The sequence below is a fragment of the Rhinoderma darwinii genome, chromosome 1 (assembly GCF_050947455.1).
Source record: "Rhinoderma darwinii isolate aRhiDar2 chromosome 1, aRhiDar2.hap1, whole genome shotgun sequence".
Classification (NCBI taxonomy): domain Eukaryota; kingdom Metazoa; phylum Chordata; class Amphibia; order Anura; family Rhinodermatidae; genus Rhinoderma; species Rhinoderma darwinii.
In genome coordinates this window covers 420052167-420196345 of record NC_134687.1, presented here as the reverse complement: position 1 = coordinate 420196345, position 144179 = coordinate 420052167, and the positions used below count along the sequence as shown (strand labels likewise).

The 144179-nt window shown below is 42.9% G+C and overlaps 1 protein-coding gene across 2 annotated transcripts; it reads right to left on the bottom strand.

Annotated features, from left to right (window-relative positions):
• Positions 1 to 39291: 39291 nt before the first annotated feature.
• Positions 39292 to 131085, bottom strand: ARHGEF40 (Rho guanine nucleotide exchange factor 40). 2 transcript variants are annotated; one of them, XM_075829283.1, is made up of 22 exons: positions 130828 to 131085; positions 118086 to 118283; positions 115943 to 117662; positions 111868 to 112047; positions 105119 to 105233; positions 101938 to 102034; positions 101622 to 101711; positions 96624 to 96731; positions 94838 to 94924; positions 93411 to 93538; positions 93153 to 93291; positions 87879 to 87941; positions 85735 to 85934; positions 58057 to 58270; positions 57775 to 57861; positions 53470 to 53694; positions 49178 to 49348; positions 47935 to 48112; positions 41076 to 41192; positions 40820 to 40993; positions 39919 to 39974; positions 39292 to 39832 (listed from the first exon to the last, which is right to left on the bottom strand). In XM_075829283.1, the coding sequence occupies exons 1-22, from the start codon at positions 130828 to 130830 to the stop codon at positions 39791 to 39793; spliced, it is 4392 nt and encodes a 1463-aa protein (XP_075685398.1). In that variant the 5' UTR covers positions 130831 to 131085; the 3' UTR covers positions 39292 to 39790. The 2 variants fall into 2 exon arrangements, with proteins under 2 accessions (XP_075685398.1, XP_075685408.1); XM_075829293.1 differs by lacking the exon at positions 130828 to 131085 and having other exon boundaries at positions 115943 to 117628; positions 118086 to 118170.
• Between the last annotated feature and the right edge of the window lie 13094 nt (positions 131086 to 144179).

The following is a 144179-nucleotide window of genomic DNA, read 5'->3' as shown; positions in this document are numbered from 1 at the left end:
TTTGAAAATGAGTTAGGGTATGTTCACACGGCAGCCTCCGTTACAGCTGAAATTACGGAGCTGTTTTCAGGAGAAAACAGCTCCTGAATTTCAGACGTAATGGCAAGTGCAGGCGTTTTTCGCTGCGTCCATTACGGACGTAATTGGAGCTGTTTTTCCATGGAGTCAAGGGAAAACGGCTCCAATTACGTCTCAAGAAGTGACAGGCACTTCTTTGACGCGGGCGTCTTTTTTACGTTAAAAAAATGACCGTCGGCACAGTACATCGTAAAACCCATTCAAATGAATGGGCAGATGTTTGCCGACGCTTTGGAGCCGTATTTTCGGAAGTAATTCGGGGCTAAAACGCCCGAATTACATCCGTAAATAGGGTGTGTGAACCCAGCCTTAGGGCTTATTCAGACGAACGTGTTAAATGTCAGTGTGACGGCCGTGGTTTTAACGGCAGTCACATGGTTGTATATATTTCTATGGGGCTATTTACACAGCCGTTGTTTCAACAGACCGTGTAAAGGACCATAAAAAAATAGTACATGTCCCATTTATGTCCGTTTTTACAGATCCCTCAATAGACTTAAGTCTATGAGAGATCCGTGAGAACGGGTCCCACACTGGTGCAAATTGGCAGTGAAAAACGGCCATTTCGCACACGTTTGTGAACATTTGTAGTGAATTTTCAGTGCGCAATCCGCACAAGAAATAGGAGACAAATCCGCCACTTCTGAAGTGGCCTTGTTGAAACGTCCGTGTTTAGTCCGTTTTATATGGACCATATGTCGGCAGTATTTCCTGGAACTACCACAGTTCAGGGAGCCGGGCTCCTAGCATCATATTTATCTATGACGCTAGGAGTCCCTGTCTCTCCGCGGGAATACTGTCCCCGATCCCGTACTGAAAACATAATTACAGTATAGGACAGTTTTCCCGCGGAGAGACAGGGACACCTAGCGTCATAGATAACTATGTTGCTAGGAGCTCGGCTCCCTGAACTGTGGTTGGTCCGGGAAATATGGCCGATACACGGTCCATATAAAACGGACCGAGCACGACCGTCTGAATAAGGCCTTAGTCTGTTTACACAGTGCAGTCAAATCACATTTTTTTTTGCAGAATCGCAACAAAAACATGATTTTACCGCACGTTGACTATAGCCTAACAGCACTGTTTAACTATGTTTTGTACTCTTTTTTTTTTTTTTAATGCAATTTTTGTAATCGCAGCATAAATCACGCGGTTTTGCAGTGATTTTTTTTTTAATCGTGGCAAAACGGTGCCATTTTTGCCGTGATTACGAAAATCGCGGCAAAAAACGCTAGGGAAACAATTTTAATATACTTTATATAATCAAGTTATATATAATCAAGTGGGGTCAGGAGGAATGGGAAGCAGGATGGAGAGAGGGACACACACTCACCAGCTTGCAGGTCCAGTCGGTGGTGTAGAGAAGGAGCTGGCTGCGGGCGGGATCTCTTTACACAGAGCTTCTACATGCTCCATCTTCCCCTACTGTAAGTCCTCTCAGGGCCCCAGTGTTAGTTACTTCAGAGTAAGGAATGGGCCCTATTAAATTGCAGGGTCCGTTCCTTTCTCCAAGTGAAAAACGCTGGGGCCCTCAATGAAATGTGTCAAGTTGCTGAGAAGCGACGGGCCCCTATTTTTCATCATTCTGGCTGGGCCCCTGACGGCAGTACCAGCCAGAATGATGGTGTATGGTCAGCTTTACTTCTAGATGCTTCACTATAATAGCACTTACAGTTGACTGGATCAGATCTAATACAAATTTGACAAACTGACATGTAGCAAAGGTGACATCCTTCATCAGTGCCACGTTTAAAGTCACTGAACTATTCAGTACAACATATACAACTACCAACGTTTGCCTTTTAAGATTGCATGGCTGTGTGCCTGATTTTATGCACCTGTTTGCAATGATTGTGTAAAGGATTTGCCAGACACAGCTTCTGTGTCGACGCCCGTGGGCAATCAGTCTGCACCTGCTCCTATGTCTGTGAGACTGACTCCATCTTCCACCACTCAGGATGGCAGGCTTAGGAGTGGGAGAGCCTATCACAGCCTGGCCAGATGGAGATAGCTCCCGCCCATTGTCTATTTATACCTGCCTCTCCTGTTCCTCCTTTGCCTGTGATTCTTCTATGCTTGTTTCCTGGCTTGCTGCTGCTGCTTGTACTACTCATCCTCTGCTTGTTATTGACCCTGGCTTTCTGACCACTCTCCTGCTCAGCGTTTTGTACCTCGTTCTCTCCTGGTTTGACTCGGCTCGTTCACTACTCTTGTTGCTCACGGTGTCTCCGTGGGCAGCTGCCCCGTTTCCCTAGCTTCTGTGTACCCTTGTCTGTTTGTCTGTCTTGCACTTACTGAGCGTAGGGACCGTCGCCCAGTTGTACTCCGTCGCTTAGGACGGGTCGTTGCAAGTAGGCAGGGACTGAGTGGCGGGTAGATTAGGGCTCACCTGTCTGTCTCCCTACCCTGTCATTACAGATTGTGGCTGAAACACCTGAACTCAATAATTAGGAGGGATGTCCGTATACTTTTGCCCATATAGTGTTATAGTGTAACTACCGATCTTTATGGATACTGAGCACCCACATGAAGAATCCTATACATGAAAAATCATCATTATTCCATCTAAATACATTTCTAAATGTTTAGTGCTATCTTTTGTGCTACTAAGTGGAAGTATATATTTTAAGAACAAACAGGATGTCTGGCACACATATGGATTTGGTAAAAGAGTAATACTTCCTCCTTAAATGATAACAAATGACATAAAGTCATGAAATCAAATGAAGTTTAGGTGAGGAGAGAGGAAAAAAATGTAAAAAGCCATCATTTTACTTTTTAAGAGGTTTATCTTTGATGTTATTAAAGTTAGAAGACCACACAAAGAGTTTATACACATGTGTTTTATCAACTGAGAAAAACATCTAAAAAATATCTCAGTAGAATAGTAGAATCTCAGGCTGCAATATAAGTTACTAACCATACAACCAAGCTGTCCGTGCAAGTTTATTTTAGAATGTGGTTGCTCCTAATAGAGCTGTAGGTATGGAGGTTGTACATCGGCACCATTCTATGGTGCTCTGTGCGGCGCTGTATTTGTTTGTGAAATTCTGTCCTGAGAATTGTTCTCTAATACTGAATCCAATGGAGGCTGCCATGATTTTTCTCTCAGATTTATGCAGAATCCAACATAAAATTCCTCAATATTAGGCTTTATTCAGACGAACGTAAAATACGCGCGTGCAACGCGCGTGATTTTCACGTGCGTTGCCCGTAGCTATATTAGTCAATGGGGCCGTGCAGACATGGCAGCGTTTTTTGCGCAGCGTTGCTCCATTGCCAAAAACTCACGACATATCCGTTGATTCAGCGTTTTCAGCGCATCACGCACCCATTGAAGTCAATGGGTGCGTGAAAACCACGCATGTCGCAACAGCTGTCAAAAGGATGAATGTAAACAGAAAAGCACCACGTGCTTTTCTGTTTCCGAACATCCAAACGGAGTGTCTTTGCGATTAGCGAACCCCGACAACCGAAGCTAACTTCACCGGGTTCGGCCAAACTGCAAAAAAATTTCCGGTCCGCGACGTCGGGAGACATTCACTGTGCATGGTGCTGAAAGAGTTAAACTGTTTCAGCACCATGGACAGTGACTTGCGATCCCAAAATACATGAACCTGTAAAAAAAAACGAAGTTCTAACTTACCGATTACTCCTGTCTCCTTCCTGCAGTCCGACCTCCCGGGATGACACTTCAGTTCAAGTGACAGCTCCAGCCAATCACAGGCCAAGCACAGGCTGCAGCCAATCACAGGCTGCAGCGGTCACTTGGACTGCCGCGTCATCCAGGGAGGTGGGGCCCGATGTCAAGAGAGGCGCGTCACCAAGGACGCGTCACCAAGGCAACGGCCGGGAAGTTCTCGGTAAGTAGGAACTTTATCTTTTTTTTTACAGGTTTTTCGCTGTTGTGTTCGGCATTCACTGTCGAGGGTGCTGAAAGATTTAGCTCTTTCAGCACCTTGGACAGTGACGGGCGTCGACAAGCCTCATCTCTATGATGCCGGCTGCGCGAAAATCACGCAGCCGCGCATCAGACACGGATGACACACGCAGCTCTCAAATGGTTTTTGCGCGCGCAAAACGCCGCGTTGTTTGCGCGCGCAAAAACGCAACGCTCGTGTGAATCCAGCCTTAAACTGCAGGCATACAGAGGTTCAGTAGGGTCCCATAGAAGTGTATAGGTGCCCTATTATGGCTCCATACAATATGGAGGTTACAAAAAATAGCTGTAATATGGCCATATTCATGAGGCCTAAGCTGTATTGTCGATCAGCGCACCTAATAGGTGGTTAAACACGGGTGAAATCTGCCCATGTAAAACCAGCCTAATGCTCAGTTCTGCCTTTTATTTCATATTCTCGAGTGTTTACGAATGCCTGAACAATGGCTAGTGTTTATATGTGATCTGTAGGGCACAATTTTGCAGGACACCCAGAACTGTAGATTAAGGCCTCATTCACACGACAGGATTTCTCGGCCGGGTGCCGGCCGTTCATAAATCGGCCGGCACGCGGCTGCATTAGGAATAATAGACCCCTAATGGGGCTATTCACACGACCGATTTTTTGACGGCCGAGAAAACCGGCCGTCAAAAAATAGGACATGCTCTATTTTCAGCCGGGTACCCGGCCACCCGGCTCCCATAGAAGTCTATGGGGCCGGGTAATACACGGCCATCACCGGAATGTGTCCCGAGTGATGGCCGGGTTTTCCGTCCTTGCGCTCTATCTCCTCCTCCTCCTCACAGCGCAGAGTGCATGTGAGGAGGAGGGGTTTATGCCATTCGGACGAATGGCTGTACACTGTGTGGCAGGGCCGGGGTGTACAGCAGGTGGAGGGAGCGCTGCGCTGGCTCCCTTGCCCTGCTTGTTTTAAAAGCGCCCTGGCCCGGCGACACCTTCCATGGCGCCGCTAGCAGCTGCTGCGGCTGCTACTACTGTAGCGACGCCACTATAGCAGAGCAGGGAGGTATCTCCCTGCTCTGCTATGTGCTAGCTCCATTTTAGCTCCCTGAAGGAGCGGAATCCCTGTGTGTTCGGGGATTCTGCTCCTGGACAGAGCGCTTGATGTCTCTGTCCAGTGACATCAGGGGAAACTCCTGAAGCGGAATCCCCGAACACATGGGCATTCCCCTTCAGGAGTTGCCGCTGATGTCACTGTCCAGATCTGCCCGGCCCGGAACGGATGCAAAAATAATGCAAACCGGCCGGGAAAAATGGCCGATTTTACCGGCCGATACTCGGGCTCGGGCGGGACCCGGTCGTGTGAATCCCGCCTAAGGCTGGGTGTATAAATAGCAACTTTTGCCTTGATCCACTATGTTCAATTGTAGAGATAATGTGTAAATGGACAAAGTAATCGGAAAAAACAAATATCTGATCTATTACCATTGATTGGTAGCATGCCCCATAAAGGATAAGAACAGATTTTTGTTTTGCCATTATAAAAAATGTATTTAAAATTGTTTCCATTCTAGCAGAATTGGCCAGCATAGAAAATCGTCCTGATAATGAATTATTACATTTTAAGCCCATGCAAACAGGTTTCCATCAGTCTCCTGTACTGACCTGACGATCCAACAACCAATATATTTTAGATTCAGAGCATGAAAACTGCAACTATGTTTGTTAAAATTCAGATTTGCAGGAACTTGGAAGATTGGGTTCTAGATTAGATGATTTATATTCTGGTGAGCATCCTCTTGGGTTCACCTTGCACTAATCCCATTGTTTCTACTACTGCCAGAATCTTTTTACAACAGTTTTACACTGTGTGCACAATTATTAGGCAAGTAAGTATTTTGACCATATCATCATTTTTATGCATATTTCCAACTCCAAGCTGTATAAACTTGACTGCTTATTGGATGAAGAATATCAGGTGATGTGTATTTGTGTAATGAGGGAGGGTGTGGCCTAAGGAAATCAAGACCCTATATCAAGGTGTGCAGAATTATTAGGCAGCTTGTTTTCCTCTGGCAAAATGGTCCAAAATAGAGATTTAACTCACTCTGAAAAGTGAAAAATTGTTAAGTCTTTCAGAGGGATGCAGCAAATTTGAAATTGCTACGATATTGGGGCGTAATCACAGAATCGTCAAACGTTTTGTTGCAAATAGTCAACAGGGTCGCAAGAAACGTGTTGAGAAAAAACAAAACGCAAATTAACTGCCAAAGATTTGAGAAGAATCAAACGTGAAGCGACAGGGAACCCATTATCCTCTAGTGCTGTCATATTCCAGAACTGCAACCTCCCTGGAGTGCCCAGAAGTACAAGGTGTACAGTGTTCAGAGACATGGCCAAGGTAAGGAAGCCTGAAACCCGACCACCACTGAACAAGACACATAAGTTGAAACGTCAAGACTGGGCCAGGAAATATCTGAAGATGGATTTTACAAAGGTTTTATGGATGATGAGATGAGGACTCTTGACGGACCAGATGGATGGGCCCGTGACTGGATCAGTAAAGGGGACAGAGCTCCACTTTGACTCAGACGCCAGCAAGGTGGAGGTGGGGTACCCCTGTGGGCTGGTATTATTAAAGATGAGCTAGTTGGACCTTTTTGCGTTGAAGATGGACTAAAAATCAACTCTCAAAACTACTACCAGTTTTTAGAAGACACTTTCATCAAGCAGTGGTACAGGAAAAAGTCTGCATCTTTCAAGAAAACCATCATTTTTATGCAGGACAATGCTCCATCGCATGCATCGAAGTACTCCACTGCATGGCTAGCCAGTAAAGGCCTTAAAGATGAAAGAATAATGACATGGCCCCCTTCCTCACCTGACCTAAACCCTATTGAGAACTTGTGGGTCCTTCTGAAACGGCAGATTAAGGTCTTATTCACACGAACGTATTTAACGTCCGTGATACGTCCGTCGCACGGACCTGCGTTAGTATGTCCGCTGCGTAAAACTCACGACATGTCCTATACTTGGGCGTTTTTCGCGCATCACGCACCCATTGAAGTCAATGGGTGCGTGAAAATCACGCACGGCACACGGACGCACTTCCATGTGTCACGCGTGATTCGCGCAATAGTAGATAAAGAAATGAAGGAAAAAATAAAAGCACTTCCTTCATTTATTTTTCTAAACATCAAAACCGCGTATCATAAGGATGCCATATGCGTGAAAATCACGCAGCCACGCACCATTCACTGATGATACACGGAACTGCAACGCGCGCCAAACGCTGTGTTTTTTGCCCATGCAAAACACACACGTTCGTGTGAATAAGGCCTTACAGTGAAGGAAAACAGTACGCCCCTCTCAACAGAGTCTGGGAGGCTGTGGTTGCTGCTGCTCAAAAAGTTGATCGTCAAGAAACTGACAGACTCCATGGATGGAAGACTTATGACTGTTCTTGAAAAGAAATTTGGCTATATTGGTACATTTTTTTTTCTTTGGAAATGTTTATTTGTACATTTTGAGTTGTTTGTTTATTATTCTCATTTTAACCCCTTCCCGACATTTGTCGTAAGTATACGACATGGAAAGCCAGTGCTTCCCGCAAAATGTCGTATACTTACGCCAAATGCATGCAAAAGCACAGAAGCTGAGTCGGTGCCATCATCCCCGGATGTCAGCTGTATCTGACAGCTGACATCCTGCTGTAACGGCGGGGACCGAAGTTAGCTTCGATCCCCGCCATTAACCCCTTAAATGCAGCCGTCAAAAGTGATCTCTACATTTAAGGTGTTTGCAGCTCATCGACACCCCAGCAATGAAATTGCCAGGGTGTCGGTGGCTGCAATGGCAACCGGAGGCCTAATACTGGCCTCCCGGTGTGCCTAGCACGGAAAACTTCCAGCCCTCGTCCATCAGGAGGTGAGCCGGCATCATCAGCGGTGGATATCAGCTGTATGTTACAGCTGACATCCACTTGTAACGGCAGGAACCGGAGCTAGCTCAGATCTGTGCCATTAACCCCTCAGATGCAGCGCTCGGATGCGATCGCTGCATCTTTGTGGTTGCTAGCAGATCGCCAGAAGTGCCCTGCAATCGCACGACTGCCGACTGCTATTATGACACCAGGAGACCTAACAATGGCCTCCTGTTTGCCATTACGGAAGCCGATTAGGCCCCGCTCGGAGGCGAAGCCTAATCGGTTTTCTGTCAGTGAATGACTGACAGATCTAATACACTGCACTACGTAGGTAGTGCAATTTGTTAGAAAAAAAATCGGACAGTTGGACCTTCAAGTCCCCTAGTGGGACTAAAGTAAAGTGTAAAAAAAGTGAAAAAAAAGTTGTAAAAAATATAATAAAAGTTTTAAAGTAAAGTAATAAAATAAAACACAATCACCCTTTTTCCCTTATTAAAGTACTTTATTATTGAAAAAAACCAAAACATACATATTTGGTATCGCCGCGACCGTAACGGCCTAAACTATAAAAATATTATGTTATTTATACCACGCGGTGAACGGCGTAAAAACAAAACGTAAAAAATAATGCCAGAATTTCAGTTTTTTGGTCACTTTGCCCTACAAAAATTGAAATAAAAAGTGATCAAAAAGTCGCATGTGGACTTACTGTGTCGAATGGAGTCTCTTCTTGCGGAAGATAGAGATTTCTCTGATACGGTTCTTTCTCTGTGGAACGCATGGTCATCCTTCAAATCTGGTCCTCATTTCTCTGAATGGCTGGGCTGAACAGCACTTCTTGGCGGTCTGGTTAGCCGGGTCCGGATACGTTTGTGACTATCATCAGGGATGGGGACGGACTGTTCTCACCTTGGTTTAGGTCTTCTTTTTCTTTAGATTTAAATTACTCCTTATATGGTAATGCAAGAGTAACCCTCCTCTCCCTCTCTTCTCTTGATTGTTTTGTCCTTTCTTCCTTGTTGTCTTCTTTTTGTTTTGTCTCTACTTTTCTTCTTTTTACCTGCTATGAGACTTGTATGTCACTACTGTAACCTGTTTCCTGTCAGGATTATGTGACTTTAAAATTTTGGGTTGGAATTTTTACCTCATCAGACATGTGCCTGACTTTATATTTATATATTGTATGGGACAGCTGTCTCTTGGTAACAAGGTTATTGATGTGTAAAAGATTTCCTTTTTATTTTTCTTGACATGATTATTTTCAAATGTATTCATTTGCTTTGTTTTCTTTTGTAGTTGTAAACTTTGCAATAAAAATCTAAATTATGAAAAAAAAAAGTCGCATGTATCCAAAAATGGTACCCATAAAAACCATAGCTTGTCTCGCAAAAAACAAGCCCTCATACAGCTCCGTCGACGAAAAAATTAAAAAGTTATGGTTCTCACAACATGGAGACAAAAAGAAAAAATACATTCTTTTTACAAAAGTAATTTTATTGTGCAAAAAGTTGTAAAACATAAAATAGTTCTATAAATTAGGTATCGCCGGAATCGTACTGACCCGCAGAATAAAGTTAACATGTAATTTATAACGCATGGTGAATGCTGTATAAAAAAAACCCCTAAAAAAACTATGTCAGAATTGCTGTTTTTTGGTCACCAAATAATAGGATAAAAAGTGATCAAAAAGTTGCATGTACCGCAAAATGGTACCAATAATAACTACAGCTCGTCCCGCAAAAAAACAGCCCTCATACCACTACGTCTATGAAAAAATTAAATTAGTTAAGGCTTCCATAAGTCAGAAAATAAGAAATATGCAGTTGTGCAGATCAGAGGGGAACATTTCGTCTGTTTCAAGAGGCGATTTATCGGGGAACCAGGAAGGGGGGGGGGGCCCAAACATATCTGCTAGAAGCGAGGGCGCCAGTATTATACCAGGATAACACTTCCTAGCAAAATTCCCCAAACTGCAAAGGTGCAGAGTGTGGACCAAAAGGGGGATAAGTAAAGACACCGTTTATCAGTGCGAAACCGGCCTGTGCAGAAATGATTGCTTCACAGCATAATACACATCTATGGATTATTTTATTGTTTACCCCATTATTATACCACCTGACTATGCCCCTGATGTACTCTGCCCAGCTTACATATGCCCCCACATTATAAACAGAAACACCAGTAATAATCAAACAAAACTACTACCAAGCAAAATCTACGCTTCAAAAGCCAAATGGCGCTCCCACCCATCTGAGCCCTACAGCGTGCCCAAACAGCAGTTTACTTCCACATATATGGCATCGCCATACCCGGGAGAACCCTTTTAACAATTTTTGGGAGGTGTGTCTCCAGTGGCATAAGCTGGGCATTACATACTTGCCACTGAATTGGGAATTCTGGGGAAAATTTAACATTTTTACTTTGCACCATACGCAGCGCATTTATTTATGGAAAAGACCTGTGGGGTGAAAATTCTCACTACACCCCTTAATAAATGCCTTGAGGGGTGTAGTTTCTAAAATGGGGTCACTTCTGGGGGGTTTCTTTTATTACTTCACATCGGAGCCTCTGCAATTGTGAACTAATACTTTATATGTCGCCAAATTAGGCCTCAATTTCGCATGGTATTCTCCCACTCCTGAGCCCTGTCAAATGTCCATGCAAAAGATTAGGGCCCCATGTAGGGTGATTCTAAAACCGGGAAACACAGCATAATAATTAGAGAGTTGTCTTGTTATGGTGGCACAAGCTGGGCACCACATATTGGCATATCTATTGAAAAATCCAATTTTCACTCTGCAATATCGAGTGCACACTAATTTATGCAAAAACCTGCAGGGTTAACATGCTCACTACACCCCTAGGTGAATACCTTGAGGGGTGTAGTTTCCAAAATGGGGGTCACTTTTGGGGGGTTTCCACTGTTTTGGTCCCACAGGGGTTTTGCAAATGCTACATAGCGACCAGAAACCAATCCAAATCTGTACTCCGAAAGCCAAATGGCACTCCTTCCCTTCTTAGCCCTGCCGTGTGCCCAAAAATGAGTTTATAACCACATATGGGGTATTGCCATACTCGGGAGAAATTGCTTAACAAATGTTGGGGTTATTTTTCTGCTTTATTTTTTGAGAAAATTTTGCGCTAAAGCTACGTCTTATTGGAAAAAAATAATAATTTTTCTTTTCACTGCCCAATTCAAATAAAATCTATGCTTGGGGATAGAAAACAAAAAGAGAAACATCGCTCCTCTAGGGTGATACTGTATATGCTGGTAGTATCTTTTGTTTGTAATTAAGTTGTAATCGACTCACCTGGTAAAGTTGTGCAGGATCGTCAGCACAACTTAACTTTGTTGCTCATCTGATATAGTTTCCGGTACACTGTGCTAGCCTCTGGAGCAGACCCACGGTGGATACCTCCTGTGCTGGAGTTTCCTCGACGTGGTCATCAAACATAGATATCTGGGAAAAAAGTGCTCCTTGCATCGGGCACTTCTGTGTAACTGTTGCGGTAGTTACCACTGACCCATTGGGTGTAAGATAAAACTATTTATTGAAAAATCTGTTGTGAAACAATAAAAGAAATAAAAAATACTACTGCAACGCGTTTCAACCTCGTGCTGAGGTCTTCGTCTGGCGTAATGAGGTTGAAACGCATTGTAGCAGTCTTTTTTATTTATTTTATTGTTTCACAACAAATTGTTCAATAAATAGTTTTATCCTACACCCAATGGGTCCGTGGTAATTACCGCAACAGTTACACAGAAGCACCTGATGCAAGGAGCACTTTTTTCCCAGATATCTAAATAAAATCTATGAAACAGCTGTGGGGTCAAAATGCTCACTACACCCCTAGATTAATTCCTCAAGAGGTGTAATATCACGAATGGAGTCCCTTTTGGGTAGTTTCCACTGTACTGGTACCTTAGGGACTTTGCAAAAGCGACATGGTGTCAAGAAACCAATCCAGCAAAATCTGTGCTCCAAATGCCACTCCTTCTCTTCTGTTCCTTGCCATGTGCCCAAACAGCAGTTTATGACCACATATGGAGTATTTCCGTACTCCAGAGAAGTTGCTTTACAAATGTTGGGGTTCTTTTTTTCCTTTATTTGTTGAGAAAATGAAAAATTTTGCGCTAAAGCTACGTCTTATTGAAGAAAAAGGATTGTTTTATTTTCACTGCCCAATTCTAATAAATTCTATGAAACACCTGTGGGGTGATGGATTCCTCAAGGGGTGTAGTTTCCTAAATGGAGTCACTTTTTGGCCGTTTTCATTGTTTTCATTGTTTTGTCCCCTCAGGGGCTCTGCAAATGTGACATTGCCTCTACAAACCATTCCTGCTAAATTTGAGCTCCAAAAGCCAAATAGCGCTCTTTCCCTTCTAAGCCCTGCCGTGTGTCCAAACAGCCGTTTATTACCACATATGGGGTACTGTTTTACTCAGGAGAAATTGATTTACAAACGTTGTGGTGCTTTTTCTCCTTTCGTCCTTGTGGAAATGAGAAAAAATTAGCTAAACCTACATTTTCTTTGAAAGAATGTAGATTTCCATTTTCACGGCCTACTTCCAATAATTTCTGCAATAAACCTGTGCGGTCAAAATGCTCACTATACCCCTAGATAATTTCCTTAAGGTGTGTAGTTTCCCAAATGGGGTCACTTTTGGGGATTTCCACTGTTTTGGCACCGCAAGAGCCCTTCAAACCCGACATGGTGCGTAAAATATATTCTAAGGCCTTATTTACACGAGCGTATTTCACGTCCGTGATACGCGCATGAAAATCACGCACGTCGCACGGACCTATGCAAGTCAATGGGGCTATTCAGACATTCCGTGTTTTTCAGGCACCGTATGTCCGCTGCGTGAAACTCACTGCATGTCCTATACTTGAGCGATTTTAGCGCATCACGCACCCATTGAAGTCAATGGGTGTGTGAAATCCTTGGACAGTACACGGACGCACATCCGTGTGTTGTGCGTGATTCGCGCAACAGTTGCTCAAGAAATGATGGGAAAAAGAAAACCACATCCTTTATTTCATTTTGTAAACATCAAAACCGCGTGACATAAGGATGGCATACGCGCGAAAATAATGCAGACACGCACCAAACACTGATGACACACAGAACTGCAACGTGCGCAAAACGCGGCATTTTTTACGCGCGCAAAACTCACAAGTTCGTGTAAATAAGACCTAATAAAAAGGAGGCCCAAAATCCTCTAGGTACTCCTTTGCTTCTGAGGCCGGTGCTTCAGTCTATAAGCGCACTAGGGCCACAGGTGGGATATTTCCTAAAACTGCAGAACCTGGACAATAAATATTGAGTTGCGTTTCTCTGGTAAAACTTTGTGTTACAAAAAAAATGGATTAAAAATGAATTTCTGCAACAACAAAAAATTTAATTTGTGAATTTCACCTCTATTTTGGTTTAATTCCTGTGAAACATCTAAAGGGTTAAGAAACTTTCTAATTGATGTTTTGAATACTTTGAGGGGTGAAGTTTTTAAAATGGGGTGAGTTTTGGAGGTTTCCAATATATAAGGCCCTAAAAGCCACTTCACAACTGAACTGGTCCCTGTAAAAATAGCCTTTTGAAATTTTCTTGAAAATGTGAGAAATTGCTGCTAAAGTTCTAAGCCTTGTAACGTCATAGAAAAATAAAAGGATGTTCAAAAAACGATGTCAATCTAATGTAGACATATTGGGGGTGTTAATTAGCGACTATTTTGTGTGGTATAAATGCCTGTCTTACAAGCGGATATATTTAAATTGAGAAAAATGCAAATTTTTGCAATTTTTCGCTAAATTTTGGTGCTTTTCACAATGAAATACTGAACTTATCGAGCAAATGTTGCCAGTAACATAAAGTCCAATGTGTCACGAGAAAACAATCTCAGAATCGCTTGGATAGGTTAAAGCATTCCGAAGTTATTACCACATAAAGTGAAACATGTCAGATTTGAAAAATGAGGCTCTGTCAGGAAGGTCAAAAGTGGCTAAAGAGGGAAGGGGTTAAAGAGGCTCTGTCACCAGATTTTGCAACCCCTATCTGCTATACATAATACATGCCCACTTGGACTTTTACTTTTAAACACACCCACTTGGACTTTTGCAAGCCTCATTTGCATAACTACAAAAATGGTCATAACTTGGCCAAAAATGCTCGTTTTTTAAAAATAAAAACGTTACTGTAATCTACATTGCAGCGCCTATCTGCTGCAATAGCAGATAGGGGTTGCAAAATCTGGTGACAGAGCCTCTTTAAGGGCTGGTCCACACGCTGCGGAATTGCCACGTTTTTTGCGGCCGGGATTTCGGACGGAAAATACGCAGCAGAATACAGTAGCAGCATAGTGGATGAGATGACCTGCGGTGCGTATTTCTCAGACCGCAGCATGTCAATTCCTGCTGCAGAAAGTGGCCAGAATTTGTGCATTTTTCAGTGGAGATGTCTCCATCTCCTAGCATTGTGAAAAACGCAGCACAATACGCACCATTTTGTGCCGTAAAAAACGCAGGAAATGGTGCATTTTTTGCCGCTGCAGAATTTCTGAGTTTTTCAAAGGAATTGCTGCAGAAATTTTCTGCAGCAATTCCGTTGTGTGTAGACAAGCCCTAACAGATGAAAATAAACATTTAGTTACATAATAATTCTGCACACTGTATACTCTATATCAGGGGTCTCAAGCACGCGGCCCGTGGGCCGCATGCGGCCCCTGGGGCTGTCATCTGCGGCCCGTGGGACACAGAGCCGCTAGTATCGGCTCTGCTCCGAGACTCTGGAATTCCCTGACATCGCTGTCCACATATGAACAGCGATGTCTGTGGCTTCCCCAGACCCGGAGTCCCGGGCAGAGCGCTAGTACAGGCTCTGCTCCGGGACTCTGTGGAATTCCCTGATATCGCTGCCCATATATAGACAGTGTGTCAGGGTCTTCCCCAGAGCGGAGCAGAGCGCTGGTGTCGGCTCTGCTCCTGGACTCTGTGGAATTCCCTGACATCGCTGTCCACATATGAACAGCGATGTCTGGGGCTTCCCCAGAGCCGGAGTCCCGAGCAGAGCGCTGGTGTCGGCTCTGCTCCGGGACTCTGTGGAATTCCCTGACATCGCTGCCCATATGTGGACAGTGTGTCAGGGTCTTCCCCAGAGCGGAGCAGAGCGCTGGTGTCGGCTCTGCTCCTGGACTCTGTGGAATTCCCTGACATCGCTGTCCACATATGAACAGCGATGTCTGGGGCTTCCCCAGAACCGGAGTCCCGAGCAGAGCGCTGGTGTCGGCTCTGCTCCGGGACTCTGTGGAATTCCCTGACATCGCTGCCCATATGTGGACAGTGTGTCAGGGTCTTCCCCAGAGCGGAGTCCCAGGCAGAGCTCTATTATCGGCTCTGCTCCGGGACTCTGGGGAAGCCTCTGACATCGCTGTCCATACATCGACAATGATGTCAGGGGCTTCTCCATAGCAGGAGTCCCAGTGATGTCAGGAGCCCAGCTGGAGTTCCAGGAAGCCTACTAGCGCTCTGCCCGGGACTCCAGCTCTGCGGTTGCCCCTGACATCTCTGTCTATATATGGACAGTGATGTCAGGAGCAGAGCTGGAATCCCAGGCAGAGTGCCAGAAGCGGCTCTGCTCCGGGACGCCAGCTCTAGGCAAGCCCCTGACGGCACTGTGGCAGCATCTGCGGAGGGCACTGCGGCAGCATCAACGGAGGGCACACTGCGGCAGCATCAACGGAGGGCACACTGCGGCAGCATCTACGGAGGGCACACTGCGGCAGCATCTACGGAGGGCACACTGCGGCAGCATCTACGGAGGGCACACTGCGGCAGCATCTACGGAGGGCACACTGCGGCAGCATCTACGGAGGGCACACTGCGGCAGCATCTACGGAGGGCACACTGCGGCAGCATCTACGGAGGGCACACTGCGGCAGCATCTACGGAGGGCACACTGCGGCAACATCTACGGAGGGCAGACTGCGGCAGCATCTACGGAGGGCACACTGCGGCAGCATCTACGGAGGGCACACTGCGGCAGCATCTACGGAGGACTCTGCGGCAGCATCTGCGGAGGACTCTGCGGCAGCATCTGCGGAGGACTCTGCGGCAGCATCTGCGGAGGGCTCTGCGGCAGCATCTGCGGAGGGCTCTGCGGCAGCATCTGCGGAGGGCTCTGCGGCAGCATCTGAGGAGGGCTCTGCGGCAGCATCTGAGGAGGGCTCTGCGGCAGCATCTACGGAGGACTCTGCGGCAGCATCTACGGAGGACTCTGCGGCAGCATCTACGGAGGACTCTGCGGCAGCATCTACGGAGGACTCTGCGGCAGCATCTACGGAGGACTCTGCGGCAGCATGTGCATTTAGCGACACTTAAACTGGAAAGCTGGATTGTTGAAATAAGCACGTGGAGAAATATCTCAAATTTTAAACCTAGCGGTATTATTATAGTAATATAGTGTTATAGTAGTTCAAATAACTAATTGATTAACAATCATTTTGTATTGTATCAAATTTGAAAGTAATGCGGCCCGTCAACTTCCCATTTTTTCTATATGCGGCCCACTTACCCGGCCGAGTTTGAGACCCCTGCTCTATATAGTTAGTATCCTGAGCAACGAAATCTTCTTCATTTCTATTTTTGTACACATTTAAGGGTGCTGGTGTTTTTATATTAGCTACCCAATCCCATGAGTTTTTAAAAATCATTTACTGAAATGTAAACCTAAAGATGCATTGCAATATATAGATTAGACTGGTAGAAGAGACGCTGGGATTATTCTTTTTAGTGCTATTATTGTTTTAGAAAAAAATGTAATATAGACTAGAATAGTAGAATCAGGAATTTTTCGCAAGATCCAGCTGTTCTGATCCCTCACCTGGCACTACTGCATCGTGTATTATGTACAATCATTTAAGGAAATGTATTTAAATCCGTCCCCCCCCCCCCCCAAACACTTGTGCAATACATACGACAGTTACATAAAAAGGTACATGGTTTTAATGTGGCAATGATTGCAACTTATAAAAAAAAATGTTCTGCCAGGTAAAGAAAAGTGCCAATGAACAAAAAAGCAGGTACAACCTGGCAATATTAAGTAGCTGTGCCGTGTTGGGGAACGTGGCACCTACACTAAAATAAAAAAATGCCTTACTGCACAGCGGTTTGCCAGTGTCAGTACATGTGTCCCATTGACCACTGTTTCTATAGTGGTGGAGAAGGTAGCCACTTTTGTCTTCTCTGTTGGATGTCCAGGTTTCATATTCGAGCAGCTCTCCTGACCTGTCCTTGTTTCTGCTGTAAATTTAAGGCCGGTTTCAAATGGCCATAAAAGCTGCATTTCATTGTCCATATTATTTTTGCAAGACACGGGTCTCCCTTGTTTCTATAGAAGTAAGCTCAGATCACCATAGAACCCTAATGTGATGTCAGTTTGGTTCAGTAGAACCACAGGAGGACAGGATCTTGTGGCTCTGCTCGGGACTCCATCTCTGGGGGAAACCCTGACATCACTGTCCATATATGGACAGTGATGTCAGGAGCAGAGCTGGAGTCCCAGGAAGAGTGCAACTAGCGCTCTGCCCGGGACTCCGGCTCTGGGCAAGCCCCTGATATCACTGTCCATATTTCAGTGTGGATGTTGGGAGCTCTCCCAACGTACACGCTAAACAGACATCTCTAATGTGATGAGAACTGGGCCTAAACTATAAATATTTCATATTTCACCTTTTCCCTTTGGAGTGATTGTGGAAAAACATAACAACAATACTGTAGCTAGAGGTTGATCAGGTTTAAAAACCTCAGCAATGACTACAACCAAAAACTGCAGCAGTTAATAATTCAATGTGAAGGACAGAAAACTGCCACATCCTACCTTGTATGAACCCAGTCTGATGATAATAAAATGCCACTGTTCATAGAGGAGACTGCTCCTCCTTATAGATTATGCAGCCTGTAAAGGGTTATGAGAAGAGTCAAAAAAATATAAAGTGTAGCTCAACAAAAACCCCAAAGTGGGGTTTAGCTCAATAATTCAGAAATCAGTCTGCTTGGCTGCGGGAGCACACATTATCCAGTATAGCTTGTGCACACTGGAAGGCTGCATACTATTAACATAGTTAAAATGTGTGACATTGATAACAGAATTCTTTTCATCTTATTGCTAGTATGAAAGCACAGTCTATTCCCATGTTCCTCTGCCACCACACATTGCTGTTGTTCTGTTCACTTGGTGTATGAGTTACCATAGTTACGGTTTTTGGCACCTATTTTTTGGCCTTTGCCAACACATTAAATATTCATTTTGATATCTAAGTATGGGTATCTTAATAGTGTTTCATTTATAGAATTGGTATAAATTATCAGACGTATGCATGTAAGCATTTTGATACACTTGTTCTGCTTGATTAGTCATCTGCAAACCAAGATTGACTAGCACAGCATCTTCCCACAATAAATCTATGTGCAGGCAACGTTTTACAAAGAGCCTTTTTTTGAATAGAATTTAGAATATGTGCACGTTCAAGCATCTTCTGACATGTTTTTAAAATATCTCAGATGTTATTTGTGGGGGTCTGTGTCAAGTGGCACCCCACCAATTGCAAGAGCAAAGGGGCAGTGCCATTCTAGCCCCTATTATCTTAAATCAAAGCGGGTTCATTACAGGCCCAATGATAGCTGCCCCGTTAGGTTATACATGTAATTTTTGTAAAACACATTAGATGTTATTAATGGGGTCAGTGACCCCCACTGATCATCAAAGCGATAGAGGAAAATAGCAAGTATGGTGTCCCTTCAGATGTTGATGGGACATTAAAGTGATAGTCATAGTCCCTTTGGTCTGGCAATCAGTAGGGGTCTTGGCTCACGGCTCCCACCAAAAATTTCTTCTTACATGTCAATGGGTCATAGAGACATGTCAGAATATGATTAAAGCGCAAATGCCCTTTAAGACCTTATTCACAATGGGGCCACCAATAGAAAAAGATAACTGTACCCTTAGCACGAAGAATAAAATAGTTACTCATTGTAGTCAATAGGAAAAAAAATTCACAAGACTTAACACATTGCGAATGCTGTGGTTCAAATCACTGCTACAAAATACCAAACCATAATGGAATATCTACGTAAATGCCTATTCACTAACACTGCACATCATACGCCTAGCCAGTGCGACTGAACACCACTGAGGCAAAACAGCGGCAGCACCACATTGTGTGTACTCAGCCTAAAGGCTTTCACCGAATAACTTATTGCAACCGTATTCAACTTTCCATATTAGAGGGGTTATCCAGTTTTGATTTGTTTTATTTATTTACTGAATAGGAAATTATTGAGTTTTCTAATGTCCGTACATTAGAAATTCTGCTCACATACTTTTCTTATATTAGTGCAATTGCCTGTCTAACCTAAAAAATAATTGAATTATATATATATATATATATATATATACTGTATGCATATATACTGTATGCATATATACTGTATACATATATATATATATATATATATATATATATATATATATATACAGTACACAAGAAAATGGCATCAGCACTCTGCAAACACTAATGGCACCTAAACACTATCAATAAATAAATACCCATTACTACTGAATCTACTTGCCTGAGCGCTGTTAGTTTATCCCAAGTCTGTCTTGCAAATGGTCCCCTAGTGTTTCCCGTTCCAGTTGTTACCCGTGCCATGTTACCTGTTCCTGTATCCCGTGCTGTTCTTGTTCCTGTGCCTACTAGTGTTGGAGTCATGTCTACTACATCTGCTGTCGCTTGCCACGTCCAGTGTCTTCTGCCGCGTCCAGTGTCTTCTGCCGCGTCCAGTGTCTTCTGCCACGTCCAGTGTCTTTTGCCCCGTCCAGTGTCTTCTGCCACATCGGATACTTTCTGGACTAGTTCAGGTACCCAAGTGTAACGAACTGCTATAGACTTTTGTATAGACTGTGACGTGGTCAGCTGCCTCTCCGCTATGGCGGAGCGGCCTAGTGGGTCCACATATCCTGTGATCGTGACAGTACGCTCAGGCCATGAAACCCGCTGGCCAGCCCAAGACCGCAGTCCAGAAGATACAGACGGAGATGCATGACCTACGCACACGTCAGGATCAACTCGTTGCGGATGTGAATTCTATTTTGGTCCGTCTGGATCTACTCACTGTTCCACCTCCGGTTCTTCCTCCTGAGCTGTTGCTGTGCCACTGTTCGTTGCTCCTCCTGTTTGTTCCGGATCCACAGTTCCTCTGCCACTTCCTCCTCGCTTTGACGGTGATCCCAGGGCATGTAGAGGATTTATTAATCAATGCACGGTTCATTTTAGGCTACGGCCTCCGAGGAGGCCAAGGTAGCATTTATCATCTCCCTTCTTGCTGGCAAGGCCCTCTTATGGGCAGACCCGATCTTGGAGCAACAAGGACCTGTATCCTCGGACCTAGCCTTGTTCCTGCAGTCCTTTTGTTCCGTGTTCCAGGAGCCAGGTCGAACATCCTCTGCCGCAGCTACTCTGTTGCCCCTCAAGCAAGAGGGTTTCACAGTAGGGGAGTATGCTATCTCCTTCCGTACCCTGGCAGCCGAGCTGGCATGGAACAATGAGGCACTGGTGGCGACCTTCTGGCAGGGACTGTCCTCTCACTTCAAGGGCGAACTACCATGCAGGTAGACAGAGTCCGGTTATCTAAACAGGAGAAGCAGCGCAGACGCTCCTCTGGACTATGTATGTATTGTGGCCTTAAGGGTCATTTTGTGCGCCAATGCTCACAGAAACCGGGAAACTCCAGTACCTAGGGTTAGTTAGAGAGGCAACTCTAGGTGGGACGTCTCCAAATGTTAAAACCTCTCCCAAATTATCAATTCCTGTGGCCATCGTCTCCGGAGAGACGTCACATCCTTCCTCTGCCTATCTTGACTCCGGAGCGGCTGATAATTTCATCCAGCAGGATCTAGTGGATCGTTTACATCTACCCACAGTTCTTCTGGAGAGACCCCTGGCTGTTGCCTCTGTGAATGGTCTACCATTGCCCGATCCGACTGTGTTCATCACGGAGCCATTGACACTACGGGTCGGAGCTCTTCACTCGGAGCAGATCGCCTTCCTTGTACTCCCTAAGGCTATCAATCCTATCCTGCTGGGTCTGCCATGGCTTCGCCTACACGCCCCGGTTTTTGACTGGAGTTCCGAAGAAGTTCTTCAATAGGGTTCCAGATGCCATAGCCTTTGCCTGTCACAAGTCCGTCCTGTTATGCCCCCTCTGCCTCAGTCACTCTCCGGTCTACCATCTCAGTATGCCAGTTTTGCGGATTTCTTCTGCAAGCGAGAGGCTGAGACGTTGCCTCCACATCGGAATTATTACTGTCCCATTGAACTGGTTACAAATGCTTCTCTTCCCCGTGGACGGGTATATCCTCTCTCCTTGCCAGAGACTTTATCTATGTAAGCCTATATAAAGGAGAATTTGGAGAGGGGTTTTATATAAAAATCTTTCTCCCTGACTGGGGCCGGCTTCTTCTTCGTTAAGAAGAGAGATGAATCTCTTCGACCATACATTGACTACCGTGGTCTCAACCAGATCACGGTCAAGATCAAATACCCGTTGCCACTTATATCCGAGCTATTTGATCGCATACGAGGAGCCAACATTTTTTCTAAGCTAGACCTGCGGGGGGCTTATAACCTAATCCGGATTCGCCTGGGTGACGAATGGAAGACATCATTTAACACCCGTGATGGGCACTACGAATACCTAGTGATGCCCTTCGGACTGTGTAACGCTCCCGCAGTATTTCAGGAATTCGTCAATGATATTTTCAGAGATCTCCTCTATATGTGTGTTGTAGTTTATCTCGATATTTTGATTTTCTCCCCAGATCTGATGACCAGTGGCGTAGCTATAGGGGTCGCAGTGGTCGCAGTTGTGACTGGGCCCCTAAACCTGGGGGCCCCCGTTGCCATACAGCATTGTTAAATACATTTTCTGTGCCGTGAAGCCGGCACTTCCTGGTTACAGTCACATGGTACACTTAGTGTACGATGTGACCGTGTTGTCACGTGACACGTCTTCCAGCCAGTGCAGTGGAAGAGTCGGTGCGGAGGACTCCAGGTGAGCTGCAGAGTCTGTATTCTAATGTGTTGTATTGTGTTGTCTTGTAATGTAATGTATTGTAATGTATTGTGTTGCCTTGTAATGTATTGTGTTGTGTTGTCTTGTAATGTGTTGTATTGTGCTGTTTGCGGTGGAGAGGGGGGCCCCGTTAAATTACAGCCCCCCTCCTCTCTCCAAACTGCTCAATACATTATAAACTGTGGGTCGCGTCCCTCTGGGGGGTCATGTGAAGACCTCCGGGGGGTCGTGAGTCACTCACCGAGGTCCCGGTTCCATTCAATGCTGGAGCAAGGAGCTGACGTCTCCTTTCTCCAGCATTCACTGTGCCCTGAGCGGCTCGACACAGGCAGGCGGGATGTAGCGACATCATCGCGCCTGTCTGCGCCGAGTCACTCATAGCACACACCGGAGGAGGCGAAGGAACGGGGATAGGTAAGTAATTATGCTATTTTTCTATTATGCACATATGGGGGCATTATACTGTATTGGGAGCTGATATGGGGGGGGCATTATACTGCATGGGGGCTGATATGGGGGAATTATACTGTATGGGGGGCTGATATGGGGGGGCATTATACTGCATGGGGGGCTGATATGGCATGGGGGCTGATAAGATGGGGGCATTATACTGTATGGGGAGCTGATATGGAGGGGCATTATACTGTATGGGGAGCTCATACAGGGGGCATTATACTGTATGGGGAGCTCATATGGGGGCATTATATTGTATGGGAAGCTCATATGGGGGCATTATACTCTATGGTGGCAGCTATGTGGGGCATTATACTGTGGGGGCTGATATGGGGAGCATTATACTGTATGGGGTAGTTATGGGGCATTATACTGTGTGGGGGCAGCTATGGGAACATTATACTTTGTGGGGGCAGCTATGGGAACATTATACTGTGTGGGGGCATTATACTATGGGGGCTGTTGGGCAAGGCGTCTGGGCATAGGCGCACACAGGGGTCTGTTGATGGTGGTGTTGGGGAGGGGTATTGGGGCCCAAGCTGAATTCTTGCACCCGGGCCCATAAGCCTTTAGCTACGCCCCTGCTGATGACCCATCGGAGGCATGTCTGTCAGGTTCTTCTGCGACTAAGGGAGAATCACTTATACGTCAAGTTGGAGAAGTGCGTCTTTGAAAAGAGGTCTTTGCCCTTCCTGGGCTACATCATCTCAGATCAAGGTCTTAAGATGGATCCTGAGAAACTAAAGTCTGTCCTGGAATGGCCATGTCCTCAGGGCCTAAGGACCATACAGCGGTTCCTGGAATTCGCCAATTTCTACCAGGAGTTTATTCCAAACGTCTTATCTCTGACGGCTCCCATCTCTACCCTTACCAAGAAGGGTGTGAACGCCAAGGTATGGACTCCAGAGGCGGAGTCCGCATTCATTAGCCTCAAGAAAGCCTTCACTTCAGCTTCGATCCTCCATCATCCTGACGTATCTCGGCAGTTCTCATTGGATGTGGACGCTTCCTATGTTGGTGCAGGTGCACTTCTGTTCCAGAGGAGCTTCAAAGGAAAGGCAGTAGTATGTGGCTACTACTCAAGACTTTTTTCTTCTGCTGAGCGCAATTACTCTATTGGAGAGCAGGAGCTACTGGCCATCAAATTGGCTCTGGAGGAGTGGAGACATCTTCTAGAGGGCGCAGCTCACCCCATCTTGGTCTACACCAACCACAAGAACCTTACCTACCTTCAGTCCGCTCAACAACTAAATCCCCGTCAAGCCAGGTGGTCGCTATTCTTCACCCGTTTCCAATTTGTGCTCCACTACCGTCCGGCTGACAAGAATGTGAGGGCCGATGCCCTGTCCAGATCGTTTGAGAAAGAAGACACGGTGGAGTCCCTTCAGACTATCATAGACCCGTCCTGCATTGTCACTGCCTATCCTCTGCAGGTTAGAGACATACCTCCGGGGAGGACTTTTGTTCGGTTGGCAGACAGGAGAAGAATTCTCCGCTGGGGACACAGTACGAAACTGGCTGGGCACGCTGGTGTCTTTAAAACCTGAGACCTGATTGCTCGTCACTTCTGGTGGCCTACGCTACCTAAAGATGTTCTGGACTTGCACGGTGTGTGCCTCTAACAAAGTTACTCACTCCAAGCCTGCCGTCTTGCTTCAACCTCTGCCTGTACCCAATGCCCCCTGGCAGCACATTGCGATGGACTTTGTCACAGACCTTCCCCCCTCAGCAGGATGCAACACTGTCTGGGTGGTGGTGAACTGGTTCTGCAAGATGGCACATTTTATCCCGCTGACCGGCTTACCTTCTGCTCCCCGACTGGCGAGTCTCTTCATTCAACACATCTTTCGCTTGCATGGCTTGCCTCTTCACATTGTGTCCGACCGGGGGGTTCAGTTTACCTCAAAGTTTCGGAGAGCCCTCTGTAAACTCCTGGATGTGAGATTGGACTTTTCCTCAGGCTATCACCCCCAGTCCAATGGGCAAGTTGAGAGGATCAACCAGATCATGGAGAATTATCTCCGCCACTTCATCTCTTTACAGCACGATAACTGGGTACAACTTCTTCCATGGGCCGAGTTCTCGTACAACAACCACACAAGTGAATCCACCACTTCTACTCCATTTCACATTGTGTACAGTCAACAACCTAGAGTCCCTCTTCCAGTGTCGACTACATCTCAGGTACCCGCTGCTGACTCTGCATATGGGGACTTTCTGCAAATCTAGCAACAGACCGGTCCTCTATTTTGCTGGCAGTGGATCAAATGAAGCGAAAGGCAGATACAAAGAGAAAAGAGCCGCCTCAGTATCCTCTCGGAACATTCGTTTGAAGGTACCTTCATACACGTTTGCTCCCAGGTTCCTTGGTCCTTTCGAAATTCTGCAACAAATAAACCCTGTCTCCTATAAGCTGCGGCTGCCTCCTATCCTCAGAATCCCCAACTCCTTTCATGTGTCCCTCCTGAAACCAGTGGTCCTGAACCGCTACAGCAAGACTTCTAGTTCCACAGTTACTCCCAGCGGTTCTTCTGATGTGTTCGAAGTGAGGGAGATCCTGGACTGCAAAAGGGTAGGAGGAAGGACTTCCTATTTGGTGGACTGGAGAGGGTTTGGCCCTGAGGAGAGGTCCTGGGAGCTGGAAGAGAACCTCAGTGCTCCTGCTCTCATTAAGAAATTGCTCTCTCGCTCTGGCCTCAAGAAGAGGGGGCGTAAGAAGGGGGATACTGTAGCGTCCATGGCCATGGGCCGTCGGGTTTACTCACCTCTCGACACCCGCAGCCATGGATCCGTGAGCGCTGGTCCCCCATCTCCTTCCTAGGAGATGCCAGCCCTCACTTCCGCTCCGGTCTGCTGTGTCCCATAGGACAATCATCATTATCATCACATGATTTCCTGGTCTATAAGAAGGCCCCAGCCCTTCTGATCCTTGCCTGTTTTCTAAGGAGGCCTCCGAGGTGTTGCCCCCCCATAGAGATTACGATTGCGCCATCGATTTGGTGCCTGGTGCCAAGCTTCCTAAGGGTAGGATATTTAATCTTTCATGTCCTGAACGTGAAGCTATGAAGTGTATATCCAAGAATGCCTGGCCAAGGGTTTCATTCGCCCCTCGACTTCTCCCGTAGGTGCTGGCTTCTTCTTCGTGGGGAAGAAGGATGGTGGTCTTAGGCCGTGCATTGATTATCGTAACCTGAATAAGGTCACCGTAAGGAACCAGTACCCACTTCCTTTGATTCCGGATCTTTTCAATCAGGTTCAGGGAGCCCAATGGTTTTCTAAGTTCGATCTACTGGGGGCATATAACCTTATCCGCATCAAAGAGGGGGATGAGTGGAAAACTGCGTTCAACACACCCGAGGGTCATTTTGAATACCTGGTCATGCCCTTTGGGTTGTGTAATGCCCCTGCTGTCTTCCAGAATTTTATTAATGAAATCCTGAGAGATTACCTGGGTAATTTTCTTGTTGTGTACCTTGATGACATACTGGTGTTTTCCAAGGACTGGTCCTCCCACGTGGAGCATGTCAGGAAGGTGCTCCAGGTCCTTCGGGAGAATAATCTGTTTGCTAAGACTGAAAAATGTGTCTTTGGGGTACAGGAGATACCATTTTTAGGGCAAATCCTCACTCCTCATGAATTCCGCATGGACCCTGCCAAGGTTCAGGCTGTGGCGGAATGGGTCCAACCTGCCTCCCTTAAGGCGTTACAGTGTTTTTTAGGGTTCGCCAACTATTACAGGAGATTTATTGCCAACTTCTCGGTCGTCGCTAAGCCTCTTACGGACCTTACTCGCAAGGGTGCTGATGTCCTCCATTGGCCCCCTGAGGCCGTCCAGGCCTTTGAGACCCTCAAGAAGTGCTTTATCTCGGCCCCCGTGCTGATTCAGCCCAACCAAGAGGAGCCATTTATTGTGGAGGTTGACGCATCCGAGGTGGGAGTGGGGGCCGTCTTGTCCCAGGGTACCAGCTCCCTCACCCATCTCCGCCCCTGTGCTTACTTCTCTAGGAAGTTTTCGCCCACGGAGAGTAACTATGATATTGGCAACCGCGAACTTCTAGCCATTAAATGGGCTTTTGAAGAGTGGCGGCACTTCCTGGAGGGGGCCAGACACCAGGTAACGGTCCTTACGGATCACAAGAATCTGGTTTTCCTAGAATCGGCCCGGAGGCTTAATCCTAGACAAGCTCGGTGGGCACTATTCTTTACCAGATTTAATTTCTTGGTTACCTATAGGTCTGGGTCCAAGAATATTAAGGCTGATGCTCTGTCACGTAGTTTCATGGCCAATCCTCCTTCCGAGAAGGATCCTGCTTGTATTTTACCCCCTGGTATAATCGTTTCTGCCACGGATTCTGATTTAGCTTCTGATATCGCGGCTGATCAGGGTGCAGCTCCCGGGAACGTCCCTGGGGACAAACTGTTTGTTCCCCTGCAATACCGGCTAAGGGTACTCAGGGAAAACCATGACTCCGCTCTATCTGGTCATCCTGGCATCTTGGGCACCAAACACCTCATTACCAGAAACTATTGGTGGCCTGGGTTGCCTAAAGACGTTAGGGCTTACGTCGCCGCTTGTGAGGTTTGCGCTAGGTCCAAAACCCCTAGGTCCCGACCTGCGGGCCTACTACGTTCCTTGCCCATTCCCCAGAGACCTTGGACCCATATCTCCATGGATTTTATCACCGATTTGCCTCCATCTCAGGGCAAGTCGGTGGTGTGGGTGGTAGTAGACCGCTTCAGCAAGATGTGCCACTTTGTGCCCCTTAAGAAGCTACCTAACGCCAAGACGTTAGCTTCTTTGTTTGTGAAACACATCCTGAGTCTCCATGGGGCCCCAGTCAATATCGTTTCTGACAGAGGGGTACAATTTGTTTCCTTATTTTGGAGAGCTTTTTGTAAAAAGTTGGAGATTGATCTGTCCTTCTCCTCCGCCTTCCATCCCGAAACTAATGGCCAAACGGAAAGGACTAACCAATCCCTGGAACAATAATTAAGGTGTTTCATCTCTGACTGTCAATTCGATTGGGTCTCATTCCTTCCCCTTGCTGAATTTTCCCTGAATAACCGGGTCAGTAACTCGTCAGGGGTCTCCCCGTTTTTCTGTAATTTCGGGTTTAACCCAAGGTTCTCCTCCATTTCCCCTGGTTGTTCCAATAATCCTGAGGTAGAGGATGTTCATCGGGAACTGTGCACTGTCTGGGCCCAGGTTCAGAAGAACCTAGAGGCGTCCCAGAGCGCACAAAAGATTCAGGCGGATAGTAGACGTTCTGCTAACCCCCGGTTTGTCGTCGGGGATTTGGTCTGGTTGTCGTCCAGGAACTTGCGCCTTAAGGTCCCGTCCAGGAAGTTTGCTCCCCGATTTATTGGACCTTATAAGATCATTGAAGTCCTCAACCCTGTATCCTTCCGTCTGGAGCTGCCCCCATCCTTTCGCATACATGACGTCTTCCATGCCTCCCTCCTTAAACGCTGCTCCCCGTCCTGGTCCCCCTCGAGGAAACCTCCTGTTCCCGTTCTCACCCCTGAGGGGGTGGAATTCGAGGTGGCCAAGATTATGGACAGTAGGATGGTCCAGGGCTCCCTCCAGTACCTGGTCCATTGGAGAGGATACGGGCCGGAGGAGAGGACTTGGGTATCTGCCCGTGATGTTCACGCTGGGGTATTGATCAGGAGGTTCCACCTTCTCTTCCCTACTAAACCGGGTCCTCTTAGTAAGGGTCCGGTGGCCCCTCATAAAAGGGGGAGTACTGTTAGGGATCTGCCAGGTACTACGTCTAGGTATACTCCTGGGATTAATCAATCCACACCTGAGGCCAGACCTGTTCGACTGACACCATCTCCCACCAACCAGGGTGGCAGGCTCAGGAGTGGGAGAGCCTATCGCGGCCTGGTCAGTCGGAGTTAGCTCCGCCCCCTGTCCTTTATTACCTGCCGTGTTCTCTTCCTCAGTGCTTGTAATTCTTCTGGATTCCTGGCCTCATTGCTGCTTGCTCCAGCCTGCTCCTGCCGTGCTTCTGCCTTGCTGCAGTTCCGCTTAACCTGCTTTGCTTTGCCCCTGGCTTGCTTCCTTTTCCGTGCTCACTTGGGTATACTCCACTTCATCCTGGTCCTGATTACTCATTCACCGCTCCGTTTCCTCGCGACGTTCCGTGGCTACTGCCCCTTCCCTTGCGTGTTCCCTGTTTGTTCTCCCATGCACTTAAGACAGCGTAGGGACCGCCGCCCAGTTGTACCCCGTCGCCTAGGGCGGGTCGTTGCAAGTAGGCAGGGACAGGGCGGTGGGTAGATTAGGGCTCACTTTCCCTTCACCTCCTTCCTGCCATTACAATATTGTTACTGATCCAATCCTTATTTATTCAGTCATACATTAATTAAACTTATGCCTCACGTTTGGTATCTGAATTAGGCCGCTTTCACACAGCATCCATTAGGCCATTATTTTTCATCAGTATTTGGAAGCCAAAACCGGGAGTGGGTCCAAAACATGGAAGAGGTGCAAATTGTTCCATTATCCTTTTTTTCTGTATAAGTTCCACTCCCTGTTTTGGCTTCCAAATTCTGATGCAAAATACTGAACAAATACTGCCATGTAAAAAGTGACCTAAATCAGCAATAGCATACAGAGATCATGTAAGGAATTTGAAATGTTATTTTCTACCTCGCTCAATGTGATGTAATGCAGCCAGCTTGTAATAATGGAGGGACTATGGAGTATCAAAAATGTGAAGTAAACTTTACACAGTAGATAACAGCAGCTTGATATAATAGATACCATGTGATATGATCACACAGATTGAGAGCTGGTGCTGATCCAACCAACAGCTGTTTACTTATAAAGCCAGAACAAAACATGCCCATTAGTCTATTTTAAGGATAGAACAAAAAAAATTGATGGAAATAGATGAAAGCTCTACTGATAAAGGAGTAGATCCAATATTTGTAATTTAGAGGATATTTAATGCATGGCCACGCGTTTCAACACAGAACCTGCGTCTTCATCAGGCCAAAAAAATTATTAATAACATACAGCAAAACAAGTCTTATTTATACAGAGACAAAACAGGATGACACATTTCAAAAGAACAAGAAAAAACCGCCAAAGACAAATGACCCAACTGTCAGTGATGTCATCTATGACAGGGTGATGATCAGTATTGAGTGCATAGTTTAAACTAAATGGAACAAAGAAATGAGTAGGTTATTTCCTGATTTAGACCCTATTTGTTAGTGTTGCAGAATATAATCATATAGTAAGTAAATAGTTCAGGAAATAACCCACTCAATTCTGTGTTGAAACGCGTAGCCACGTGTAGCATTAAATATGCTCAAAATTTCAAATATTGGATCTACTCCTTTATCAGTAGCACTTTCATCTATATCCATCAATTTTTTTTGTTATAACCTTATCTCTATGTGGTACCATTCTTATGCTACCGGTTTTTGGATTTGAGAGCTGCAGCTGACTACAATAAATATACACGCTTACATCAGTGTTGTGCCTGAACTGTACAACTTACATAGGTGAGCGCAATTGCTTCACATTGTAATTTGTTCATCTAACCTATCAGCTTTATCTTGCACTATGTGGCGCTGTGCATCTCTTGTTTTATCTTTTTAGGCATTAGTCTATTTTAACATCATATATAGTCATTCCTGGCCTGAAATAGTTTACAGTGCTCAAAAAAAATATGCCTTTACAACCTTTTCTACACATTGTCTTTCAGCATTGAAAAGTATTGCTGACACGTGTAAAAAAATTGGTGTTTTAAAATTAATTTAAACAATTGTGTTTGTATTGTATCTACAAGTCCACACATGTTATAGAACAGTTACCACTCCCAAAAGGTGTCAGCCTAAAGCTGGCTATAGACTCGAATAATTGGCTAAAATCACTAGTTCTGACTGTATTTGCGGACATTTTTTGTCACCGATGCCAACTCCCAACAAACAAACAATCTGTGTAATCTGCTGTGTTGGATTTTTGTTGGCCATTACTAGGTTACCTTACCTTTTGGGGAGGTATTTTGTTCCTTCTTTTAACCGGTTAAGGACTAGGCTGTTTTACAGCTAAATGACCAGAGCAAATTTCACAATTTTGCTATGCGCTTCTTTAGATGATTATAACTCAGCAGGTGAATAAAGTTCATCTTTGAATTTTACACTCTTTTTAAAGGACAGATAGGGCTTTGTTTTAGTGGCATTTGTCAGTATATATCATTTTTATTTTTTTCTCTAAAGTGGGCAAAATTGGAAAAAAATGCAAGAATTTAGCAATTGCGCCAGTTTATGCTAGCATTTTTCACACACGGTATGGACCACGGACAAAATTAATCTCCTTTCACATTCTTCCACTTCTCCCGTGCATGGGGATACCAAATATGTGTGCCTTATTCACTGTGCGGGCATGTGCCAGGGCTTGGCATAAAAGGAGGCTTTTTGGCCTCTTCGGTCCAGGAATTCTGCACTTTATTTTATAGCCGCATACTGTTTTCTGGGGGCGTAATGCTGCTGAAACATTAGAATCACCCCATAAATGACTTCATTCACACAAGTAGACCCCACAAGGTTTCCTTCAAGGGGTTTATCATATTTTTAGACAGTCCAGTTTTCTTCTGAAAGTTTCTTGAATAAGATGGAACAAAATAAAATTACCTTTTTTTTTAACAAATGCGTCAGTTTATGCTAGCTTTTTCACACACAAAATGGACCACGGACAAAATTCATCGCATTTCACATTCTTCCACTTCTCCTGTGCATGGGGATACCAAATATGTGTGCTTTATTCACGGGCATGTGCCAGGGCTTGGCATAAAAGGAGGCTTTTTGGCCTTTTCGGTCCAGGAATTCTGCACTTGATTTTATAGCCGCATACTGTTTTCTGGGGGGCCTAATGCTGCTGAAAGATTAGAATCACCCCATAAATGACTTCATTCACACAAGTAGACCCCACAAGGTTTTCTTCAAGGGGTTTATCATATTTTTAGACAGTCCAGTTTTCTTCTGAAAGTTTCTTGAATAAGATGGATCAAAATAAAATTAGCAATTTTTTAGCAAATGCGTCAGTTTAGGCTAGTATTTTTCACACACGGCATAGACCACGGCCAAAATTCATCTCCTTTCACATTCTTCCACTTCTCCCGTGCATGGGGATACCAAATATGTGTGTCTTATTTATCACATAGAGATGTAGGAGGGCGGACGATAGAAGAAGCTTATTTCACAAATCGCTTTTTTTCAAAGCTGGTTTTACAAAACTCAGAGTTTCTATAACACGTCCAAAATATCTGCTCTTGAAGCAGAAATCCCAAAATATTCATCTAGGGGTATAATGGGAATTAATTTTTTTGGGTTTTCTAAAATAAGAAATTGCAGGTTTATGCAAATGGTGCGATCCAGCAGATGAACTTTAGAGAATATGCAAACATGACATCCACCCCCCACCCATTCCCTCCCTCACCCTTGGAGTAAAATCAGGGGAAAAATAAAAACGTAATGTAGGGCAAATATATTTTCAACGAATTAACTAAAATCTAATAATTCAGAACAGTGTGGTATTTTTTAAAACATGGCTCAATGCACAGGCCTGGTTGCGAGGGACATGAGGGACAGAAATATCGGGAATCTTTGCGGTGCCCGTCTTTTCTGCAGACGCGGCACTTTTTCTGGGCGTTGCTTCTGGTTGGTGTTGGGGGAATCCGACTGATGAAGTGTCTTTCAGTCAGTCGCGTGACATCCTCAGACTGGGGGCATTCTCGGGTGTCCTGAACATCAAATATGAGTCCTTCAATAATTTTTTCCTGGAAATCCAGGTATGTGTCTCTGCCTCTGTTTTTTTTGTAGAGCACAAATGAGTTGTGGATTGCCACCTGTAAAAGATAAATGGCCACTTTTTTGTACCAGGTTTTAGTTTTGCGTTTTACTAAATAGGGCTGTAAAACCTGGTCGCTTAAATCCACCCCCCCCATGTACTTGTTATATTCGGACACGCTCACTGGTTTGTGCTTGTCCGATGTTGCCCCCCTTTCCCTCACTGCCACTGTTCCTGCGGTATGAATCGTGCTTAGCACATACACATCTTTGCGATCCCTGAACTTGACCGCCAGCAATTCTTCAGATGCATAAGCACAGGAGTCCCCCTTTACCATGCGCTTCCCCACTAATTGCTGTGGAAAACCAATTCTGTTTTTGCGCATGGTACCACATGCCCCAGTCCTTGCAGCATGCAAATGCCTAAACAGGGGCACACTCGAATAAAAATGATCACAGTACAGGTGGTACCCCTTGTGAAGCAGAGGCTGCATTATCTCCCACACGATCTTACTGCTGGTGGAAAGATCAGGGGGGCATCCAGGAACATTTATTGTGCGGTCCCGCCCTTCATAAATTCTGAAGGCGGTGGTATATCCTGACCCGCTTTCACACAATTTGTAGAGCTTAACGCCATATCTTGCCCTTTTTGAAGGTAGATATTGGCGAAAGCTAAGTCTGCCATGAAAGTTGAGGAGGGATTCGTCCACGCTTACATTCTGCTCAGGGGTGTAGAGTTGCAGAAATAAATTATTCAGGGAATTTATTAGCGGTCTTATTTTGAACAACCGATCCCGGTTTGCATCGGTACTTGGGGGGGCCTGTGCGTTGTCATTGAAGTGGAGGAACCTCATTATTGTCTCATAACGAGACCTGGGCATTACTGCAGAATATACTGGGGTGGCTTGGGCGGGTCTTGTTGACCAGTAAGACCTAATGGAGGGCTTTTTGACAATACCCATATTTAGGGTGAGCCCCAAAAATTTTTTTAATTCCAGCAAATTGGTGGGCGTCCAATCTCTGGCATGGGTGGATGAAGGTTTCTGCCTTATATATTGAGTGGCATATAAATTTGTTTCGTGGACAATCTGATTTAGGATGTCGTCCGTTATAAATAAATGGAAGTAATCCATTTGGACAAAATTTGTATTGTCCACGGTTATGCCAGGAGTGGCAGTAAATCCGTGGATTCTAGGCCCAAAAGATGGGGCAGGTGCCCATACAAGAGCCTGGACTGAAGGGACCAGGCTGTCCCGTGCTACAGCGCTACTTGGCCCTGCGCTTTCAAGTTCTGCAGCTTCAACTGCATCAGGGACAACGTCCCCTGAAGATGAACCTGAAGTGACGCTGTCATCGTCACTGCCCAAAACAGGTTCCATCTCAGACGCCATCTCTGATGCGGTCTCCGACTCAGACCACAGCATGGCGTATGCCTCCTCGGCGCTAAACAACTTCCTCGCCATAACGTAACTAACACTAACTAAACAAATTGTTTTTTTTTTTGTTTTTTTTTTATATAAAACACACAAACTAACTGCTATATATATCTACACTACCGCTAACAAAAAAATAAACCGCTATTGCTATATATATTATATATATGTGGATATATATATATAATTATATACTCCCTACCTGCCTATTCTAATAGAATAAAAGATAGAAAGGTAGATAGATAGAAAAAAGATAGATGGATAGATAGATTGTATAGATAGATAGAAATCTATCTATACAGAGAATGTTTTATGAGTGTAACTGTATTTTTTTTCACTGTAATCTTCTGGCAGCAATTCTCCCGAGTCTCTTCTTCTCCTCAAACTGAAACAATGTTTGAGGAGAAGAAAAGAGGCAGGAGATTTACTGCCAGAAAAGTCAAAATAAAACAAATGTGGTCGCTGTGATAGGTTTTCACAGCGACCACATGTTCAGGGACCATCAGATTGGTCCCTGATACTCTGCCCAGTGCCCAGAGCTGTTGGTAACAGCGTGGGCACAGGGCTGTGTGCACGCGATCGCGTGTACACTGTTTTATAAGCAGGAATGCATGTGATCACTGTGATTGGTTGTCACAGCGATCACATGTTCAGGGGCCAAAAGATTGACCCCTGACATTCTGCCCAGTGCCCATGGCTGTTAGCAACAGCCAGGGCACAGAGCTGTGTGCACGCGATCGCGCGTGCACAGTCTCTAAAGTGCCGCCGTAAATAGTCTATACGGCGGACTTTAGAGACCCTGACCGCTGGCCGTATAAATACGGCCAGCGGTCGGGAACCTGTTAAGGCTTCACACGGCAGTATTTTGCTGCCAAACCTAGAAGTGCTATCCACACAGATAAAAAGTATAACGGTAAGATTTGTACCTCTTCTGTGTTTACAAAAACTGACCAAAATACTGCTGTGTGCAAGTAGCCTATACCTCTTGCACACGACCGAGTTCAGGTCGTGAAAAATGGTCCGTGTGTCGGCCGGATTTCCTGGCCCGACTGCGGTACAGGTGAACGGGACTCCTGGCATCATAGACATTTATGATGCTAGGAGTCCCTGCCTCACCATGGAACTGCTGTTTCATACTGAACAAAATTATACAGTATGGAACAGCAGATCCGCGGGGAAGCAGGGACTCCTAGCCTCATAAAATGTCTATGAAGCCAGGAATCCCATTCACCTGTACTGTGTTCGGGCCGGGAAATCCAGCCGAGACTTGGACCGTTTTCACGGCCCGAACTCGTTCGTGTGCAAGAGGTGTAAAGCCTAGTTCACATCTGTGTCAATCTTTCCGTTGTTCTGCTCCATCAGAGGAGCAGTACAATGAAAATACTGGAAGTGCCGGGTCCATTGTACGATAGACACCATTTACTTTAATGGGTTCTGTCGGGTTGCTGCACTATTGTTTCCAGTATTTTCAGCCAGATCTGTGACGGAGGCCCCTAATGGAGCCTCAAACGCTGATGTGAACCGGGCCTAAACCTGTATCTGAGTTTTTATCTGTGTAATATCAGAAACATTTGTATAGTTATTGGGCAATGGGTATTTGTTCAAAACTGACACCACAATTCCATGGCTAGATTTTCTTGTGTATGATCATGGTCTGATGAAAAAGACTCTTCTCCCTCTCGATTGGAGCCACTTTAGTGATTATACTAGTAAACTCCCTAACATAATCAAACATACTCATCAATACCATTGCATCAGTTTTCTAGATGTATAGGAAATGCATAAGGTTATATTTACACCTTTGTTGTGGCTTCCAGTGGCAAAACCACAAACTTACAATGGGGTCCCTCGGGTTGTGGCGGGTGTCCATCGTTTTGACAGAAAATATAGCACTGCATGCAACTGAATGGAGCCTCGGATGCAGATGTAAACAGAGCGTTAGATTGTGACCAAACTTAATAAAAGCTTGGGGTGTACGAAAGTGTAAATAAAGATTAATATAGTCCTGATGACCCTCACGCTCATAAGTAAAGAGCATTTCCCCTCAAATAAGTAAAAGTTAAAAAAACATTTGTAATATACCCATGCATTGTGACCCACCCTCTTATATTTTACTGTTTCTGGTAAAGTTATGTAAAACTAGGGGACCACTTTATAACACTCCTGAATCTGAGCAGTTCTGCAATGGCACATGCAGCCTATATTAGTGCATAACTAAGTAGATATACCTTTCAGGTCTCTAGGAAAACTAAGTGAAAACCTCAATGGGAGCTTTAATGGAAGCAATATTGTTTGTCACTCATCTTCTGCAGACAGGTATAACTTAGAAACGAGTGAATAGAATTTGTAACAACTTGACAGAAGATAGTTCAGTTCTTGACAGATTTTCAGATAGGCATTAAATTCTGCACTATAACCTAAAAAACTAGAATACATTTACATTGTGCAAGATAAACAAGATCATCTGCATTGGAGCCTGCAGATTACGTCAGACAGACAACTTATTGGAACCTGACGGACTCCACTGACTTACAATGGGGTCCGTCTGGTTCTGCCGGTGGTATCCGTTGGTCGGCGTATCCGGCTATGCGTCATGGTCTCTGTTACAAACTATAACGCGAATGTGAACAGAGCCTATTTAGAGCAATTATATTAATAGAAAAAGCTGCCAATACGCTCCTGCAAAGGCAAGATAATTTATTTCTCTGTTCATTAAAGTATACCTCCAATTATAAAGAAAAACTATTAAGTGCAGGATTTTGCCTAAATATTCGTTTTTCTATACAACTTATTCAGCGGATTCTGTTTCTAAATATCAGGGCTGCTCATAATTCTGTAGTAGGAGACGGAGCATCCTGTTCTGCGTCCTAGGCCCCCGTCTCCAGTACAGGAGCCAGCACTGCAGAAGGGTCCATGCTGCTATTTAAAAGCAGAATCCACTTAACAAGTTTTAAAGAAAAATTATTATTATGCAAAATCCTGCACCGTAATAATTTTTTCATAGCATTGGAGGTACACTTTAACACATCATAGTTTTTTTGCCTAGTACTTACTTGAAGCCTCATATACAAAATGAGACCCACAAAAATGAAGCAGCACATTTACTCACAGAGATACACGTTTAATAATAAAAAATGTGCCAAAGACAAACCACAGACAATACACAGGGTAAACAAAACAAAAAAATATTACAAAAAATAAGCTAAACAATGTTAACATTGGCATAAACGTGAGAATAATACTTTGGGCCTATATAAATCCATGACTTTCTATTCTCTGGCACAGACGGAAATAAATGTACGACATGGATAACCAGGACAGTTTCAATTGCATTGTCATCATTTGCAAAAAGTTTACTTGTACCTCTTTATATAAAACAAAAGCACACTATGAATGATTGTACAATTTTATAGTAAAGGCAGAGGGACAATCGCTACCACTCCTTACCAGACAAACAAATTGCATAGACTGCGCCAATCTGATGCAAACAGGCTGTACCATTCTAAAGCACCATCACAAAATAGAACAGAGTTAGGAATGTACCATACTAGCATTGAACAAAGAATTAAGAAAAAGATCTAGTTACCAATAGGTGTACCATGTCAGGCATAACCTAGCAGAGATGAATACATTCCAAGCCCCCCTGAAGTACTGCAGCAAAACTAAAGAGCAAAGATTCTCCAAATCTCATTGTTTCCTGTAGAAAGGATCCAATCAATACACCTCTTTATAAACGCTTCTGCTGCAGGCTGCCAGGCACAGTTTATTGATCTCCACGTATCAGGTTAGACCCTTTCTATTGAGCTCAGAAAGAAAATGTAGGAGGGTAGACAAAAGGCAATGTGGATCTAGAGAGACATATACACATACTACACAAAATACATAGGCATTCATAGGTATAGGTTTCCCTCTACATCGCATATATGCATGCACATTTCATATTACATGTTTATCAGAAGACAATTGACATTGTTTAACAAAAAGTGCAAGCTCTAAGAGAGGAAGAACATTGATTTCTACCAAAGGCACAATTATGGAGATAAGAAAAAGCGCCATTTTTATTAATCACCTTTCACAGAAGCTGATATAAATCATATAGCTCAGGTCTATGAACCTGTTCACCATAACATTTTAACCCATACAGCTCTATTTCCTGGCTTTAATAACTATATAGTCCAGTCTGAAACCATTCAAGCCTTAACAGGGTCCAGCTGTATGGTTGCCATTGTCCAGCTCAGCATTGGTATAGCAGTCTATCTGCCATGAGTGCATATTGTTTGAATTATGATGTCATCCCTCATATATTCCTTAGTTTTAAATGGCTAGCATATTTAAAACTGGACATACAACATGATATGTTTCTATGGCTTTTTCTAGCAAGTACCGTTCGGATATAAATCCTGTTAATTAAATATTCTATTGCTGTATTTTTACTGCCGAAAATACTAATCCTATGTATTTGGAGCAGGGAGTAGTTACAGATAAGATAAATGTATTAATGGCCACGTATTAAAGCTACCATACCAGGATATATTTAGAGGATACTGACAGTTGTCATGCTATATTAGGTTCATTAGCATTAAAGAGGCTCTGTCACCACATTATAAATTCCCTATCTCCTACATAATCTGATCGGCGCTGTAATGTAGATAACAACAGTGGTTTTTATTTTGAAAAACAATCATTTTTTAGCAAGTTATGAGCAATTTTAGATTTATGCTAATTCGTTTCTTAATAGACAACTGGGCGTGTTTTTACTTTTGACCAAGTGGGCGTTGTACAGAGGAGTGTATGAGGCTGACCAATCAGTGTCCTACACTTCTCATTGTTCCAGCCCAGCTTCTCTCACTGCACAATCACACTGTAACAATGGGCTGGAACAATGAGAAGTGTATGACGCTGATTGGTCACAGTCATACACTCCTCTGTACGACGCCCAGTTGGTAAAAAGTAAAAAACACACCAAGTTGTCTATTAAGAAGCTAATTAACATAAATCTAAAATTGTTTAGAACTTGGTAAAAATTATCGTTTTTCAAAATAAAAACCACTGCTGTTATCTACATTACAGCGCCGATCAGATTATGTAGGAGATAGGGCACTTATAATCTGATGACAGACCCTCTTTAACCATTGGTATTATGGATGTAAAAATATATCCATGTATGATAATGAAAAAATACTGATATTTTAAAGTGTAGCTAAATATTTGACAAACTTCTGACTTGTCATAGTGACATGTCAGAAGTTTGGATTGGTGGGGGTCAGAGCACTGAGACCCCCACCAATCGCTAGAACGAACCAGCTGAAGTGCTCGTGTGAGTGCTCAGCCGCTTCGTGTCTGTTCGTCTTTTTCCGGAAAGCTGATGTATCGGTGTACGGGCTCATAGACTTTCTATAGAGTCCATACACGATACATTTATTTCCGGAAAAAGACGAACAGACACGAAGCGGCTGAGTGTTCACACGAGCACTTCAGCTGGTTCGTTCTAGCGATTGGTGGGGGTCTCAGTGCTCGGACCCCCACCAATCCAAACTTCTGACATGTCACTATGACAGGTCAGAAGTTTGTCCAACGTTTAACTACACTTTAAAATAAAATAAAATACAGCTACTTATTGTCTAAAATGTGACTATAAAAGATGCACTGATCTGGTTCCATAAACTCCTTGATACTGGGCCTGTACTTGGTATGGTCATATTCATTCCACCTACTTTTACACTACTATAAGATCAGAACTAACATTCCTTCCAATGTTTCTTTCCCCATCAGTAAGTAGGAAAGCTAATGAAGAAACTCCATCAGTCCATTGTGGTGATCCAAGTTCGAGTGGAATCATAGCAGTAAAAAAAGGTCTACCTAACCAGAATCATATCATTGACCAGCCAAAGGCCGAGCATTGACTTGTACGCGATGTCCAACATTTTTGGTTTATAGTGGAAACAATGACTTGTTAAAGCACCATCATCTGCAGAGGTTGTTGAAATGCTAAATGTGCTCTCCAGCGTTTATGGAACTGTGAGGGTAATCTATGGTTTCATGAGCTTAGGAAGTAATATGCCATTACACAGAAGTGGAAGGGAAGATTGCTTCAATAGTTACATCCTAGAAAGAAGAGTAAATGGATAAGAGTAAATGACAAATATTGACATTTAAATGAAAATCAATGATAAATATATGGGAAATTTTACCTTTGGCTTCTCTTCCTCTGTAATAGGGGAGATTGATTTGAGGCATACTGGGCCACCTAAATGAAATAGAAAAAGAATAGCTGAAGAATGTGCTAAATTACAAATATGAAAAACCGGTCACATCCAAGTGTATTACACCGATTCATTCTAAATACTAAGATATATGGTGCCTGTCTGCAGGATAGGGTGGCCATCACTAAGGCGCATTTGGCTGCTAACTGCTTATAAGATCCATTAAGTCTACACTAATACCCAATAGTGCTGAAATTGTGTTTGCCAAGACTATATATAAACCTGGCTGGGTACTATGTAATTTTCAGTAAGATTGTAAGAAGATTTAACAGGCACTATGATTGGAAATGTCTTCTTCAACGACTTTTGTGTTTCAACCGATGCTACTCTACTTATAATACTTCCGTGCATGGTATAGTAATTTTGTAACGCTATATGTATAACTCAAAAACAACCTTCCAAAAACAGGAAAATAGAAACAAAGCTGCAACTCATGATGTTCAAGTGTGTCTTCCTACAGTGATTAGTCTGTAATATAACAACGAACAGAAATCAGTTATTATATCCGTGAATGTTCTAGTACTTGTATGCTTCATGCCTCATAATGTCAGAAAAAAACCTGTTAATCTTATGACTGATAAGTCCCACGTCTGGATACCAAACATCATTGATGTAGGTGTAACATATAAAACATGGTCATATAAACAACATAAATAATTAAATAGGTATATAATAAATAACATATAAAATATGTGCAATATAGACAGTGTATACAGCAACGTGTTAACTCAGAACTGTCTACCAACGATATGCATGTGTACATACGCACACAAACTCACACAGACACATGCACACACATATAGCCACATGAGCACCTTTTCTTTTTTACCTGTGAATGCTTCACCTATCTCTTCACTGATTTTTTCTGAAAGAGACACCCCTCCAGGTGATCGCAGCCTCCGAGGGCTTGGTCCTGATGTGAGTGCAAGGCTGAGAGATGATGGAGGGGAAGGAGAACTATGCTCACCAGAAGAGAAAGGAACAGAAGCACGGGTACGAGAACCTAAAAAAGATGAACTGATTTAATATCTTTGCACTTTTCCTCCTTTGTACCTCTTATTTTATGGTGTCTATTCCAGACCCACCTCTTGCTGTCAGGAGAGCACTCACTGTCCTTTCGCTTATGGCATTGAAACCAGCCTTAATGTCAAGGAAAGAACGATGGCTTGAACCAATTGTGGATGTGTCTTGGACTCGATGCTCTGAATAAAAAAGAAATGGTTAGTAAAACAATATTTTCACGTAAGATTTACACTACCCTACTTACTTTATTCATGGGCAACAACATTAACCAACATACTGATAACAAAATGTAAAATATAAGAAAGGTTTGTGGATTACATCAACTAACTATAATTATAACTGGCTATTTGGACTAATATAGTAGCTGCTATGAAAATCCAAAACTCTACAAGTGTGTTTCTTTTTAATAGCTTACTTATATGCTACTGCTTAAAATTACAGTCACGAAATATGAAGCTACTCTCCTTCAATGTCCACAACCTGGTGTAGATTGTGTACCCCAACGATCACCCAATCAATGGCCACATCCTCTCTAGCTTAAATAGTGGTAGTTATATGTGTTTGTGTGTATATACATGTGGACCCAGCATCGGATCCTTGGACCCACCAGAGGAAATGATTCTGAGGGTCCAACCTCCAAGTGCACATCCACTTTAAATTTCACCATAAACATTGTTGTTTTGAACACACAGAACATATTATCAATATCAAAGAAATAGTACCGCGTGGGAAGTAATTGGCTGTGTGGACCTTGACATTAATAAAGACTTAGATCCAATCTTTAAACATTTTTTTTAGTGTATACTCAAAGGCTATGTAAACCTTTGAAAGGCATTTTTTTTTTTTAAATGTCAGTCACTGTGTTTGGTGAAACTTTATAATTCGTTTTTATTAAAAATTCTTTCTACTTTTTGAGCTACAGCTGCTTTGTATTCTATATAGAGAGCAGCTGTATCGTTCGCTAATACCTGAATCCGTCAGTCCTGCGGATCTGACGGGTTCAGTGTCAGCGGGTCCTGCAGAATACAAAGCAGCTGTATTTCAAAAACGAAAAATATTTTTTATTAATAAAAACAAATTAGAAAGTTACAACAATCACACTGATTGACCTATTTATAAAAAAATAAAATAATCCCTTTCAAAGGTTTACATAGCCTTTAACATCATTTTAAACATTGGGTAGTTCTTTACTACCGTATTACACACTGGTTGGATAACATCATCGGGATGTTAAAGAAACAATTTGTACAGCAACGTCTCAGGCACAAAGAAATTTTCATAGGGCTTGTTTCATAGTGTGTTTTTTTTTATTAGTTATTACTGCGCCTACTGTATTTAATGGGGAAATCCAGTCAAAATGATCTTGTAAGGGGATCACATTGGTGAAAATCTGACAGAACACAAAGCAAACTGTCATTGATTTGAATGGTCCTTTACATAGGCTCTATTCACACATTTGAATTGTACAATTGGCATATGTGTCGGGAAAGCTTACTGCACATACACTAAACGTATCTATAGGGCCCCATTAACCCAATGGATACCAAAAGAGTGCCCCTTTAAAGAGAACCTTTCACCTGCCCACACATGTGCAGCTGAGTGCAGCATGTAATGGACGGGGCTTCACAAACACTGTCTCACTTGAAATAATTTTTCTATCCTCCTCCGTTATTTACATATTGGCGCCCGATATGTATATAAGCCCCTGAACGGTCAATGGGGCGTTTCTATCTAACTAAATGGCAAGGGGGGCGTGATCTCTTCACTCACACTGTCCAGTCAGCTACGGACAGAGGCAGGGCGGCTTGCGCGGTGTTCCCTCCCGTGAGAACCCACACAGACTGGTGGTTCTGTAGAGAGCGCTCTGTCTGTGTGTTCTCATGGGAGGGGACACAGCGCAAGCCGCCCTGACACTGTTCGTAGCTGATTGGGCAGTCTGAGTGAAGAGATCACGCCCCCTTGCCATTTAGTTAGATAGAAACGCCCCAGTGTCGGTTCAGGGGCTTATTTACATATCGGCACCAAATATAACGGCACAGATATGTAAATAACGGAGGAAGATAGAAAAAAAATGTAAAGTGAGGCCGTGTTTGTGAAGCCGTGCCTATTACATGCTGCACTCAGCTGCAGATGTGTGAGCAGGTGAAGGGTTCTCTTTAACTCCAGTCCTGGTATACTTATGCGGCTTACATTGATTGTAGCATTTGCACTTTCCATTTTCTATATGTACTGTATCTGATTGATTATAGACCTTGGGTTTAATCCTTCATCATGGGTATGTTTACATTTTCATGTCTTTGTCTCTATTTATATGTAACAATAAAGTTTTCATTGAATTTATAATTATTTTGTGAATGTTGCTGTCATTTAGTAGGAGATATTTAATATTCGTCTATATGAAATATAAAAAAAGTTATTGTAACCAGATTTACTGCCTATAATATTGGCCACAATAAAGCCCCAGTTATTGTCCAACGAAATCTCTGGTAGTTTAAATGTCAAATTCAATTTACCAATTTTCATTTCCATATTGAGTCACCTGATGTTTCCTTACTTTAAAGAGCCAGTAACAGTGTTTATAAAAGTCCTTACATAAAAATAGTTAAAGCAAGTTTCACCATTGGTGTCCCTTTGCTTGTATGTTAGGGAATTGTTTTATGAGCAATCAGGTACATATTACTCAAATTCCTCCTCTTACACTCTGGTAATATGGGAAAGCCTGTATTCTGTCAATGGAGAATGTCATAATGGCCATCAGCACATCACAATATCCTCCACTTTTGAAGATGTACAAAAGTGGGAAAATATATGAACTCTCCACCAGTAGAGGGCAGTGTTACCGCATGATTCCAGAAAGCATGGAGAAAGAGTAAAGAGATTAGAAATGAGCTGCCATTACAGATACTTGTAAATGATAGTATGGATATTCACTGCAGTATATCATATATCACCATTTACCATAAATCAGAAGTTCATAGCCTAGACATACATAACAAACCACGAAAAAATATTTATTGTTATCACACCAAATATGGTTTTTGAAAACAATTACATTAGATCACATTAAAGCTATATATCCCTGAGTTCAAAGATTCCTGCTCTACCCTATGCTGCTCTCAGATAGGATAACATGACAGATCCAGTTTCTGTGTCTTCCATAGGACTAGCGGGCTGTACTCTTGTTCGGCCACCACTTCATACAACTTTGGCTTTCCACAAGAGAAGAAACAGAAGTCTCTCGTTCTAGTGATCTGTGGGGGTCCCAGCATTTGGAACGCAAACAATATAACATCACTTATCCTGTGTATAGTGGGAAAAAAATCATTTTCTAGTAATAAGTTTTGGGAGACCATGGCTCTGCCACTAGGAGGTTTGGCACTAGAGTAAAAAAAAAAAAAGTGTTGGCTCCTCCCATACAGGCTGTACCCCTCCCACAGGAATTATGCTAATCAGTTTGTGCAAAAGCAGTAGTAGGAGAAAAAGGCACACATGGAGAAGCAACTTGGAAATAACAAAAAACACACATCCTGGTTAAGGGGAAAACGAAACCAAACAACCATAAAGCGCAAATCCAGAAGAATCATATAGAGGGTGGGATCTGTACCAAAGCCTAAATGGAAGCATTGCAGACCTGAGTGGTTGATGCCGTGCCATCCAGGATGCACCTGGAGCCGCATGGAGTGGGCAGTCATCCGAAAAGGAAGAATCTTGCCCTTGGACTGATAGGCTTTCGTGATCCAGACCGCATCCAGTAAGCAATAGTAGGTTTGGACACCCGTAGACCCTTACGAGGACTTTCAGGAATCACAAATAGGGAGTTTGACTGACAGAGGGATTTGGTAGCAGCAGGGTGAGGGTATGTTCACACGGCAGCATCCGTAACGGCTGAAATTACGGGGTTTTCAGGAGAAAACAGCTCAGTAATTTCAGCCGTCATGGCATGTTGAGGCGCTTTTCGCTGCGTCAATTACGGACATAAATGGAGCTGTTTTTCCATGGAGTCAATGGAAAATGGCTCCATTGACGTCTGAAGACGTTAAGTGACAGGCACTTCTTTGACGCTGGCGTCTATTTATGCGCCGTCTTTTGACAGCGACGCGTAAATTTACGCCTCTTGGGAACAGACCAACGTAAAACCCATTGGTTTCAATGGGCAGATGTTTGCCGACGCTATTGAGCCGCATTTTCGGACGTAAATCGAGGCGTAAAACGCCCGAATTACGTCCGTAAATAAGCCGTGTGAAAATACCCTGAATGTGCACAGCCCTGATGACAGTGGAACTGTGAAGCGAACTCTCCCAAGGATGGAAAAGAAAAGGGCAGAAGGAAGGGAGGTCTATATGCTCATTGATGTGGAAGGTGGAGACTACCTTCAGGAGGAAAAAAGCAACAGGCCGTAGCCCCACCTTGTCCTTGTGAAGTACAAGAAAAGGAGTTCTACAGACGAGGGCAGCTAACTCTGAGTCTCTCCTGATGGAAGTAATGGCCACAAAGAAAGCGACATTACAGGAAAGGATCCCAAGTGATGCTTTACATAAGGGTTCGAAGGGAGAGGTCTGGAAGACATTCAGGACCAAATTAAGATCCCATCATGGTGGATTTCAAAATGCCCCAAATAAAGCTATTTGTTTTACCTACTACTAGGCTTTACGCAACTACTCATCTGGTGGCAGCGCTACTATAAGGGTTTATATTTTTATACTTTTTTTCTGCATCTACCCCCTTAACTACGTAGAGAAAGCAGCAGCCACACGAAAGACCTACAACACGCAATATATTGACAGAGTTGTGCCTGAAGTTGCACAACTCTAAAAGGTGAGGGCAAAGTCAGGGCAAATATCCTATGCGTATGGCCAGCTTAATATCTACAAACGTTAAAAAACAGGAATGTTTCCCTGCTACTAGATACCACACTACATTAAGGCCCTTTTACACCGGCCGATGCAGCAACGAGACATCGTTGATCGGCGCTTGCTTGCTCCTGTCACACGGAGCTATGGATAGGGACAAGCGGTTGTTACTCCGATCGCTAGTCCCCATAAATTATTATCATGTCGGCAGCGCGTCTCCCTGTTTACAGGGAGATGTGCTGCCGACAACAATAATCTTTTACTTTTTTAAAACGATACGACCAGCAGATGATCGAGTGTTTGCTCGTTCATCTTCTGATCGCTGCCCTTTTTACACAGGGCAATTATCATCAACAGGGCAATTATCGTCAACGATCGTTATATGAACGCTAGTCTGCCAGATAATGGTCCTGTGTAAAACCCCCTTTACAGTCATCTATTACAGTAGTTCAGGACATACTAGTTAATGACCACCATATGGTTTTGGTTTTATATAGAGAGGACCAAAATTCTGTGCTTATTCATTTATTAAAGTTTTGTTATAGCAGTCAGAGCTATGTTTTTCTAATGCTGAGCTCCAAGTTCCCTATATAGATATAGAATTAAATGATGAAATGACTGCCTGCAGTCTACACTGTAGGGAGCCTAGGAGTTAGCTTCATACAGATGGCTGCAAGACCTCATTTACATATATTGGGGTCTGTCAGCTTCCGTTGTGATGTCTGCTGTCTTGGTGTGAATAAAAGCGATGCATGTCGCCTCCAACGAAGTTGTGAACAGAGCCTTACATTGTCGCCCATTCACTTGAATAGGCCATGTAATACTACATTTACCCTGCAGCAGGAAATGTGTAAATGCGTCAGTTTCCCTATGAGATGTCAGTTGATCAGCAGGGGATTTAGCAGCCAGACACTTGCGATCAGCTTATTGCCAGTGTGGCTGCATTTCTTAAAAGGATTGTCCTGAGGGGACAATACCTTTACATTGGCTTTGTGGTTTTATGAAAAATCATCTTAACCATTTTCAAGATCACTGTTTGCTGTCCTGACCCAGTCCTGCACACTCAGCTAAGCAATCCTCTGTGAGCTAAACATAGATCTCTCCTCTGTCTTGGACTGCACCCTGAAAACTCTAACTTACAATGACACCTTATACTTACTGTACAATCACACATCAAAACCTCAGCACTAGTTCAGAAGTGTTTTTCAGCCTCTGAATGCAGGCAAGAATAGTTAATGGTAATGGTTAATGGTAAGCAGTGATATTAAAAAACAGTAATGAATTAAACAAAAAGTGTATTAGAAATTTGCATAACCCTCTCCATATACAATATTACTTGACTGGACAACTCCTTTAAAATAAAGCAGTACCATCACACAGGCCAGTGTAAATTGTGTCTGTCCCTTCCTTTCTAATGGCTTGTAATCTACAATATAGTTCATGACAGTAGAATGGACAACCCTGTTACAGACTGTTGGCTCTCCTTTGGTTTAGCTATTATCTTAGCTACAAAATAAAGACAATGGCGTATTTTGCACCAATGTAATTAGAAATGATAAGTAGCGAGAATATTGCCTAATTTATTAAAAGCGCATGCCTCTTCTGGGGAATTTGAAATTGACTGTTAACATTTCCTTGTACGTCTTCTTTGTATGAGCAGGTGTACATTTGCGCCACTGATGCGTGCCTTTTCTAACCTTTGCCTTTGATAAATAAGGCTAAAAGTATGTTTACAGCTTGTCCACGTCCACTTTCCTTACATGTGTTCTTTTTAAGAGTGAGAAGACAAAGGAAATCTGACGCAGTTTTTAGATGCGACTATTTAATCTCTGCAATTTCCACTCAAATCATGGCGTATAGTGAATATTAAATGCGGCCCAATGGGTCTCATTTATCTTTACTGTCTTACCGTAATACTAGCCTTTTTGCCCATAGCAACCAAGCACAGCGTTGTTTTAATTTTTCCAGAGCAGTTTAAGAAATGAAAGGTCATTTATTGCTATGGGCAGCAAGTCCAGTTTTTCCGTTAGACAGTTATGATTATTGAGGCCCAACATTTAAATAAACTTACCTTTGCTTATTCCTCCTTGATCCCACAAAAGTTTTGTAATCTCATTATTCCAACTCTCTTTTAAATTTGAAGTCTCTGCTTGGAGAAGTAATGTCTCGCGAGACTTTTGACGGCGGAACCAGAGCTCAATTCGTGTGTCTCCCTCTGTAGCATTCTCTGTAAGACCCATGTCAGCTGTCTGAATTAGAAGATGAATATACCGTTTATAACCGTTGTTTTCTTTATTACAGTAAATTCAGCAGTATATATGGTTTCTTAACTTGTATGGTTTCTTAAATTGTGTTTCTTAACTTTGACTAAAGTTATTTTGGGAAAACATGGTTGCGGTTCCCCTCCTGCGAACATCACACTGTCCTTATAATGTATTAATGAAGGTTCTGAAAAGCACTAGAACACATCCACTGTTTACTGTTTGGGTTATACTGTAATTGTAAAGGATCTGCCAGGCACAGCTTCGGGGGTAACGCCCATAGATAATCAGTCTGCACCTGCTTCTATGTCTGTGAGACTGACTCCATCTTCCACCACTCAGGGTGGCAGGCTTAGGAGTGGGAGAGCCTATCACAGCCTGGCCAGACGGAGCTAGCTCCCGCCCTCTGTCTATTTATACCTGCCTTTCCTGTTCCTGCTTTGCTTGTGATTCTTCTCGTTTAGTTTCCTGGCCCTGCTGCAGCTTCTTGTACTATTGTCCTTGCTTCATATTGAGCCCGGCTTGCTGACTACTCTCCTGCTCTGCGTTTGGTACCTCGTACACTCCTGGTTTGACTCGGCTTGTTCACTTCTCTTGTTGCTCACGGTGTTGCCGTGGCAACTGCCCCTTTCTCCCCCTAGCTCTGTGTACCCTTGTCTGTCGTGCACTTATTGAGCGTAGGGACCGTCGCCCAGTTGTACACCGTCGCCTAGGGCGGGTCGTTGCAAGTAGGCAGGGACTGAGTGGCGGGTAGATTAGGGCTCACTTGTCTGTCTCCCCACCCCCGTCATTACAGTAATATTGCCAAATATCATATTGCACAAAAAACGTTTTCAGCACTTCCCATGCACAGTGGGTTACCAAGTCCCACAGAGATATCACTACACCTGCCAACACAACCCTGCATGGTGCAAAGTACATATACACTTGTGGTTTGCTGTTGGTAGTGTGGCGCAGCTTTGTGTGACACACCATAAACTACATTTTATTAATTTTTAATGTTGATAAACATCTTTTTTTTTTACCCCCTCTCTTTGGTTTCAGATCTCTTACCTTAAAAGCTTGTTTAAACCCATATGTCTCCAGACCTCCCTCTGCTGTCTTCAGTTTACTGAGCAGGAGAAGTTTCTGGAATAGGAATACATGTCGCAAGGACTTCTTTCTTCCAGATAACACAGTAAATACATCCTTTAGCAGGAGGCGACCATGTTCTTTCTCATCAACCTAAGTGTGAACATAATAAGAGCAACGATAAAATCAGTTATCACGATAACGTGTGCTAAAAGTCTACTGCACCTTGGTATACACCGATGAGCCATGTACATTAAAACAACCTGCCTAGTATTGTGTAGGTTTCCCTCGTACTGCTAAAACACCTCTGAGCCATCATGGCATGATCTCCACGAAACCTCTGAAGGTGACCTGTGTTATCTGGCATCGAGACCTTACCAGCAGATTCTTGTCCTGTAAATTGCGAGAACCACGGTGCCTCATGGATCAGACTTGTTTTTCCAGCACATCCCACAGACGCTTCATCAAATTGAGATCTAGGGAATTTGAAGGCCATGTCAACACTTTAAACACTTTGTCATGTTCCTCAAACCGTTCCTGATTTTTTTTTTCAGTGTGGAAAAGCACATTATCCTTCTGAAAGAGTCCACTGCTATTAGGGAATACTGTTGCCATGAAGAGGTGTTTTTGGTCTGCAACAATGTTTAGGTAGGTGGTATAGTACTGTGCAAAAGTTTTAGGCAGTTGTGGAAAAATGCTGCAAAGTGCATAGTTGAGTCGCTTGGCCTTATTTGCATGTCGAAGGTATGGTTTTTTGGCCTTGATTCTTCCATGAAGACCACTTCTGGCCAGACTTCTCCGAACAGTAGATGGGTGTACCTGGGTCCCACTTGTTTCTGCCAGTTTTGAGCTGATGGCACTGCTGGACATCTTCCGATTTCAAAGGGACTTAAGCATGATGTGTCTTTGATCTCCTGCACAAGTTTCCTTGGCCGACTACTGCATCTACGGTCCTCAGCGTTGCCCATTTCATTGTGCTTCTTCAAAAGAGCTTGAACAGCACATCTTGAAACCCCACCAAGTCTGCTTTGAAATCTTTGCCTGGGAGAGACCTTGCTGATGCAGTATAACTGCCTTGTGTCGTGTTGCTGTGCTCAGTCTTGCCATGGTAGACCTGTGACATGAAACGGTCTTCCACAACCTCACCTTTGTATCAGAGTTTGGCTGTTCCTCCCCCAGGTTTAAGCCTCCTACACAGCTGTTTCTGTTATAGTTAATGAATGTGTTTCAACCTACAATTATGATCGTTATCACCTGTTTGGTATAATTGGTTAATCATACACCTGACTATAATCCTACAAAATCTATGACTTTGTGCAAGTGTACCTAGAAGAATTGATGCGGTTTTGAAGGCAGAGGGTGGTCACTCCAAATATTGATGTAATTTAGATTTCTCTTCTGTTCATTCACTTTGCATTTTGTTCATTAATTAAAAAAACAAACTATTAACACTGCTATTTTTGAAGGTATTCTTATTTTGCAGCATTTTTCCACAGCTGCCTAAAACTTTTGCACAGTACTGTATGTTTTAAAGTAACAACCACATGAATGTCAGGACCCAACATTTATCAGAAAAACATCGCCATAGCATCATATTGCCTCTGACTGCTGCCCTTCTACCCATAGTGCCATATCTTTTCGAGGTAGGTGACGCACAGACACCTAGCTGTCCACATGATGTAATAGAAAACATGATTCATCAGACCAGGCCACCTTCTTCCATTGCTCCATGGTTCAGTTCTGATGCCCATTGGGCTCCCTGAATGGTCTGCAACTACACAACCCCAAACGCAATAAATTGCAATGCACTGTGTCTTCTTACACCATTTTATCATAGCCAGCATTAACTTTTTCAGCAATTTGTGCTACTGTAGCTCTTCTATGGCATCACACCAGAGAGGCTAGCCGTCGTTCCATGTGTATCAGTGAGCCTAGCTGCTCCTAACCCATTTGCCCGTTTTCTTGGACCACTTTGGTAGGTACAAACCACTGCATACCGGGAACACCCCACAATACCTGCCGTTTTGGAGATCCTCTGACATCTAGCCATCACAACTAGGCCTTTGTTAAAGTCGCTCAGATACATTTGCTTGCCCTTTTTTCTTGCTTCCAACACATCATCTTAAAAAAACTGACTGTTCACTTGGTGCCTAATATATCCCACCATCTGACAGGTGCCAATATAACAAAATCATCTATGTTATTCACTACACCTGTCAGTGGTTTTAGGCTGGGTTCACACTATTGCATTTCTAACACGCATTTTTTTGTTTTAGTATATAAACTCCCTAGTTTCTCAATGGGAGTTCATCAACCAAAACAAAGAAATGCATGTTAAAAACTCAACAAAAACGCGGTGTGAACCCAGCCTTAATGTTATGGCTGATCAGTGTATATTTTTGAGTCAACAGATACTTGCACAGATAATTATTTATTAAATAGATGATGATTAGCAAAAACAATAGTCAGGCTCTGTTCACATCTGCGTTGGAGGCTCCACTAGGAGCCTTTATTAAGGAATCCGTTGTCTTTGATGGGAAAAATAGTGCTGCTTGCAGCACTATTCTCCCATCTAGACAACAGACACCTCGGCTGGCAATGGGGTCCGTTGGGTGTCGGATCCATCCCATCGTAGTGGCATTCGTTATAAATGGAAACCACAACGCAAATGTGAACAGAGCATAAGATACATATGAGATCAAGACTTATTCCCAGAAAGCCAGTAGACCAAAGTTCTCCTATAGCTGTCCACATGTTAGGAATTTCAGATGGCCGTTTTCTGAACATTTTCATGGTCTGTGACTCCTGTTTTTCTGGAAGAAATCGCCAGAATTAAAAACTATATATTGAGGATCGATCTTTGCCTTGATCTGTGGCCTGGTGTGAACTTCTATTGATGAAATGCAGATCAGTTTTTTGGTATTAACAACTTCAAGACAGAACCCGACAACAACCCAAAAAAATAATCAAACACGGCAGATCAACTTTTCCACAGATTTGTCTTCGGTTGGCATCTGTCACGCTTGTTCGTGTCATGAAAAGGCACCGACAGTTAGTAGGAAATGGTCTAAATCAGCCTTTACGACCATCCAGAATTTCTACTGTATGGTCAGTTTATGGGACACAGAAAATAAAGGTCAACAAGCTACACTAGGATAGAGCAGAGGTCCCCAACCTTTTCTAGCTCACGAATCATGTTCAAATATGACGGTGTTGAGCCACACTGAATATTTAAAGGGAATAGTATATAGACTGCAATTCCTTGCAATGCATGCGATACAAAATAGGGAAAATGAAGTGTCTCATACAATAAAGTCACTCTAGAATTAGAAAAGAAATTAATATATAACTTTTATGGTCTCATTTAAAATATATTAAGGCTGATACCAACAAACTTTAACAACATTTTATGTAGCTCTAGTGAAAAGAAGAAATAACAAAAAAGTTTGATAGTATAGGGCTGACTAAGGATAGACAATATATCTCTCCCTCTTGCTACTAGTCTATTGCTGCCAATTGCTATACTATCTCATAGACTATTTCTATACCATTTATCCCTTGTATTAATTCAATATACCATAGATGCTCAGCTCTGGTTCCTGCATTGATCGCTATAGCTTACTGCCTATACTTCCAGCGTATTGGAGTGATGTGACAGTACCCCAGGCGTGGGGATCCGGATAAAAAGCTCTTGTTGAAGAAAAAACGCTGTATTTTCATACTGCAGTCGGTGAACCCTAAGGGATTAAATTAAGCAATGTCCTTTGCATCATTCATTCGATTATTATTTCTTATAACTTCTGCATGTTTTGGTACAGATAATGTAAGGTGATTGATAATGGACCATTTTGCGTGGTTATCTCTGAATTACAGCATTGTTGTCAATTATGGGCTATACTTAGTGTCCTGGTGCTGTAACATATGGATAAGAATTCTTTGAAGATATGAGTTTAACAATTTAGGCCCCATGCACACGAACGTGCTTTTGCGGCCGCAATTCCCCCGAAAATGCACGGGAGAATTGCGGCCCCATTTATTCCTATGGGCCCATGCACACGACCGTGGTTTCCACGGTCCGTGCATGGCCCAGGAGCCTGGACGGACAAGTCTTATTACGGCCGTGTTCTGGCTCATAGGAAATAATAGACACGGCCATGTGCACGGCCTGTGATTTGCGGGCGGCTCACGGGTGTCACTCCGAGGCCGTGTACATGGCTACGGTCGTGTGCATGAGGCCTTAGTTTCACAATATATAAGCTGTCCTAGGTTTTTACCTCAAATCCACGAATGGCTTCAGCAGCTAGCAAATTTTTTCCATTGAGCACCAGGGAGCCAACAAGTTCTCGAGCAGCATGTAGAGACTGGCGTTCCTGTTCAGCATCATGGTCACACTCTTGCATCATATCTCCAAGAAAGCGCTGATACTGGTCCAATTGCTCTAGTGGTCTCTGCAAAATAGCCCACGAGTCCTCCTCTTCCTTCTGGTCCCTCTTTTTGCCCTGATTAAAAAATATTTCCAAATTATAGCGCACATACATCTGTCTATATATATATATAATATATATATATATATATATATATATATATATATATAATATATATATATATATATATATATATATTTATTCTTTCAGATAATCTAAAAGTAACATGTAAATTTAATGGGCAACCACTGATTTTGTAAAACTTATCTACAGAAGACTTAGCAGTTAGGCCAAGCATGAATATTTCAAGAGACGGACAAGCTGCTGCCAGACAACTCTGTATGTCTTCGGGGATTTGGCATTTTGTAATCCAACATGCCCAACAATTGTTAAACCTGCCTGTAGACATTGGCGGATTGTCCATTACCGTCCTGCAAGCGTGCCTTTTGGACTTATCGGATCTTAGTCCATTTGACAGACACAACAGGCAGACAAAATACATATAAAAGTTTTGCCTTTTTTATGTCCATATATCTGTTTTAAATGTTTACAGTGAAGGGAAAATATTATTTTAATTGTCTAATATCCTTGGGCTCTCAGATGCTCACAGTTCTCAGATCAAATCTTGCATTAGCCTTGTTCACAGGATCATGTACACTACATTGGAGGATGTACAGGAGAACGTGCCAGTGATTTTATAGTCCTGCTGCGTGTTTGGTATCTGGATGGTGTTTGATGACAAGATGTTGGTACCAGGTCTTGCATTTTCTACTGTTGCAAGGAAAAGTGCCAGTGTCTGATGGTGATGAGAGGGCACTTCTCACCAGGAGATTCCTTAGGTTTGGATAGCTAATGCCAGGAATATTTCCTTCAGTTTATTGTCTTTGTTGAATATAGATTGGAGATCAGCAGCAATTTTCCTCAAGACGTTCATTTGGGGGTTGTATTAGACCACTAGTGGCACTGTGCTGTTGTCTTCTTTCTTTTTGTACTCCAGAAGATTGCTCCTTGGAATTCTTGTTGCTCTGTAGATCTGATCATCTATAATCCTTGGATGGTATCCCTGTTGTAAGAATGTATTCCTCAGTGATAGCAGGTGTTGTTTTCTGTCTTCACTGTCTGAACAGGTCTGTATGTACCGCAGAGCCTGGCTGTAGATGATGGATTTCTTTGTGTCTCGGATGGAAGCTGTTCCATCTCAGATATGCTGGACGGCCTGTAGGTTTATGGTAGATTGTTGTTTGTATGGTATTGTTTCTCGTGTATTTGGTCATGTCCAGGAAATGTATTTGAGATTTTGAGTAGTTGAGAGTGAGTTTGATGGTAGGATGGAACTTGTTGAAGTTTTTATGGAAAGAAAGCAGTTCATGTTCAGAGCCTGTCCAGATTATCAGCAGGTCATCAATGTACCGAAAATATGCTAGAGGTTTAGTTGCGCAGGTTGATGAAAACTCCTCCTCTAGTTTGGCCATGAACAGGTTAGCATATTGTGGTGAGATTCTGCTACCCATAGCGCTTCCCATACATTGCAGATATATGTCTTTGTCAAATAAAAAATAATTGTGATGGAGTACGAACCCGATGAGTAGTAGGTCTGGCTCTGTCGCTAGATTGTTCTTTTGAAGAAAGTGTTGGCATGCAGCTATTCCATCCTCATGGGGCAAGTTAGAATAGAGAGACTCCACATCCATAGTTGCCAATATTGTTCCCTCTGGTAGTGGACCTAGGGCTGAGAGTTTGCAGAGGACGTCTGTGGTGTCCTGGATAACTGAGTGTACACCTCACCAAGGGCTTTAGAAGATTTTCCACCCAGCCAGAAATATTCTCAGTTAGAGTCCCAACACCTAAAATATTGGTCTCCCTGGATTGCCTTCTTTATATATTTTAGGTAACATGTAGATTGTGCCTATTCTGGGATTGTCCGGTATAAGGTCCAGTACACTGTCTGATACAGCGTTGAAACTATTGATGATATGGAAAAGTGTATTGTTTGGTGGGGTCTTCATTAAGCAGGGTGTAGTATTTTCTGTCTGAGAGTTGTCTGTGTGCCTCCTGGATGTAGTCAGATGTATTCAGAATTACTACAGCGCCTCCTTTATCAGCGGGTTTGATGATGATGTCTTTGTTGGATTTTAGTGATTTTGTGGCGTTCCTTTCCTCTATGCAGAGATTGTGTGTTACTTTGTGCTGTTAGTCCAAGATCTCAGATTTAACTTTTTTTCTGAAGCAGTCTATGTAGTAATCCAGAGTTTGATTGTATCCAGGTTGCGGGGTCCAGTTTGTCTTCTTCCTCTTTTCCCATCCCAGCTTGTGATGTCATATCTGTTTTGTCAGAAAATAATTCTTTCAGCCACAATCTGCGGAATTATTCCTCCACGTCACTGCAAAACTGGGCTCTATAAAGTGGTTTAGTGGAACAAAATGTAAGTCCTTTAGATAGCACATTCAATTCCATTTTGCTTGGTTCAAACTGAGAGGTTTACAACAGAGGATGGTATATCCAAATGGTTATGTGGATTTTACTTTCCTTCTGGTATTTTGAGACCCGCTCTCTTCCTTAGGCCTCATGCACACGACTGTATTTTTTCCCTCCCGTAAATACTGGCCGTAAATACGGGTCCTTTGTCACACGTTTTTAACCCGTATTAAATCATTCGTATACCACCCGTATTTACGGACCCATAAAAAAAGGGGGGCTGGAAATTATGTCACAATCATGTCCAAACCCCTTAAAAGAGTTACATGATCGCTCATTTTCTCTGCTTCTCTTTATTCAAAAATGTAAATCCCCTAACGTCGCCTAGCAACGCTCCCGTAATTACAGGTGCACACACGTAGCCACCCGTAATTACGGGAGCCCCATAGACTTCTATGGGCCTGTCAGTGCCGTAATTACGGCCTGAAATAGAACATGTTCTATATTTTTCAACGGCCCGGGCACCCTCCCGTACGCAAACGGGAAGGTGCACGTGGCCAATAGAAGTCTATGGGCTGTAATTACGGGCCGTAATTACGGGCGTTTTTACGGTCATGTGCATGGGGCCTTAGTCTGTTGAGTTTCTTTTGTTTACAGATGATAAGTTGATGTTGTAATTTATAGTAGAATTCCTTTAATACTTGCTTGGTTAGACTTGATCCAGGTCCTTGTATTGCATCATTTAGTGAATTTATCTAATTTTGGATGGTTCTGTATGTATTCTAGGATCCGGTCTGGTTCCGAATTTATTAGTCTGAGTAAAATCGATAGGTCATCAGTATGAAAAACCGGTCCGTGCCCGGACAACCCCTTTTATGTATGGTCCTGGGCCTTGGTGTCTGCATTTTTGTGTTTCTAGAGGCTGGAAATTGCTGCAGAAGCGAGGAGCAAAGATGTCTCATCTGGAGAAGTCGCCATAACGGTCTGTGTCAGATGGAGAAGAAAAGAGAACGACTCCCATCAGAGAAGACATTACTTGTGAGTCACTGGATCTAAAGAGGATCTGTCCCCTCTTCTGACATGTCTGTTGTAGGAAATACTTGTATTCCACATAAAGTCTTTGTGTACCCAGGACTAATAGACAAATGCGTGTTACCATTCCCATTGTCAAGAGGATGTTTCTCTACACAGTGTGATAAAGTCAGCGATGGTTGGAGACTGTCAATATGTGGGGACTCCGTCCTTTAACAAGGGAGTCGTAACACCCATTAGTCAATGCTCGGACAGAAAGGTGGTGTTCACTATAGACACGGCAGAGCAGCGGTGGGGAAGGGGGGCCCCAAGTTTGTGGAACGGCCCAGGGCCTATGGTCTACTTAATCCGCCACTGCCTGTGATAATAATGAGATGAGTGCTGAGAAGTGATCGCTACAGAACAGGAAGTGTCAGCCTTTTATGCAACTCTGTGGCCAAAGTGAAAACTGCAAGATTTCACAATTATTTTTAAATAAAGTGACATGGAAAATGTAAAAAAAAATACATCACCTAAAATTCATTCAAAACATGTTTAACATAAAAACTTGATTTAAACAATAGGTAATTTTAAACATTCCCGTTAAGGCAAGTGACAAAAACATTTCCATGGATTTATCACCACCTTTCCGGTGAAATAGTGTTTCCTAAGGTTTAAAAAAGCACTGAGGGGCAGGATAAAATACCCTACGTTTCCTCACCACTCACCTTTAAACTCCCACTGGGGGATGGAAGGAACAGCTCTACCTTCTGCTTGTTTTTCACATACAGAGAGTATACGCGTAACTGATCTGCCTGAAAAATAAATGAATAAATGAGACAACAGGTAGAGCAAATTAGAGACATCGCCCTACTAGTGAATGAATTTATGTGTTACAATATCACTCTGACTAGACAAATGATAGCATGAATGTATCAAGTACAGACTGTGTGACTCAGAGAGAAGCTGCTAGGAAGAAACAGACTAGGGTCACTAGGGCTTGGACTCACATGCTGCAGGAAGCAGTAAGAGACAGTTAGGGGATGAGACACACAATTCTGGAGGTCTCTCAGGAAATGAGTGTGGAAATTAAGAAGCTGCTCCAAACTCCCTCTCAGTGCCAGGCCAGCTGGGCACGACCCTCTGACTTCCAGTGACCGGCGCAAAGACTGCACGTAACTTCGCTCAGAGCACAGGAGATCTAATAGTAACCGCTGAGGAGACCTATTATAAACAATGGAAAGAGTTGTAAAGAAAGGCAAAAACACAAATATAGTTTAAAATTAAAAATTGCAATGTCTCTGGTAACATAAAATCAGACCGTTAATGGTCGAACCAATAAAATGATAGTACAACTTAGTGCATCTCAGAATTAGAAACTATTCAGTGTCCCCATGATTTTCAGATTTATGAACACTGATATACTGCTCTGAGGTACACTAGTTAGAACTTTTATTATACCGTGCTAAGCCATATACCAAAACAAGGTAAACACCTATTGGGGAATATTGTGGAGGCTACTGAACAATGCCATATACAACTAAAACAGAAAAGTGTCAGAAAACATTAATTTTGTGTGACTGGAAAGCCACTTACTTTAAATATGGCAGAAACACCTTTCCTGCTATAATGTCCCCCGATAGGCCACATTCACACATAGCAGATGTAATGTTTGGTGCAGAATCTACACTGCAAAAAAAGTAAAGTACTGTACATTGCAAATGATTTCACATCCATACGTGGTGAAAAAAATCTGTGTGGTTTTGAGGGCATGCAGTCAGTAGCAATGTCCATAGCCCTTTCATAGATTTCTTCTGGATTTTGCAGCAGATTTCACCCATTGTATTGTGAAGAGTGAATTTAAGGCTGGGTTCACACGACCTATTTTCAGACGTAAACGAGGCGTATTATGCCTCGTTTTACGTCTGAAAATGGGGCTACAATACGTCGGCAAACATCTGCCCATTCATCTGAATGGGTTTGCCGACGTACTGTGCAGACGACCTGTAATTTACACGTCGTCGTTTGACAGCTGTCAAACTACGACGCGTAAATTGACTGCCTCGGCAAAGAAGTGCAGGACACTTCTTTGCAACGTAATTTGAGCCGTTCTTCATTGAAGTCAATGAAGAGCAGCTCAAGATTACAGGCGTCAAAGACGCCTCGCATAATACGAGGAGCAGCATTTACGTCTGAAACGAGGCAGCTGTTTTCTCCTGAAAACAGTCTGTCTTTTCAGACGTAAAAGCCTCTCATCGTGTGCACATACCCTAACACTAATATCTATGGTAAAATCCACGTCTAAATCTGCCAGTGTTTGAATATGGCTAAAGTTCCTACGGATATGAGCAGACATACTGCATGTAAATATAGCGGCTCCACAATTAAAACACAATGCCTGAATCTTTCATTATGGAACAAAAACATGAACATCTTTCAGCAATGGCTGACTGCCAAAACACAAATGACAGTGATAGCTCGAATTTTCTGTGTATTTTCTCAATGCGTGTAACAAGGAAATGGCTGCTGAGATATTATGTGGAATCAGAAGACATTGTGACAAGGGGCATCTTTGAGCTTTTGAAAGCTAGTAAATAGGACAAAAGAACTGTAGATCCTAATTAAAGATAAGATATCACTATCTACGATGAAATACACAAATTATAGAATGTGCTTTTGTTTAAAGCACCTGTTCAATGTTTCCCTAAAGTTTCAAGCTTAGAACATTTCCTTCTAAAATGAAGAAAAAAAGATGTTAACGTAAAGGCCCATTTACATAGACAATAAATCAGCGAGCGGTCTTCCGAAACCATTCCTACATTAGTCAATTCTAAAATTCTAGTTAGTCATTTCTGAGTTACAGACAAAAGATGCACTGTATCAGTGTCTATAATGGAGTCAGTGTTATATATATAATGGAAGTCAGTGGCAGATTTATGCAATTGTACCGGAATCTCCATTATATACTATAACTATATAGGCACACACGGAGTTAAGTTGGATGTAAAGCAAGCTGAAATATATATCTATATAAATAAATCAAAATATCAATGACACAAGTCATTCATACATTACACCGTTGTTTATGTGAATGTCTGTCTGCCAAGGCCATCCATTATATGACACTCTTTTATTCACACAGTTTTTTTTAGACTACTGCATGTGAATTAGCTTGCAATATTCCTTGGCATCGTCTAATGCATTGTGTAATAAGGATAGCTATCACAAATACAACCACTGTTTAACTAGGGGAGTATCTGTGGAAGGGGGCTACAAGGGTGCAGCAGCATGTGGAGAGGGCGCAATATGGCCCCCCCTTTACATTTTAAAAACATTGCATTTTTTGTACTCACTGTAAAATCTTTTTCTTCTTGTATTCATTGGGGGACACAGCACCATGGGTATAGGCCCCTGCCACTAGGTAGGAAGAAGTCTTTGCTTTGCCCAGGCAGGCCATACCTCTCCCACAGACACTGGCTAAATCAGTTTGTACAGAACGCAGTAGGAGAAGACAAAAAAACAACACCATGTCCATGGTCTCGAGAGAAAAAAAAATAACCAGCCAGAACAGGCCCCGGGCCTGGAACAAACCAATATAAGAAGGCAGGATATGTGTCCCCCAATGAATACCATGGGAAAAGTATTTTTTGCTGTGTACAAAACCCAGAAATTCTCGATTTCAGAGGGTGGAAAGAAAAATGAAGGAAAATGGCAAAGCCATGCGACTCGCCTAATGCACAACTGACTACAGCACCTTGCAACCCAGACTGGCCAAGAAGAGGCCAAAAAAATTAATCTGGTAAAATTGGGTGAAGGTATGCACCGAACCCAGATAGAAATCTTGAAAACCTGAGCAACTGAAGCTTGATGCCTAACCGCCCAGGAGGCACCAACAGGGGAGAAACTGTACCCTTGTACCGATAGGCTTCTATAATCACAGGCCAACATGCAATGATGGCCTTGGACGCTGCCAAGCCCCTACGTGGCCCTTCTGAAAATACAAAAAGGGAATAGGAACGTAGAAATGACTGTCACATCCAGATACACAGGGACAGCTCTGATCCCGTCAAGGCAATGCAAAGTCTGTTCCATTGGAGGAAATAGGGAAGTTCAGAAAAAAAAAAGGAAAATAATTTAAGTCTGCTTCCAAGTTGTATTCTCCTGGTACGTCGACCGCAGACAGACCTGGAACATGACACTCCGCCCATATAATATTCAGAGAGGAGCCGAGCAACTCCTGGTGCTGCCTTGGCAATCAAATAGGCAACAGCCATGGAGTTGTTGCTCAGAATCCTGACCAGATGACCCTGGAGAATGGGAGTCTAATGGGAGAGGGACAGGAAGATTGCCCTCAGTTCCAGATGGTAGATCTGTAATGGAGGTAGATCTGTCGTGGGTGTGTGTGTGTGTGTGTGTGTGTGTGTGTGTGTGTGTGTGTGTGCAATGTTGCTTTGGCAACCAAAGACCTAACAATGGCCTTCAGGTCTGCCATGTACAGAAGCCTAATAAGCCCAGCCAGAGGGCCTAATATGCTTTCTGTCTGTGAAACTGATTGTTCTTCTATATTGCTCTACATAAGTAGTGCAATATATTAGAATAGTGATCAGGGATTCAGGCCTTCAAGTCCCCTAGTGGGTCTAAATAAAAAAATGTACAATTTTTCCTTTAGAAAAACAACAAAATTAAAAAATTGTATGTAATAAAAAAATTATTTTTTTCTCTTTCAAGGTCCCTTATTAGAGAAAAAACGAAAATATTAAACAAACTATACATAATTGGTATCGCTGCGTCCATAACGACCAGAACTATAAAAATATTATGTTCTTTATCCCGCGCAGTGTACATCGTAAAAAACTTTCCAAAAAAACAATGCCAGAATTGCTGTTTTTTAATAACCTTGCGTTACAGGAAAATGGAATAAAAAGTGATCAAAGAGTTGCATCTATTCCAAAATGGTACCAGTAAAACCAACAGCTCGTTCCGCAAAATTCAAGCCCACATACAGCTCCGTCGACCAGAAAAGAAAAACGTTATGGCTATTAGAACACAGAAAATGAAAACAAACATTCTTTTTACAAAAAAGTCATTGTATTGTGGAAAAAGTTGTAAAACAAAAAACTATACAAATTTGGTATTACCGGAATTTAAAACACACGGTGATTGCTGTAAAAAAAACAAAAAACCTAGAAACCATGCCAGTATTGCTGTTTTTTTTCACGTTGCCTCCCATAAATAGGAATTAGAGTGATCAAAAAGGTCACATATACCCTAAAATGGTACCAATACGTAGTACAGCTCATCCCGCAAGAAACTAGACCTCACACAGCTCCGTCGACGAAAAGAAAAACGTTATGGCTTTTAAAATATGGTGACACAAAAATGTGATTTTCAAAAAGAAATCATTTATTGTAAAAAATAGTAAAACATAAAAAAAACAAAACTTTATACATTTGGTAATACCATAGTCGCACTGACCAGCAGAATAAAATTAACATGTCATTTATACAGCACGGGAAACCCCGCATTAAAAAAAATACAAAAAAACGATGCAGGAATTGCGTTTTTTTTTCTCACCATGTCTCCCAAAAAATGGAATGAAAAGTGATCAAGAAGTCGCATGTACCCCAAAATGGTACCAATAAAAACTAGACTGTCTTGCAAGTCTATAGAAAAAAAAAATAGCTATGGGTCCCATAAGTCGGGGATGAAAAAACATGCCGATGTGCAGGCCAGATGGGGGCATTTTTTTATGTTTCAAGAGGCAATTATCAAGGCCCTAATATTTGGGGACCAAGACGGGGAGGGCCCAAGCACATCTGCTGGAAGTGAGGGTGCCCGTGTTATACCAGTACAAAGCTTTCCCGGTAAAATTCCCCAAAATGCAAAGGTACAGAGTGTGTACCAAAAGAGCGATAAGAATGAACACTATTTATCAGTGCGACACTGGCCTGTGCATAAAGGATTGCTTCACAGCGTAACACACATCTATGGATTATGGTATTATTTATTTACCCCATTATTATACCACCTTATTACCCCAGGAACCAATCCAGCAAAATCCACGCTCCAAAAGCCAGATGGTGCTCCTTCCTTTCTGAGCCCTGCAATGTGCCCAAACAGCAGTTTACATCCACATTATTGGCATTGCCCTAACAGGGAAAACCCTCTTAACAATTTATGGTGTGTGTGTCTCCAGTGGTACAAGCTTGGCACAACATATTGGGCACTGAAATGGCATATATGTGGAAAAATTTAAATTTCGCAACGCATCCATTTCTGGAAAAAAATACACATTAAAGCCCTAGATAAATGCCTTTAGGTGTGTAGTTTTGAAAATAGGGTCCCTTCTTGTGAGTTTCTTTTACTATTTGACCTCAGAGCCACAGCAATTGTGAACCAATGCTGTGTAAATCGCCAAATTAGGTATGAAGTGTGCATGGTAGTCTTTCATTCCTGGTACCATGTCCTGCCTTATGATGTACACTGTCCTCTTTTTGTACTGTTTATGTACATGCGTTTTTATGGTATGTACAACTGTTTTATGTTCTAATAAAGAATTTTGTACTTTTTTCTACATTGCATGGATATTCTTTATTATAGCATTAAGGGAAGTTTTTATTGGTTTATATATCTTATATGGGTTCCCATGTGCAGTGATTATAAGGGTATGTTCACACGCTAGCAGGCTTTTACGGCTGAAATGACAGACTGTTTTCAGGAGAAAACAGCTGCCTCGTTTCAGCCGTAAAAGCTCCTCCTCGTATTATGCGAGGCGTCTGTGACGCTCGTAAATCTTGAGCTGCTCTTCATTGAGTTCAATGAAGAACGGCTCAAATTACGTTGCAAAGAAGTGTCCTGCACTTCTTTGCCGAGGCAGTCAATTTACGCGTCGTCGTTTGACAGCTGTCAAACGACGACGCGTAAATTACAGGTCGTCTGCACAATACGTCGGCAAACCCATTCAAATGAATGGGCAGATGTTTGCCAACGTATTGTAGCCCTATTTTCAGACGTAAAACGAGGCATAATACGCCTCGTTTACGTCTCAGAAAATAGGTCGTGTGAACCCAGCCTTAGTTAATTATTTGACTTTATATATATACTGTATATGGTATTCTTTTTCAGTCTAACAAGTGGTATATATGCCTTAATACTGTTGCCCTTGAGTCTGGAAAGGTGCTTAATTAATATTTTGGACGTTGCATCCGTCTAGTTATTTCCCTATGCCATATAGGGTCTTCCTAGTGAAAGTGTTTAAATCCATTAAATTATTTAGTATTCCCAGTAAGATCTTCAAAATGCTGCTTTCTTATAAAAAATTAAGTGAGCATTATTGTTGTTTGTTTTTTTAAACTAATAGTTTTTATTAACATTTTGTGTGCAGGATGTCCTGTTGTATTTAGGGTCTCACTCTTCCATAGGGAAAACCATTGAAAAATGTGAGATTTATGGATCATACTTAAGACTAAAAATGAATTGGCAAAAATCTGTTTGTATGCCGGTAGACAAAATAAGCAACTTTTCCCCCTGACAGATCCCAGCAGCTATAGAAGGGCACCCTATAAAGTAGTTAGGGATTACTATAACCAAAAACTTGCAGGATTTTGTCAAACTGAATGTGGTTCCACTTCTGGAAAGGATTGGGGGCAGGATCTAAACATGGAAAAAATGGCTTTTTCAATGCCAGGACGAGTTGCATGGTTCTCCTGCCCCGGATCCTTTACATAATGAGAAATTCACCGGTGTGTAATCCGGAGAAAGTATTAGAAAGTTGGCAGGATGATTTAAGTTAGAATATTTACAACATACAGTGGAAAGCTGGGGACTGGCAGTAGCAGATCCTCGTAGGTATTATATAGCCTTCCAACAGAATGGGACAGAGAACCTATAAACAGGAGGGGACTACAGAGCTGGCGTATAGATTGGGCTGGGTATAATGTATACCAAGAGTTAGAGATGGGAGTTTTTTCGACGGCTCCACTCAAGGAATGCCCAACACTTGTATTGATGGGGAAAATATGGAGGTGTATTAAAGCTAGATGGAGATTAGAGGCTAGCTACGGTTTCTTGCTAATATGGGGTAACACCCATTTTACTGAATTGAATAATTTCCCAATTTTAAATTTTGGGAGAAAAGATGCATTCTATACCTTGAGCAGATAGTGGAGAGTGGGTTCTTCATAGATTCATACCCTAAATAAAATATTTCAACTGGGTCGAGGAGGTTGGTATTATTAAATTCAGCTCCAACACGCCTTTGATTCTGAGGACCAGTGTTCAACCAGAATAGAAATCCCAGTAATTATCAATTTGATAATGAAGTCACACTCTGGTAGAGGACTGGTTTTCAAATGATATGAGACCTATATGAAACAAGATATGGAAAGGAATCCCTCAAAATCTAGAAGTCATCGGGAAAGACTCTTAAGAACGAACGACTCCAAGGAGTGGACGCTGGTCCTCAGATGGTCATCTAAAGTCTCTAGCCCTGCACATAGGATGTCACAATTTTTTATTACTCATAACTTACATTTCTCCCCCCGTTAAGATAGCAAAGTTCTATAAGCATCTGGAGTCTAGATGCCCCAAATGTAATAGTACAGAGGCCGATAACCTGAATCTATTATGGTCTTGTCCTAAAATAAGACGTTTTTGAGAATTAATCTGTGATGTGATTCATAATTTATATCAAATACGGCTCCCTTTAGACCCGTGAGTATATATACTGGGGACGTTAGAACTGAAAGGGGGAAAATGATTATACTCTGCCAGGAAAATGTATTCTAATAAATTGGAAAACCCCCAATCCACCCATCTTATTAAATTGGGTTAAGTATGCCAACAGAATTATTATCTTGGAAACATTTCTATATAGGAAAAAGGATAAAATGCCTGTGTTTTACCCCATATGGTCTCCTTGGCTTCAGAGCCAGTTGGGCTCATTTGAAATATAAATATTGGAGATTATTCTTGGAGATTGGGGGGTGATATGGAAGGAGGAAGGAGTGTGAGTGTTGAGGGGATGGTGTCATTTTTCTTTGGGAGAATGGGTTAGGGTGGTTTTTTTTAAACAATAATAATAATAATATATATATATATATATATATATATATATATATATTTATAAGTGGACAATAGGAAACTGGATGTAGGCCCAATTAGGAAACTCAACAAATGCCTGCTTTATTATTTTTTGTAATGCAATGTTTAAAATAATAAAGATTCTATATTATTAAAAAAATGAAAACATTTTTTCAAAGTTTTGAAAATATTACTAATTTAAAAAAAATAGAATACCCCTAGACCCCCCACATCAAATCCTTGTGGTACAGCACTTGAAGGTAAAGATATAATTGAGGGATCTGTGAAAACAGGCAAAAATAGGACGTCCTATTTTTTTCACAGGCCGTTCACACGGTCTGTTATAAGAACAGCTGTGTGAATAGCCCCATAGAAGTGCATTGAGTTTAATGCAGCCGTGACAGTCGTTAAAAAAAAAAAAAACTTTCGTCACGTGACGGCCGATTATCCCGTTCGTGTAAATAAGCCCTTAAAGTCATAAGGGCTAGCACTGGTGTGTTCATCCATGGATTTTTGGATCTTCCTTGTAAAGAGAACCTTTCACCTGCCCATTCATGTGCAGCTGAGTGCACCATGTAATAGGCAGGGCTGCACAATTCCTGGGGTACTTACATTTTTTTCCTAACCTCCTCCGTTATTTAGATATCAGTGCCATTATATAGGGCGCCCAATATTTAAATAACCCCTTGAACTGTCAATGGGGTGTGTAATTGGCAAGGTAGCATGTTACTATTGCTGTGACACTGTCCAATCAGCTATGGACAGGGTCACAGCAAGAGCTGGAGAGAGGAGAGCGTGTGTGTGTGCGTGCGCAGCTCCGCAACCCCTACTGAACAGAAGAAGAGAAGAAGAATGTGAATTAAAGTGCTCCCAGGGTCTGTGCAGCCTTGCCTATTACATGCTGCACTCAGCTGTACGTGTATGGGCAGGTGAAAGGTTCTCTTTAAGATCCTCTCTTTCTCCAATAAAAGTAGCCCCTTCATTTTATTAATATTTTCTCTACCAGTTGGGGAAACAAGGGAAAGCCAATACTGCTTTATATCTGTATACAGTAGTTATCCTATAGCTATTTTTACACATTCATCCATCACTAAATTATCAGTATAACAAAAAACACATATAATCTCTCAGGACCATAACATTGAATGTAGTATGTAAAATATCTAGAGCAATAAGTCTGTAAACCCCAGCAGCTCCAGAACATATCGAGTATATCAGCCTGTTCCATAGCCCATCTTGGCCGATTTTTATATGTTCTATGAATGAGGTACAGCTTTGACAACCGTCTGATCTTACTGAGGGATGTTTTAGGGAGTACCTACAAAATACTTATCTCCCATAATTGGTCCCAAATCTCTCTCCCACTTGGCCAAGGCATGTGAGGAATAATTGATTAAATAGTTTTGTAGCAACTACCTATATGCAAATAAAAAGTGTCCTGATATATTTCACTCCGACCCCAACATCTCTATCATAAAATTATTATTTACCTGTGGACATATTTTCCTACACTGGGCTCCACACGCATGACGGGGCTGTAGGTGTTATGTCTATGGCCGCGGCCCGTCGTTCTGACTTACCCTCCGACGGCCGCGGCCATGGACACGTGAGTTCTCTGCGGCGTCTCCCTCCTGTGAGACGCCGGCACTCACTTCCTGGATCTGAGACTGTCTCCCGCAGGGCGCGCGTGCCCACGCACGGCCTTAAAGGGCCAGTGCGCGCACGATTGCAGGAAGTCTGCAATCAGTCCAGAATGCTGCTGGACTATAAAAAGGGCTCTGCCCTCTTGATCATTGCCTGAGATTTGTTGTGTACCTAAAGTTTGTCTTGCAAATGGTCGCCTAGTGTTTTCCAGTTCCCAGTATTACCCGTTCCTGCTGCCTTCACGTCAGCCTCTATTCTTCATCACCCTGCTGTATGCCTACAGTGTTCATTAGAGGTGGACGCCTTCTCTGTCGGTGCTGGTGCACTTTTGTTCCAGAGAGGTTCGAAAGGCAAGACTGTGGTATCTGGCTACTATTCTAAGCTGTTTTCTTCCGCAGAGCGCAACTACTCGATTAGGCTTTGGGAGTTACTTGCCATCAACCTGGCCCTGCAGGAGTGGAGACACCTACAGGAAGGTGCAGCTCATCCTATCCTGGTCTTTACGGACCACAAGAACCTGACTTATCTTCAGACGGATGAACGGCTGAATACTCGTCAGGCCAGGTGGTCGCTGTTCTTTGCCCGGTTCCGGTTCGAGCTCCACTACCGACAAGAATGTGAGGGCCGATGCCTTGTCTAGGTCATTTGAGACAGAGGACACTGTGGAGTCCCCACAGAATATTATTGATCCTTCCTGCATCTTCTCTGTTAACCCTCTGCAAGTTAGAGACATTCCACCGGGAAGCACTTTTGTACGTCTGGCAGATAGAGGAATAATCCTTCGCTGGGGGTCACAGTTCCAAGCTGGCAGGTCACACGGGTGCCTGTAAGACCCTAGAACTAATTGCCCATCAGTTCTGGTGGCCCACGCTGCACAAAGACGCCATGGACTTTGTCTCCTGTACGGTATGCGCAGCAAATAAAGTTGCCCACTCCAGACCAGCTGGTCTGCTTCAGCCGCTGCCTGTGCCCGATGCCCCCTGGCGGCATGTTGCGATGGACTTTGTCACGGATCTGCCTCCCTCTGCTGGATCTGGGTGGTGGTGGATTGATTTTCCAAAATGGCTCATTTTGTTCCCCTGACTGGCCTGCCTTCTGCTGCTCGACTGGCCGACCTCTTCGTTCAACACATCTTCTGTCTGCACGGCTTGCCCCTGCATATTGTCTCGGAACGAGGGGTCCAGTTCACTTCGAAGTTCTGGAGAGAACTCTGCGGCCTCCTCGGTGTAAAGTTGGACTTCTCCTCGGCCTATCATCCCCAGTCCAATGGCCAAGTCGAGAGGGTTAACCAGATTATGGAGAACTATCTGCGGCACTTTGTCTCCAGACAGCATGATGACTAGGTGCAGCTGCTCCCGTGGGCGGAGTTCTCCTATTATAACCATACTAGTGAGTCCACCACCTCCAGTCCGTTCTTCAACGTCTACGGCCAACATCCTCGAATACCTCTTCCTGTCTCTATGTCCCAGGTGCCTGCAGCTCACTCTACCTTCAGGGACTTTCTGCAGATATGGCAACAGACCCGATCTTCTATGCTGCTGGCGTTGGACCGCATGAAGAGAAAGGCAGACACTAGAAGACGAGAGCCTCCTCAGTTTCTTCCAGGTACGAAGGTCTGGCTGTCTTCCAGGAATATCCGGCTGAGGGGGCCATTCTTCAAATTTGCTCCCAGGTTCCTCGGACCCTTTGAGATTCTGCTACAAATTAACTCTGTCTTACATGCTTCGGCTGCCTCCTACCCTCAAGATCCCTAACTCCTTCCATGTCTCCCTGCTGAAGCCCGTGGTCCTGAACCGCTACTCCTAGTTTCGCAGTGGCTCCTGGCAGCTCGTCGGGGACTTTCGAATTAAGGGGGAGGAAGGACGTTTTATTTGTGGATTGGATTCGGTCCAGAAGAGAGGTCTTGGGAGACAGAGGAGAACATCGATGCTCCTGTTCTTATGAAGTTTCTCTCCCGCTCTGGCCCCAAGAGGAGGGGGCGTAAAAGGGGGGATACTGTTACGTCTATGGCCGCGGCCCGTCATTCTGATTTACCCTACGACGGCCGCGGCCATGGACATGTGAGTTTTCTGCGGCGTCTCCCTCCTGCGAGACGCCGGCACTCACTTCCTGGATCTGAGACTGTCTCCCGCAGGGCGCGTGCACGGCCTTAAAGGGCCAGTGTGCGCACAATTGCAGGAAGTCTGCAATCAGTCCAGAATGCTGCTGGACTATAAAAAGGGCTCTGCCCTCTTGACATTGCCTAAGCGTTGATGTGTACCTAAAATTTGTCTTGCAAATGGACTCCTAGTGTTTACCAGTTCCCAGTGTTACCCGTTCCTGCTGCCTGTACCCTGTATCCCGTGCTACCGTGCCTCTATGCGTCTAGAGTTGAAGTCAAGTTGTATCTTCTGCTGCATCTACTGTGTCACACCCCGCCGGGTGTCCACCTACTGCCGGAGCCTTATCTTCAGCCTGAATCACCGCTACTGTCTACATTACCTCAGGTACCCTTTCTGGACTATAGACTTTGTACTGTACCTGTTTGGCCACCTGCTATCCCGCTACGTGGTACGGCCCAGTAGGTCCGCACCCCGCGCCGTGACAGTAGGTATAGATGAGGTAGCTGGAATTCATCATACGTTTTTAATGTGTTGGAGGATACTAAATGGGCAATTCTGGGTAGCCCCAGATATTCTCCAGGGTTCAAACTTTGTCAGGGAATAAAAAACTCATTGAAAGAGTGATTGCGGTATAGCTGGGTATAAATAGTGCAGCTGGTAATACCCTCTTTATTTTCTAACTTGGTCCATACCTTCTGTATCATTATAAGTGTTGGTAACTGAGTATGGGAGAAACGAAGGTTCCTTGCCTTCAATGCAGAGAGCAAAGGACCTTCCTCCACATTATGGTATAGAATGGCTCCTAAAGAGCCTTCTGCAGATGAACCCCAACCTTTGAAATGCTGGCATTGAGATGCTAAATAATTCAACCATGGCTTTGAAAGCGCCAGCCCACCTTTAGCCTTGCCCGTTGTAGAGTTTCAAGTTTAATTCTAGGTTGGCCCTTCCTCCAAAATATATCCCTAAATAGAGCATTAACATGGTAAAATCAATTTAAGGGTATTCAGATCGGGGAATTGTGTAAAATATATAATAATTCGGGCATCAGCACTATTTTAATTAAGTTGGTTATACCAACCACAGGAAGCAACAGTTTGCACCATGCAGCTATCTTTGGTTTAAAGCTTGACAGTAATGGCTGTCATAGTACGACAGAGAGGTGGATACCACAATTTTCAACTATTTAAATTCTGATACACAGTGGTTCAGATTCATTCAAATATTCATGAAAAGTCGACAGGTCCTCTTTAAATAAAACCTTTAAATAAATCCTGACTCGCCAAGTGTCAAAAAATGTGCTACATTTTGGCACAAATTGGCACAGTTAGCACCTCACAACACACTTTTTAAATCCATTCCCGACCGCCCACTGTCTTTTAACGGTGGGCAATGCAGGTCCCGAGTCTAAAGGCTTATCAGCGCTACATTGAATGCTCAATCTCTAAGCAGGAGCTGTTACTAACAGCTCCTGTACTTAGAGCAGCCTCCTGAATATGGCTGGGTTAGGAGGTACCTCCGATTCCAGCTATTTAAATCTTTAATCACCGTGGTCTATGACAGCGCCATCATCAAAAGGGACTCCCCTTTCACTGGAGACTGGGAACACACTGCAGTCAGCCCTGGGGACCTAATAACTGCTGTGCTTGCCAACAAGGGTTTTGCCACCAAGTATTAAGTCTTGTTTGCCAAAGGGATCAAATACTTATTTCTCTGTGCACAATGCAAATAAATATATATAATTTTGACTGTGATTTTCAGTTTTTTTTATTTATATAATCTATCTCTCACTGGTAAAATTAACCTAGCCTAAAAATTCTAGACTGTTCATGTCTTTGACAGTGGCCAAACTTACAAAATTAGCAAGGGATCAAATACGTATTTCCTTCACTGTATATCATTTACAAAAAAATTGCCCAGACCAACCACCATTAACTTTAATCCTGACCTTGGGGGAGAAATATAGCAGTTATACCCACAAAATAAACATTGGGCCACATAGTCACTTTAGCCAGTAATTTCACATCTACTGTTAACAAGGGAATTTGCCTGTGTGAATCAGGGGATTTTTGCTTAGTTTGGGTAAGACATCGATAACTGTCTCTCTCATAGAAGTGGGGAGAAAACCCTCCTGGCGTGAGAGTATTAAAAACCTCCAATAGATGAGTCAGAAGTATTTCCTCAACTTTCTTATACACTTCTGTGGGTACATCCTCAGATCAAGGTACCTTATAATTTGCAAAAGAGCTATGTGCTACTTCTAATTCCCCCAAGGTAATGGCAGTTTCCAACATAGTAGGATGAGAGAGTTTCCAAAATGCGATGCATCAGAGATCAGAGTACCATCTTCAGCTTGTAGGGATGAGATATGGGAAGCACACCTTTGTGCCACCAAGAAAAACAAGTGCCCCACTTTTTCTCCATATTTTCTCTCCCTCTTTCTGCTTAAGGAAAAACCGCTTCCTAGAGTACTCCCGCAGCTGAGTAGGGATAGTGCCTAAAGAGTCCGTTTTTTAAGGCCCAGGCCTTTAGGCTCTGAGATATTCAACACTATCTTTAAAGCCGAGTGATCAGATAGAACTGTTGACAAGTAATCTATATGGGTAATTTTACTAAGTGCCATTGCGTTCATAAGAGCTAGATCTAATCTGTAGAATGAAGATTATGTAGAGGAACAGTAGAAATATTGACTCACGCCTAGATGGCGTTCCCTCCAAATATCAATTACATTTAATTCCCTTAATAATACTTTAAAGGGAGTGGGAGCCAAATCCATGTGTATCCAGTATGTAGCAATCCCAGTTTGAGTCAAAAACATTAATAAAATCCCCCACTATAAATAATGGGACTGCAGGAGTCTTTGCAGCAAACATTAAAAACTTCTGAAGGATTCTTCCAGAATAGGCAGGGAGAATATACAATACATGGTGCTCAAAATAAAAAGTGTAGCCTATGCCTTACATATCATACATACATATTCTCAGTTATCTATTTCAACCTGTAACCAACCAAAACAAATATTTTTGTGCACCAGAAGGCTTATACGTCGAGAATATGTAGAATATATAGAGTGACATTCATATCCCACCCATCCCTTATGCAATAAATTAGCTCTATCTTCGGACATACTGTATGTGCTTCCTGCGGGCAGATTAAAGCAGGTTGTTGACGTTGAACGAAATGAAATATAGCATGTCTTTTTGTAGCATCCGTTAATCCTCTAGCATTCCAGCTAATAATACTAGCCATGACTATGATATGTGATATCTAATAAAGAAGATACATGCACATCCATCTGCAGGACATTCAGTCTATCTTGGATTGACCTTAAATAACAGATAGAGATATTATACTGTGTGTAGGTGTGCAGGAGCTCACAGCCGTGCGTCCTACTACATGCTCGGCTAACCAACGCCCCTAAGTGCAAATTGTTAGGTCTCCTGCAAACGGGTAGAAAAGCTGCAGAATACCCGTGCGAAAATTCCTCAGCATTTACGATAAATAAATTGACATGCTGTAGATTGAGAATCCACACGTTTTCTGCAGATTTTTTGTGCATCGTGTGGATGAGATTAGTTCAAATTTTATCCACTTGGTTTATACTGTAATATGCTGCGGAATTTCCGCACGGTAATTACTAAAATCTTCAGCATTTCCGTTTGTGTGCAGCAGGTCTTATGCTACATGCACACGGTGCGTAATTTGGTGCAGAAAATCCACATCAAAACCATAGGTAAAATCCGCACCTAAGGCCTTATTCACACAAACGTATAATACGTCCGTGCTACGCGCGTGATTTTCACGCGCGTGGCACGGACCTATGTTACTGAATGGGGCCGTTCAGACCGTTAGTGAATTTCACGCAGCGTATGTCCGCTGCGTGAAACGCACGACATGTCCTATATTTGGCCGTGTTTCGCGCTGCACGCACCAATTGAAGTCATTGGGTGCGTGCAAATCAGGCTCGGTACGCGGAAGCACTTCCGCAACAGCAGTAAAAACAATGAATGAAAACAGAAAAGCGCCACGTTTGTAAACATAAAACCAGAGTGTCATCATGGCAAAAATCATGCAGCCATGCCCCATATGCTGATGACACACGGACCTTTTGCGTGCGCAAAACGCAGCGTTTTTTGCACGTGCAAAACGGACACGTCCGTGTGAATAAGGCCTAATAGTGTGTTTTTTTTAATGCACTTTTAGGTGTGGTTTTTACATTTTAATATGTGCGCTTTTATGCTGCAAATTTTAATATTTTTTTAATAAACTTGTCAGATATAATTTGCAAATTGCGGATTTCAAAATACACACCGCAGGTCAAACAACATGTGGAAAAATTTCGCAACATGTAGATTACGCTGCGGATTTGCCGCAGGAAAATATGCGTGACAAATCCGCACGTAATACACATTGTGTGCATTTGGCCTTAGAGTGAAACTCCAATGAAAATTGGAGTTTCCCATTAAAATGATTAGTTAGGGAATCCTTATGGGTATGTTCACACGAGGTCATTATGTCCGTAATTGATGGACGTATTTCGGCCGCAAGTACCGGACCGAACACAGTGTAGGGAGCCGGGCTCCTAGCATCATACTTATGTACGACGCTAGGAGTCCCTGCCTCGCTGCCGGACAACTGTCCCGTACTGAAAACATGATTACAGTACGGGACAGTTGTCCTGCGAGGCAGGGACTCCTAGCGTCGTACATAACTATGATGCTAGGAGCCCGGCTCCCTGCACTGTGTTCGGTCCGGTACTTGCGGCCGAAATACGTCTGTCAATTCCGGACATAATGACCTCGTGTGAACATACCCTTAGACTTCCTACTCAATTATATTAGCAATTACTGTGCATGTCTGGATGGCTATCTGGCAAAAGGAAACGCTGGCAGAGAGTAAGGGTATGTTCACACGCAGTGTTTTCAGGCGTATTTCGGGGCATTTACACCTCGAAAAACGCCTGAAAAAGCGGAACCTGAACGCCTACAAACATCTGCCCATTGAAATCAATGGGGAAAACAGCATTTAGTTCATACGGGGCGTCTTTTTACGCCGCTGTTTTAAAAAAAGGAGGGTAAAAAGACGCTCTGTAAAAAGAAGTAGCATGTCACTTCTTGAGGCATTTTTGGAGCTGATTTTCCATTGAACATTATGAAAAACGCCTCAAAAAACGCCTGAAAAGAAGCCTCAAAAGAAGCTCCAAATTAAGGCCCTGTTCAGACGTTTTTGGTCACTGTGTGTGAACATACCCTAAGGCCTTATTCACACGAAGTTGAGTGTGACATGTGTATATGGTGCGTGGCTGCGTGATTTTCACGCAGCCAGCATCATTATGACACTCCCTTTTTATGTGACGACACAGTAAAGGAAGGGATTTTATGTTTCCCTTCTCTTCTTTACCAGCTGTAGCGCGAATCACGTGCGTCACCCGGAAGGGCTTCCATATGACGTGCGCGATTTGCACGCACCCATTTACTTCAATGGGTGCGTGCTGCGCGAAACACGGGCAAGTATAGGACATGTTGTGAGTTTTACGCAGCGCACATACGCTGTGTGAATATCACTGACAGCCTGAACGGCCCCATTTACTAACATAGGTCCGTGCGACACGCGTGAAAATCACGCGCGTATCACGGACGTATAACACGTTCGTGTGAATAAGGCTGGATTCACACGAGCATGTTACGTTCGTAATTGACGGACGTATTTCGGCCGCAAGTCCTGGACCGAACACAGTGCAGGAAGCCGGGCTCCTAGCATCATAGTTATGTATGACGGTAGGAGTCCCTGCCTCGCTGCCGGACAACTGTCTCGTACTGTAATCATGTTTTCAGTACGGGACAGTAGTTCCATGGAGAGGCAGAGACTCCTAGCATCGTACATAATTATGATGCTAGGAGCCCGGCTCCCTGCACTGTGTTCGGTCCGGGACTTGCGGCCGAAATACGTTCCGTCCATTACGGACGTAATGTGCTCGTGTGAATCCAGCCTAAGGCCTAATGCTGCAGTTCTATTGCGTTTTTAAAAGAAATAATTGATGGACATTGTTTTCACCCGTGTTGAAGTTTGTTAGGTGTTTCCTGTATATAGTTCATTACAAGGCATTGCAGAACTGTAAGCAAAAATCAAGCAGTTCAGCAACAACTTTGGCAGCGCGGTCATTAACTGCATGTGGTCGGACATTATGAAGATGCAGTTAACTGCACAAAAAACACATTGTAATATAATAGCAGCAGTCTGTCCATAACAAACATTTCACCATTGACTTCTATTGAAAAATGACTTGCGGTTTAAAAACGCAACATAAACGCACCGCGAGTGCACCGTGTGGCCTTACCCTAAATGTATCAAAGGAATGTTTGTTGCATCGAAAGTATATGTACAGGTTTGTCTTCTGTTAATAGATGTGCCATTACCTTCGAGTTTGCATTGTATTAATGGACAAAGCAAGCAGTCTGGTAGCAGAAATACTAGTAGTGTACTTGGCTGAGCACAATGCTAAGTGTTCACTGAACTGTTAATTTTGTTTCCTGTGTTTTACTAAAATGGCTTGTAATAAGTTGATGTTCAGGTTACAGAAAGTCTGGTGAATGAAGAACACTGCTGACATTAAAACGCTCATCTACAGATGCAGAGCTCATCTTACAGCTATCCATCATCACAACATTATTTTGGTATCAGCGACAGTGCCTCGCAAAAATATTCACCCCCGCCCCATGGTGTTTTTTTCTTTTTTGATGCATTACAACCTGGAATTAAAGAGGCTCTGTCACCACATTATAAGTGCCCTATCTGATCGTGATCGGCGCTGTAATGTAGATTACAGCAGTGGTTTTTATTTCGAAAAACGATCAATTTTGACGGAGTTATGACCTATTTTAGCTGTATGCTAATGATTTTCTTAATAGACAACTGGGCGTGTTTTTACTTTTTGACCAAGTGGGCGTTGTGGATAGAAGTGTATGACGCTGACCAATCAGTGACCACTCAGCATCATATACTTCTCTCCATTTATGTACTCAGCACATCGTGATCTTGCGAGATCACAATGTGCTGTCACTTACTCACATATTAACGTTACTGAAGTGTCTTGAGAGTGAATAGACATTGCCTCCAGCCAGGATGCAATGTTACATAGTTACATAGTTCGACCATACCAAAGAGAAAATAGAGCTTGTAGTCAGAAATTATAGAAATATATAAATTTTATTACACAAAATAACACACATTTAAAAACACATGATAATGAAGACTCTAGTACTGACACTGTGGTACATGGTTCAGCACGGAGACATACTAGATAAAGCGGTATACTGGCATAGAATGCAGGCTATATACACTGCCCACATAGATACTGCACTATCACATCAGATGGATTGTGTATTGATTGCCCATAGTGTCCTCACAATCTTATAAATTTAAAGGCTAATGCCGGATACAGGGAGGATCAACAGGGGGCCAAACAATTGTTAAAGTGAGCAATATAGCAATGCAAGCTTACCCATTTGAAGGAATGAAAATTGTCTATGCACATCCGTGCAGAATCCACCACAGGGAACCCCCAACGCGCGTTTCGCTGTTAATGGTTGCTTCCTCAGGGGGTACAAGCAACCATTAACAGCGAAACGCGCGTTGGGTGCGTGCAAATCAATACACAATCCATCTGATGTGATAGTGCAGTATCTATGTGGGCAGTGTATATAGCCTGCATTCTATGCCAGTATACCGCTTTATCTAGTATGTCTCCGTGCTGAACCATGTACCACAGTGTCAGTACTAGAGTCTTCATTATCATGTGTTTTTAAATGTGTGTTATTTTGTGTAATAAAATTTATATATTTCTATAATTTCTGACTACAAGCTCTATTTTCTCTTTGGTATGGTCTAATAATTATGGAGCAGTCAATCCGATAAATTATGGGGGGAAGTTGGTTTCTTAAACTTTACCCAGCCTGTAACAAATATGCGATCAGAGTCTATTTTTCTGTAATAGTTACATAGTTCGTACGGTTGAAAAAAGACACATGTCCATCAAGTTCAACCAAGGGATGGGAAAAGGGAAGTAAAAATTTCTACACATAGGGGCGAATACTTTTTTGTTCTAGGAAATTATCTAACCCTTTTTTAAAGCCATCTACTGTCCCTGCTGTCACCAGCTCCTGCGGTAGGCTATTCCATAGATTCACAGTTCTCACGGTAAAGAAGACTTGTCGCTTCTGCAGCTTGAACATTTTTTTTTCCCAGACGGAGGGAGTGCCCCCTTCTTTTTTGACGGGGTTTTACATGGAACAGAATTTCACCATATTTTTTGTATGTGCCATTAATATATTTATAGAAATTAATCATGTCCCCCCTTAGTCGTCTTTTTTCAAGGCTAAATAGGTTTAATTATTTTAATCTTTCCAAATAACTTAGATTCTCCATGCCCCTTATTAGCTTCGCTCTTCTTTGTATTTTTTCCAACTACAGGGCATCCTTTCTATGAACTGGAGCCCAGAATTGAACTGCATATTCTAGATGAGGCCTCACTAATGCTTTGTAAAGTGGTAATATTACATCCCTGTCCCGCGAGTCCATGCCTCTTTTAATACACGACAATATTCTGCTGGCCTTTGAAGCGGCTGATTGACATTGCATGCTGTTATTTAGTTTATGATTTACAAGTACACCCAGATCCTTCTCAACAAGTGACTCACCCAGTGTAGCTCCCCCTAGGACATATGATGCATGCAGTTTGATCGTACCCAGTGGCATAACTTTACATTTATCTACATTAAACTTCATTTGCCAACTGGACGCCCAAACATTAGTTTGTTTAAATCCGCTTCCAATTCACGAACATCTTCCATAGACTGAACAATACTACATAGCTTGGTGTCATCTGCAAAAATAGAAATAGTGCTATTAATCCCATCCTCTATATCATTAATAAATAAGTTGAATAATAGTGGTCCCAGCACTGAACCCTGGGGGACCATTCAGAGTACAAATCATTGACCACAACTCTCTGGATACGGTCCTTGAGCCAATTCTCAATCCAATTACAAACGATACTTTCTAAACCTATAGTCCTTAATTTACCCATTAGACGTCTATGAGGGACAGTGTCAAATGCCTTTTCAAAGTCCAAAAACACTATATCCACAGTGGCCCCTCTGTCTAGGCTTCTGCTCACCTCTTCATAAAAACAGATCAGGTTGGTTTGACAACTTTTGTCCTTAGTAAAACCGTGCTGGCTGTCACTTGTAATACTATTTTTTGTCACATAATCCTGTATATAGTCCCTCAAACATTTTCCCCACAATGGATGTTAAGCTTACTGGTCTATAATTACCCGGGGAAGACCTAGAGCCCTTTTTGAAAATAGGCACCACATTTGCCCTGCGCCAGATCCTTGGCACTATACCAGTCACTAGAGAATCTCTAAATATTATGAAGAGGGGGACAGAAATAACTGAACTAAGCTCTTTAAGAACTCTAGGGTGTAACCCATCTGGTCCCGAAGCCTTGTGTACATTTATTTTATTTTATTTAGATTGCACCATATCTACATTCATCCAATTCAGTATATCAACTGATATATTAACAGCACTGGCACCGGCTACATCAGCTGCTCTTTCTTCTGTTGTATATACAGAGCTAAATAACCCATTTAGTAACTGTGCCTTCTCTTGATCCCCTGTGACCAACTCCCCATTACCACTATCTAGGGGTCCTACATGTTCACACCTTGGCTTTTTTGCATTTATATACACTACCGTTCAAAAGTTTGGGGTCTCCCAGACAATTTTGTGTTTTCCATGAAAACTCACACTTATATTTATCAAATGAGTTGCAAAATGACTAGAAAATATACTCAAGACATTGTCAAGGTTAGAAATAATGATTTTTATTTGAAATAATAATTTTCTCCTTCAAACTTTGCTTTCTTCAAAGAATGCTCCATTTGCAGCAATTACAGCATTGCAGACCTTTGGCATTCTAGCTGTTAATTTGCTGAGGTAATCGGGAGAAATTTCACTCCATGCTTCCAGAAGCCCCTCCCACAAGTTGGATTGGCTTGATGGGCACTTCTTGCGTACCATACGGTCAAGCTGCTCCCACAACAGCTCTATGGGGTTGAGATCTGGTGACTGCGCTGGCCACTCCATTACAGATAGAATACCAGCTGCCTGCTTCTTCCCTAAATAGTTCTTGCAGAATTTGGAGGTGTGCTTTTGGTCATTGTCCTGTTGTAGGATGAAATTGGCTCCAATCAAGCGCTGTCCACAGGGTATGGCATGGCGTTGCAAAATGGAGTGATAGACTTCCTTATTCAAAATCCCTTTTACCTTGTACAAATCTCCCACTTTACCAGCACCAAAGCAACCCCAGACCATCACATTACCTCCACCATGCTTGACAGATGGCGCCAGGCACTCTTCCAGCATCTTTTCAGTTGTTCTGCGTCTCACAAATGTTCTTATGTGTGATCCAAACACCTGAAACTTCGATTCGTCTGTCCATAACACTTTTTTCCCAATCTTTCTCTGTCCAATATCTGTGTGCTTTTGCCCATATTAATCTTTTCCTTTTATTAGCCAGTCTCAGATATGGCTTTTTCTTTGCCACTCTGCCCTGAAGGCCAGCATCCCGGAGTTGCCTCTTCACTGTAGACGTTGACACTGGCGTTTTGCGGGTACTATTTAATGAAGCTGCCAGTTGAGGACCTGTGAGGCGTCTATTTCTCAAACTAGAGACTCTAATGTACTTGTCTTGTTGCTCAGTTGTGCAGCGGGGCCTCCCACTTCTCTTTCTACTCTGGTTAGAGCCTGTTTGTGCTGTCCTCTGAAGGGAGTAGTACACACCGTTGTAGGAAATCTTCAGTTTCTTGGCATGGAATAGCCTTCATTTCTAAGAACAAGAATAGACTGTCGAGTTTCACATGAAAGCTCTCTTTTTCTAGCCATTTGGAGAGTTTAATCGAACCCACAAATGTAATGCTCCAGATTCTCAACTAGCTCAAAGGAAGGTCAGTTTTATAGCTCCTCTAAACAGCAAAACTGTTTACAGCGGTGCTAACATAATTGCACAAGGGTTTTCAAGTGTTTTCTAATCATCCATTAGCCTTCTAACACAGTTAGCAAACACAATGTACCATCAGAACACTGGAGTGATGGTTGCTGGAAATGGGCCTCTATACACCTATGTAGATATTGCATTAAAAAACCAGACGTTTGCAGCTAGAATAGTCATTTAGCACATTAACAATGTATAGAGTGTATTTCTGATTAATTTAATGTTATCTTCATTGAAAAAAACCTGTGCTTTTCTTTAAAAAATAAGGAAATTTCTAAGTGACCCTAAACTTTTGAACGGTAGTGCACTTGAAGAATTTTTGGGGATTTGTTTTACTATCCTTGGCCACCCGCCTTTCATTTTGTATTTTTGCTAATTTTATTACATTTTTACATATTTTATTAAGCTCTTTATATTTTTTACAAAGGCTACAGATGTACCCTCAGATTTGTATTTTTCAAATGCCCTTTTTTTGTCATGTATTGCCCTTTTTACAGAAGGTGTAAGCCATGTTGGGTTTAATTTTAGTCGTTTACACTTGTTACCTATAGGAATAAATTTTGCACTATAATTACCCAAAGTAGATTTGAAAATCTCCCATTTATCATTTGTACCATTATTTGACATTAGTTCTTCCCAGTCTATATCCTGAATTGCAGCCCTCATCCTGGGGAAATTGGCCTTCTTAAAATTAAGTGTTTTTGCCCTCCCAGCCTGTGTTTGTTTTTTACAGTATAGGTAAAATGTAACTATATTGTGATCACTGTTACCGAGGTTTTCACAAACATTGATGTTCCCAACAAGCTCTGCATTATTAGAAATGACCAGATCCAACAGAGCTTCACCTCTAGTCGGGTCTTCCACAAACTGGCCCATAAAATTTTCCTGCAACAGGTTGAGGAAATGTCTCCCCTTTGCAGTTCAAGACGAACCATGACACCAATTAATATCCTGGTAATTAAAATTTCCCATTATCACTACTGTACCCGCCTGTGCTGCCCCCCACAGTATAATGCCCCCCATAGCTGCCCCCACAGTGTAATGCCCCTATAGCTGCCACACACAGTATAATGCCCCCATACAGTATAATGCCCTCCATAGCTGCCCCACAGCATAATGCCCCACATAGCTAGCCACACAGTATAATGCCCCCCATAGCTGCCCCATACAGTATAATGCCCTATAGCTGCCCCATACAGTATAATGCCCCACGCAGCATAATGCGCCCATAGCTTCCCCATACAGTATAATGTCCCCCATACCATATAATGCCCCCATAGCTGCACCATAAAGTATAATGCCCCACCATAGCTGCCCCATAAATTATAATGCTCCCCATAGCTGCCCCATACAGTATAATGCCCCCCATACAGTATAATGCCCTCCATAGATGCCCCATACAATATAATGGCCCCCATAGCTGCCCCATACAGTATAATGCCCCCCATAGCTGTCCCATACAGTATAATGCCCCCATACAGTATAATGCCCCCTCAGCAGATACAATATGACCCCCATACCCAGTATAATGCCCCCATATGTACCTAATAGAAAAATAATAACATAATTACTTACCTACCCCCGTTCCCACGACGTGTGGAGGATCCTTTTCCTCCTCTGCACTGTCCTGTGAGTGACTCGTCGCAGACAGGTGCGATGAAGTCACTACATCGCGCCTGCCTGCGCCGAGTTGCTCACGGCACAGTGAATGCTGGAGCGAGGCTCCAGCATTCAACCCAACTGGATCTGCATCCTGCCGACGCAGGCTCAGTTGGAAGCGAGACCAGCGCGGTCAGCGCTGTGTGGCAACGGGCTTTGAGTCCCTGCTACTAGGTTAACAAGCAGCAAAGTGTTAAAGGGGTTGTCCGATCTTTAAAAATTGTGTGCAAATGTTTTAACTGCGATAAGATATGTGAATTACGAATATACTGTCTGAATATGAAATGCCTCTGTAAGCCAATCTCACATGCAGTCACGCGATCATACTCCTGGTGTTAAACTCCTTGTTGTTTGATGTCCAGTTCTTCCCTTTCCCCTCTTCCTGTAGCACTGGACCTCACACTTCACATGCCCCTTATGTCCACTGCTCCATGGCTCTTCCCCCTCCCTCCCTGTATCTGGAGCAGGGTATGCTTTTCATGGGGCACCAGATAGTCCAGAGTCAGTGAGAAGCAGAACAGCAGAGCAGTGCCAAATCAGTGTTGTGTGTGAAGAAAGTCCATAACTATTGCACTACCTTAGGCCCCATGCACACGAACGAAAAAACGCCTGTAATTACGGGCCCATGGACTTCTATTGGCCACGAGTACTTCCCCGTATGCTTACGGGAAGGTGCCTGTGCCGTTGAAGAATATAGAACATGTCCTATTTCAGGCCATAATTACGGCACGGGCAGGCCCATAGAAGTCTATGGGGCTCCTGTAATTACGGGTGGCTACGTGTGTACACCCGTAATTACGGGAGCGTTGCTAGGCGACGTCAGTAAATATATAAACAAGAGAAACAATGAGTCCATAGATATCAAAAGAAAGTTGGAAATAGAAAATCTTTATTACAAATCAAAAAAACATGAGAATCTAAAACAGGTCTTTATCACTGGATCACAGTATGACACAATATGTCACAGATATAGGTAAACAAAATAGAGTATATCAAAAGACACATCTATCTTTAATCCTAAGCTAGCAAGGTATGCACAGATAGAGAGTATGTGTCAGGTGAAACAGGCAGTAAAGTTAGAGTCTACACCTAATGAGCGTAAACAGTGTAAATAGAGTATAAATGACCTAACATAACCTCCATATTATGCTTACCCATATTTCCGTAGTGTAGTGGTATGACCCAGTGGATAAGGTAGCGCCCCGACGCGCGTTTTCGCGTGTAGCTTTCTCAAGGGGTCAGTAAATAGTCACTGTCCAGGGTGCTGAAAGAGTTAAACGATCGGCAGTAACTCTTTCAGCACCCTGGACAGAAACTACCGATCACAATATAGATCAACCTGTAAAAAAAAAAAGACGTTCATACTTACCCAGAACTCCCTGCTTCTTCCTCCAGTCCGGCCTCCCGGGATGACGTTTCAGCCCATGTGACCGCTGCAGCCAATCACAGGCTGCAGCGGTCACATGAACTTCCGCGTCATACAGGGAGGTCGGGCTGGATGTCAAGAGAGGGACGCGTCACCAAGGCAACGGCCGGGTAAGTATGAATTTCTTTTACTTTTACCTCGGAAAGGGCTGCCCCTTCTCTCTACCCTGCACTGATAGAAAGAAGGGGCTGCCGATTAGTGCAGTGCAATTTTGCATCGAAAACGTGCCCTTAAATACGGGTGGAATACTGGTGACACCGGACCCGTATTTACGGGCACGGGTCCGTAAATACTTGTGCAATACGGGTCGAATACGTGTGACCAAGGACCCGTATTTACGCCAGTATTTACGGGAGGGAAAAAATATGTTCGTGTGCATGAGGCCTTACACCTTGTAATAGAGGTGCATGCAAGTAGAGCTAAATAGAGTTGCGATGTCTGTGAGAGGGGAGTGGAATCATGCAAGCTATAGTCCTTTACTAGGTAATCCTGCCCACAGCAAGCCCTAGCAGCAACAAAACAGAGGTGCTTTACAGAGCTGGGCAAGATAATGAAAATAAAAAATAAATACTCCTGAGCAATGGAGATATTACCTTGAGAATTCAGAAATATATAGGTACCTTTCTGTGTTTTTCAGGAGCTTAAAAATCCCCTTTAATAAAACATGTTACTAGCCACAAGAAGCATTTCCAGCTATCCAGTTTCACTGTGTGTTCAGTCATAGCCAGTATTAGCTTTTTCAGTAATTTGTGCTACAGTAGCTCCTCTGTGGGATCAGTCCAAACAGGCTAGGTTATTTCCCATCGCATCAGTGAGCCTTGGAAGCCCATGACCCTGTTGCCGGTTGTCCTTCCTTGGGCCATTTTTGGTAGGTGCTAAGCCCTGCATACCAGGAACACCTCAAAAGACCTGCCGTTTGGAGATGCTCTGATCCAGTCGTCTAGCATCACAACTTTTGCCCTTATCAAAGTTGCTCAGATCCTTACCCATTTTTCCAGATTCCAACACATTAACTTCAAGAACTGACTTTACTTACTGCCTAATATATCCCACCCCTTGACCGGTGCCATTGTAACGAAGATAATCAATGTTATTCACCTCTCAGTGGTTTAATGTTATAGCTGATCTGGCTGTATATATTTATTTATATATGGCTGTATATATAAGTAATAATATGTATTATTTATCATGCATTTATGCAGAAAATGCTTCCTTTCTGACTCATAAGACTGAGGACACAGAACAGTCATGAGACGTTCAACAAACGACAAAGATATTAAAAAAGACATATAATCAATATCATATATAACTGATACTTATCACAGATTTAAACCGTAAGATCAGGTCCAAAATTTTGTGTTGCTAAATTTCATAAAAGTCAATCATAAACTCGTCTTCATAATGCTCCTAAGTTTCTCTAGTGACACCTAGAAAGATGTATTATAGAATTTGGGATCTATTTAGATCTATTTAAAATAATAATAATAATAACTATTGTTATATTTCTATACACCTATCAGGAGAGACATGTCAATCAAGAGGAGCCAGGTGGGGAGAAGCCCAAGGGAAGCTTCCCAATGAACACTCCCCCTTCCTCCAGCATTTATTAAATCATAGTTTTATGTAATCTGGGAACCTTTAGCTATATCATGCTGCCAGGACAGCATGCATCTGCCTACAGGTTCCCTTTTAGCATCTAATCTCATAAAGATTGTTCTCACCTCTTTCCCTCTGGTTTGGGAACTCCTCCCCAAGGTGCATCTGGACCTCTTCCATCGCCTCTACTTAGAACATGGCCACGTGGTGGGCTGCAGGTGCGGTCAGCAAGCTCTCGACTACTGACTTCTAGACCGCGGATCCTAACTCCGCCCTCTAATCTACGGTTATCTGTGTCCGCAAGGGAAACCTCTAATTTTCGTATCTGCAGAGTGGAGTAAAGGTGGTTATTGGTAGATATTCTCTTAATAATTTAAATCACTAAAGCGATGTCATTTTTGCAAAGCCTGAATTTTGACTTTGTATATCTTATTTTAAAAGAAGTGTAACACAATAATGATGCTAATTACTAAATCTTTATTTTAAAATACATGTACAGTGAAGGAAATAAGTATTTGATCCCTTGCTGATTTTGTAAGTTTACCCACTGTCAAAGTCATGAACAGTCTAGAATTTTTAGGCTAGGTTAATTTTACCAGTGAGAGATAGATTATATATATAAAAAAAACAGAAAATCACATTGTCAAAATTATATATATTTATTTGCATTGTGCACAGAGAAATAAGTATTTGATCCCCTACCAACCATTAAGAGTTCAGCCTCCTCCAGACCAGTTACACGCTCCAAATCAACTTGGTACCTGCATTAAAGACAGCTGTCTTAAATGGTCACCTGTATAAAAGACTCCTGTCCACAGACTCAATTAATCAGTCTGACTCTAACCTCTACAACATGGGCAAGACCAAAGAGCTTTCTAATGATGTCAGGGACAAGATCATAGACCTGCACAAGGCTGGAATGGGCTACAAAACCATAAGTAAGACGCTGGGTGAGAAGGAGACAACTGTTGGTGCAATAGTAAGAAAATGGAAGACATACAAAATGACTGTCAATCGACATCGATCTGGGGCTCCATGCAAAATCTCACCTCGTGGGGTATCCTTGATCCTGAGGAAGTTGAGAGCTCAGCCGAAAACAACACGGGGGGAACTTGTTAATGATCCCAAGGCAGCTGGAACCACAGTCACCAAGAAAACCATTGGTAACACATTGCGCCGTAATGGATTAAAATCCTGCAGTGCCCGCAAGGTCCCCCTGCTCAAGAAGGCACATGTACAGGCCCGTCTGAAGTTTGCAAATGAACATCTGGATGATTCTGAGAGTGATTGGGAGAAGGTGCTATGGTCAGATGAGACTAAAATTGAGCTCTTTGGCATTAACTCAACTCGCCGTGTTTGGAGGAAGAGAAATGCTGCCTATGACCCAAAGAACACCGTCCCCACTGTCAAGCATGGAGGTGGAAACATTATGTTTTGGGGGTGTTTCTCTGCTAAGGGCACAGGACTACTTCACCGCATCAATGGGAGAATGGATGGAGCCATGTACCGTCAAATCCTGAGTGACAACCTCCTTCCCTCCACCAGGACATTAAAAATGGCTCATGGCTGGGTCTTCCAGCACGACAATGACCCAAAACATACAGCCAAGGCAACAAAGGAGTGGCTCAAAAAGAAGCACATTAAGGTCATGGATTGGCCTAGCCAGTCTCCAGACCTTAATCCCATCGAAAACTTATGGAGGGAGCTGAAGATCCGAGTTGCCAAGCGACAGCCTCGAAATCTTAATGATTTACAGATGATCTGCAAAGAGGAGTGGGCCAAAATTCCATCTAACATGTGTGCAAACCTCATCATCAACTACAAAAAACGTCTGACTGCTGTGCTTGCCAACAAGGGTTTTGCCACCAAGTATTAAGTCTTGTTTGCCAAAGGGATCAAATACTTATTTCTCTGTGCACAATGCAAATAAATATATATAATTGTGACAATGTGATTTTATTTTTTTATATAATCTATCTCTCACTGGTAAAATTAAGCTAGCCTAAAAATTCTAGACTGTTCATGTCTTTGACAGTGGGCAAACTTACAAAATCAGCAAGGGATCAAATACTTATTTCCTTCACTGTATATATTTAAATAAATATGCAAAAAGTTAGTGAAATCGAAAACTATCTCCACTGGAATAACATTAGGATCCTAGGGACACCAAAGAGAATAGAGGGCCAGAATCATGGCTCCTTCATTGAATATTGGCACAAATAAATCATAACAACTACGCTACAAAGCAGTTATTGTGTTGCTAACTTACATCTCGGGTCTCCCCACGGATGTCTATTCCATGTCCTTGTGCGTCAAGTAGACTCTGAGAATCCTAGAAGCACATAAAATGTTCACAAGAAGGAAACTGGAAATACCAGCTACAATTTTATCCAGTAAAGTACTATTCATTTTAATGTTTTGTATTGGTAATCAATAGGTAAAACACATTGAATACAATTTTTTGTCTAATCTGTAAGATATCCCAAAAAGTATTCACATGGCCTTTTTTTTTCAGGCAGAAAAAATCTGCCTAAAAATACCTTCAGGAAATTTGAGGCAGATGTTGAATTGCCAGCATTTTATGACGCTTTTTCTTGTGGTGTTTTTTTGCCCACATTTCTTTTAGCCGTTGAATCTAATGCAAAAAAAAACGCGGACAAACGAGCGCCATAGGTTATTTCTGCATCCCATTGATTTCAATCGGAGGTCAGAGGAGGAAACCATTCAAAGAAAAAAGCCTCTGCCTTCCATTGAAATCAATGAGTGGCGATTTGAAGCGTTTCTTTGTGTTTATTCTGACGTGGTTTCCGCATGAAAATCAGCGCCAAAAACGCAGTATGAACTACCCCTTAAAGAGGACCTGCCCCCTTACTGACATGTCTATTTTAGTAAATACTTGTATTTCCCATGAAATGATAATTCTGAAGCATCTTTTCTTAGAACTCTGCATTGTTCCATTCACCTGTTATTCCTCCAAGAAATGTGTAAAGGATCTGCCAGGCACAACTTCTGTGGATACGCCCATAGGCAATCAGTCTGCACCTGAGTCTATGTCTCCGAGACTGACTCCAGCTTCCACCACTCAGGCTGGCAGGCTTAGGAGTGGGAGAGCCTATCGCAGCCTGGCCAGACGGAGCTAGCTTCCGCCCTCTGTCTATTTATACCTGCCTTTCCTGTTCCTCCTTGCTTGTGATTCTTCTCGCGTAGCTTCATGGCCAGCCCTCCTTCGGAGGAAGATCCTGCTTGTATTTTGCCTCCTGGTATAATCATTTCTTCTATTGATTCTGATTTAGTCTCTGAAATTGCGGCTGATCAAGGTTCAGCTCCTGGGAACCTTCCTGAGGACAAGCTGTTTGTTCCCCTGCAATTCCGGCTAAGGGTACTTAGGGAAAATCATGACTCCGCACTATCTGGTCATCCAGGCGTCCTGGGTACCAAACACCTCATTGCCAGAAACTATTGGTGGCCTGGGTTGCCTAAAGACGTTAAGGCCTACGTCGCCGCTTGTGAGGTTTGTGCTAGGTCCAAGACTCCCAGGTCCCGACCAGCGGGCTTACTACGTTCTTTGTCCATTTCCCAGAGACCTTGGACCCATATCTCCATGGATTTTATCACCGATTTGCCTCCATCTCAAGGCAAGTCGGTGGTGTGGGTTGTAGTGGACCGCTTCAGTAAGATGTGCCACTTTGTGCCCCTCAAGAAACTACCCAATGCTAAGACGTTGGCTACCTTGTTTGTCAAACACATCCTGCGTCTCCATGGGGTCCCTGTCAATATTGTTTCGGACAGAGGGGTACAATTTGTTTCATTGTTTTGGAGAGCCTTCTGTAAAAAGTTGGAGATTGATCTGTCCTTCTCCTCTGCCTTCCATCCTGAAACTAATGGCCAAACTGAGAGGACTAATCAGTCTCTAGAACAATATTTAAGGTGTTTTATCTCCGACTGTCAATATGATTGGGTCTCATTCATTCCCCTCGCCGAATTTTCCCTTAATAACCGGGTCAGTAACTCATCAGGGGTCTCCCCCTTTTTCTGTAATTTTGGGTTTAATCCACTATTCTCCTCCATTTCACCTGGTAGTTCCAACAATCCCGAGGTTGAGGTCGTTCATCGGGAACTGTGCATGGTTTGGGCCCAGGTTCAGAAGAACCTAGAGGCGTCCCAGAGCGTACAAAAGACTCAGGCTGATAGAAGACGTTCTGCTAACCCCTTGTTTATGGTCGGGGATCTGGTGTGGTTATCGTCTAGGAACTTGCGCCTCAGGGTTCCGTCCAAGAAGTTTGCTCCCCGGTTTATTGTGCCGTATAAGGTCATTGAAGTCCTCAATCCTGTCTCCTTCCGACTGGAGCTGCCCCCATCTTTTCGAATACACGACGTGTTTCATGCCTCCCTCCTTAAACGCTGCTCCCCATCCTTGGCTCCCTCGAGGAAACTTCCTGTTCCCGTTCTCACCCCTGAGGGGGTGGAATTCGAGGTGGCCAAGATTGTGGACAGCAGCATGGTCCAAGGCTCCCTCCAGTACCTGGTCTATTGGAGAGGATACGGGCCTGAGGAGAGGACTTGGGTACCCGCCCGGGATGTTCACGCTGGGGTATTGGTCAGGAAGTTCCACCTCCGTTTCCCCAATAAACCAGGTCCACTTAGAAAGGGTCCGGTGGCCCCTCATAAAAGGGGGGGGGGGTACTGTAAAGGATCTGCCAGGCACAACTTCTGTGGATACGCCCATAGGCAATCAGTCTGCACCTGAGTCTATGTCTCTGAGACTGACTCCAGCTTCCACCACTCAGGCTGGCAGGCTTAGGAGTGGGAGAGCCTATCGCAGCCTGGCCAGACGTAGCTAGCTTCCGCCCTCTGTCTATTTATACCTGCCTTTCCTGTTCCTCCTTGCTTGTGATTCTTCTCGTGTGGTTTCCTGGCCCAGCTACAGCTTCTGACTATTTGATCCTGCTCCATACTGACCCTGGCTTACTGACTACTCTCCTGTTCTGCGTTTGGTACCTCGTACACTCCTGGTTTGACTCGGCTCGTTCACCACTCTTGTTGCTCACGGTGTTGCCGTGGGCAACTGCCCCTTTTCCCTTAGCTTTGTTACCCTTGTCTGTTTGTCTCGTTCACTTACTGAGCGTAGGGACCGCCGCCCAGTTGTACCCCGTCGCCTAGGGCGGGTCGTTGCAAGTAGGCAGGGACAGAGTGGCGGGTAGATTAGGGCTCACTTGTCCGTTTCCCTACCCCCATCATTACAAAATGTATGAATAAATTGACAACTGGGTGTTACCATTCTCCTTTTTACGTCGGTGTGTCCCTACACAGTCTTACTCTGTCAGCACATAGGACACTGAGATTCTTTGAAGGAACACCCCCCCATCAAGTAACACCCAGTTGTCAATTTATTCATAAATTTCTAGTAGGAATAAGCAAGAAACCGCACAACATAGAGTTGTAAGAAAGGATGATCCAGAATTGTTATTTCATGGACAAAACAATTATTTAGTGAAAAACACATGTCAGGAGTGTGGCCATCTTCCAGCTTGTGAAGACGTGCAGACACAGAGCTCCTGCTTGAGACTCCATTGCATAATCCTGCAGAGGCTGGTGGATAATACTTACCTCTATCTGTCAGCCCTGAATCCCGGAAAGCAAAAAAGACCCCTAAGATGAGCCGTTACAGAGCTTTGACGGCAGCAGAGACCAAGATACAACACTATGGGGATCTAGCACTCTGTTTTAGCCAGTGGAGTCTTTTTAGTGTTCTACAGACTACCCCCTATGTCTGCCCCAGGGAGACGGACCCTGGCATCCTGGTGTTGAATATCATCCCCAGGAATTCCATTTTCTGAAACAGGGATAGAGAGGACTTCTGTGGGTTGACAATACAACCAAGCTTCTGCAAGTTGTCCAGTCTGATTCTGAATCTGGAGAGGTTGTCCAGTCTAAAGCGAGCCTTCATCTAGAGGTCATCCTGGTAGTGGATTTTGGTAACTCCACCGGCGAGAAGTACAGTAGCGCCATAAGAGCGGTCATGACTTTGGTGAAGACTCTGAGGGCAGTGGCGAGCCTAAAGGGGAGGGTAATAAACTGGGAATGCTGAGAACCCACAGCAAATTGAAGGAAATGCTGGTGGGATCTGGCAATAAAGAAGTGTAGGTAGGCGTCACGTATGTCAATGGATGACTGGAACTTGCCCTCCTCCATTGAAGTAATTACTGACCTCAAGGATTGCATCCGGAAACACGCACAAAGCAATTCAGAATTTTTAGGTACAGGTTAGGTCTTACTGATCCAACCTTTTTGGGAACTATGGAGAAGTTTGAGTAGAACCTCTGTAATCGTTTTGGTTCGTGAACGGGGACAACTACTCTCTGAAGGAGAAGAGAGTAAACAGACTGAAAAACAGCAGACGAGAATTCAATCATGTGTCCTGACAACGCCACCTCGTGGACCCAGGCGTCATCCACGTGAGCAAGCTACACCTCCTGGAAGGAGAGAAATCATCCCCCATTTGAGTAAAGGACTTGAGAAAAAGAAAGGCCATGAGAGCTTTTATAGATGCAGAGTCCGCCAACCATGGCTTTTGCCAAATCGAGCAACGTAAAGTCATTGAGTTAGCTGTTGTTCCAGCTGCAAAACGGACCGACTCCAGAGAAGCAACCCATAGAAACTTAGTACTATAGACCAACTCTTCTGGCTGTGGCCCTGCAGATATGCCCTACTCCAGCTGTCTGGCCCAAACTGTGAAAACCTTGCTGACACAGGATGAAGCTAAAGCAGAGTTGATGAGGACGCTACTAAACCTGACTTAGGGAGTGAATCCAGCTTTTTGTCTAAATTATCGCTAAGGGATGCCGCATCTGACAAAGGAAGAATAGTACCTTTTTGAAAACCAAGAAATAGGTGGGTCCACGGATGGCAATATGAACCACTTATTTACCAGATCCTCTGGGAAAGGAAACAGGAGATTTGTTCTCTTTTAAGTGGATAGACGCCGATCACGATGTTTCCATTCTTTAGCAAGTATCTCCTCAAATTCTTTTTTAGGTAACACCAGGGGCTGACGCCTATGGCGGCGAAAAAAGACTTCCTCCAAAATAGGCAAGGAGACTTGAAGCCTGTTTTGCATCTTGCTCTGACTCATAATTATTTCTGGGGCTAATATTTCCCTTAGCCCCAGAAACCCCGGAAGACGCTACATGCGAAACATGTCGGGGGGGGGGGGGGCTAAATTTTTTAATACAGTGCTTAGCTATTAGATATAATTCAATGTATTATATAGGGGAGACAGCGTTCTGCAGCCGCTGACTCCTATTGCTACACATAGACTAGACATATAGACTTTCTTTTATACCTAAATTCAGCTTCCTAGGGGTAGGACCGTATACCACAATGCTGTGTCCGCAAATGATATTAACGAGAAAAAGGCTTTGCACTGGAATTGGCCATAAATAGTGAGGCCCTTTGCCCCCTCAATCCATATTTATGTCGTTTTCTGTGACTATTATTTTTAAAGTACTGACATTTACCTTCTACTATGCCACATAGATCATACCTCAAGAGTTCTGTTCCGACACTCAGGTGGTGGCAGTTTTGCCTCCAGCTCTTGGAGTTTCTGGTTTGACAACTGGACTAGACCATGTAATGCCTCATCAACTCTCTCATACAAGTCAAAAGTGACTGGATCATAAAACCTGCCAAACACAAGCAAAACAAATATTCCTAAAGAGAGTTTCACTGAATATTCCTGCTTAAACTTAAAGTAAATCTCTGAATCTTCCTGGCTGCCCTTGAAGCCAAGATCTGGCATTACCTCAGATAAGGTGACTTCTGTAGTTTTGCTACAAGAATGCCTCCATCTCTTTGTAGTCTTTGAAGTTTCTCATCTGTCAGTGTTTTCTTCATGGCATCTCGATGATGAGAAATCAACCACTGAATATCCTAGCACATAAAAGATGTTGATAGCAAGTAATCCCACAGTACCACATGAGATGAATGCAACATGGTTAATTTACAAAAAAACTATGATTAGACTGTTCTCACAACATCATGCATGGTTTTACACACTTAAAACAAGGTAGGACTTAATTTTTTCCTTAATAAAAGGTCATATACTAGAGACCAGTCAAAAAGCTATTGTAATGAAGTCATGCATCGTTCAGCCAAAACATTAGCGGAACCGTACATCTAATGGTTGTGCGCAACACTGCCGATAATCACGTGGCAATAACCAGAAGCGGTTTTACATCTAATTACCATGGACGCAGCAAGGGAAATCCGAGCAAACGTTCTCGTGGGTAAATCACGTGAACGCTGCCAACTTAAATCATAAGGGGGCCTTCAAGTTTAAGAACTGGGGTACGGAATAGACGCATTAGCACTTTAATGTGAAACAACATAACTCTTTACAACATGTTAGAAATGTGACTATAAAGTGGCCAACCCCTTTAAAGCATCTGCTGCTAATGTTTTGGTGCCAGATACCACAGGACACCTTCAGAGGTCTTGTGAAGTCCATGCCTTGGCAGTTTCAGAGCTGTTTTGGCAGCACAAGAGGGTCCTACACAATAAGGCTGGATTCACACGAGCATGTTCGGTCCGTAAAGGACGGAACGTATTTCGGCCGCAAGTCCTGGACCGAACACACTGCAGGGAGCCGGGCTCCTAGCATCATAGTTATGTACGACGTTAGGAGTCCCTGCCTCGCTGCGGGACAACTGTCCCGTACTGTAATCATGTTTTCAGTATGAGACAGTAGTTCCACGCAGAGGCAGGGACTCATAGCGTCGTACATAACTATGATGCTAGGAGCCCGGCTCCCTGCAGTGTGTTCGGTGCGGGACTTGCGGCCGAAATACGGTCCGTCCTTTACGGACCGAACATGCTCGTGTGAATCCAGCAGGTGGTTTTAATGTTATGGTCGAATGGTGGAAACTTTGAAGCTAACTCAGTTGCTCTTTATCATACTATGTGTAACAATATATAACAATAACAAATATTTAAGTATGCATTAAAAATTACAATTCATCAAACCAATGGACCATAAGAATAATATTATATATGTTGGCATATTATAAAAATTAATTTAAGAAAAGGCTTTCATATTATATAAAAAAAAATAGGATTATGCAAAAGAAAAGTATTATAGTTAAAAATTAACTGCTCTCACTGCTGAAAAAAAAAGATTTTATTTACCAGGTTTAGCAAAAAACACTTTTACAAATAAATAGGATAACGAACCTCAGTGATGTCAGCTTCTACTTCTTGTGTGACCTTCTCCAGTGAGTTAAGCACATCACAGCACAAAGAGTGAAGTCGCCACAGAGACTAAAAGAAGGATGGATGCTTATAGAATACTGTTATCATGTTAAAGTCATTTATATTGGACTGTAAACTAATGGCCATCATCTCCTTAAATCATGAAAGGGGTTTTATAACTGTGGACATTAATTTAATATTGATTAGTTATTATAACTGGTGGGTTCCCAATTGATATGCCTTTATGTTTAAAGAGGCTCTGTGACCACATTATAAGTGGCCTATCTTGTACATAATGTGATCGGCGCTGTAATGTAGATTACAGCAGTTTTTTTTATTTAGAAAAACGATCACTTTTGACGGAGTTATGACCTATTTTAGATTTATACTAATGACTTTCTTAATGAACAACTGGGCGTGTTTTACTTTTGACCAAGTGGACGTTGTGGAGAGAAGTGTATGACGCTGACCAATCAGTGACCAATCGGCGTCATACACTTCTCCCCATTCATTTATTCTGCACAGTGATCCTGCATTGTTCACTATGTGCAGTCACATACACAAACACTAACATTACTGAAGTGTCTTGACAGTAAATAGACATCGCGTCCAACCAGGACACGATGTCTATTCACAATCCTGACACTTTGGTAACGTTTGTGTGTGACTTACTCACACAGCACATCGAGATCACGTTGTGCTGTCATTTACAGCGAGATTATGCTTGCTGTGCTGTAAGTCACACACAAACGTTACCAAAGTGTCGGGATTGTGAATAGACATCCCGTCCTGGTTGGATGCAATGTCTATTTACTGTCAAGACACTTCACAATGATTGTTTTTCTAAATAAAAAACACTGCTGTAATCTACATTACAGTGCCGATCTCATCATGTACAATATAGGCCACTTATAATGTGGTGACAGAGCCTCTTTAATGTCTTCCATGCTGCTCTGTATGCTGTGTATGGGACACATCGTAGGAGCTATTGCCTGCCCATTCTGGAATTGAGCTTAGGAAAAACTGAATATTAGAAATGGAGCCCGAAGAGGGGGAAAAGTGCAGAAAAGTGCATCATACAAGTCTTACAGTGGTCTGAAATGGTAATATTATTCATGTACACGCACATAACGTCTCAATGCACATGAAACAACAGTGACAATTCTAAATGTTGTGGTCTGAATATATATTTAGAGAAGGTTGAATTTGAAAATTTGATGTCAATTTTAATCACATTGAGGTTTACTTCTTATTTATCCCCTTTTCTGTCATTTCTAGGCAGTATTTTATAATCTACACTGTCAATTATAGTTGTTGTGGCCCAAACATACATGAGTTAGACAGCACTCTTCAATAACTGCAAAATAATGCTGCACATCCAAAAAGATCATCAAATATTTATAACTACTTGGGAGGAAGAAATAGGAAAAAAGTGCTATTGTTAGTGCCATAGCATATAACGCCATTCCTAATAAGCACGGACAAGAATTCACTTTTTTCTTCTTCTCATAAACAATCTACACAGTGTTTTAATTTGGACATCTGAGAAACAGAACTACCCCATCATGCCAGATGTGACTCTTCGGTTAGGTTTGGTCTCTGAATTCTCTTACAAACCATCAGTTTTTCTTAAATCAGGATTTAACCAAAAGGGCGTGCTGTATAGTCATCGAATGTATGTTTATTATCTGTGCTGGTAATGACAGTTTCATATACAGCCATGGATGATAATGAGCTTAAAACACACACACATAGCTTTTCATCTCACCCGCTGGCTCCTCACACACTCATTGTGTACATATGGCCTTTCTCCCCCAAGGCTCTCAGGCAGCTCTTCTGCTTCTATATACTTTGTCAGCTCTGACGTTTCTACAAGCTAAAGAACACAAAGAGGAGAACACAGACAAGATACAGAAACAATTCATTTTCATTTCGGGGGGTTTAATACGAACAGGATTTTGTTTTTCTGTCTGCTCAGAATTATTTCTTCTGTCTACTAAAATGTCTGAGTCAAACCAAATGTTGACATATAAATGATCGTGCAGATTTTCCATTCTAGGGGAAAAATTGCTTATTCACACTTAAGTTAAGGCTGCCTGGTCCAGGAAAATGTTCTGGGATATGGAAACATTGATCAAGAGTCAGGTGTGTGTGTGTGTTTGTGAAATAAATCCCATCAATGCCATTCTTTGTGCTGGGATCTAAGAAGAACATTAACCCCTTAATACCGAATGTATTTTAAACCTTACTGACCAGGATTTTTTTTTTCAGTTTTTCCACCGTCGCATTCAAACAGCTATAACATTATAACATAGCTGTATAAGGTCTTGTTTTTTGCGGGACAAGTTGTAATTTTTAATAGCACCATTTTGGGGTACACAGAATTTATTGATTAACTTTTATTACCTTTTTTTGGTGGGGTAATAGAATAAAAACCCTGACATTTCACCACTCTTTTTTGTGTCGTAAATCTACGCCGTTTCCCGTGTGGTATAAATAACACAATAACTTTATTCAGCGGGTTGTTGCGATTGCAACGATACCAAATTTATCTATTCTTGTTATGTTTTACTACTTTTACACAGTAAAAACGCTTTTTTCTAAGTTATTTGTGTCGCCATATTTTAAGAGCCATAACATTTTTATTTTTCCACCGATGCATCTGTATGAGGGCTTGTTTTTTTTTGCGGGACGACTTGTCGTTTTTATTGGTATTATTTTGGAGGACATGCGACTTTTTGATCATTGTTCACATTTTTTGAAGGCAGGATGAACAGAAAACAGCAATTCTGGCAGTGTTTTCTTATTTTATTTTTACCGTGTGGGTTAAATAATGCAACCAATCATGTGTTACTTTTATATATATATATATATATATATATATATATATATATATATATATATATATATATATAAAAGTAGAAATCTTGCAGCACTCCAAGTTGTAAAAAATAAGTGGTTTATTCAGCCAACAAACAGCGACGTTTCTGTCCTACAATAGGACCTTTATCATGCTTGATAAAGGTCCTATTGTAGGACAGAAACTTCACTGTTTGTTGGCTGAATAAACCACTTATTTTTTACAACTTGGAGTGCTGCAAGATTTCTACTTTTATATACTGCTTTGTCCTTGGATCTGGACGACTTGCCTGGCACCTACACACTTGTCTCTAGTGAGTGCTGCTGCTTTCTATTGCTGTATATATATATATATAATAAAGTATTTTGTAAGGGGAAAAAGTGGGTTTTTATTTATTTATTACAAACATTATTAAAAATATTTTAACTTTTTTTTAGTCCCACTAGGGGACCAGGCTATGTTCACACAGAGTTTTTTGACGCGGAAACCGCGCCGCAAAACTCGACAAAAACTACCCGAAAATGCCTCCCGTTGATTTCAATGGGAGGCGGGGGCGGTTTTCTCCCGCGAGTGGTAAAACTGCCTAGCGGGAAAAAGAAGGGACATGCCCTATCTTTGGGCGTTTACGCCTCTGACCTCCCATTGACTTCAATGGGAGTCAGAGAAAGCGGATTTCGCAGCGTTTTATGTCCGTGGCGCTCAATGGCCGCGGGCGAAAAACGCAGTGAAAATTGGTGTGCAGCGAGAGAAAAATCTGGCTCAAACTTCCAAACTGAATTTTGAGGCAGAAATTCTACCTGCAAAAAACTCAGTGTGAACATAGCCTTGCGATGCAATCTTTTGCTTTTGATTGCTTTTATAATACACTGGAATACTTCTGTATTGCAGTGTATTATTGCCTACCCCGAATGGCCGCCATAAAAACACTGCCCCAAATCTGCACCAACATTTGCAGCGGAAAAACTCTGCCACATGTCAACATGCCCTTAATATATATGAAAATGTAAGGTAACTTTGTAAATACACTACATTGCTTATCTAGTACTGATCCTCTGTTACAGCCTTGTTAGGGCTTGTCCACACGTAACGGAAAAGTGCGATTTTCCATCCGGAATTGCGGATGGAAAATACGCAGTGGAATCCAGTAGCAGCCTAGCTGGTGTGGTTAAACAAATCTTATCCACACGTTGCGTAAAATTTACGTCCCGAAATTGACCTGCGGTGTGTTTTTTTTCGTTCCGCAGCATGTCAATTCCTGCTGCGGAAAGTAAACTGAATTGCTGCGTTTTTCAGAGGAGATGTCACCATCTCACAGACTTGAAAATATTTTCTGCATCAATACCGTTACGTATGGACAAGTTCAGAGCTGCATTCACAGTTTTGCTAGCGTTAGAGCTGAAATCTCCCAGCTTCTTGCTGGCTAAGAGCTTGTTGTGATTTGCATTCTATGAAGTGCAGTCTTTATATCAGGTATTGTAGTGGTCTGATGCCAGAAAGATTAACTGCACACACTGCGCAGTAGGCTGGATTCCCACACAGTGTTTACTTGCTATTTAAGTGGAGTTTTTTGCAGCCTTCTCCCCTCCCCCAAAAAACCGCCAATGCCAGATGTTACTTTAAAGTTTATACTTAAATATGAGAACGCCTACAAACACATCGCATTGATTTGAGGCGTTTTTGGAGTCACTTTTTTCCAAATAAAGCATGCTCCAGGTGTAGCGCTTTTTCCATAGGCTTCTCTATATAACTTAAAAAAAGACAGGAAAAACACATGTGCACAATGACTTTCTTACAGATGTCTTATAACGCTGAAGAAGTGTGTGTGAAATAGGGATGTCACGATACCAGAATTTAGACTTCGATACCGATACTTCGTGTAGTATTGCGATACTCGATACCAAAACGATACTTTTGCCAACAATAATAATTATAATAATAAAAAAAAAAAAAAAAAAAAGTTCTTGTTTTCTGATGTGAGGTGTGATGATGAATTTTGAACCTCCATGTGCCTCACATTAATAATAATTAATCCCATCATGTTCATCAGTCATAATGGACAACATTGGGTTAATGTGTGAGGTACATGATGGGGTTAATTACTATTAATGTGAGGCACATGGAGGTTCAAAATTCATAATTCCTCGTGCCTCACAATAATAAGTGAAAGAAGGCAGTTTTTCATTTTATAACCGCGTAAACATGAATGACACTATAAATGTTATTACGGTCGTGACGATACCGAATCCGTGTATATTTTATGTATCGAGACTTATTTTAATGTTTATTGTAATGTGTGTGTTTTTTATTTTTATTTAACATTACTTTAATTATTTTTTTTACTTTTTTATTTTTAAACTTTAATGTACTGGCATATATCTATATGGCAGTACATTATACTGTGTACTGATAGTACACAGGCAGTTGTTAGGACATACGTCAGTATGCCCTAACAGGAAATATGGTCAGACAGCCCTGGGGTCCTTCAATGGACCCTGGGCTGTCCGCCCATATATGGTATGGCCCTCGATCCCGTCAAAGGGCATCTCCCCTTCTCATTTACCCCTTGAATGCTGCGGTCAGTTTTGATCGCAGAATTGAGGGGAATAGCGGCGGAGATGAGAGCTCTGTAATACAGCCATTGCCCCGCTCCTGACAAAACGTGTGTGCGGTCAGCATGAGGTGATGCAGCCGGCGCTGCACTGAAGACAGAACATGGGGGTGTTTTGCAGTGCGACCGCCATGTTCTGTCTTCAGTGCTTGCGCTCATTAGTGCAGCGCCAGCTGCATCACATCATGCTGACCACGCGCACTTGTCAGGAGCGGGGCATTAACTGCATCACACAGCCGCTCTCATACATTCATGTATTACAATACTGAGCTGAGCGGCCGCACAGCTTAGTATCGAAATACATTAAATAACGGTATTGAACCGTTTGAGGGTGCACGGTATCGAAACAGTATGTAAGTTTCGATACATCGTGCATCCCTAGTGTGAAGAAGGCCTAACAGAAACTCAACTAACGGTTAGGCAACTAGCAAAACTGTTAGGGCTTGGCCAGACGTGGCGTATTTCTGCCAACACTGTCCGCATCAAGGCCGCACATAATCTGCGTTGCAGATGCTGTTGTGGCTTTGCCTAAAATGTGCAGTAAATTGATGCGGATTAGCCGTTGCGTATTCAGGTGAAGAGTACTTCCTGCGCTCTTTTAAAACATTTCATCTCAGTCTGGCTATAGACCTAGAAATACATAGGTCCAGCCAGAATGAAGAAATATCCTTTTCTTAAAACCAATCCGCAACACACATAACATCTGCGGATTTCATTGCGGAACTTTGAATCTCCATTGAAGTCAATGGAGAAATTCCGCAATGAGTCCGCAATAAGTCCGCTACAGGTCCGCAACAGCCAGCGTATGCTGCGGACACCAAATTCCGCACCGCAGCCTATGGTCCACAGCGGAGTTTTCCGCCACGTGTGCACGATCCTAACTAAAAAAGTGTGGAAACCAATGGAGAAAATGTCCGCTGCGGATTTCCGCAGCGGACTGGCCGCAGCGGAATTCCACAGCAATTCCGCCACGTCTGGCCATGCCCTTAAAGTAAATATGGATGGTAAAACAGGCTGTAAACTCAGGATCAGCAAAATATAAGTAATAAAATTACAAACTTACTCAACTTTTAATGTATATAAATAAATAAATAAATATAGTCAATAAAATAAAAGGACGGACTAGATGAAAGTTTGTGGACTTTTTTGTCTCCAATAATCTGTTTCTATGTTTATCTAAATGCAAATGTAAAATGTCATTTAAAAGGTCAATCTTACATGTTATATACTATACTATACACTATGCCTTTCTGCTATATCTATCGTATCATTTATATATAATAATGTAATGTTCTTACCTGTTCCTTGAAAAGATCACTTAATACTGGAGCAGGATTTTCTGTATCACATACTAATAAAGTGCACGTTATAAAAGCATTGATGGACTCCTGTAAAGTAAAATACTTCATATCTCAATATCATATAATGCAGTATTGGTATGAAACAAAATGATGTTCTTACATCATGCTAAGTAAAAACATTTATCCCTGCTCTAAGTTTCCAATTTCCAGCTGCCAGTAGACGCTCATTTCTCAATGTACTATACATTTGTGGCCTGTTTGAGACCATGACAACCAGGATAAATGTGAGAATCTAATAAGGAACTAACTTTACCTTGGTTTCATGAAGCATTTGAAGGAAAGTCTCAGAGTTGGAAGTGCAGTGTCGCAGATCCACAATGAGCGTCATACCTAAATCCCGTAGATCAGACCTGAAATAGAATTGTAAAGTCTGCAGAAACATCCAACATTTCAGGAATTATTCAGTAAATGTCTTTTTTCAAAGTACTCTTCAGTGCCAAACTACGCCTAGGGCTACACAAAGGCCCACATTCATTAATACGTTTACGCCAATTTTTGACATAAATATTGCTTAAATAAAGTTGAAAATGATTTTTCCCTGCACTGTGCGGCAGAGAAAAGTAGGTGTGGTTTACTGGAAGTGGACGTGGCATACACCCGGACGCCCCACCGTTAAGCCGCTCAGACTGCCTCCGATCACTAGTCGTACATGCCGGTTGGCTCTGGTCACTGAATAGCGGTCAAGCTGCCGTACTGCGGATCTGCTCCTATACAAGTGACATGGCTGCTATGCTATGTACAGAGCCAACTGCTTCCGGCTCCGTACATCGCATAATGGGCCATAACATCCGATGCCCGGAGGCAGCCGGAGCGGCCTAATGGTGCAGGGTCCGGGTGTCGGACCCGCACCGATGATATACTGATGACCTACAGGGTAAATAGGTCATCACTTGTTCAGTAGTGGACAACCCCTTTCAGCTTTGTATGACTTTACTACCAAAAAATTGCGCAGAAATAACTCTCCATTAGAATACATAGAGTCACGTGGAAATCTTTGGAAAATAATTTAACTCAAGCGACTTGCAAGTGATTTCTATTTTTAGTTGCTTCTTGAAATAGTTAGGAAACTTTTGAATATCCCAAGTAATGGCCTATTCACAAATTGTGGTTCATTGTCACAATTATCGACAAATCTTGGCAAAATGAAAAAAACAAAAATAAATAGTTTTGCAGCAATCTTAGTAATAAATTTGGATTTCACAGCACCTTGTATATATACAGGGATTGCTCAGACGCGGCAAACACTTTCCGCAGCGAATTTTGCCGAAACGGATCTGCGTCAAAACCTGCATATGAAACATGCCGATATTGTTGCATATTTAGCAGCAAAATCCATTCACACGTTGCAAATGAGGTACAATTAGAACCGCATTAAAAAAAGCGTTTTTCGCTGCGGTGGTGGTAAAAAATCGGGTCGCATCGAAAAACGAACCGAATCGCAGTAAAAAAACGGCATGAGCTTTTCGGATGCAGTTTTTCTATACGGTTCTATCCACACCTCTACAGCAATGTGAAGAGACCCTTGAGGTTTTGTTTACTCTGTGAAACAAGTCTTACTACAAAAAGTCTCAATGTAGCCCTAGCCTAAGGTTGTGTTCACACATTATGGTTAATTTGCGACAACTAAGCTAAAAATCAAGGAGAGACCCAAATTTTTACGGACACATTACAAAATCAAGAGCTAATGATAAACCTGATGTACCCCCATCATCCCTGTAAATAACCGCCATCATTCCTGTATGTAACCCCCATCATCCTTTTATATCACCCCATAATCACCCTATATGACCGCCCTCATCCCCGTATATAACCGCCATTATCCCTGTATATAACCGCCATCATCCCTGTATATAACCGCCATCATCCCTGTATATAACCGCCATCATCCCTGTATATAACCGCCATCATCATCCCTGTATACAGCCCCCATCATTCCTGTATTTAACCCCCATCATCCCTGTGTATAACCCCCATCAACCCTGCATATGGGGATGAAGGGTGTTATATACAGGAATGGTGGGGGTTATATACAGGGATGATGGCTGGCTGGTAGATACAGGGATGATAGGTGTTATATACAGGGATGATAGAAGTTAAATACAGTGATGATAGGAGTTATATACAGGGATGATGGGAGTTATATACTGGGACCCCCATCATCCCCATATATTAACCCCAACATATTACCCCCTCAACCCTGTATATAACCCCCATAATCTGTGTTTTTAATCTCCCAGCATCTCTGCATATTATTACCCCCATCATCCGTGGGAACTGTCCCTTGCCGTGATGCGCGTTCATTGAGGCGGAAATAAAGAGTAAATGGGGCGGGGTTTGAGGACGCTGTGGACCAATAGGATGCCTGACAGGCAGAATCTGAAATTATGCAGAGGCAGAGCGCGGTCTTAGTGGAGGTGGAGTCCGGCAGTCCCTACCCCCACTAAAACCGTGCTCTGCCTTCTAGTGTAGTAGCGTCACTTTCTTGTTTGCACTGAGCATATCAATTTAGAGCATGCGCAGTGCAAACTTTCAGGAAAACAAAATAATTCACGGACGGTGTTTTTTTCTGCCAGACACTACAGGCGGCAGTAAAAAAAACACACCAGTTTTTTGCGGATTGTCCGTGAATTAACGGACGGTTGGCAACCCTGATTGTCACAAAAACTACAAATTGCCCGTGGTGTGTAAACAGCCTAAGGCTTTATTCAGACGAACGAGTGTAAGGGTATGTTCACACGGCCAAAATTTTTCCAGGCCGAAAAATCGGAAGCAGAACGCCTCCACACATCTGCCAATTGATTTCAAATGGGAAAGACGGCTTTCTGTTCCGACGGGCCGTTTTTTTGAAAAACGGCCGTGTAAAAAAAACGGCTGCGAAAAAGAAGTGCAGGTCACTTCTTGCTATGTTTTTTGGTGCCGGTTTTCATAGACTCTATTGAAAACAGCTCTAAAAACGGCTGTAAGAAACACTGCGAAAAACGCTGCGAAAAACGCGAGTGGCTTAAAAAACGTCTGAAAAGCAGAAGCTGTTTTCCCTTGAAAACAGCTCTGTATTTTCAGACGTGTTTGGTTAAGCGTGTGAACATACCCTGAACTCGAACATGAAAAACGGCCGAGTCGCACCCGTGCGGGACCCGTTTTCACAGATTCCTCATAGTCTTGAGTCTATTGAGGGATCCGTGAAAACGGACAAAAATAGGACATGTCCTATTTTTTCACCGGTCCTTCATTCACACGGTCCAATAAAACAACGGCCGTGTGAACAGCCCCATTGAAATACACGCAGCCGTGTGACGGGTGTTAAAACGGCCGTCACGCGGACGATATTTATCTTCGTCTGAATAAGCCCTAACTGTTATCACATTAGTATGCTTGCAGGACAGTTGTTTATCTGCCCCCTATCAGCATGCATCCTTCTCCTGTGTACTCTTTACCTGAGAAGAGAGAACAAATATAATATTGCTTCCCGAATGTTTCTCTGAGTGTATTCCGCCACAGCTTTAGATGGAGATACAATTAGGAGTGCTCTCTTTTCTTTGTCTTGTGCACCTACACAGAAATACAAAAATAATTAGACTCTCTAAGAGCGTGGGCCTCATGTACTGTATAGAAACGAGTGCAGTCAATAGTAGTTGTGCACAGCAATCAACCAGCCCTTATTCTGACCCTTTCAAACAAACAGAGTAAAACATATGACTAGATTTTGCTGTAATTTTTTCATTCTTCTAATTGATGACATATGTATCAGTATAATATATACCAGGACTGTTCTTATTACTATATTATTAGAGAGTTTATAGGAAGTGTTATAATATTTGTGCTCTTGTCTTTCGTAGCAGTAAAAAATGACAAGCTCACAAACTATAAATACTATGAAGAGGTTGGCCCACCACCCTAGGATATGCCACAAATGTCCAATTGATGGGGGTATTAACACTCACACACACAGACGCACGCACACACACAGACGCACGCACACACACACACCATTTTGCTGCTTTTCTATGCGTTTTCATGGCGTTTTTTATCAGGTTTTTTTTTATGGAGTATGGAGTATGCTAATACATTATAAGTAAAAAATAAAGTTAGAAATAAAGTTATCCCTTAATGGAATAAAAAAAAAAAGTAACAAACAAATAAATAAATGTAAAATGGCGCAAAAAAGTCATTATTTTGCATAAAATATATTTTATTGCCCCCACATTACATAAAAACAAAAAACCTACACATATTAGATATCTACACGACCGTAATAACCTGACAAATTAATTGAACAGGTTATTTAGCGTGAAACGTGAATGGGATAAAAAAAAGAAACAAGAAAAACAATGCTGAGAATCGCTTTTTCCTATATTCACGGTGTAAAAAATTATTTTTTTTACCCCAAACTGCGTGGAAAAAAATTACTATTTCTCCCGCATAAAACAAGGCCTCATACAGCCACGTCAATGAAAAAATAAAAAAGTTATGGCTGCTGAAATGCAGAAAGGCAAAAACAGAATGTAGCTGGTCATTAAGGTCTTTTCAGGCCCGGTCATTAACCCCTATGCGCTCAGCGACGTACTATTCCGTCGCGCTAACCAATACGTTCGCGCTCAGTGACGGAATAGTACGTCGCGGGAGTAACGGCTATTTCGGCCGTCCTCCCGACACATACAGGAGCAGTGACACCTGCTGTCTCGTACAGCAGCTGCCGCAGCTCCTACAGCGGGGACCGATCGCTGTGTCCCCGCTGATTAACCCCTGAAAAGCCGTGTTCAATAGTGATCACGGCTTTTTAGGGGTTAAGCTGCCATCGTCGGCCTGCTACGCGATAGCGGCCGGTGATGGTGATTATGGCAACCGGACACCAAACAATGGCGTCCGGCTATGCCATAGACGGAAGCCTAGTGGGTCCTGACAAAGTCAGGACCCACTATGCTTGCTGTCAGTGAGTAGCTGACAGTTCTAATACACTGCACTACGCATGTAGTGCAGTGTATTAGAATAGCGATCAGGGCCTCCTGCCCTCAAGTCCCCTAGTGGGACAGAGTAATAAAGTTAAAAAAAAGATGTGTAAAAATAAGAAAATAAACGATTTAAAAGTAATAAAAGTAAAAATCCCCCTTTTTCCCTTATCAGTCATTTATTGTTAATAAAAATATATAAACAAACAAATAAACTATACATAATTGGTATCGCCGCGTCCGTAACGGCCTGAACTACAAAATTATTTCGTTATTTATCCCGCACGGTGAACGCCGTAAAATAATAATAAACCGAACCACAATCACAATTCTTTGGTCACTTCACCTCCCAAAAAATGGAATAAAAAGAGATCAAAAAGTCGCATGTACCGAAAAATGGTCCTGATCGAAACTACAGTTCGTTACGCAAAAAATAAGTCCTCGCACAGCTTTATTGATGGAAAAATAAAAACGTTCTGGCTCTTAGAATAAGGTAACACTAAAAGTGAGTGATTTATTACAAAAGTATTTTATTGTGCAAACGCCATAAGACATAAAAAAAAACTATAAACATCTGGTATCGCCGTAATCGTTTCGCCCCGCAGAATAAAGTGAATGTCATTTATAGCGCACGGTGAACGCTGTAAAAAAAAATAAAAAAAAATCAATAGTAGAATTGCTGTTTTTTAGTCACCACGCCACCTAAAAATAGAATAAAAACTGATCAAAACGTTGCATGCACCCCAAGAAAACTGCAATGAATTCCTCAAGGGGTTTAGTTTCCAAAATGGGGTCACTTTTGGGGAGTTCCCAATGTTTTGGCACAAGACCTCTTCAAACCGGACATGGTGCCTAATAAAAAAGAGGCCTCAAAATCCACTAGGTGCTCCTTTGCTTCGGAGGCCGGTGCTTCAGTCCATTACCGCACTAGGGCCACATGTGGGATATTTCTCTGCAGAATCTGGGCAATACGTATTAAGTTGCGTTTCTCTGATAAAACCTTTTGTGTTGTAAAAAAAATGGTATAAAGAGGATTTTCTGACAAAAAAAAAATATGTAAATTTCACCTCTACTTTGCTCTAAATTTCTGTGAAACACCTAAAGGGTTCATAAACTTTCTACATGCTGTTGTGAATACTTTGAGGTGTCTAGTTTCTAAAATGGGGTGTTTGATAGGGGTTTCTAATATATGGGCCCCTCAAAGCAACTTCAGAACTGAACTGGAACCTAAAAAAATAAATAAATGAGGCAGTACTTCATTTCTTACATTATACTGATAATGAGCCGTGCCCACCCCGAGCTGACCCCCAGTTTTGACTGTTTGTATAAACGGAGACCCCTATTAGACCGTTTCAGTGCCCGGTTTTCACAAGCATTCACCCCCGAGAAGTGTATTTCTATTGATGAGTCCCTGGTACATTTTAAAGGGATGGTTCAATTCCGCCAGTACCTGCCGGCTAAGAAGGGAAGGTATGGCGTGAAGATGTATAAGCTGTGCGAGAGTGCATCAGGGTATACCTACAGGTTTAGGATATATAAAGGGAAGGTCACCAGTATTCAGCCCCCAGAATGCCCCCCCCCCTTACTGGGAGTTAATGCAAAAATTGTGTGGGATTTGGTGCACCCACTGCTGGACCAGGGTTACCACCTCTACCTGGATAACTTTTATTCCAGCGTCCCACTCTTCAACTGCCTCGCTTCCAGTCCTGCGGCATGCGGCACTGCTAGAGGAAACCTGAGAGGCCTCCCTAAGTCTCTGCTTGGGCAAACACTCAGAAGGGGTGAGAGCCGGGCACATTTTAGCAGCAACATATTGTGTGTCAAGTACAAGGACAAGAGAGATGCCACACCAGTGCCCATGTACCTGTACGAGTTACCAGTACAGAGACTCCCAAACCAGACTGCATCCTGGGCTACAATAGGTACATGGGAGGGATGGACTTGTCAGATCAAGTCCTGAAGCCCTACAGCGCCATGCGGTGTGGTATAAGAAGCTGGCCGGGCACATCATACAGATGGCATTGTACATTGTCCAATTACCTTTGGTCCCTTGAAAAAGAGGCAGCTACATATTAAAGAACTTATTTACAGCCGTGAACTCCCCGAAAAACAGCTGAAAAACTGGTAGCTGAACGCCTCCAAACATCTGCCCATTGATTTAAATAGGCGCTTCGTTCCGACAGCGCGTTTAAAAAAACGGCACGTAAAAAAAACGCCCCGTAAAAAGAAGTGCATGTCACTTCTTGAGCCGTCTTTGGAGCCGTTTTTTATTGTCTCAATAGAAAAACAGCTCCAAAAACGCCTAGAAAAACAGAGGCTGTTTGCTCTGAATACAGCTCAGTAATTTTCAGCCGTTTTTACTTGTGCGTGTGAACATAGCCTAATTCTTAAACCCTTCCTCAAATTAGGATGTGAATACCCTCAAAGTAAAGCTTAGAGTCTGCACTTTAAACCCATATTGATTATATAACTGTATATTCAATATGTTTTGGTAAACGGCTAAAATGCCAAAACTTGTGTCATTGTCCAAATAATTCTGGAACTGTCAAATATGAAAATGTCGCTGTAGATTAGTTGTGAAAAATGCCCTCACGTCTGATCATGCCCTAAATACGTATTCTTGTATGATTGCTATATATAACTAATAATTATCTGTTCAGAAGAGTGCGGATTTGAAGATGATCACTCAACTAAAATTAATGCGCATTCATTCAATATATGGGCTAAATATATCAGGACAGATTCCAAACCAAATGAATTATTCAGGTTATGCTAATTTTGTATTAACATTGTGCACAGGAAAAGAATTGACAGGTCGTTTGACTTTATTCTGCTTATGACCCCAACAGTCGGCAATTTAAACTATTATTCGTCATGAATCTGTCCCTTACAGAGAACCTTTCACCTCCCCATACATGTGCAGCGGAGTGCAGCATGTAATAGGGAGGGCTGCACAAACCCTGGGGCAGTTTGCATTTTTTTGCTACCCTCCTCTGTTATTTAGATATCGGTGCCGTTATATTTGGCACCCGATATTTAAATAACCCCCTGAACGTTTAATGGGGTGTGTAATGGCAAGGGGGCGTGTTACTATGGCTGTGACACTGTCCAATCAACTACGGACAGTGCCACAGCAAGAGCTGGAGAGAGGAGAGCGTGTGTGTGCGCACGCTCTCACTCACTCTTCAGCTCTCAGCAGACAAGGACAAGACCGTGTGATCTCTCGTGAGTTCTCCATTGACAGTTCAGGGGTTATTTAAATATCCGGTGCTAAATATAACGGCACCGACATCTAAATAATGGAGGAGGGTAGAATTTTTTTTTTAAAGTGCCCCAGGGTTTGTGCAACTTTGCCCATTACATGCTGCACTCAGCTGCACATGTATGGGGAGGTGAAAGGGTCTCTTTAAAGCGTACCTAACTTTTCAGATTACTTTTCAAAATAAACTGTCATATGTGTGTACATGAGGAATAACACTATTTCTGGTCATTATATGACTTGTATTCTGCAATTTTCACCAGTTTTCCCTCACCAGGCTCTATCTCTAATTCTCAGTTTTCTGTAAGTTAGTGAGCGGAGCCTAAGGGTATGTGCACACGCTAGCTTCCTTTTACGTCTCAAAAGACAGACTGTTTTCAGGAGAAAACAGCTGCGTCGTTTCAGATGTAATTGCTCCTCCTCGTATTATGCAAGGCGTCTTTGACGGCCGATCATTTGAGCTGTTCTTCATTGACTTCAATGAAGAACGGCTCAAATTACGTTTCAAAGAAGTGTCCTGCACGTAAAATAATACGCCTCGTTTACGTCCGAAAATAGGTCGTGTGAACCCAGCCTAACGGTTCCTATGTCTTCTATACACTGCACACATAGAAGAGGAGACTCTTGCTCCCCTATCTCTATATATCACATATACACTTAAAGGGGTTTTCCCACGAGGGACATTTATGACATATCCACAGGATATGTCATAAATGTCAGATAGATGCGGGTCCCACCTCTGGGACACGCACCCATCTCTAGAACGGGGCCCCTAAACCCCGTTCTACCTCTGTGTGTGTCGGCTGAATTCCGTCCATGAAGGTGAAAACAGCGTAGCTCGATGAGCCTCGCTGTTTTCGTAAGCCCTATAGAACTGAATGGTTGTTACGGAAACAGCATAGCTCGCATGCTACGCTGCTTCAGAAAACTGCTATTCACTACTATGGGAGTTACAGAAACAACATAGCTCAGCGGTGGGACCCAGCATCTAGCTGACATTTATGACATTTTATGACATCCCATTCTGAATCGATAGGCATTAATATGGCATTGGTCCTCCTTTGCAGCTAAAACCACTTCCACACTTCCTGAAGGTTTTCTACAACATTTAGGGCACGTTCAGACGTGGCGGAATTGCAGTGGAATTCCGCTGCGGACAGTCCGCAGTAGAAATCCACAGCAGACAGTATGTCCATTGGTTTCCACACCTTTTCAGGTTATCTTCGTGCAGACGTTGCAGAAAACTCCGCTGCGGACCATAGGCTGCGGTGCATAATTTTCTGTCCGCAGCACACACTGTCTGTTGCGGACTTGATGCGTACTTGTTGCAGAATTTTTTCATTGACTTGAATGGAGTTTCAAAATTACGCAATGAAATCCGCAGATGTGTGTTGCGTTGCGGATTGCTTTCAGGAACAGGATATTTCATCATTCTGGCTGGACCTATATTTGTCGTGGTCTATACCCAGACTGGGATGGAATGTTTGAAAGAGAGCAGGGTGTGATCTGCACCTGAATCCGCAACGACAAATCCGCAGCATTTTACTTAACATTTTAGCCAAATCTGCAACGGATTCTGCAACGCGGATTATGTGCGGCATTGATGCGGACAGTGTCTGCAGAATTCCGCCACGTCTGAGCATGCCCTAAGGAGCGTGTCTGTGGGAATTTTTGACCATTCATCCAGAAGAACATTTGTGAGTTCAGACACTGGTGTTGGATGAGAGGACCTGGCTCACAATCTCTATTCTAGTTCATCCCAAAGGTGTTTGATGGGGTTGAGGTCAGGTCTAGGCACAGGCCAGTCAAGTTCTACCACACCAATATCAACCAATCATGCCTTTATGGACCTTGCTTTATGTACAGGGGCCCAGTCATGCTGGAACAGAAAAGGGCCTTCCTCTTTTATGTATTCTCTTTTCAATGTTTCAAAGATATTATTTTAGAAAAGAAATAGAGCATTAAAAACTCTTCTCACCGGGCAAGCAGTAGACTCCAGATTCCAGTATGTCCCAATTAACATCTCGATGGAGGTGGCTGAAATCTAAAATAGGAGATGATTGCAGCAAAGGCTTCTGAGTAAGAGATGAATCGAGTTCTGTTTTTGGGGAGACAGGTGGTTCTTCTGGTTCAGTGACACATGGAGAAACTTCTTCCACTAACAGAAGAAAAAAAAGTCACAAATACTGTAACATAATAACTACAAAAAGTAAATGTCCTGTTAGTCTTAGGCTCTGTTCACATCTGCATCTGATGCTCCGTCAGGGGCCTCAGTCGCAGTTCTGGTAAAAAATGCCAGAAGAAATAGAGCAGCATGCTGATCTATTCCATCCAGTTTGGACACCCTCACGGAAACCTGACGAAACCCATTAACCCCTTAAGGACCTGGCCTATTTTGGCCTTACTGACCAAGCATTTTTTTTCACCCCGCCTTCCAAGAGTCATAACTTTTTTATTTTTATGTCGACATAGCCATATGAGGGCTTGTTTTTTGTGGGACGAGTTGTATTTTTGGGTGTATATATTATATTGATTAACTTGAATTAATTTTTTTTGGGGGAAGGAATTGGAATAAAAAACGCTATTCCGGCATTGTTTTGCGCGTTTTAAATTGACGCCGTTCACTGTGCGGTGTAACTAAAATGTTACCTTTATTTTATGTGTCAGTACAATTACGGCGATACCAAATATGTATAGTTTTTTTTAATGTTTTACTACTTTTGTACAATTAAAATACTATGAAACAAAAAATATTTGTTTTTGCATCGCCGCTTTCCAAGAGTCGTAACTTTTTTATTTGTCCGTCAATGTAGCCGTATGTGGGCTTGTTTTTTTGCAGGACGAGATGTGGTTTTCATTGGCAGTATTGTGGGGTACAAGGGACTCATTGATTAACTTTTATTATATTTTTTTGTTGAGGGAAATGGGAAACAAAATAAAAAACATTTTCATGGTTGTTTTTTTGGTTTTCACGTACATGCATGGCAGAATGCGCGAATGGTTGTCTTTCCATGCCGTGCATGTACAAGATTATGCGCCAAGGTGTTAAAGTCAATGGGTTCCGTTGGGTGCCATTAGCGTCCGTGATGCAATGGCACCGTCACTCCCGTTTTTTTTTTTGTTCCTATGACGAAACAGAAGAACGATAAAAACGCAGATGTGAACGAAGCCTAATTCATGAAAATACACATAAAATACATAACAACCTCTGATTACAAAATCAGACCTATGGTTGTAACCTGCGATTACACAACTAAATGACTGAAAATCTTCTTTCATTAACAAGTTCTTTTGGCCTTGCTCCCATTTTACGCTTTCTCTTTGTTTTGACTGGTGGGCTGGAAACTGCCCGAGGAAAAACAGTGTGCCATTTAGGACAGTACCATATCTGGTAAACTGTAATTTTGTCTAAGTGAAACGGCATGTTTATCAAGTACTCTATTCTCAGAGTATGTGTAATGTATGTATTTATAGTGCACCTGCATGTAAGCTACAACGGAGGCTCTGCATTAACAACTATATATTATTATACAGTATATGTTTCCCAGCTAGTTGGGTGGATATGCATTGTAAATAAAGATAAAGGTATTATAGAGCCTTTGTATGTACAGCGGAAATAGAAAAGATATGGAAGCGCTATGTCGGTGTATAGTAATAACGATAACTAGTGCATGTCAACAATAAGGATAGATTTGTGTAGCCAAAAATGCACCAGCGCTCAGTATGAAATCAATTTATGTTTATTTATGCAAATGCAATGTTTCAGATCACAACATGAACATGCGAAACGATGCTGTCTAAGGGTGAGTTCACACAGAGTTTTTTTAAGAGTTTTTTTACGCGGAAACCGCGTTGGAAAATGCGCCAAAAACGGCCGAAAATGCCTCTCATTGATTTCAATGGGAGGCGGAGGCGTTTTTTTCCCGTGAGAGGAAAAATTGTCTTGCGGGAAAAAGAAGGGACATGCCCTATCTTTGCGCAATTACACCTCTGACCTCCCATTGACATCAATGGGAGGCAGAGAAAGCGTATTTCGCGGCGTTTCATGCCCGCGGCGCTCAATGGCCGCGGGCGAAAACGCAGCGAAAAACGGCGCGCAGGCAGAGGAGAATCTGCTTCAAACTTCCAAACGGAATTTTGAGGCAGATTTTCCGCCTGCAAAAAACTCAGTGTGAACCCAGCCTTACATGTCTCGCTGTAACTCCACTTTCACTCCAAATGACATTTAAAATTCTATCAACAAACCAGCATGGGTTGCAATTGTGGTCAAAAGCTGACAAGAAACTGTCAACATTGTATATTGAAAAAAAAATACTATATACAGATGTAGCTATCTTTAACTTGACTTATAGGGCCAGTTAACACAGTTTTTTGGTGCTGATTTTGAAGCGGAAACAGCACCAAAAAAAATGTCTGAAACCGCCTCCCATTAATCATGCCGCTTGCGGGGAAAAAGTGGCACGATCTCTCTTGCCGTGGCTCCGTTTCTGAGCTCCCATTGAATTCAATGGGAGGCAGAGAAAGCGTTTTTCCCAATTTTTTGCCTGCGGCTATTGAGACACCCTCATTCTATTCTCACCCTATTGAGGCACCAAACATTCCTTCAGGAATTTTGGCTGAATAGAAATGGCTGAATAGAATTTTAACAACTTGAACTAAGACGACAACACTTGGACTTTTACCATTTCTAATAAAAAACCTTGTATTTCAGCTTGACCTAAGGGGGGATTCACACGAGCGTGTATTCGGTCCGTGCGGGCCGCGTGGTTTTCACGTGGCACGCATGGACCAATACAAGTCTATGGGGCAGTACAGACAGTCCGTGCTTTTTGCGCAGCGTTTGTCTGCTGCGAAAAAGCGCGACAGGTTCAATAACTCTGCGTATTTCGCGCATCACGCACCCATTGAAGTCAATGGGTGCGTGAAAATCACGCGCACCACACGGAAGCACTTCCGTGGGACGAGCGTGATTCGCGCAACAGCAGTGAAAAGGATGAATGAAAACCGAAAAGCACCACGTGCTTTTCTGTTTCCGAACATCCAAACGGAGTGTCTTTGCGATGAGCGAAGCCGGACAAGCGTACCGAACTTCACCGGGTTCGGCCAAACTCGTTTTGGCCGATCCCGGCAAAAAAATTATCGGTACGCGACGTCAGGAGATAGTCACTGTCCATGGTGCTGAAAGAGTTAAACTGTTTCAGCACCATGGACAGTGACTTGCGATCCCAAAATACATTAACCTGTAAAAAAAAACGAAGTTCTAACTTACCGATTACTCCTGTCTCCTTCCTGCAGTCCGACCACCCGGGATGACACTTCAGTTCAAGTGACAGCTCCAGCCAATCACAGGCCAAGCACAGGCTGCAGCCAATCACAGGCTGCAGCGGTCACTTGGACTGCCGCGTCATCCAGGGAGGTGGGGCCCGATGTCAAGAGAGGCGCGTCACCAAGGACGCGTCACCAAGGACGCGTCACCAAGGCAACGGCCGGGAAGTTCTCGGTAAGTAGGAACTTTATCTTTTTTTTTTACAGGTTTTTCGCTGTTGTGTTCGGCATTCACTGTCGAGGGTGCTGAAAGATTTAGCTCTTTCAGCACCTTGGACAGTGACGGGCGTTGACAAGCCTCATCTCTATGATGCCGGCTGCGCGAAAATCACGCAGCCGCGCATCAGACACGCATGACACACGCAGCTGTCAAATGGTTTTTGCGCTCGCAAAACGCTGCGTTGTTTGCGCGCGCAAAAACGCAACGTTCGTGTGAATCTGCCCTAAATCAAAGTTAGCATTTTTATGGTGGATTTTTGAATTACTATACTCAATAAAACTAGTGCAGAAAACCAACGGTGCTTCATGTTCTCACATTTTTTAACCTTTATCTGTAAATTGTTTGTTAGAGGCAATACCACCACTGTCCTTATTTACACCATTTATTATTCAAGAACTAACTGGTATTGGAAGTTGCATGTTTCACATTGTTATCCATAGTGCCGATACAACAGTGATATGCATTTGTTTCATTTATGGCATTTAGTATCTAAGCCAATATACTGTACCTAACTCAGCAGACAATCTTCGTTCATTTGTCTCCTGACCGATTCGGTTGACGTCCACTTCATCTTTGGAGTTGGTATGAGGTTTATTTTCTTCTTCCTTGCCACTAGATTTGGTCTGCACAACTTTATGAACTCCTTTCCTTGCCTCTGTTCTCATAGCTCCCCTACCCCTCTTGTTCCTCTTTTTTCTTCGCCCTCTTCCCGACTTATGAGTCAAGTCAGTGATCTGATCCCAAGAGGGATGCTTTTCTTTTTCTGGGTATTCTTTTGCCTCAATAGATGGCACCTGAATGTCCATGACAGCATCATCCTTATTTCCTTCAACAACTGATGTTTCTTGACCATCTGCCCATGTTCTGCCTGTTTTAGTCCCTGAAGAGCCCCTCGATGGGCAGATTTCACTATGTGTATCCGTTGACTCATTACTTTCTTCTAGTTTTGACTTGTCCAGTTGGCAGTCATTTTGAATTCCATCTAAATGTGTTATGTTATCGTCTTCTTTAGATGGTTCTAAGCTATGTCCAAAGGACATGTTCTCACAGTCTCTAGTATCAGAAGTGGAGAGCACCTTCTCTGTTTCTTTAGCGATATCAACATTTAAAGAGCATCCTTTAATGGAATTTGATAAATTGTCAACTTCCTGAGAACTACTTTTGTTTACATTTTTCTCGACTTCGCAAGATATATCCCTCTGTACCACTTCACAGTCCTTGGCATTTCTTACCTGAATTTCAGAAGCTCCCCATAATTGTCTCTCTGAAAATATATCTCTCTCGTGTCTCTGAAGAAGATCCAAACCTTTTCTCCATTCAGCCAACACATCACTTTCAGCAGAATAGTTTGATATATCGACATCCCAGTAACCGTGAACTTCTGTAACAGATTTAGTTTCTTCACCAGCATCTCCTGTGCAAGATCTATCTTCCAATACCTCTTCAGACCTCCCCTTTAAAGTGCTCAAAGAGCCTACCTTTCCAGGCTTCCTTTGGTGGAGCCATGCTTGTGGGGCTTTCTTTTTACCTTTCCTGCTTGGAGCAGTCTTTGCTCTTGATAGCCATGTATCCCTACAACTTTCATCTCTACTGACTAACCCAGTATGGGGGGGACTTAGTTCTACATATTCCCCTTCTATAGAGTCTGCGGTAGAGCCGGAGGGAGAATCCAGCAAGGGTGGTGAAATAGCACCAACTCTCCAGCTCTGAATTTCTTCTTGATTATTTGACAGTGGCAAATGAATATTGACTTTGGGATCAAGCACCTCTCCAATGGTGATTCCCCCATCACCAGGACTTCGGAACTCTAGTGGTGGCATTAGAGGACCTGGAGGACATCTCCTCCCAACAATAAAGCCATCCTTGTGAATAAATCGAGGATAGATTACTTCTGACCATGGTAGTCGAAGGACTTTTTCCTCTACAGCTGCCAAACAGTTCTCAAGGCGGACAGAGCTACGGTCTTTATTAATGCTGTTAAGCCATTCAGCAGAAAAAAGAAATGAATGGGAGGCTTCAGGTACCACAATCTCCTGTACACTGCTGCCATCCTGAGAAAGGCACTTCAGCACAAGTCTGGGAAAACATTCCAAATATGGTACCACTTGCAAGTAAAAATCTCCAGGCTTTAAAAAGTGCCATGGAAGAGATGAGAGTTGAATGAGAATCTTCTCACCAAGACAGAGTGGCCAGCCTTCATGAAAAAAGAGAAATCCACAGTATTGAGACTAGAAAAAAAGGATAGAACATATTAGTAATTATAGAAAGATTGCCAGTAAGTGAACAGAGCAAGATATAAGTAAACATGCACATAACCTTTCAGAATAAGCGTCAAGAAATTCTATTATCTTTGTGACTTGTATGCAAACTATAACTTGCCGCAATCTTTTTCTACAATTCTGACAACTAAGGTTCCTCACTAACATGTATTATGGGGGGACGACGACCATTGTCTAGCTGCACACAAAAAAAGAGTGAATAGCTGTTGTATTAATCAGACACAGTTAAATCAATATATATATATATATATATATATATATATATACTGTGTGTCTATATATATATATATATATATATATATATACTTATTTATTTGAAAATCAGTTTATATACAATAACAAAAGGTGCAACATTGTACATCACACACTTACGCATGCCTGGTGCTGTACATTCTGCAGGATTCTTTTGGCTGGTATTAGAAATTCCAAAGTATATCTCAAAGGGTCTTCACGATACGTCCTCTCTAGCAAGGAAAACACTTGGGTCAGGAGTGTGGGTGCTGTCACCTCAAAAGGAGGGTAGAGGGATGATAGTGTACTCTGTAGGCAATCCTCCACAGACTGAGGGGTCTGAAAAATATAATCAAACATTGAAGTACCACTTATGTTGTTGTCCACATTCATGTACTATGCACGCTCCTATGTTATTGTGTTTGGAAGAACGAATAGCACAAAATAAATAGAATAAATAACTTATACAATGTTTAGGCTCTGTTCACAGTGGCATTATAGATTAAAGGCTATGTACACCTTTAAAAATGTGTTTTCTTTTTTTAGAACCTGTGTGATTGGTGCAACTTTGTAATTACATTTTATAAAAAATAATTTAAACTTTTTGAGATACAGCTGCTTTGTATCCTGTATACAGAGCAGTTGTATCATGCGCTGAAACCTTTATCGGTCAGGTCTGCGGGACTGATTGGTTCAACGGGTCCTGCGTGGATCCACCTGTCATCGTTCACATCTAAGTTATGAACTTAGATGTGATTGATAACAGTTCGATTCTACGTGTCAGACACGCAGGACTCGCTGTCACTGAACCCGTCAGTGCCGCTGACCTGACGGATTCAGGTCTCAGCGCAAAATACAGCTGCATTTGTAATAAAATGTAATTACAAAGTTGCACCAATCACGCTAATACGCATTTTTATTAAAAAAAATAATAAATGTTTATAGCCTTCAATCTATAATGTACATAGCCTTTAATCTATAATGCCAGGGTGCCGATGGTAGTCATAATAAAGGCCACCTAGGTCTAACATATTTTTGCTCCTATTAAGCCAAGCCAGAGCCGAGGCTTACTAGGAGCCAGTAAATAGAACAATACACTGCAGTACAAAGGTATTGCATAGCGTCAGACAAAAAGAAAAGTCAAACAATCTCACAAAACCCACCACAGTACAGTACAATTGTATTAATATACAAAAAAGAAATAAAAAAGCCCTGGAAAACAAAGGGCTCTTGACTCAAGGGTTATAAAAGTATCAAAATGTATTCAAAAAAATATATAAAATATGTTTATCAAAAAACAGCATCAAGGGTGATCCTGCATCACAATAAGGACATAACATACCCGGCTGGGTGGAGTAAGGACCTGGTCACATCAGCTTTAGGTTCCGTTGATGAGTTACACTAGACCTTTCCGTCGGAGGAACCCATCGACACAAAAGGCAAACCGAAGCGTCAGCATTACGATTGATTTCAATGGTAATGCTTCCGTTGCAAATGGTTTCCGTTCCGTAAGGTTCTTTTTTTGGCAGACTATTGTTTCCATCAAAAAAACAGAGACCTTACGGAACGCAAACAAACGGAAACCATTTGCAACATAAGCATTACCATTGAAATCAATAATAATGCAAAAGGAAAGAATTGGTTTTCGTTTGCCTTTCCGTTGATGGGTTCCTCCGACAGAAAGGTCTAGTGGAACCCATCAACGGTACCTAACGCTGATGTGAACAGACCCTTAGGCCTTGTTCAGACGTGGCGGAATTTTTCCGCTGCAAATGTTGGTGCAGATTTGGGGCAATTACGCAACGAATCTGCAGCAACATTTGCATACTTGACAGGCAATTCAGACGTTGCAGATAACACAGCGGACTTGCCACAGATTTCAGTTTTTGCGTTGCAAAGGCTGAAATACGCAGTGAAATTCCGCAATGGAAAGTGCATGCTGCGGAGGGAAAATTCTGCACCGCAGCCTGATTTCCGCACAGTTATTTTCTGCAACGTCTGAACTAACTTTCCTAAAAATGTATAGAAAGAAATGTAAAAAACGGCTGCTGCAGAATTCCACTGCGGACTGTCCGCAGCGGAATTCAACAGCAATTCTGCCACGTCGGAATGTGCCCTTATAGCAATGTTATAGCCAAAAGATAATGGTGCATATAGGCCCAATCTAGAAATTTGCAGTCAACTTGTCTGCAAGAGAGGGATAAATTATATATGCACCTAAGACTATAAGGGCATGTTCAGACGTGGCGGAATTGCTATGGAATTCCGCTGCGGACAGTCCGCACTGGAAATCCACAGCGGTCTGTCCATTGGTTTCCACACCTTTTTAGTTATCTTCATGCAGACGTTGCGGACAACTCCGCTGCGGACCATAGGCTGCGGTGCAGAATTTTCTGTCCGCAGCACACACTGGCTGTTGCGGATATGATGCGTACTTGTGGCAGAATTTCTCCATTGACTTCAATGGAGTTGCAAAATTACGCAATGAAATCCGCAGATGTTATGTGTGTTGCGTTGCGGATTGCTTTCGCGAACAGGATATTTCATCATTCTGGCTGGACCTATGTGTTTCAAGGTCTATAGCCAGACTGAGATGGAATGTTTTAAAAGAGAGCAGGATGTACTCTTCACCTGAATCCGCAACGACTAATCCGCAGCAATTTACTTCACATTTTAGGACATATACTCCAGGACAGTCCATATAAATCAGAGCTGACCATATAATTTAAAAAGTCAAGCAATTCAGGTTTTGAAAAATGGCCGCGTAAAAAACGGCCGCGAAAAAGAAGTGCATGTCACCTCTTGAGCCGTTTTTGGAGCTGTAAAAAACTGTGAGTTGCTAAAAAAAAAACGGCTGAAATTCAGGAGCGGTTTTCCATTGAAAACAGCTCCGTATTTTCAGATGTTGTTTAGTAAGCGTGTGCACATACCCTTAAAATATCACACTGCTTAACCCACCGGATGAATGTAGTAAGAAACAAATTCACAAGGTCAGAATTGCTGTTTTTGTCACCTCTTTCTCCCAAAAGAATGACTTTGGAAACGTGAAGGCAATCTTGGCTTCAGGTTGGGGCCTGAAGGGTGTGGTGGAGACCATCAACATTCTTTTTCTCCCTCAAGCGTGACTTTGAGGTTGTCTTGCAGCCCCCATCACTATTAGGCTGGGTTCACACGACCACATTAACGTCCGTAATGGACGGACGTATTTCGGCCGGAAGTCCCGGACCGAACTCAGTGCAGGGAGCCGGGCTCCTAGCATCATAGTTATGTACGACGCTAGGAGTCCCTGCCTCTCCGTGGAACTACTGTCCCGTACAGAAAACATGATTACAGTACGGGACAGTTGTCCTGCAGAGAGGCAGGGACTCCTAGCATCGTACATAAGTACGTTACGGACGTTAATGTGGTCGTGTGAACCCAGTCTTATTGCAATGTGCCATATACCCCTATAATTCAACCACTAACAATCTTCGGTGCAGTACCATTGGGTTTTTTTTAACTACGCTATTTTGCTGTAGAAGTGACTATCATTTTCGTCCAAGGTACAGTATGTTGAAAACGTTTTCTCTTCAGATGATCATTGTTGACGTTCACCATCTATATAGAATTCTGCCAATAATGTCATGTGTTCCTATCATCGCAATCTAAAAGTGTGCAAAACGGCTCTGATTCTGCTGGAAAATTCTGAATGTATGAGTTTGACATACCAGTGAAATGTATTAAATGTCTTGCAACAATGCTGCTGCTGTTTCCTAACAAAAAGATTCTTTAACTAAAGCCAACAAATAATTGTACTTGTCCCAAGATTTTACACTTTTTTCATGGTCCCTTTACTTGTTTAATGTATTTTAATAGGCCTCATTTTCCACTTTTTAAAGCATATTAATTGTAAATCTAGTATTTTAAGCTTCACTTGCTGTGAATTGCTACATGAAAAGAAACATTTATGTTTGAAAATTGAACATTCTTTCAGCATTTCTTAATGTCGCCATGAGCGCAAATTTTACATGCTCAATAAACGACTACTTTTTATAGCGCTATGTTACTGATGTGTTACTCCCAGCTATGAGATACCTTTCAGCCGTTTATACACAGGTGTATTTTGGTCAGTATTTTGTATCAGTATTTGTAAGCCAAAACCAGGAGTGGAACCTACACAGAGAAAACATATAATGGAAACATTTGTACCTCCTCCTTGTTTTGGTCTCACTCCTCCAGGCCAGGATCCCACACACAGTTTTGATGCAGTTTTTGGCTCAAGTTTTTTATCCAAAGCCAGAAGTGGATCCAAAAGGAAGGAAAATCTAAGGAACGACTGATGCCTCTCGTTTCTTTTGTGTTGACTTCTGTTTTTGAGTAAAAACTGTGTTTGTGATCCTGGCCTTGAAGGGGTTGATTTATTATTTTTCTTTTCTGAAATTAATAAACTTTGTAATATACATTCGGGTCCATGCGATGGGGACTAAAAGTATATTACAAAGTTTATTTCAGAAAAAAAAAAAAAGTTTTTATTTTCGTCGGACAACTTTAGAAAGGGGTTTTCCATGAAATCACTTTTTACAATATGTCAAGCATGATATAAAAGTGTGGGACGCTGGAATCTCACCGTTCCAGACAAGGGTTCACGTTTTTGGTTGAAAGGCGGCTGCACATGCGCGGTCATGCTTCAAGTAAATAAAAAAGATGCCATATAATATCCACTCTGGAACTAGCCTGAAAATCTGCACCAAACTTTGTGTCAAAATTTAGATGTGCTAAATGTTTGTTTGGGTGCAAATTCTACCCCTTACATTGCATGGATTTGAAAATCCACAAAATGCCTACAATTTGCTGCAGAGTTATTTCCGCTGCACGCGAATGAAGTTTTGTAAAACCCTATTCACTTAAATGGTACTGTGCTTTGTTTGGTATATTTCAGTACCGATTCTGCACCTGAAAATCCTCAAGAAATGCGCTGTGTGTGAACTACAAAACTGGCATTCCACAGGGCGTTTTTACCGCATTTTTGTTGGGATTTTCAAGTGTTTCGTAATTGCTGTGAAAAACGCATGGTAAAAAACTGAATGCGTTTTACAGCGAATCACCACAATTTTACGAGTGTTAAATTCATTGGCCGAAAAAATTATAGTGGAAATCTACGCCAGTTAGACACAACATTTCACTCTTTGAGGCGTAGAAAGGTAGTTGTCTGTGGCGGGGCCCGTACCTCCCTCCCCCCCTTCCCTATTGGACATAAAATAAAAGAAATATGTACCCACCTCACCACTCAGCTTCTTCCCACCAGGTCCCCGCAGGCTCACTTAGCAGGCCACAGCTCATGCCGGCGTCAGTACCATGTATGAGCCGTGGCATGCTGAAGAAGTCCGAGGGGACCCGTAGAGGAGCGGTGATGTAAATATATTTTTTTTTATTTTATGTCCGATGGGGACGGACGGATGGTGCACGGCCGCAGTCGTTACATCAGAATTGTGGGGCACAGCCAGCCAAAACATGCAACACATTTATTAATTATATTAGCCTTTTGTTATGTACTCGATTGTAAGCCCAAGAGTGTACTCGGATACCAGTCCCTGGTTAGTGTAGGTCAGAACTTGGGTGATGGCTCAAGATCAGAAACGCAGAGCAGCACAGAGGAATGGGAACAGACTTCAATGATACTATGCAAACTTGTCCGATATGGAGCTGCGCTCCAGGGCAGAGGTTTGGCAGCATGCAAAAAAGTTGCATGACAGAGACCGTTATTGAGTTTGCGCAGGCTACCCGGGGGCAGAGCCTAAGGAATCCCCTGTTCTTCACGCTTATCCCCCGCATGGAGCTATGAACTTTGCCAGTAGGATTCCCAGTTTGTGATTCACATGATAGTCCTCAATAGAAAGCTGGGCTGCAGATGACAGGAATAATAAGTATCGCAGTCAAAACGGTCAGTAACAGGCGTGCAAAATCAGTTCCAAAAATCAGTATCAGGAGGCAAGTCCGTACACAGATATTCGAAACAAATATAGTCAAGACAAAGTCAGGTCAAACACAGGGAAAAATAGGAAAAATGCCAGGGAGCTAATGCACAAGGGCTAAAAAAAACTTAAGAATTCCAGGAGTAGTTTACTTTTGAGGTTTCCATCATACGACATCACACACTATGCCCGGGCCTCGATGCTGCAGCGGAACAGGGAGCTGTGGCATTTCCCTAACAATGGGGCGCCACAGCTCTGGGCGAGTCGACAAGCCCCTGCCGGGCAGATGGAGAATTGCGGTGGGTCAGGTGTGATAGTAATTCCGACACTGTAATGGAACGGCCAGACGTGGCGGAATTGCTGTGGAATTCTCCAGCAGCCGTTTTTTACATTTGTTTCAATACATTTTTAGGCAAGTTAGTTCAGACGTTTCGGAAAACTCCGCTGTGGACCATAGGCTGCCGTGCGGAATTTTCCCTCCGCAGCATGCACTGTCCGTTGCGGAGAAGAAGTGGAATTTCACTGCGGATTTCAGCCTTTGCAATGCAAAAAACTGAAATCTGTGACAAGTCCTCTGTGATATCTGCAACGTCTGAAATCCCTGTCAAATATGGAAATGTTGGTGTAGATTCGTTGCGTAATTGCCCCAAATCTGCACCAACATTTGCAGCGGAAAAACTCTGCCACGTCTGGCCGTGCCCTAAGTCTTCTAAAAAGCAGAGTTGTGTAACAATGAGGTCTTGTGATTGAGTTTACCTTGTGGAGACTTGTTTGTGAGGCCATGGTTACTGGATTTTGTATATAGGCAAAGATGTATAAGGATCATACTCAGCCTGCTGTTACATTGGTGTCTCAATCGCTCCCTGCCGACCCAGCTGTTTCCTGTTTTAGCTCCGCCAAAAAAATATCTTGCTTTTTGTCCAAGTTTTAGAAAACTACTGAACGGAACTGAAGTGAACTTAAAAAACAAAAATGTTGCAAGCCAAAATAGACAAGAGACAGACGCGGATCTCTCACCAATCTTTGTTTTCAGCACTGTAGTATAAGTCCCCAACAGACATTACATAAGATTATAGATCAGTCAATGAGCGATACTAGAAGAAACACAAATGTCATATTTATGTCATTGTATTCTCTGTTGTACCATGTTTTCATTAAGGCCGGATTTACACGAGCGTGTGTGCGTTTTGCGCGCGCAAAAGGTACTTAGCAGCTTTGTGTGGCAGCAGCGTATGATGCGTGGCTGCATGATTTTCGCGCAGCCGCCATCATTATGACACTGTTTGTATGTTTGGAAACAGAAAAGCACGTGGTGCTTTTCTGTTTTCATTCATACTTTTTACTGCTCTTGCGCGAATCACGCGCGTCCCACGGTAGTGCTTCCCTGTGCTGCGCGTGATTTTCACTCACCCATTGACTTCAATGGGTGCATGATGCGCGAGAAACGCACAAATATAGAACAGGTCGTGAGTTTTTTGCAACGGACTCGCGCTGCGCAAAAATCACTGACTGTCTGCACTGCCCCATAGACAAATATAGGTCCGTGCGAGGCGCGTGAAAACCACGCGCGTTGCACGGACGTATATCACATTCATCTAAATAAGCCCTAAGGCCCCATGCACGACCGTAGTGGTGTGCATGGACGTGATTTGCAGCTCGGACGGCCGCGGAGTGTTACCCGCGGGCCGCCCGAAAATTGCGGGCCATGCACAGCCGGCCTTAATAAGACATGTCCTATCTTTTTGCGGTCCAGGCTCCTGGGCAATGCACGGACCGTGGAAACCAGTCGTGTGCATGGGCCCACTGAAATGAATGGGTTCGCAATTCACCCGCAAATTTGCGGGTGAATCGGCACCGCAAAAATACGTTCGTGTGCATGGGGCCTTAGGCCCCTTTCACACAGCAGTATTTGGTCAGTATTTTGCATTAGTATTTGTTAGGCTCTGTTCACATCTGCGAACAGAAAGACGAAAATAAGTGCTGGATCTGTCACATGACCAACACCAACGACGCCCTATGCGAAATATTGATTTTAAGGGCACATTCAGCCATGGTGGATTTGCTGCGGAATTTCGCTGCAGACAGGACGCAGTGGCAATCCGCAGCAGGCTTTTTTTTCTTTGGTTTCTACACCGTGTTAAAAATTATTATGCACATTGGATTTAAGTGTCATAAACATTTAATTATTAGTTTTTCAATTAAACTCATGGATGGTATTGTGTCTGAGGGCTTATTCAGACGAACGTTATATACGTCCGCGCAACGCGCGTGATTTTCACGCGTCTCGCACGGACCTATATTAGTCTATGGGGCCGTGCAGACAGTCCGTGATTTTTACGCTGCGTGAGTCCGCTGCGTAAAACTCACGACATGTCAGTTCTTTGTACGTATTTTGCACATCACGCACCCATTGAAGTCAATGGGTGCGTGAAAATCACGTGCACCACACGGAAGCACTTCCGTGGGATGACCGTTATTCGCGCAACAGTTGTCAAACTATGAATGTAAACAGAAAAGCACCACGTGCTTTTCTGTTTACAAACATCCAAACGGAGAGTCATAATGATGGCAGCCAAGCATCATACGGGGCTGTTAAGTACCTTTTGCGCGCGCAAAACGCACACGCTCGTGTGAATCCGGCCTTAGGGCTCTTTGGATCATTGTAATCAATCTCAGACACCTGTGATAATTAGTTTGCCAGGTGTGCCCAATCAAAGGAAAACAACTTAAGAAGGACGTTCCACATTATTAAGCAGGCCACAGGTTTCAAGCAATATGGGAAAGAAAAAGGATCTCTCTGCTGCCGAAAAGCGTGAAATAATGCAATACCTTGGACAAGGTATGAAAACATTGGATATTTCAAGAAAACTTAAACGTGATCATCGTACTGTGAAAAGATTTGTGGCTGATTCAGAGCACAGACAGGTTCGTTCAGATTAAGGCATAATGAGGAAGGTTTCTGCCAGACAAATTAATAGAATTAGGAGAGCAGCTGCTAAAATGACATTGCAAAGCAGCAAACAGGTGTTTGAAGCCATAGGGTGCCTCTGGAGTTCCGCGAACCTCAAGGTGTAGAATCCTCCAGAGGTTTGCAAGTGTGCATAAAGCTATTATTCGGCCACCCCTAAACAATGCTCACAAGCAGAAACGGTTGCAGTGGGCTCAGAAATACATGAAGACTCATTTTCAAACCGTGTTGTTTACTGATGAGTGCCGTGCAACCCTGGATGGATGGAGTAGTGGATGGTTGGTGAATGGCCACCATGTCCCAACAAGGCTGCGATGTCAGCAAGGAGGTGGCGGAGTCATGTTTTGGGCTGTAATCATGGGGAGAGAGCTGGTAGGCTCCTTTAGGGTCCCTGACGGTGTGAACATGACCTCTGCAAAGTACGTAGAGTTTATGACTGACCACTTTCTTCCATGGTACAAAAAGAAGAACCGTGCCTTCCGTAGCAAAATTATCTTCATGCATGACAATGCACCATCTCATGCTGCAAAGAATACCTCTGTATCATTGGCTGCTATGGGCATAAAAGGAGAGAAACTCATGGTGTGGCCCCCATGTTCCCCTGACCTCAACCATATTGAGAACCTTTGGAGCATCCTCAAACAAAATATCTATGAGGGTGGGAGGCAGTTCACATCAAAACAGAAGCCCTGGGAGGCTATTCTGACATCCTGCAAAGATATTCAAGCAGAAACTGTCCAAACACTCACAAATTCAATGGATGCAAGAATTGTGAAGGTGATATCAGAGAAGGGGTCCTATGTTAACATGTAACTTGGCCTGCTAAGTTTTTTTTGATTGAAATATCTTTTGATTTCTGTAAATATGACCTCCTGATGCTGCAAATTCAACAAATGACCATTATACTTCTATTTACAACCTTTAGGCTGGGTTCACACGACCTATTTTCAGGCGTAAACGAGGCGTATTATGCCTCGATTTACGCCTGAAAATACGGCTACAATACGTCGGCAAACATCTGCCCATTCATTTGAATGGGTTTGCCGACGTACTGTGCCGACGACCAGTAATTTACGCGTCGTCGTTTGACAGCTGTGAAACGACGACGCGTAAAATGACTGCCTCATCAAAGAAGTGCAAGACACTTTGACACGTAATTTGAGCCGTTCTTCATTGAATTCAATGAACAACAGCTCAAATGTTCGGCCGTCAAAGACGCCTCGCAAAATGCGAGGAGGAGCTTTTACGTCTGTCTTTTCAGACGTAAAAGCCTGCTGCCGTGTGCACATACCCTTAAAATGTTTTGATCTCTGTTGTGCATAATAATGTGAAACAGGGCATTTTGAGTTTTTTACTTCTAAAAAAAAATCTGTTATCATTAGGAGATTTGTTCAATAAAATTCGCATTATACTCCAACGGTTGATGGCTTGAAGATTATACTGACTGTCATTTGCATCGACTATTTAGGAAAATCAGTGAAAAATAACATTTGCATAATAATTTGGAACGCGGTGTATAGCTTTTTAGATAGCTTAGTGCAGACATTACAGAAAACAACTGTGCAGAATGTACAATCCACAACATACACAGACTGTTTCGGAGAAGCAGCGTTTTCACTGCAGATTTCAGCCTTTGCAATGCAATAGTTGAAATCTGTGGCAAGTCCGCTGCGAAATCCGCCACGCCTGGACGAACCCTCAAATATGCAAATTTGCAGACTCGTTGCATGATTATTGCGAACATGCCCTAGTAGGTTCCGACATGGTTTCCGGAATTTAACTCGACAAAATAGCGCTGCCTGCTGTCTTATTTTGTCCGGGATTTTTGGCAGAATCTGAGACAGAGCTCCCAATGAAAATGGAAACACAGCCTAAGGCTATGTTCACATCTGCGTTAGGGTTCCGTTCCGACTGAGTATTCCGTCGAAACGGAGCCCTGACTGACACAAATGGAAACCATAGGTTTCCGCTTCCATCACCGTTGATTTCAATGGTGACGGATCCAATGCCAATGGTTTCCGTTTGTGTCAGTTGCGCAAGGGTTCTGTCATTTTGACGGAATGAATACCGTAGTCGACTACGCTATTCAATCCGTCAAAACAACTGAACCCTTGCGCAACTGACACAAACGGAAACCATTGGCACCGGATCCGTCACCATAGAAATCAACGGTGATGGAAGCGGAAACCTATGGTTTCCGTTTGTGTCAGTCAGGGCTCCGTTCTGATGGAAAACTCAGACGGAACGGAGCCCTGACGCAGATGTGAACGAAACCTAAGCCAAAACCAGAAGTGAAACATAAACAGAGAGGAAGTATCATTGAAAGATTTGTACCTCTTAGGCCTTATTCACACGAACGTGTGCGTTTTGCGCACGCAAAAAACGCAGCGTTTTGCACGTGTTGCAGCTCCGTGTGTCATCAGTGAATGGTGCGTGGCTGCGTGATTTTCACGCATATGCCATCCTTATGACACGTGGTTTTGATGTTTAGAAAAATAAATTAAGGAAGTGCTTTTATTTTTTCCTTCATTTCTTTATCTACTGTTGTTCGAATCACACGCCTATGGTCCGCAGCGGAGTTTTCTGCAACGTCTGAACTAACTTGCCTAAAACTGTATTGAAACAAATGTAAAAAACGGCCGCTAGAGAATTCCACTGAGGACTGTCCGCAGCGGAATTCCACAGCAATTCCGCCACGTGTGAACATGCCCTTACGGAACCCATGGACGGAAGGGTGACGCTGATGTGAACGAGGCCTTATTTGTTTTGTACCCACTCCTGATTTTGGCTTATAAATACTGATGTAAAATACTAACTAAATACTAACTAAAGGGGCACTAGCCATTTTTTTTTAGAACGTAGACTCTCTTTTAAAACCAGCAAGAACAATACACATCACCTATTGCAGTTAGGTGTGTACCAGTTATTTCCACAGAGCTGAGGGAAAGACCTGTCAGCAGAACAGATGCCACTAAATGCCACGGGAGATAAGCAACTACCAGAAAGGTAGCCACTTCTTCTCTCCATTAGAATAAACACGCACGCTCGGCATGTCAATGGTGAGGCCGAACAATGGTCACCATGCGTATACTGCTCGACCTACGGGGTACAGGCTGTAACCCACCATAGCCGTGCATGTTAGTAATGGGATGGTCCCACAGATACAGGAATGATTATAACATATTATGGAATTGCATGTTAAGCAACTTCCTAATATAATCTTGGGTGTTGCGGTCACACAATGCAGTTTCGGTGCAGATTTTACATGTTTTGTGATGGTTAAATGCTAGTTCGTCTCCTATAGGAGGAAGAATCACAAAGGAAAGCTTTATAACCAATCCTCTCTTTTGGATTGTGGTTAGAAAAAAATAAATGACTTTCACCAACTGCAGGAAAAACCACCCTGTGTGAACACTGCAGCTCCATTCACAAACTATGGTGTGGGAAAGTTGTGTGTCCGTATCCTGCGTTTTCTATACATGTCTGTGTGTGTCCTTGCTCAGCCATAACACCAGCTGCAAATCATTAAATGTGTGAGATCATTTCTTCCTGCGGTAGACGGGATGAGAGGAGACAGAGAAGTCATGTGGGAGGATGGAGGATGAAAGCAGAGCCGCGTAGTCCAGAGGTAATAGAACGCTGCCTGCAGGGAAATCGAGAGATGCCAACAACGATAAGGCCAACAGTTATCTGTGAGAAGTGAGACAGATGGAGCAGACCTCAGTATCACAGTGTACTGGACTAAAGTAATCCAACTATCGTCACCTCAGGCAGCCCACAAAGACGCAAAGTCAGTATTCCCTATAGGAAGTACATGCAGCGGAGCCCCAGATTTGTGGAAATTGAAAACACATTTCATGTAGCGAGACAGAAACAAAGAAATAGGAAGGAGAGGAGCGGAGGAAAGAGACAGACACATGACTGTGAAGTGAGACAGTGGCGGGCAGGGCAGTGCCACCCTCACCATGTCTTGCTGCGGATGTGCAGTCACATATCTATGCGGGAGCCTCTGTGCCGGTGTCCTGCAGCGCTCTCTCTTGGTGACAGTCTCAGGAAGCGGTCTCGCTGGAGTCTCCTCGTAGCATCTCCTCCTGCCTTCCTCTCTCTGCTCACACTGGGGGACCTGTTAGGGGGTGAGCCTGAGCACAGCGCCCCCCTCTTCTTGCCTCGCCGCCCCTCTAGCTCTGATTTGTTCTCCCTGCTTTTATAATACCTTTCACATTGCTGTCTCTAGGCTTTCCACGTACAGATGCCAGCGTCTTCCCACACATTATAACTGAGCTGTCTCTCTTCTCACACATTATAGCTGAGCTGTCTCTTCCCACACATTATAGCTGAGGTGTCTCTTCTCATATTATAGCTATGCTGTCTCTTCCCACACATTATAACTGAGCTGTCTCTCTTCTCACACATTATAGCTATGCTGTCTCTTTCTCTTCACACATTATAACTGAGCTGTCTCTTCTCACACATTATAACTGAGCTGTCTCTTTCTCTTCACACATTATAACTGAGCTGTCTCTTCTCATATTATAGCTATGCTGTCTCTTCCCACACATTATAACTGAGCTGTCTCTTCTCACACATTATAGCTATGCTGTCTCTTTCTCTTCACACATTATAACTGAGCTGTCTCTTCTCACACATTATAACTGAGCTGTCTCTTTCTCTTCACACATTATAACTGAGCTGTCTCTTCTCATATTATAGCTATGCTGTCTCTTCCCACACATTATAACTGAGCTGTCTCTTTCTCTTCACACATTATAACTGAGCTGTCTCTTCTCATATTATAGCTATGCTGTCTCTTCTCACACATTATAACTGAGCTGTCTCTTTCTCTTCACACATTATAACTGAGCTGTCTCTTCTCATATTATAGCTATGCTGTCTCTTCCCACACATTATAACTGAGCTGTCTCTTCCCACACATTATAACTGAGCTGTCTCTTCTCACACATTATAGCTATGCTGTCTCTTCTCACACATTATAACTGAGCTGTCTCTTTCTCTTCACACATTATAGCTATGCTGTCTCTCTTCTCACACATTATAACTGAGCTGTCTCTTCTCACACATTATAGCTATGCTGTCTCTTCTCACACATTATAACTGAGCTGTCTCTTTCTCTTCACACATTATAGCTGTGCTGTCTCTCTTCTCACACATTATAGCTGTGCTGTCTCTCTTCTCACACATTATAGCTGTGCTGTCTCTCTTCTCACACATTATAGCTGTGCTGTCTCTCTTCTCACACATTATAGCTGTGCTGTCTCTCTTCTCACACATCATAGCTGTGCTGTCTCTCTTCTCACACATTATAGCTATGCTGTCTCTCTTCTCACACATTATAGCTGTGCTGTCTCTCTTCTCACACATTATAGCTGTGCTGTCTCTCTTCTCACACATTATAGCTATGCTGTCTCTCTTCTCACACATTATAGCTATGCTGTCTCTCTTCTCACACATTATAGCTATGCTGTCTCTCTTCTCACACATTATAGCTGTGCTGTCTCTCTTCTCACACATTATAGCTGTGCTGTCTCTCTTCTCACACATCATAGCTGTGCTGTCTCTCTTCTCACACATTATAGCTGTGCTGTCTCTCTTCTCACACATTATAGCTATGCTGTCTCTCTTCTCACACATTATAGCTATGCTGTCTCTCTTCTCACACATTATAGCTATGCTGTCTCTCTTCTCACACATTATAGCTATGCTGTCTCTCTTCTCACACATTATAGCTGTGCTGTCTCTCTTCTCACACATTATAGCTGTGCTGTCTCTCTTCTCACACATCATAGCTGTGCTGTCTCTCTTCTCACACATTATAGCTATGCTGTCTCTCTTCTCACACATTATAGCTGTGCTGTCTCTCTTCTCACACATTATAGCTGTGCTGTCTCTCTTCTCACACATTATAGCTATGCTGTCTCTCTTCTCACACATTATAGCTATGCTGTCTCTCTTCTCACACATTATAGCTGTGCTGTCTCTCTTCTCACACATTATAGCTATGCTGTCTCTCTTCTCACACATTATAGCTATGCTGTCTCTCTTCTCACACATTATAGCTGTGCTGTCTCTCTTCTCACACATTATAGCTGTGCTGTCTCTCTTCTCACACATTATAGCTATGCTGTCTCTCTTCTCACACATTATAGCTATGCTGTCTCTCTTCTCACACATTATAGCTATGCTGTCTCTCTTCTCACACATTATAGCTGTGCTGTCTCTCTTCTCACACATTATAGCTGTGCTGTCTCTCTTCTCACACATCATAGCTGTGCTGTCTCTCTTCTCACACATTATAGCTATGCTGTCTCTCTTCTCACACATTATAGCTATGCTGTCTCTCTTCTCACACATTATAGCTATGCTGTCTCTCTTCTCACACATTATAGCTATGCTGTCTCTCTTCTCACACATTATAGCTATGCTGTCTCTCTTCTCACACATTATAGCTATGCTGTCTCTCTTCTCACACATCATAGCTGTGCTGTCTCTCTTCTCACACATTATAGCTATGCTGTCTCTCTTCTCACACATTATAGCTGTGCTGTCTCTCTTCTCACACATTATAGCTGTGCTGTCTCTCTTCTCACACATTATAGCTATGCTGTCTCTCTTCTCACACATTATAGCTATGCTGTCTCTCTTCTCACACATTATAGCTGTGCTGTTTCTCTTCTCACACATTATAGCTATGCTGTTTCTCTCCTCACACATTATAGCTATGCTGTCTCTCTTGTCACACATTATAGCTGTGCTGTCTCTCTTCTCACACATCATAGCTGTGCTGTCTCTCTTCTCACACATTATAGCTGTGCTGTCTCTCTTCTCACACATTATAGCTGTGCTGTCTCTCTTCTCACACATTATAGCTATGCTGTCTCTCTTCTCACACATTATAGCTGTGCTGTCTCTCTTCTCACACATTATAGCTGTGCTGTCTCTCTTCTCACACATTATAGCTGTGCTGTCTCTCTTCTCACACATTATAGCTATGCTGTCTCTCTTCTCACACATTATAGCTATGCTGTCTCTCTTCTCACACATTATAGCTATGCTGTCTCTCTTCTCACACATTATAGCTGTGCTGTTTCTCTTCTCACACATTATAGCTATGCTGTTTCTCTCCTCACACATTATAGCTATGCTGTCTCTCTTGTCACACATTATAGCTGTGCTGTCTCTCTTCTCACACATCATAGCTGTGCTGTCTCTCTTCTCACACATTATAGCTGTGCTGTCTCTCTTCTCACACATTATAGCTGTGCTGTCTCTCTTCTCACACATTATAGCTGTGCTGTCTCTCTTTCTCCTCTCTATTACTTCCTCTCATTCGTCTCCATTTCTTTTACCTCTTTCTTCTTTGTAACTGCAGTTACTTTACTAACTTTCCCCATGTGTGCCTTTTCCTTGCTCCACCCTGCCTTCTCTTTGGTTTATTTTCCTGGCACTTTACTTTATTGTCCCTCTTCTCTGTGTTTTAATTAAAATAGTTTCTTCCCCTCTTTTCCTGGTAAGCATTTGTGTCAGATAAAAATATTCAGGGAAATGTCTGAGATTTTCTCAAAGTTTAAAGTAACAATCCTTCCTTTGTTTCTGTGCCTGAGGTCACATGAATAGTCAGCAGTAAGGCACCAATCCTGGACGTCAGTTGTTTCTCCCTGTGATATTAATCCTTTATTGTCCTTATATTTTGCCTTTTTCCTCCAATCCAAATCCAGGACTGAATTTGTTCATGCTTAGCTGCCATTTTCTGTCATTGTAACTATAAACCCAGCCCATCTGCAGACTTCTCAGATATGATCAGTCACTCCTAGACTAGAATCACATAATCTTCATTCCTCTTCTAGTGGCTAAATGAGTCCCTTCCCGACAATACTATGCCGCTTAAAAGGTTTTTCTCATAATTAAAATGAATCACCACGGAAGAACTTTTCCTTCAACTTTGGCAGCCAGTGCTCAGTTATCTTGGGACGATCTCTCAGGTTCATTTTTCCTAGAAGACATTTGACCCTCATTCTCCGGCCCTCTGTCCCTTTTCCCTTTTTCTCTCCTTTCCTTTCATTGCTTTTTCCTTTTTTGAACTGTTGCAATATTCAGAATATATTTGTTTGTCATGATTCAATCTATGGGGCTTGACCCCCGGCTGCTGATTACATTGTTTGATGTAGTTTATCCTTTCTTGAAAATCTTCAATAAAAATTATTGAAACATAAAATGAATCACCTATCCACTGGATTAGGCCTCATGCACACGTCAGTATTCTGGTCAGTATTTTGCTTCAGTATTTGGAAGACAAAACCAGTAGTGGAATAGTGGAAAGACTTGCACCTCTTCCGTGTTTTGAACCCACTCCTGGTTTTGGCTTCCAAATGCTGAAGCAAAATACTGACCAGAATACTGACGTGTGCATGAGGCTTAATTAATAAATATCTGATCGCTGGGATCATCACCAATCACTAGAACTAGGGCCCCAAACCTCCCTTGATCCTGTACGTTTGGAGTGAGGAGAAGCTTGAGCCAATGAGCCATACATTCCCCTCATTGGACATAAAATGAAAAAACTTCAGCTCTCCTCCTGCTTCCTCATCATGCCAGCGCCAATCATACAAGGTCCTGACGCCGTGTAGCGTCAGGGCCTTATATGAGACTCAGCACCTCAATGTCATCAGTGTTACGTCGCATACAACGTCCTGACACTGCTCGGCATCATTACGTTGTATGAGCAGCACTGGAATGATAAGGGAGCTGGAGGGAAGAAAAGGAGAGGTGAGTATATATGTTTTTTTTATTATTTTAATGTCCTGGGAGGTAGTCTAATCAGGACAGGGTAAGGCAGGGGCCCAGCACTGGCCTCTACCTTGCTGCGCCCTATAGAGTGGAATATATGCCAGTTAGGAATTGTGACTTTTTGCCCGTTTTGCGGCTTTTCTATGCCAGAAAACTGGTTTAGAAATGTTGAGGAATTACCCCCAATGTCTATGGGACTAACAGGAACAGCCGACTTTAAATAGAGCGCCACTGCTCAGGCTTGACCGCCGCTCCATTCTAAGTCCTCGAAACCTTGTTTACAGTGATCGGAGGGGCCCCCAGCGATTAGAAATGTATCACCTGTACTGTGAATAGTTGGTAAATGTCAATTGTGGGAAAATCCCTTTAACATTATAATGGAGCCATCCATTCGATTGTTAATTCTAACACGCAGTGCCATCAGCAGGAGCGGGCAGTCACACTGACAGCCCAAATTTGTACTTTGTCAGTGAACAGAATTAATCAGTTCTCTGTGTTTAAAAGCCCTATGTTCTTGATTGTAGAAGCTGCTGGTTGTGCATTCGGGAGGTTGCTAAGGAAACCCATGACGTCATAGATGATATCACCGGGATTCCCTATGGTAGAGATAGCATGCAGAGAAGATGCCATCTGTTTCCTATCTCAATGTCTCTGTTTACAGATCACTGTATACAACTGCTACTATTATATTACTGTTTTACCCGACCCTATCTACTCTTGCTGTGATCCATGTTCAGAGGCTGCGTGTCACAATCTGTGGGTATGTAGACCTACTAGGCCGCACCGCCATAGCGGAGTAGCAGCTGACCAAACAACAGTCTATAATGTCTATGCAAAGTTCTTAGTACAAGAGTACCTTTAAGAGTCCAGACAGTAACAGGCTTGGGCACATATGGAACCTGACGTGGCAGATGACGCCAGATGTGGCGGATGATACCAGATGTGGTATATACAGCAGGTGTCGCAGATGACACCAGACGTGGTGTATTACAGCAGGCGTGGCAGGTAACACCAGAGGTGGTGTATTACAGCAGGCGTGGCAGATGACACCAGACGTGGTGTATTACAGCAGGTGTGGCAGGTGACACAACACCACTCCAACACTGAATAAGACACAGGAACAAACACAGCACAGAATACAGGAAGCAGGATACGGGAACACTGGAACAGGATAACACTGGGGGACCATTTGCTAAGACTAACATGGGAATACACAACAACGCTCAGGGAAGGAGTGAAAGGGTAGGGCCCTTTTTATAGTCCAGGGTGATCTGGGGATAATTCATGATTATTTGCATGTGCACCCTAGCGGACACTACAGAGCAGTGCGGCCGCATGTGCTGGCATCTCCAAGGACAGGGACGTCGGCTGGAGGAGAGAGGTCTGCGGTCATGGCCGTCAGCAGATACAGAGAGGCGACGGCCCACAACCGCAGCAGCTACACTGCGTCTAAAGCTGAGGAATGGAGATGCATATAAAACGTTTTTTTTTTTCAGTGCTATACTGACATCATACATTAGACGTGTAGACATATTTGGTATTGTCATCCACCACTGGATCAATTTTTCGGGTAAATATTATTGAGTGAACAAATGACCTTAGAACCGAAAAAAATTTGTAAACAATATTTTTTTTCGTGTTTCTGCAAATTTTTTATTTCTATATATGGGTTACAAAATAAAATGATATCTGGAGTATTTTATTAAATTACATGTACTTTTTTATGTCTGGCTGAACTGATTTAGGCCTCGTTCACATCTGTGTTGGAGACTCTGTTAGGGGCCCTCCGTCACAGATCTGGCCAACAATACCGAAAACAATGGTGCAGCATGCTGTGATATTGTTTAGTGTAAAGCCACGGCCACCCTGACGAAAACCCGACGGAACCCATTAAAGTTAACGGGTTGCGTGGTGCAACGGACTCAGCATTTCCAGTTTTTCCCCTTGTTCTGCTCCTCTGATGGAGCAGAATAACGGAATGGCAAACACTGGTGTGAACTAGGCCTTACAGGATTTTTTTCTTTATTTCTTAAATTGTTTAGGTAGCTGTTTGCAATGGCAGCATTATGAAAGCCTTCCATTTTTACAGGATCTATGATGGATAAGACATAAAACGTCCATCATGATCTCTTATGATCTGTTTGATGGATTAATCATGATTTGTCATAATCCGTTCTTTCTACAATTGACTTATAATGGGTCTGTCAGGTTTCATTTTTGTTTCTTTAGATTGAATAGTGTAGCATGGTATGGTATTCTGACTGCCTAAAAGCAAAGGAAACTTGACTTAAAGGGGTTTTCCTGGACTTTGATATTGAGGACTTATCCTAAGATAGGTCATCAATATCGGATCTGTGGGGGTCCGACTCCCGGTACCCTTACCGATCAGCTGATTGAAGGGGCCATGAGGCTTCGGTGAGCGCTGTGGCCTCTTCATTACTTGCCTGGAACTACACCTCAGTCACATTTACTGCAAAGAGCTGCAGTACCAGGCACAGCCACTACGAAATGTACGGAGCTGTACCTTAAAAGCAATGAAGGGACCGCAGCCCCTTTAATCAGCTGATCTGTGGGGGTATCAGGAGTCGGACCCCCACCGATTTGATATTGATGATCTATCCTGAGGACAGGTCAACAACATCAAAGTCTTGGAAAACCCCTTTAAAGACGCTCTGTCACCATATTATAAGTGCCCTATCTCCTACATAAGGAGATGAGCGCTATAATGTAGGTGACAGTACTGCTTTTTATTTAAAAAAATCGATCTATTTTTACCACTTTATTAGCGTTTTTAGATTTATGCTAATGAGTTGCTTATTGCCCAAGTGGGCGTATTTTTACTTTAGAAAAAGTGGGTGTTGTATAGGGGAGTGTATGACGCTGACCAATCAGCATCATGCACTCCTCTCCATTCATTTACTCAGCGCATAGGGATCCTGTTAGATCATTATGTGCTGTCTTATACTTACACATTAACAATACTGAAGTGTTTAGACAGTGAATAGACATTCCACGGAATGTCTATTCACAATCTCTGCACTTCGTTACTCTGTCTGTGGTAGTTACAACAGAGGATGTGTAATCTCGCGAGGTTACGCGGTAAATGACAGGTTACAACGAGATCACGCTTTCTCTGCTGTGACTACCATAGAAACAGTAACGAAGTGCAGAGATTGTGAATAGACATTCCTGGAATGTCTATTCACTGTCTAAACACTTCAGTATTGTTAATGTGTTAGTATAAGACAGCACATAAGGAGTGGAGTGGAGAGGAGAGGAGAGGAGTGCATGACGCTGATTGGTAGGCGTCATACACTCCCCTGTACAACGCCCACTTGGTCTAAAGTAAAAATACGCCCACTTGGGCATTAAGCAACTCATTAGCATAAATCTAAAAACGCTAATAAAGTGGTAAAAAGAGATCATTTTTTTAAAATAAAAAGCACTTGTAATGTCGGGGTAGGGGACAGACAGGTGAGCCCTAATCTACCCGCCACTCAGTCGCTGCCTACTTGCACGGCCCATCCTAGGCGACAGCGTACAACTGGGCGACGGTCCCTATGCTCAATATGTGTACGACAGACAAACAGACAAGGGTACACAGAAGCTAAGGGAAATGGGGCAGTTGCCCACAGCATCACCGTAAGCAATAGGAGTAGTGAACGAGCCGAGTTAAACTAGGAGTGTACGAGGTACCAAACGCAGAGCAGGAGCGTAGTCAGTAAAGCCAGGGTCAAAATGAAGCAAGGTCAATAATAATAGCAGGAGCAGCAGAGCCAGGAAACAGGAAAGAATCACAGGCAAAGACAAGCAGGAAATGAAGGTATAAATAGGCCGAGGGCGGGAGCTAGAACCGTCTGGCCAGGCTGTCATAGGTTCTCCCACTCCTGAGCCTACCAGCCTGAGTGGTAGCAGATCGAGTCACTCTATCAGACCTAGGAGCAGGTGCAGACTGATTAAGCACGGGCGTCGACACAAAAGCTGTGTCTGGCAGATCCTTTACAGTTATCTACATTACAGCGCCGATCAGATTATGTAGGAGATAGGGCACTTATAATGTGGTGACAGAGCCTTTTTAATGTTATGTAGGTAATCAGTTGAGCTGAGGTACAGTAGTACACTAATATTTATTTAGAAGATTAGTAAAGAAGATCATGTATAAGCAACAATGTGACCAAGAGAAAAGGCCTCAAAATGGCACAAAAAGTCACTCTACAATGGAATAGGAAAGCAAAAGTGTATCTGGGATATCAGAGTGCGTGTATTAGTAGTCTACCATGTATATATGGATTTAACAGTGTTACATGCTAAGAAGAGTGACATGCATGTAAGGCTGGAAGCACCAACTCTAAACTATTCAATGGGAGGATTACATACTTTTATTAGGGGGGTTGGGGATGAACTGACATCAGGTACCAGGGAGACCAGAATATAATATGGTAAATGATTGTAAAAGCTTAATTGGAACTGCATATTTATCAACCTTTAGCAATAATGGGTTATTGGGCTCAAGTATGGCCCAATAGTTTATGTTACCACAAGACCATATGAGACAGATTTAAGTTAAGTCTTACCTAAAAACTAGTAGTCCGTTAGCGTTACAAGGACTTCCCACTAATGAAAGTAACAAAGTTCCTCCTAGAACCATAAGTAGCAGAGTTTACGTTCAGCGGGCTAAAAATGTGTGGACAAGGCTGCAAGCCTCACTTTACGTAATACAGTACATCCCTAGTAATAGTGGATGACCGAGGAGCAACTGTCAGACGAGCAGTTGGCAGTATAGATTCCTGCATACGTAATCAGGTGTATTCTTGAAAGATTAATGTTTGCAGAAGTGTGGTGTAAATGGGTTACTATGGCCTTGCATAACATCAGCTTTGATTGTCCACACTTTCAATGTTTAACCCCTTAATGACCAGCCTATTTTGGACCTTAATGACCAGGCTATTTTTTACGTTTTTCAATCGTCGCATTCCAAGAGCTATAACGTTTTTATTTTTGCGTCGACATAGCTGTATAAGGTCTTGTTTTTTGCGGGACGAGTTGTATTTTTTAATAGCACCATTTTGGGGGACATATTATTTATTGATTAACTTTTATTAACTTTTTTTTGGGGGGGAATAGAAAAAAATCTGAAATTTCGCCACTCTTTTTTGCGTCCTAAATCTACGCCGTTTACCGTGTGGTATAAATAACACAATAACTTTATTCAGCGGGTTGTTACGATTGCAACGATACCAAATTTGTATCGTTTTTGTATGTTTTACTACTTTTACACAGCAAAAACCCTTTTTTTTCTAAATTATTTGTTTTTGTGTCTCCATATTTGAAGAGCCGTAACGTTTTTATTTTTTCGCCGAAGCGGTTGTATGAGGGCTTTTTTTTTGCGGGACGACTTGTAGTTTTTATTGGTACCATTTTGGAGTAGATGCGACTTTTTGATCACTTTTTATCACATTTTTTTAAAGTCAGTATTCACAGAAAACAGCAATTTTCCCATAGTTTTTTATTAATATTTTTACGGCGTTCACCGTGCGGGTTAAATAATGTAATAGATTTATAGTCGGGGTCGTTACGGACGCGGCGATACCAAATATGTGTAACTTTTTAACTTTATTTTGTTTTTTTAATAGTAAAGCAGTTTGTAAGGGGAAAAGCTGGGTTTTTCATTTTTTTTCACATTTTTTTTAAAATGAACTTTATGAAACTTTTTTTTCACTTTTTTACTAGTCCCATTAGGGGACTATAACATGCGATTCTGAGATCGCATTTATAATACACTGCAATACTTTTGTATTGCAGTGTATTACTGCCTGTCCGTTTAACACGGACAGGCATCTGCTAGGTCATGCCTGCGGCATGATCTAGCAGGCATTCACTCCAAGCAGACCTGGGGGCCTTTATTAGACCCCCGGCTGCCATTGGAGACACAGACACTCGGCGATCGTATCACCGGGTGTCGGTGGGGGAGAGAGGGAGCTCCCTCCCTCTCTCCAAAACCACTCAGATGCGGTGCTCGCTATTGAGCACCGCATCTGAGGGGTTAAACGTGTGAGATCGATACTAATATCGATCTCACCCGGCAGAGCAGGGACGCCCCCAGCCCTCAGCTGCCTCTAGCAGCTGAGAGCAGGGAGATTTGACAGCTCCCTGCTCTGTTTACTTATTCCGATGCCGCGACGTAAAAAGTCTATGGCATCGGAATAAGGCCCGTTAGTGACCGACGTAGAAACACGATGGGCCGGTCACTAACGGGTTAAACAGTTTAACCAGAGTTTTAACCAGGTTTTATTTTTTTATTTTTTTATTTTTTTAAAAACCTGTCTAAAAAAGTTACCTATAAACCCCTATTCACTGCTGTCCAAACAAGGATGTCACATGACAACATGCAACAAGAATTTGAACATGACATTTGGACAGTGGACAAGGCTTACGTTGATTAGTGCTTTATTTCTTATTCTACAAAAATCAAAGTATTTGCTAACCCACATTTTGATTTATTGTCTGAATTACCTGTCTCTTTTATTCAACGTGTAATGGAATGCCACACAGCAATGTTATAAACAAACCCTAGCTATAGAAATCGGCTGATGTAAACCCAGTAATTTCCTGTTGATCTAGATGTCATAAATCCAACCCTTATATGTATTCTGTAGGGAATAGTATAAGAAATAATACACCAAATAAACTGCATTGTCATGAGGATTCCAATAAAAAGTTGACCATTTTGTATAGTCTGAACAGAGGGACAAGTTAGTTTAAAGCTGACCATACACATGATGAAAGTCGTCCGAAATGGCCGATTTTCACCATTTCGGCCGACCATCATCTCAAAATTATATGGGAACATCCGTTTGCAACGGTCAATGGCAAACTACTGACTGTCAAAAAAGTGATCTGTGATGTCGGATTGTTTCGGCTGTCATCGGCTGAAATTAGGCGTATACGGCATGATCAGCCAATTACGGCCGATCATTCGATCATTCTGTTGTCTTTTTTTAAGGGCTGATTCAGAGGAACGTGCCGTTTTTGCGCATGCAAAAACCGCGGCGTTTTGTGTGCGCAAAAGGCACTTGACAGCTCCGTGTGCCCTGTTCATATGGATGCGCGGCTGCGTGCTTTTCGCTCAGCCGCCATCTTTATGACACTCTGTTTGGATGTTTGTAAACAGAAAAGCACCTGGTGCTTTTCTCTTTACATTCATTCTTTTACTGTTATTGCGCGAATAACGCTTGTCCCACGGAAGTGCTTCCGTGGGGCATGCGTGATTTTCACTCACCCATTGACTTCAATGGGTGCGTGATGCGCGAAAAATGCCAACACATAGAACATGTCGCGAGTTTTACGCAGCGCACTAACGCTGCGCAAAACTCACGGACTGTCTGCATTGCCCCATAGACTTCTCTAGGTCCGCGCGAGCTGTGTGAAAACCACGAGGGCTGCACGGACGCAAAACACGTTCGTCTGAATAAAGCCTAACTGTCCTTGATTTGCTAGTTTAGTCTGGCATGTTGATGGTCAGATCGTTTCTGGCCAATCCTAATAGCCAATGTCAGATGTGATACAGTTATTTTTATATGATTTGTTAGACACTGTGCACATGAATGATTCATGGGTATTGTGGGGCCTAGTAGAGCCCTGTCTAGGTCCGTGCCTTAAAGTATGGGCTTCATTCAGACCAGAGAACATCTGCATGGTATATGTATATTTTCCTTGTGTGGATTTCCTTTCAGTTAAACTCTCCAAAGACATTATGATAATTGTATTGCTTTCCAACTAAATTGGCCCTGGAATGTGTGTGTGCATACCTGAAGCTTGATTTTTTTCTGCGGCAACTGTAAGACAATTGCAACCACAGACTTAAAACTTAAACCTTTTTTCCCACCTTATAAAGTGATGGCATATCACTATCGATATACATCACTAAATGATCGATGGTGATCCAATCTCTGGGACCCCCAACAATCCTGAAATTTAAAAGGCCACAGCACTGCTCTAACGCTGCGGCCCATTCACTGTTTTTCCCTGCACAGCAGTGCCTTGGTTGGCTGCAGTTCCCTGTAACGCCAGTAAGTCGGTGTCACTTGTGCAGTAAAAATTAAATCAGCTCTGCAGCCACTTTATTTTCAGGATCGGCCACTGATCATAAAGTGTTGATGTATCCTAGCGATAACATCCGAATAACCCTTTAAGATCCGTAAGAAAAAAAGTTCTAGATATGTAACAGATACAACCTGCCATGTAACATGATTGCGGTCAATTTCCTGTGTGATGCCTCCTTCTGCTCCAAATTATGTCCTCCTGTCTGCATCTGTCAATCAAATGACATCATTTCCAGGCTCATTGACCACAGTCTCCTGATAATTCACAAACAGGACAAGGAATGCACCCATGAAGCCATGAACTGTTATAGAAGATGATGCATAGTCCTGGGCTAAGTTGCGAGGATGTGTGCTTGAACTAAGGCATGGAATGCAGATAAGTTGAAAAGATGGTATGTTACATAGGTAAATG

What these genes read in the sequence shown, in the direction of transcription:
- ARHGEF40 (XM_075829283.1), bottom strand. An exon ending in ATGTACAGCACCAGGCATGC is followed by an intron (nt 117,663 to 118,085) that starts GTAAGTGTGTGA and finishes CTTTTTTTCTAG; the next exon opens with TCTCAATACTGTGGATTTCT. An exon ending in CCCCCAGTGGGAGTTTAAAG is followed by an intron (nt 53,695 to 57,774) that starts GTGAGTGGTGAG and finishes TTTTTTAATCAG; the next exon opens with GGCAAAAAGAGGGACCAGAA.